General features: G+C 47.7%; 6 protein-coding genes across 10 annotated transcripts; 3 read left to right on the top strand and 3 right to left on the bottom strand.

Annotated features, from left to right (window-relative positions):
* Window positions 1-38: 38 nt before the first annotated feature.
* Window positions 39-21,269, top strand: DBT (dihydrolipoamide branched chain transacylase E2). The gene is made up of 11 exons (XM_024570126.3): window positions 39-128; window positions 1,620-1,743; window positions 5,106-5,181; window positions 6,250-6,431; window positions 8,813-8,934; window positions 11,416-11,632; window positions 12,071-12,237; window positions 16,405-16,482; window positions 17,703-17,894; window positions 18,034-18,105; window positions 19,787-21,269. The coding sequence occupies exons 1-11, from the start codon at window positions 78-80 to the stop codon at window positions 19,952-19,954; spliced, it is 1,449 nt and encodes a 482-aa protein (XP_024425894.1). The 5' UTR covers window positions 39-77; the 3' UTR covers window positions 19,955-21,269.
* An 11,523-nt stretch (window positions 21,270-32,792) lies between these two features.
* Window positions 32,793-46,784, top strand: LRRC39 (leucine rich repeat containing 39). Its single transcript, XM_024570302.3, has 8 exons — window positions 32,793-32,932; window positions 36,183-36,288; window positions 37,986-38,142; window positions 38,719-38,855; window positions 41,443-41,588; window positions 42,282-42,434; window positions 43,697-43,842; window positions 46,672-46,784. The coding sequence occupies exons 1-8, from the start codon at window positions 32,820-32,822 to the stop codon at window positions 46,725-46,727; spliced, it is 1,014 nt and encodes a 337-aa protein (XP_024426070.3). The 5' UTR covers window positions 32,793-32,819; the 3' UTR covers window positions 46,728-46,784.
* On the bottom strand, window positions 45,250-57,095 carry TRMT13 (tRNA methyltransferase 13 homolog). 3 transcript variants are annotated; one of them, XM_024570392.4, is made up of 11 exons: window positions 56,949-57,095; window positions 54,866-54,912; window positions 54,710-54,776; window positions 53,724-53,786; window positions 53,484-53,553; window positions 53,221-53,285; window positions 52,703-52,870; window positions 50,984-51,056; window positions 50,568-50,642; window positions 47,428-47,857; window positions 45,250-47,155 (listed from the first exon to the last, which is right to left on the bottom strand). In XM_024570392.4, exons 1-11 carry the CDS (start codon window positions 57,093-57,095, stop codon window positions 46,957-46,959), a joined length of 1,404 nt encoding a protein of 467 aa, XP_024426160.2. In that variant the 3' UTR covers window positions 45,250-46,956. The 3 variants fall into 3 exon arrangements, with proteins under 3 accessions (XP_024426160.2, XP_024426159.2, XP_045059470.2); XM_024570391.4 differs by having other exon boundaries at window positions 53,221-53,327; XM_045203535.3 differs by lacking the exon at window positions 45,250-47,155 and having other exon boundaries at window positions 47,468-47,658; window positions 53,221-53,327.
* Window positions 57,096-57,253: 158 nt separating this feature from the next.
* SASS6 (SAS-6 centriolar assembly protein) lies at window positions 57,254-83,352 on the top strand. 2 transcript variants are annotated; one of them, XM_024570388.4, is made up of 17 exons: window positions 57,254-57,492; window positions 63,087-63,147; window positions 64,630-64,709; window positions 65,106-65,210; window positions 66,096-66,267; window positions 66,930-66,995; window positions 67,788-67,907; window positions 70,618-70,809; window positions 73,198-73,392; window positions 73,496-73,585; window positions 73,662-73,841; window positions 74,230-74,311; window positions 74,887-75,023; window positions 77,566-77,694; window positions 80,191-80,288; window positions 81,052-81,146; window positions 81,242-83,352. In XM_024570388.4, exons 1-17 carry the CDS (start codon window positions 57,254-57,256, stop codon window positions 81,346-81,348), a joined length of 2,148 nt encoding a protein of 715 aa, XP_024426156.3. In that variant the 3' UTR covers window positions 81,349-83,352. The 2 variants fall into 2 exon arrangements, with proteins under 2 accessions (XP_024426156.3, XP_071076556.1); XM_071220455.1 differs by lacking the exon at window positions 73,662-73,841.
* On the bottom strand, window positions 83,323-109,837 carry MFSD14A (major facilitator superfamily domain containing 14A). The gene is made up of 12 exons (XM_024570390.2): window positions 109,134-109,837; window positions 104,658-104,753; window positions 99,685-99,747; window positions 96,544-96,671; window positions 94,897-95,011; window positions 92,798-93,016; window positions 92,447-92,560; window positions 91,948-92,019; window positions 87,345-87,457; window positions 86,380-86,477; window positions 85,486-85,649; window positions 83,323-84,676 (listed from the first exon to the last, which is right to left on the bottom strand). The coding sequence occupies exons 1-12, from the start codon at window positions 109,215-109,217 to the stop codon at window positions 84,470-84,472; spliced, it is 1,473 nt and encodes a 490-aa protein (XP_024426158.2). The 5' UTR covers window positions 109,218-109,837; the 3' UTR covers window positions 83,323-84,469.
* Window positions 109,838-118,414: 8,577 nt separating this feature from the next.
* Window positions 118,415-139,407, bottom strand: SLC35A3 (solute carrier family 35 member A3). 2 transcript variants are annotated; one of them, XM_053917742.2, is made up of 8 exons: window positions 139,125-139,407; window positions 132,354-132,558; window positions 127,224-127,378; window positions 127,021-127,143; window positions 125,448-125,619; window positions 124,341-124,459; window positions 122,720-122,853; window positions 118,415-121,649 (listed from the first exon to the last, which is right to left on the bottom strand). In XM_053917742.2, the coding sequence occupies exons 2-8, from the start codon at window positions 132,538-132,540 to the stop codon at window positions 121,559-121,561; spliced, it is 981 nt and encodes a 326-aa protein (XP_053773717.1). In that variant the 5' UTR covers window positions 132,541-132,558; window positions 139,125-139,407; the 3' UTR covers window positions 118,415-121,558. The 2 variants fall into 2 exon arrangements, with proteins under 2 accessions (XP_053773717.1, XP_024425881.3); XM_024570113.4 differs by lacking the exon at window positions 139,125-139,407 and adding an exon at window positions 138,793-138,940.
* Between the last annotated feature and the right edge of the window lie 1,125 nt (window positions 139,408-140,532).

Genomic DNA, 140,532 nt, shown 5'->3' on the forward strand with positions numbered 1-140,532 from the left:
ACGTTTCCAGGCTACCAATAGGTGGCGGGCAGAGCCCACATCTCCAACCTCGGAGCAGCTGTCATTTCCGGAGTAAGATGGCCGCAGTGCGCGTGCTGAGGGCCTGGAGTCAGAGTGCTGGGCGGCGGGTAAGCAGATTGGGGCCGAGCTGAGCTCCGGAAGGAGTGACTTGTCCGCAGTCATCCGGGAGAGGTGTGTTAGTTTGTCCCCCGAGTGCCGCGCGTACCGGGCACGCGTGATGGAGAGGCGTACGCAAAACGAAGGGCAGAGGAGGTGGCGAGCCAACCCGTCCGGACACCCACTCCCTCCCCTTTACCAGGGCGAGCACCTGGCGTGACTCGGTCGCCCTCCCGTTCCATCTGCGACCCGAAGCCCAGCTGGCCTTTCGTTGAGCAGCATCTAGGTTCCGGGCAGTGTGACAGGCACTAGGGAGACGGAGGTGTACAGTCACTCAGCATTTATGGGGCACCCACTGGGTGCCAGACGGGATACTACGTGACGCCTGCCCACGAGGAACTTACAACAATGTAAAAGACCCTTCGAGCAAAGCGAAACTCCATGGGTGCTTGCCCCCAGCAGCAGGGACGCTTGCTCAAGCTTCACTTCTTGGGCGTGTACTTGTCTCCCACGTCTGCAGCAATCTTTCCAAACTTTTTCTCACCAGAGCTTCGACCCACCGCCATCTCCCTCGAGATCCCCCACTTTCACAGTCTTTTAGCACTAAACAATTAACATCCCATAACTGCAGTGTTTCATCCGATTTGCATGGCGTTTTTTACCCTCTGGGTCCCCTCTTCCCTAGATCTTTCTACAGCGGTCAACTCCGAATCTTATAAAGCCTTTCCAGGGCCTGATACACCCCAGCTATTGTGCTAGGCATTGAGATTGCAAATATGAACAAGATAGCTACCATCCCTGCCGGCTCAGAGGTTTATTACAGCCTTGTGGTGGAGGACAGAGGCAGAGACAGACATTAGACAAGCAAGTACAGCCCAGCATCAAAAGTGTTATGATGGGCCTGGGCCAGTGTGGCTCTGTTGGGTGGAGCATTGTCCAGTAACTGAAAAGGTTGCATGTTCAATTCCCAGTCAGGGCACATACTTAGTTTGTAGGTTCGATCCCCAGTCCAGGCATATATGGGAAGCAGCTGATTGATGCTTCTGTCTTGCATCAATCTTTCTCTCTCCCGTCCTCTCTGTCTAAAAGCAATGGAAAAAAATGTCTTCAGGTGAGGACTAAAAACCAAAGGTGCTATGATGAAACAAGGGCCTACAGCTCTGGGACCACACAGGGGCCTTGGTGGTCAGACCAGAGAATACCGTGTAACTTGATACTTGTGAAAGAGGCAGAAGAAGAAAGTTGTCCTCAGCAGCACCTTACTAGGTACTGGCTGCCCTCTTATGAGAGCTGCCACCCTTGGCTTCTCTGCCAGCAGCTTCCTGATATTCGTCTTCCCGTCACTGATGCCATTCCGATCTGGGCCTTGACAATTTCATATTGTGGATATTATGATAACAACTGTTCTGCTTTTAGAACAGACTTGAAATTCAACATGTACTTACAGAGAGAAACCATTAAGATCATTTATCAAAGCTTTTACTTTTGCTTTTTTCCTCTAGGTTTGTGTTCGCTACTTTCAAACAAGTAATAATGTTCATGCTTCGCAGCGAAAATATGTGTGTTTCGTTGGTTATCCTTCATTCAAGTTTAGTCATCCGCATCGATTGCTGAAGACAACTGCTGGTGAGTATGGTCAAAATAGCCGATATAAAATAATGTTTATTTTACTCAGTAGTTTATTTTAAGTGATTATAGACTTATTCAATTTAAAAAGTTGACTTTAAGATTTTTTTTTTTTTTTTTTAGAGAGAGGAAGGGAGGGAGAAAGAGAGGAGAGAAACATCCATGTGCAAGAGATACACTGATTGGTTGCCTTTCACACACCCCCAACTGGGGACCTGGCCTGCAACCCAGGCATGTGCCCCGACTGGGAATCAAACTGGTGACCTTTGGGTTCACAGGCCAGCACTCAATCCACTCACTGAGTCACATGAGCCAGGGCAGAAGTGGACCTTTTATTTCTAGCCTGGCCCTCCTTGCTCTCTCCACATCTATCCATTTCTTTTTTCTTTGTGCCTCACCTCCACTCCACTCCCCTTTCACACACTAGCCTGTGACACTTGTGTCGTCATCCTATTGGGAATGGTTGTCTCGGGCCATCCGTCCATTATCATCTGACTCATCTGAGCGCAGTAGTCAGTGTGGAGATGACTTTTCCTCTGGGTAGGTGGCTGACACCATAGTTTGTGCCCTCACACTCCCTGCGGTGCTGTTTGTTGGAGGCACCGCCTTGTTCTGCTGGACAGTGTGATGAAACCAGCCTGGCATGCTCCTACAGAGAATGTTCCCGGCTTTCACCATTTAACTGCCTTGCCCCACGCTTTCTTCCCTCTGTGAAGAACTGGAGGCTGCAACTATTCGATGTGCTGGAACTCTGACACCGTTTTTCTGGTGTTCTCTTTAGAGCCCTGATAAAAAAAAAACACTGGACTTCTGTTACATCAGTACAACCTCCACATACTAGGTGTCTTAGTCTGTGCTAACAGTGAAAGAGGATCCAAGATTTTTATTTTCAAAAGTTGACCTTTTCTTAGAGAAAAGAGTGGCTGTTCAAGCTCCAGTGTCTAAGCAGTTATCCTGAGCGTGGGGTTCCTGACCTGCCAGTTGCTAGCTGTGTGACGTGAAGCAAGTCACTCCATTTCCCTGTGGCATCACCTGGAAAACAGGAGCAGTTACAGCATCTGGCCCTTTGTATTGTTGTCAGAATCAACTCATTCAACACAGACGGTTATCCATCACCTGGTCTGCGCCCAGGCACCGCCCTCGGTGCTGGGCTACGTTCTCTTCTGATGGTCCCTCACGGAGCAAATAGGTTGGAAACCTGAACCTGTCCCGATTCCTGTCTTCCCTCAAATTGGATCATCAAGGTCTATGGATTTCACATCTTACATGTTTCTTAAAGCTGTCTTCTTCTTTTCAGACAGCTGTTTCCTACTTCAGCTTCTTCGCCTGCAGTGGCGCCCTCACTGCTCGCTCTGCCACCCCGTCCCTGACTTTATTTGCTGCATCCCTGCCAGAGAGAATGTTTTCCTAAAGTTATAGAAAATCGCAGATGGGACTCCCTCTCAGTAAACTAGTGCTGAATAACAACCCTCCCTGTGACTGAGTGGCTTAAAGGAGCTGCACTTTATTATTTGCCAGGATTCTGGGCACTGGCCTGGCTCACTACTGCGACTGCATTTGGCCGGAGGATCCCCTGGGCTGCAGGGTCCAGGGCAACCTCACTCACATGCCTAGCGACTAGTGTCGGTCTTCAGCTGGGGCATCTCCTCTCCCCAGCACATGGCCTCTCTCATCCTGCCCCAGGCAGATCCCTCACAGGGAACACTGAACAACCTGTTGCAAGGCAGCATGCCAGGACAGACAAGGGAGAAGGTGGCAGATCTTTTGAGGCTCAGGCTGCAGAATTTACACATTTGCACTTCTGCTATATTCTATTGCTCAAAGCCAGTCCTAGGCCAGCAGAGACTTACCTCTTACAGGGGCAGCTGCAAAGATTTTTCTAAGCATGTTTGTTTACTCCTGGCTGCTGATTACCTTTAGGGTAAGTTCCAAACACCTGACCTTGGCTTGGCACAGAGTCTTTTTCAGCCTGGGCTGACTCCTTGCCACATAGAACTGTTTGTGGCTCCCTGACCATGCCGTCCGCTGTCACCTTCCATGCTCTTGCACATGCTGTGCCTGGCACGTGCTGGCCTGGTATAGAGGCGTCCCAGTGTTCTCACTTGTGATTTTCTAGTTACTTAGGTTGGTTTCCAGTTCTTCACTGTGACTCCATGTAACCATTCTTGAGCACAGATTTTATGTACCTCTCTATGTCTTTGGGCAGAAAAGTCTTAAAATTAGAATTACTTGCTGACTCAGAGTTAAGACTTTTTTAGAAGGCTTTTGATACTTAATACCAACTAGTTTTTGGAAAGGTTCCAATTTATACTATAGCAGCAGGTCGTGAGAGGGGCCAACTCACTAGAAAGGAAGCAAGAGGCTCCCGAGAACCCTGTATCGAAGATCCACTTTGTATTTCTTTACTGCCAACTTACCGCCTCGTATTTGTTAAAGAAAAATGTACTACCTTAGTCCACTTGTGTATTTTATAAGCAGTTATCATTATGAACAGTCTAAAAATAGAAGCATACTCTTGAATCAGTTCAGAGCCATTTGTTAACAAAAATACTTCCTGGGGAATAATTACCATAAAGTAGCATTGGCATCCAAGTGTTATAAAAAGGGGTAGCAGTTTCAAAAGGGTTACAAAGCGGAAGCAGAGAAGAAAAGATTCAAATTTAATGATAAATTGGCAGACAACTCAGAATTTTTCATTGAGTTTTCTACCAAGGCATCTGCCCGATCTGGAACCACTAAGAATGAGAGTATGAAGTCAAAACACGAAGTCAGAAGGGATCTAAAAGCAGGCTGTTAACGGCTATTTCAGTTGTATAACATGAAGCAAGGGGATCCAGCCCGGTCTCCCTCAGGACAGTATCATGTTTCAGTCTGTTTGTTGTAACTGTTCCAAAATCTCATTTGTCGCAGGTCTTCCATACCCTTGTGAAAGAGCGTTCTTTTGGAAGTTGGAAAAAGCAAGCTCTGTGGCAGTGACCGTGGGTCTGTGTCACTGGCTAATTTATTTAAATCTCTGACAATTATGAGTGATGACTGTGCAGTTCCAAATTATGACATGGCCCTGGCCGGGCTGCTCAGTGGGTTAGAGTGTCATCCCGATACGCCAGGGTTGCAGGTTCAGTCCCAGGTCAGGGCACACACAAGAACCAGGCAATGAATGCATCAGTAAGTATAACAACAAATCGATGTTTCTCTCTTGCTCTGAAAAAAAAGAAACAAGAAAATTATGAAATGCTTTTTTTAGGTGTGAAACGGAATAATTTCTGCCTCTGCTTGGGAATATTTTCTAACTTTAGACATAAAAGCATCTCTTAGCAGCACGTGACATGTTTAATGAGATAGTTTCTCTTTTTTCTTTGAAGCTCAACAGGGACAGATTGTTCAATTCAAACTCTCAGACATTGGAGAAGGCATCAGAGAAGTAACTGTTAAAGAATGGTGAGTTACCAGTCGTATAAATAGGACTCTGTTTAAATCAAGGACCTTCCTTCCACGACCTGCAATGCTTGGTTTAGAGCAGGGGGCAAATCTGCCGTCTTGTCTGTGCTGGTGACACAGCTCACGCACATCGCAGAGTTTCACTCGGTGTCAGTTATTAAGGGTCACCTTTTTCCTCTTCTTAAAAGCCCCTTTCACTGCCCACCTCTCCTTTCAGCTAAAAAAAGAGGTTGACCTCTACGAGGTGACGTTTGTCAGTGTACTTGTGGCTTTTCTGGAGCAGCAGGAATCCAGAGGTCCTTCTTCTGTTCTGGAAAGGAAGTCCCCCGAAGTCCTTTCAAATCTCACTTGCATGTCATGGGTGAGGTTTTATTAGGGACTGAGAACTGGTTAAGACAGGAAGACAAGGAATAATGACCGAACAGCAATTATGTTAATGAAGAGCTGATGGTAGTAAGTCAGAAATATGCTAGGTACCTCAAGAATGGACATTATACAAATCGACATTATATGTAGTATTTCAGGTTTGGTCTCATTCTTCCTGTTCTGCCTGGTAAAGCGCACTTAAAATGACTACAGGATGAAGGGATTGATGCACAAGGGCAGGCTGAAGGAATTCTAGAAAGAAAGAGAACTCAAACCAAAATTCATGGAACTACAAAGGATGTGTATTGGGGATATCGATTTAAAATCAAATTCTAGAAATAAAAGGCATCCCTTAGAGTTTGATTCAGGTTAATATAAGACAGTGAAAGGAAAAAAATAACACATTTGAAATACTTTTCTAGAACTTCCTAGGAGTGGCTGGAGCAGAAAACCTGAAAGTTTCATTATAGTTTTAGATTACAGATCTATGAATGGTTTTTATAATTTTGGTATTTCTTGGAGATACACCAAAGAGATTCTGGAAGCCATTACAGTCTTTTCTGAGACCTTCTTTGGTGCACCAGCTGGGGCCGAATGCTGGACTGGATGGGCACTGATCTAACTCAGCGTGGCACTTGCATTGTGGGATCATCTGTGTTCACAACTGGTCACGTAGCAGGGTCTGCCATCTTTTTCTTTCAGGTATGTAAAAGTAGGGGACACAGTGTCTCAGTTTGATAGCATCTGTGAAGTCCAAAGCGATAAGGCTTCTGTCACTATCAGCAGTCGTTACGATGGAGTCATTAAAAAACTGTATTATAACCCAGACGAAACCGCCTACGTGGGGAAGCCCCTGGTAGACATAGAAACGGAAGCTTTAAAAGGTACTGTACGTGTATTTATCTACTTGCCAAATTGGTCACTGCTGTTCTTTCATCATGGGTACCAATCAAAAGTGATGTTTACTTTTAATAACTTATAGGAAACCAGGAAAACAGGAAAGGTCCTTTGTGACGCGTGCTTATGTTTAGGCCTGTTACCATGTCCAGGAACAGTTATCTGGGGGCCAGGTCCTGGGACCACGTGTTCGAAGGAGCAGCAAGCTCCCAAATGAGAGATTCAGGGCACCGGCCACTAATAACCGGAGTTGCAGCATGCAAAGACTGAACCTAAGAGAACGGAACGGCTCTGTTGGCCGCCCATCCAAACGCCAGCAAGCACTCTCACTGGTGGTGGTTGAGAACGCCAGACTTTGTGGAGTACTTAGGAAACGAAAGAAGGAAAGTGAGAATGAAAAGTGAAGAGACGAGCTTTCAGGGGGAGTGGCGAGTGTCCTGACAGCAGGAATTTGCTATAAGACAGTTTCTGAGGAAAGCTAACACCGGCCTGCTCCCGGGGGGCAGACAGCTGGCTGTCCACCCCCAAAGGTCCAACGTCAGGTCCTCTAGGCAACAGCTCTGACCCCCGAGGCTGCAGGAGGCTGTGACGAGGTCTCAGCCAGCAACCTCTAGGAAGTGCCAAGGTTAGGACGAGTCTGCTGTGTAATTGAGTCTGGAAGGGCCTGAATTACAGAGGCTCTGCAGTCTGCACAAGAACACAACAGCTGACGTCGTAATCACACTTCACAGCTTAGCGAGTGTTTCGCACTTACGACTGTTTTTTATCCTTACACGTGTCTCAGTTTGACAGATGAAGAAATGGAACCCAACTTAGAAAGGCCGGGCGATGTGCCCAATGGTGGTGACAGAGCCAAATTTAGAACTCGATGTCCTCAGTCTTTACCCCCAGTGACAAGCTGCCTCCAAAAGCTGGACGATGGCTTACAGAAGCCTTTCTATTACTTATTTAATTTCTGTTATAAAAGTGAGATGTTGCTTTATAGAAATTTATAAAGTACAGAAAACCAAAAGTAAGAAAGCCTACTCCTTCTACTCAGAAATCACCACCATTAACACAGGAGCGCATGTCATTCCAGACACTTACCCAGCGAAATTGTGCCGTGAACTACAGCACTTGCTCCCCAGCTTGTCTGACCGGAAAGAGACGTTATTGCGGCCGTGAACTGATTCTCCTTCGATCCTCTTGAGTTCTTAACTGAGACCTCCTGTAATGAAAGACAGATTAACAAGAGAGAAGCAAGTTTATTGACATGTATGCCTTATGTAAAGGGGAGACAGGCAGGAAAAAGTAACTCCAAGAGGTGGCGCAGAATTCAGGCCTAGTATCCTAACAGGGAAGGGGGAGCGGGGGAAATGCGGCCTCTCGGGAGACAGTGGACCGTGTTCAGGGAAGACAACGGGCTGTTACTGCTTGGAACTGAATGCCAACGCAAACTCAGCTGCTACTCATTTTCAGAGGTTTGGCCTCCGGTCCGTGAATCCCCACACAGGTTCTGCCACACGGCGTTGGTTTCCTAGCATCAGGCTTTGACAATTAAATCTCTCAAAAACTCTCTGTTTGCTTGCACAAGTACATGCTAACAGCCCTAGATTGTTTCTTCTCTCAGTGCTCAAACCACCAGGGCAGCATTGGCCGTGGAAATAAAGTCTTCCATGGCACTCCTTAGGCCATATTCAAAGCAGAGAAAAGATGTAAATGCCATATCCTCTTGGGAAAGCATTTAGATTTGTCACAGACTTTACATGATTCGTTCATGAAATTTACCTCACATTTGATTCTTATTTCATGCTATGTATAAATATGAATGAGAAAGCTATTCGTAAAGTGTTTACTTATTTTTTAAAGATTTTATTTATTTTTAGACAGAGGGGAAGGGAGGGAGAGAGGAGAGAAATGTCAATGTGTGGTTGTCTCTGGCGCCCCCTACTGGGGACCTGGTCTGCAACCCAGGCATGTGCCTTTACTGGGAATTGAACCAGCGACCCTTTGGTTCGCAGGTTCGCACTCAATCCACCGAACCACACCAGCCAGGGCAGGAAAGTATTTAAAATACAACATGTTTTAGACTTTATGGAAGAAGCTCTCATTTCGTAACTGGTAGCTGGCTATACGATTTGATCAGAAATGAAGTGACCACCAGGTAGTAACAGACATTGAACAACACCGGATAGCAGAACGCCCCCCCGCCCAACACACCAACTCTGCCCATTTGTTTTCACTCTGAAGTAGCCCGACTATTACTCTTTTTGACTATAAAGCTTAAATTGAATTTATTTATAGATTATACGCCATGAAGCTTGTTGTGTGTGTGTGTGTGTTATTTTTTTTAACCTCAGCTGAAGAGTAAACCCTTGCCTGTCCGCAGACTCCGAGGAGGACGTGGTGGAAACGCCCGCCGTGCCCCACGAAGAGCACACGCACCAGGAGATCCGAGGCCGGAAGACACTGGCCACGCCCGCCGTGCGCCGCCTGGCCATGGAAAACAACGTACGTGCTCTTCAGTGAGCGTGAGGTCACGTAAAACGTGCACTTTCCTGCCCGGAAAGGTAGCCAGCCATCACGCGACGAGATGGCCCCAGGTGGGAATAAGGAAAACAGGAAAATGCCCGTTACCGAAAGGCGATGGTTACCTGAAGGTACTCGAGAGAAAGGAGAAAAACGTTGTGAACTTACCCCGGCTGTCAGTGGAGGAGTGTGATTTATTACCCTCCCCTAGTGCCCACAGACAAGCCCTGCGCCCCGAAGCGCTGGGAAACGCTGCCGTCTGGCAGCAGGGGCCCCGGAAGCGCAGACCGAGAGCAGGACTGGGTTCCTGGGAGGGACGCGTGGGTGGGCGGTCCCGAGAGAGGGAGCCCTTTCCTGGAAATGAGTGGAGGGCAGCGCAGAGGCGGCAGAGACCCAGGCAAGGGCATGGTCTCCAGGCTGGGCCCTGGTACCTGCGGGTGGGGAGAACCCCAGACCTGCGCTGACTTGAGTCCAGGGGGCTGGCCTCTCCCGTCCTCTCTCGGCCAGTCCTGGGTGCTCATCCCCAGGCGAAGGTGACTCCCAGGCAGGTGATCTGTAGTTACCTGGTAGTTCATTTAATGGTCACAACCCTGTGAGATAAGGGAGCTAGTCTAACATATAAGGAGGACACGTAACTGGCCAAGGTCACAGGGCTGCGGTGGAGCCGGGACTGCGAAGGACAGCCTCGGGGATTCCCAGACCCGCGCTCCCCGTCAGTACGGGCTGCCTCAGCAGCCCCTGCAGTCGCTCCTGGAATGCCCCTGAGCCAGCCCCTGTGTACGCAGCACCCCATGAGGGGGTGGCCCGTGCCCATTTTGCAGAGGTGGAGGGGCAGAGAAGTTGATTCAGTTGCCCGCAATCAAGTAAGCAAGCAGCTGACTGGGGATTTGAACACAGATCTGTCCGGTTCCAAAGCCCGAGTCCTTCCCAGTCTGTCCCACAACACAGGGTGTGTGTTTGCTTGTCTGTCTGTCTTTGAGAGAAGTAGTTAAGTTACAGTGAGAAAAACAGGTGTTTGCATTTTGGAAATATAAGGGTCATTAAGATGTTCATATCCATCCCCTCAGCTAGTGATCTGACCATTGTTCTGGAAACTGTCCCAAGGAAATAATAGAGGGGACAGTTTTCCAAGTGCTTTGTAGCTCAAAACTAGAAAGCATGTGTGTTCAAAACCAGGGGAATGCTTAGATAAGTTATGTTATAAACCCTCAGTGACAATTTATTACCCATTAAAGGTGTTCAAATATGACTACCACTTAGCATAACAGAAAATAGAAATAATAGCATAGAACACTAGATTGTTAGAGTATCAGATGACCTTCGTATTGCTTTGAAAGCTATAAAGTATTTTACCATGTTTTTTCTTAGTTGTGCAGAAAGACTACCTGTGGGGACATGCGACTTGGCTTCCCTACACCTCTCCCTAAAGATGCGTATACCAGCTAGAGCATTTGTATAATTACTACAAGTCCAACAGTAGATTTATGGTCAAAAGTCACCTTTTTTTCTTTATTTGCAGTTTTCATATTGAGTTTGATTAAAATGAAAAAAAACAATGGCATTTATAGTTTGTAAACACATAAAACTTGTTTGTTTCAATTCTCAGAGTTCACTTGTTAAAAGTGAAGTTTGACATATAAAGTCCTTTATGAGTGAAGTCGTCCCGAGAGAAGCTCCGACGCAGGTGAAGCAGGACTTACCCAGAGAGTTAACCGCCGCACACCAGGCACGAGCGCCGTCCAGGCTTTAGACAGAATCAAGTACAGAGAGAATATTTCATGTCTGTGACCAGACATAGGACATGGTTAAGTAAAGCAAGGCCATGTATGTTTCCAGAACGTATCGAGAGTGTCCAGTGAAAGTGGAACACATCACCTATTGTTTATTCTATAGAAAGCAACAATAAAACGCATCTATATGACCCTTAACTTGGACCGAGGAACTCCCATTCCAAATAGACCTCAGTAAAAGTAATTTCGTTGTTTCGTAGTGAACTTTCTGAAATAACCATCAGAAAATACTAATTTAGGAGAGCTTTTGTATGAGAATTATTTTAACTGTGGCATGTTTACTGGTCTACTTTTGTTGTAGTATTTAATTCTTTAAAATTCTTAGTTCTTATATAGTTTCCAAAAATAGGAAAAAAATCAAATAAGAATTATGCAAAAAATGGAGGAACAGTTGACTGCTTAGAAAGTGTGAGTTTTCACAAACAGGCAGGGATTATCTGCAGCGCAGACCCCGCGCCGTGGGCGCAAGGGCGGGTGCACAGGATGGGAATGCTGCGCAGTCGCTCACGGCGTTCTGTTAGGATGACGAAGAACGGTATTTCCTTATATACCAACTTCCTGGCAGGGGCTCCTTTTTTAACCTACAGATCATTAAATTCCACTTAAAGACCTTAATGATGGACGTACTTTCAGGCAGTTTTATTTTTCAGCGTTAAAATGTGTCATTTTTTAGATTAAGCTGAGTGAAGTTATCGGCTCAGGAAAAGATGGCAGGATACTTAAAGAAGACATCCTCAGCTACCTGGAAAAGCAGACAGGAGCCATATTACCTCCTTCACCAAAAGCTGAAATCATGCCGCCTGCCCCCAAACCGAAAGACAGCTCTGTTCCTGCACCCCTGTCGAAACCTCCGGTGTTCCTAGGCAAAGACAGAACAGAACCCGTAACAGGTAATAATGACGGCGTGTAAGGAAACAGCGTAATTCATTTGCGGGGAAACCCCCTCCACAGATCCGCGTGTGTACGGTAACACGGTGCTTTTTAGTTAGCTCTCAAAATAACTGCCTCTGACTTGTTATGTATAAACTCGTTGGATGGTAACTTCCAGAAGGGTGATACTGCAGGAAAGCCGTTGGGTGGATACGTGACTTGCATCCTCTGGAATCTTTACACACACAGCCTTGGAAGCAGGCACCTGTCGTATTACTGACCTTGGCCCTGGGTGTTGGGCTTCAGCATTGAAACTGGCGGCTTTCGAGTTCTGTGGTGACATAGGCAGCTCTGAGAGGAAGCCTAATTGAGAGCCGGCAGCATTCGAGGACCTTCTGTTTTGGGTCACAAACCCAGAGGGCGGGAGGACTGGGGCTTTCACGCGGACTGTCTTCCAGGCTTCCAGAAGGCCATGGTGAAGACCATGACTGCAGCCCTGCAGATCCCTCACTTCGGGTACTGCGATGAGGTCGACCTGACCGAGCTGGTGAGGCTGCGGGAGGAATTGAAGCCCGTGGCTTCTGCTCGTGGGATTAGACTCTCCTTCATGCCCTTCTTCATAAAGGTGAGGCTTCACTCATGTCCACCAGGGCCGAGGAGGACATTTCAATTTTATTTTCCAAATAGTCAATGTGTTAACTGCGGCTTTGAATAGCAGTGTTACCTCTCTCCATATCACCTAGAAGAACGCCCCAGTACAGTTTCCTGGTTCCACAGGAACTGATAAAACTGAGCTATTTGTGTCCTGTTTCTACCCACCGCCTCTGGGGCTGGGTGAGCATTGTCCTGTCAGTCAGGTTAGGCCTTTGCTCCACCGAAGTCCTGATTTGACAAAACCAAGACCTGGCGTTGATTTTGCGTGTCACTGACATGTAGTTGGTTTCATTTACTCAACAAACTCATGTTGCGTCTCCTGGGAATCGTTTCTAGTTCTAGGCCTTGGGGCCAGCATAAAAGGGGCCAGACCCTCCGCTGACCCTGAGCAGCTCACGGTCGAGCTCACAGTAACCACCACTTGCAAAGCTGTCACCTGGGCAAGACCCGCACTAGGCATGCCGCATACGGGGTCTGTTTTAATTCTCAGAGTAACCCTAACACCCCCACTTCCCATTGAAAGGATTGGGGGCCCGAAGAAGGGAGAAACTAGGTTTCCAGTTCCAGACTATTTGTCTCAAAATGCGTACTGGTGTCTCTAACTCCAGAGTGGCTTCCCACTAGCCTTTCCCCGATACCGCACCAAAACTGGTCTTCTGTAAGTCAGTGTGTCCTTCCCTGACTCTTGTCAGTGGCTCCCCCTCACTGCCTTCAGGGTAGTCTCTAACCTGCCGAGTGTGGCGGAGTGTGGCATACAGCGATTGCCCAGACACTCTGCTGCCTCCCTCCCAGCCCTGGGTCTCTCTCCGGCCCTCCCTCTGCTTTAATCAGATAAGCTACGCCTGGTGGCTGGACTGCGGCATTTCACCTGCCCTGTGCCCTCCCACCTGGGTCGAGTCCTTGCGCATCCTAACTATCAAACTTTGTTCAGCTGCAGTACCCTTTGTTTCCCGTTGGAGTCAATCTCCGTGTGTTACAAGTGTTTACTCAGTGGTTTTTTCAGTGGACGCTGAGCCTCCTTGGGGAAAAAGTGTGCTCCTTTACCTCCACCTTTTTAGCAGCTCCCCTAACAAGCAAACGTGAGATGTGATAGATGTCAGTTAATGAGAGTCTCATCTGTAGAGACGGCGATTGAAACGCATGAATGAGATCCCCCAAATTGTATGTGAATGAGAAGAAAAGGCTCAGGGTTTCCCATCAGTGTTTGAGGGGAGGGGAGGGGAGAAGTTGAGCTGGCTGAGACAGAGGAAGAGGGTAACTGGGGTCCGCGGTCTGGTGATAGGAAAGCCAGGGAAGAGCCACTTGGAAGCCAAGTGTATCTATTGCTGTGTAACAAACCACTCCCAATTTAATGGTTTGAAACAGCAGTCATTTATTATTTCATTTCTCACAAGTCAACAGGTGAGCAGGACCAGTCAGCTGACCTTGGCAGAGCTCGCTCCTGTCTGCAGGTAGCTGGTAGGTTGACTAGGGATGCTGCTAGTGTAGGCTGGCCTTGGCACGGATGACTTCCTCTCGCCCGTCCGTGCCTCTCATCTCCCCAGTGTAGTGGCCCACATGTGGTCTCCTAATACCAGCAGAGATGAGGAGAGGAAGCAGAATATAAGCACCTTGTCCAAGCTCCACTGCGTGGGGTTTGCTCTTAGCTCATGGACCAAAGCCAGTCACACGACCAAGCCCGGAATCAGCTCGCAAGAGCGCTGCCACCAGTGCGTGTGGGTAGGGAGGGACAGGACAGACTGGGGGCACTGGTGCAGTCTCTCACACCAAGGGAGAGGAAGAATGTGTTCAGAGGGGACTAGACAGCGGTCATCTGCATCCCAGAGATGGAATAGAACAGCCATGGGGACAGGCCACTGGGCTAGTGATTAAGAGGTCTGAGCGGCCTCAGCCAGAACTGATTGAATGAAGTATTGCGGGGTAGAAGCTTGCTTGCAGTTAGTTGGGGAAGGAATAGTGTAGGGGAGGAAAAAATGATTTTCCCCTACCCATCTAAGTTCTTCTGGCGGGACTAATGGCCAAATCAACGTGAGACAGATTGACAGCAGGAAAGGACCGAACTTACTGCATACGTGCGTGCAGGTGTGGGTACGTGAGGCCTGAGGGTGGTGGTAAAGCTTAGGTCACATCTGAGCTCAGGTCGAAAGGAGAGCTGGTGGGGGGGCGGGGAGTGGGCTGGACTTCAAAGGGCAGGAAGGCAATTCACATGGAGACAGGAAAGCAAATGTTTGGTAAGTGAAGGCTGGCCAGGCCACCTGTCACGATGGGACCCAGGCGGGACTTTGACCAAACCAGCCTTGCTAGGTTCCTCCCTGCCCCTCACACTGGTTCACACCAAACTGTAGGATGGCAGCCCCTTCCTGGAGCAGGTCCTGCATCTGAACGCTTCTTGGCAGTTAGTGGGGAGGTCAAAGGTTTCTCCTGAGTCTTCTGTTACTTAAAAATAACCAGCTTGAAATAATCAATATCCCAAAAGAGAATATTTTGGGGTGGCAAACTCTGCTTCCTTCAGTGGAAAGCGAGTTAGAGGAGACTCTAAAATAATCTGGTGAAAGGCAGACAGAACAGAGGTCCAGAGGGTGGGTAAGTGGTTGTTGGGGAAGGTGCCCCCTGCCCCCTTACACTCTGTTAAGGAAATGCCGAGGAGCTTTGTAGGCTAGGGACAGGAGCTGAAGGATGGAAGATTTAAAGTCCGGGAGGGGAAGGGATATAAGAGCAGGAGGGAGGACCGCTGTGTCTCCGCCTGGGTCCCTCCTACCACTGCCTGGAGACAGGTCTGTTTCAGAGCAAGGGTAGGCCAGCTCTTCAACATATTGAATTGGTTTTATCATTATTTTTCTTCATTGTTTCCATTTGAACGAAGTACCCGATCCTTATTTTGAAAGTGAAATTTAGTATGCTTTACTTATTTCACGGTAACATTTTTTCCGCCTGTGCAAGTTTCAGAACATGGGGAAACAGTCACAAAGTACTGCCCAGGGCCGGCATGACCTCCAGTCCGTGGGCACACGGCTGGCTTTTTGTTTTCCAAAATTTGGATTGTACTCAACATACTGTTTTGATCCCTAACATTTTAACCCTTAGTTATACATGCTATATAAAGATTAAAATTACAGTTGTCACATCAAATGCTTGATAATACTTTAACTCTAGTTCCGCACCACTGGCCCACAGACAAAAATAGCACAATGCCTGGAACGAAGTCTTAGTGGGACTAGACGAGGGCGGCGGTGGAGGGGACTCTTTCCAGGGACAATCCCAAGCATTTCTGGTTTCCTGTTTTTTTAATTTAATACAAGGCATGACCTTGATTAGATCCAGGGTGGCAGACAGATAGGCATAGGGCACATTTTGGGGACAGTTAGGGAAATCTGAACGTGGCTGAAGGGAGAAGGCAGAGCGGGGAGACAAATGTGAGCAGCCCGGGTGCGCCCCAAAGTAAACACTCCACCAGCTCTGCCCTTCACCGGCCGGGGCCACGAGGCGGAGCACCGGCCTCTTGTGGTCAGTGTACCGGGAAGTCCTTACCGGTACCGTTCTTTCCGCACAGTGAGGAAGGCACTGCGGGCGTGGGCGTTTTCTCTGGTGCTCTGTGCCACGCACACGGGGGCAAGAGCAGGGCCACAGTTGTGAGCACGCAAAGCAGTGTACTCTGGCGTTCCTTTCCATTCAGACAGCTGTGACCCTACCTTTGCCCCACCCTGTAGTTATTTTGAGAAATATCCCTTTTAAATTTAAAAAGAACTTCTTTTTGGCCCTGGCCAGGTAGCTCAGTTGCTTAGAACGTCGTCCAGTACGCCAGATTGCAGGTTCAGCCCCCGGTCAGGGCGCACACAAGAATCAACCGATGAATGCATCAGTAAGTGGAACAACAAATCAGTGTTTTTCTCTCTCTCAATAAATAAAAGCTTTTTAAATTTTTCAGTTATGAAAATCTTCCTTGATGTTTACAGTCTGCTTGGCTACTTTATCTTTTAGTCTTAAATGCTCAGGCTGATCTCTAGGTACACGCAGACTGGAAATTAAACTCGGCACAAGCAAGCGTTCGCTCCCTTCTCCACACTCTTCTTACTGCTCGGAACCCCTCCTCCTTTCTGCGTGAGGTGGGCTAACACTGCGCTCTCTTCCTGTCGAACAGGCTGCCTCCCTGGGATTACTGCAGTTTCCCGTCCTCAACGCCTCCGTGGACGACCAGTGCCAGAAGGTCACGTACAAGGTCGGCTGTGTGTTGTGAAAATGTCCGTGTTCTAAACAGGACGGTGCAGTGCACTTGTCAGTTAGAGAAGCGCCTGTTGCCCCTCAAATCGCTGTCCCTTTTAGGCTAGAATTAAAGGTAGGGGAGGAGACAGAAAACCGAAGTAGACTTTGTCGTTACTGTTGCTGAGTGTACTGGTTCATAATGACCCGTGTTCAGACAGGCAGATCGCCAGCATTCAGCCCTGCTGGATGCGTTGGGAAACGTAAATAATGGAAACTGACAATGCTGAGGCAATGGGTTATATTACCCATCCCTACGCCCTTCTCTCAAAAAGAATGGCCTCTCAAAATGGATTTCCTGCGGCTTTTAAAACGAGAAGAACGTCAGTGGGAAAAGGAAGGAAAGTTTGAGTTCTGTCTGAGTGAGCTCTTCTGTGTGGAGTGGAAGTGTGTTAAGATGGAACTCTTGGGGTCGCTCATTCTTGTTTGTATCTCTCACTAGCCGTGCACCCGCAGGAAGTGAGCTTAGATACTCTGAGGGGTTGGAGCGCAAATCTCCCCACATGATTAACACAGTTTCCTGATTAGGTAGATACTGGTGGCACAAATTCAGACAAGGAAACAGTGATGTTTATCCCCGATCCCACGACCCTACTGTAACTCACCGTTTATGCTGAGATGGGCATCCTTCCAATATTATGTTGTTACACACTTTAAATGTATGTCTGGAATTATACACACCGCGTGTTTAACTTTGAGCTTCATACACATTTAAACTTTTTTCTTTTTTATTCAGTATCTTCAGGACATTATTACCTGTCAATAAATACAGCCCCATTACCGATTAGTTAGCCAGCGACCTCTGGTCAACACTTCGGTTGTTTTCAGTTTCTCAAAATTACAGGCCGTCTGAACTCAACATCCCTGTGTATCTCCACATACTTCTGTGTTTCTGTGTGACACAGATCTTTGTAGATGTTGCTGCGTATCCTCAAATGTCCTCCAGAAAGCGTATGCCAGCTTACACTTCCACTAACAATGTATGTTCTCACTGACACAAAAAATTGTCTTTTTCAAAAAAACCCCTTTTGACATCCTTTAGAAATCATTTCTCTTAAGTCATAGCACTCCAGTGAAAAACTGCTGGGTGGCTGCTGTTTTACACGGCAGTGAAGGTCATTCCTTTCCTGTCAGCTGACGCAAAGGCCTGCTGCGTAATTTTTTCTTCTCTTTTTTCAGGCCTCTCACAACATTGGGATAGCCATGGATACTGAGCAGGGCTTGATCGTCCCCAATGTGAAGAACGTTCAGATCTGTTCCGTGTTTGAGGTCGCCACGGAACTGAACCGCCTCCAGAAACTGGGCTTGGCGGGTCAGCTCAGCACCTCCGACCTCACGGGGGGCACCTTCACCCTGTCCAACATCGGCTCAGTGAGTGACAGCGCGCTCAGGCTTTCAGACCGTGACCTCGACCTCCGAGCAGAGGCTCTATTAAAAAACGTAAAACTGATTGCCATCTGCTTCTCACAAGCGTAATCTTCTGCTCTTTCTTTTCTCGTTTGCATTTCAGATCGGTGGTACGTACGCCAAACCAGTGATATTGCCACCCGAAGTAGCGATCGGGGCTCTTGGATCCATTAAGGTATGTATATGAAATAACTAAAGAAAGAGTTTAAGCAAATCGGGGAAGTAAACACAAAGAACAGTGGCCATTTCTGAGGTTTCCGCTCGCTCGATAGGTGTGAGGGCGAGGTTTGACCAGGTGAGCCGATGTTTCTGGGCCTATGTGGTGGTGGGGGGGTGAGGGGGAGGGCGGGTAGCGATCTGAGTATTTGTCTGAGGCTGCGCTGCTGCGGCTTCTGCCCAGCGCTGGGCGTCTTATGCTGGTGACTAGCCAAAGCGAGTTATTATTTATAACCAAGTGAGGCACTGTTGGGGACATTTTTTCTCACACTTTTTTCTGTTCAAGAATGATTAGGAATGCTAGTTTAAAATGGAGATTTCTTCGCCTTGGGCACAGAGTCACCAGAAGTTGGATTTTTAAACAAAAGCCCATTAGTTTCAACGTAGGGGTGACCTGTCATCCCGTTTTAGCACAAACTGACTTAGAACGAGGGTTGCCAGGATTGCTTACCTGGCTCTGCACCAGAATCCAGGTTCCTTGAAACAGATCACACCGTATCAGCTGAATCAGAGTTTCGGGGTGGGGCGTGGGCATCCCTGTTAACTCAGGGTGCAGACCCCCAGAGTTCCAACGGTGAGGCCCTGGGTGCCGTTTCTAGACCGCCACTACCAAATGTCAGTGTTACCACGTCAACCTTGACGTTGGCCTTTGTGACTTCAAAAGCAACTTTCTTCTTTTCCTTTATTTTAGTAATTCACTATATATATATGTATATATATTTCTAGCAGTGGGCTAGAAATTTGGGGGAAATAGGTCCTTTACCAAAGACAGACTGAGAGCGACGGTTCCAAACAGCATGCCCCAGCGTCACCAGCTCCGCGTGTGACCTCTCCCTGCACTCGCCCTGCCGCTGCCCTGCTGCCTCTGCTCCCTCCGCCCCTGCCATTCCTGCTGCCCTCTGTCAACGCTCTGGTATCCACGTGCTTGTCCCCTCGCTTCCTGTGCTGAGGGAACCTTGCGGAGGCTGCCCTGCCCGCCCTCCACTTTGCTGCTCGCCATCCCCTTTCCAGCTGCCGTGCCTTTTTTTTTTTCAAGTTCCACGATCTGACACACCCTATGGAGGGCCCGGCACAAATAACGCCCTCTTTATGACAAAGTCTTTTATTACAAAACCATGAGCACATAATTCTGTAACATAACACTACCACACTCAAGCACACCATAGGTCATTATAGGTGACATGTTCAAATTAAAACTATGAGTTACTACACCCCTATTACTACCTTACCAACCACACTCAAGCAGGCGTTCCTTCTACCAGACCCTGTATTTTACCTACGTATCTTAATTCTGTCTCTCCCCATTACAATGTTAACTCCAAGAGGGAAGGACTGTTTGTTCTGTTAACTGCTTTACCCGCAGAGTCTAGGAGGGTGCCTGGTACATAGCAGGTGTTCAATAAACATTGGTTAAATAATTGAAATCTGAGACGAAACTTACTGTGCGTATGGAAATTATACTGGGAACCAGAGGTACCGGGCTGGAGACACACACTCGGAGAGGAAGCCAGTGAGAGCCGGCATTTTTCGGAAGTCCTTTGGCAGGGCCATCTCTTCTGCACTGCAGGGGACTTGCCGCGTCTTTGCGTGCGTACTTCCCGTGGTGAAGGCTGACTTCCCACTCCTTTCTGCACCTCTAGGCCCTTCCTCGATTTAACCAGAGAGGGGAAGTGTACAAGGCCCAGGTCATGAACGTGAGCTGGTCCGCCGATCACAGAATTATCGATGGAGCTACCATGGCACGCTTCTCGAACCTGTGGAAGTCCTACTTGGAAAACCCGGCTGTGATGCTGCTAGATCTGAAGTGAGACCTGGGGACACCGCGACCTCTCGGAGCTTCCAAAGACAGCGTAGAGCCTAGCTGCACCCGCACACGTCCCTCGTGACAGCCTGTGGCGTAGACGGTTTGTATTCGGTGATTAACGTTCTGAGGCACAATACTTACCACTATTCTGATACACTTTCTACTAAAAATGAACAGTGGTGTCCTAGTTCTCCTGGGCTGTCCCGTTGCATAGGTCATGGTGTGTGACTTCCCCACATGGCGCTGCGGTCTTTGTGTCAATGGCTTGAAACTGACAAGAACAACAAAATGCCACTAAAAGATGGTAGCAGCCATAGACAGTATTTGCCCTATTTCTTTTTCTTGTCTTAAACTGACTCACTGAATCTTTCTGGTTGCACTTAGTTGGGGAAAGGAATATATATACAGAAATATTTTCCATTTCCCCACAAGAATGCCAATTGCTGTATAAACTAAGTGCAATTACACTTAGCGCTTAAGATACCCAGGGGTCCGTCACTCTGCAGGTGCCCTCGTCTGCAGGTGCCTTATTTATGTAAACTAGCGCCGTTTAAAAGGGAAAGCTCTAACTGGGTCTTAATGCCCAGTGTTGGTTTTATAACCAGTGAAAGAGAGAGAGGAGTCGAGTGGGTAATTTTGGCCATTAAAATAAAATAACAAATTTTGTACAGAAATGAAGGGATGATCATTTGGGTGGAGGCCCACTGCAGTCACTGTAGTCAGAAATAGCGTCGAGGTGAACGCCAGCCAACGTTTTGGTTTGCGTTCAGGGAACCAAACGCAAATCCAGTTGTTTCAAATACTGTCTGAAAACCTTCAAGTGAAGTTTTATGATAGGAAAAAAAGTTGTTTTACTATGCACTTGATTGCTTTAATAATGGAAATCATGTTAAAATAATGATTGGCCTGGCCTGGTAGCTCAGTTGCGTGGGGCGTCGTCCCGATACACGAAGGGTGCAGGTGCGACCCGGGCAGGGCACACGCAAGGGGCAACCGATGACGCGCCAACGAGTGCAGCAGCAAACTGATGTTTCTGTGTTGCTCCCGCCCTCTCTCTCTCTAAAAATCAATAGATAACTTTTAAAAAGGAAAGAAAATAATGGGTCAACTGAATGTTGTTATTTTTAAAATTCAGATATTATGAGGAAAATAAATCATCCATAATCTTACCACTGTTAACACGTTGATCAATGTACCTATATACGTAGCTATTCTTTTTATAAAAATGAGATCATACTATATCTACTATTTTATAATTTGTTTTTTTAATTTAACATGGGAACTTTAGATGTCAATAAACAATTCTACATTATCATACATTTAAATGGCTGCAAAGTATTCTGTTGTGTGCATTTATTATACATTTAAATATTAAACATTACTGTATACCGGGCAGGTGGCCAAGCACTGGGCGCACAGTATCCACCCTCCCTCACGGGCCCTGCCTGCATTGGGGTTACATTCCAGTGGAGGGGACAGATATTAAGTTGCCATAAAAATGAAACGGAATTACACCCGAGTGGAAAAGCAGGCCGCTGTGAGAGCCCCTCGTGGAGGTTGCCGCGCCTGTTAGGGCTCAGCGGATGGCTGCACCGTAGTTCAACCGATGCCCACGGACAGCACTTACAGGGCCGTAACGAAGAATGCCATGATGGGAAAATGTCCTCATAAAGAATGTGACGCCTGGGAGAAACGAGCACATCACGCATTCCCCCGACGGTCCAGCATCACTGGTCCAAGGTGTTCTTGACAATTAAGTAACGGTGGAGCTGCCTGCTCTACCCCGGCCCCCGCCTTTACCGTCTTGTCTTCATTCTCCGCCTTGAGGATGCAGGAGAAGGTCTGCTTCCCACTGCAGGGGCCTGTGGGTGGGAGGAGTCCCGGGGACCGCAGGAGCACAGCGGCACCACACAGCTGAGTGGACGCAAAGGGCTCCACATGTCGCTGAGGAGCAGCCAGAAGAACTAAGCTCTTCACTGGGACGTCCGGAGGCTGGGAAGCTCGTGTGCGTGAACAAGAAGCCAAGAGCATTGTGGGAAGTGGCCACTGAGGACAGGGAAGGAGTGGGCAGGACGGAAGCCAGGGCCGGTGTTAACTTCCACTTTGGAGATCAAGATGTCCCTATGTCAGAACAGCCGCCTTCGTTTCGGATAGTGTGCCGTCCTGGCTGCATGATGCAGCTCTTGTTTTAGGGGCTCTCTCAGGGCTCAGGTTTGAGTTCGTGGAAACGAAGTTTCAAGGGCCTAGGTTGCTGGTGACTAGTTGCTGTTTGAGGAGTACCTGCCTGTTAGGCTGAAAGGCGGAGAGCTTCCACCAGCCCTTGAAGGCTGCCCAGGCCCGAACTTTGCATCCCCTATAGAACGGGTTTGGGAAATGCGACTTCTGTGCAGCAGCTCATTCAAGCAACGGGCTGCTAGTTCATCTTAGAGCAGGGTCCCACCGACACCCTCCTGCCTGTCTCTCTCTCATGAATCGAGGTATACTTGACACAGAACACTGCACTCCCTTATCCAGTGGACCTTCACACACAGACACAGGCTCTGCAAGAGCTGGTCGCTGAGTGTCCTCAGAGTAGGAGGTGCTTTCTTAAGGAAGCAGGGTGAGGCCCTGAGGCTGCGCTGCTCCCTGCCTATGGTGGCCCGTCCCAGGTGTTCCTGGGCGCCTGCAGTGAAGCTCAGGGCGGTGTGACAAGCACGTGGGTCTCCGATCTCTCGGTTAGGCCTCACCTTCCCAGATGCCAGGCATGCACAGGAGCCAGGCTTACAAGACAGTCTGACACACTTTCTGGTCCTAAGGCTCAGTCACAGCGAATGAGTGACTCCCTTTCGCTGAAAACAGCACGCGGTTTATTTCATATTTCTGTGCCTTTGCTGGGAGAAAGCCCGCATGAAAATCCCTTCCTCCCCCCAACCTCTGCAGCTCCCCGCGTCTGGATGGGCATCTCTTTCCCTCTTCCCCCGCTGCTCTTCCCTGGCCTCCAGCAGTGATGTGGACAGGAAGGTCTGTCTGTGCTGCCGGTGGTGACCCCCATGGGAGCCCCAGCTCAACGGCCTGGTGTTCGGGACGTGCTGGCTGACTCAGGATCTGCGCCCTTGGTATTTTTATGATGTGCTGAGAGAGCACAAAGTGCAGCCAACAAGCCAGCCAAGGGTGACAGGGAGCCAGCGTGGCCCTGAGGCAGCCCTCGTGTCTGGGGAAAGCCTCAGGGTGCTTCACTGGCCACCAGGAAAAGCCTCTAGAGGAGGAACAGGCATCTCCAAACCTCCTTATGATTGGTAAGACATTTGTTCTACATGTTTGGCAAAGAAGACTTCTTTCTCTGTGTAGTGTGTTTTGGAATGCATTAGAATTCCGTGGCTAATCAGCCTGTGTAGTGTTTTCTAGCTCATTTGAGATCTAACAGAACGTGGGTCATCGTTTTTCTTTTTAAAATATTTATTATAAATGATTCACTTATGGCATTCTAACATACAACTAGACAAAGCAATGATTCATCTAAGGCCAAGCGGGAAAGAACACGGCCAAACTCAGCCACGTTACTTACCTGGGAAGACATTGCCCGTAGCGCAGGCGCGCTCACTCTGCCAAAAATAGAACCAGTCTCACTGATTGCTACTGAATCGCTGATCTATGCACAGCCACTTTCAGAGAGAATTTCAGGAAGCAACTGCATCCGTATCTTTAATCACCACACTTGAACACTGTAACTATTGTTCTTGTGTTCTCATTTCTAGCTAACTTTACGTAACATTTTAAGTTAAGCACCTTAACTGATGATTTTATTTACTACTCACTACAACCTTACATAGCCATTCTTTTATTTCAATGACGAGAGAGCAGCCCTGGCTGGTGCGGCTCAGTCGGCTGGAGCATTGTCCCACGGACCTAAGGGTCATGGGTTCAGTCCCCCATCAGGGCACCTGCCTAGGTTGCAGGTTTGATCCTCGGCTGGGGCACGTACAGGAGGCAACCGATCAATGTTTCTCCTCACATCAATGTCTCTCTCTCTCTGTCTCTCTCTCCCTCTCTTTTTCTCTCTCTCTCCCCCTCTCTCAAAAAAAGCAGTGAAAAAATGTCCTTGGGTGAGGCTAAAAATACATAAATAAAATGAATTCTTGTTTCCTTAAAGAAGGAGCAAAGTGTCAGAGAGGGTGACAGCCGGCCCCAGGTCCCACAGTAAATGGCCGACCCGTCTTCACAGTCACCGTCTCAATCACACCTGCCCAGCCCAGCATCATCAACGTCCCGGAACCCGGCCTCTCCCGAAGTTTCTACCCCAACACCATTCCCCAGATTTGTATTTAAGATAAGTTGTTCCATGAAGTCGGTTCTTTTCTGAGCAAAGGGCAAGAGGAAATGGAAGCGTGGGCCGCCGGGCCTTGTGCGGGCGCCAGGAGGGAGGGCGGAAACCACGTTACCAAGTGTCCACTGTGAACCAGGCTCCGCGCCCAGCACAGATCTTCGTCTCAGTCCTCATAACGACGCGTCTCAGGACCTGCATCATTTAGGGCCGGGTTTGGAGACACCCAAGAGAGATCCAAACCGATGGCAGCTTAGACAACAAACTCTCGTGTGACTGTCCTTAGCCGGCAGGGTGGCTCTGCCCCACCCAGTCCTTATGGACCCAGGCTCCTTCTGCCTTGTGTCCTGTTGTCCCTTCGGCGCCACACCTGTCCTCACTGTCCACGTCCACCTTCCACAAGGCCAGGTGGAGGGAAGAGGGAGGTTGGCTCTGGCCAATCCTTGTAATCCGGCTTCCTTCCCCTCTGCTCGCTTGCAGTCACAGCGTGCGTGGCAAAGGTCTGGCCACATCTCCCTTGCAGGGGTCCCCTGGACAGTTCCCTCTGGACCCACTTCTTTCCTGTGCTCTAGACACTCATTTCCACTCAGCATCTCGAGGTGACCACGCGTTTCCATGACATCAGACAGACCAGGTCAGCTCTGAATTATTGACGCCAAACCTGAGATGGTTCACTGTTCGCCCATCAAAATAACCCCTGGTTCCTTTATCATACAGCACGCCTGCCCTTTTTAGCACGCGCCGAAGGTAGCGTGGCTCCTTCATGTTTGCGAGCTGAGAGGTACGTGGAAACAGATTCATCAAGAGGCAGTCCCAGGACTGAGCCAAGGGCTCCAAACATGGGCGGACGCACCTGCTAGTCAGACCCTGGCTGGAGAAGTCCAGGCCACTCGCTGAAACCGAGCAGAACGTGGAGACGGTCCAGAGGTCAGCCACAAAAACAATGGGAGCGTGACGAGAATAACTGCAGTTACAAAGAGACCTTCTTTCTATATTGGGCTTCCACGGAGCTTGTTACCAGGCAGAGAGTGGGGAACAGCTGTCGTGGGTCCTGACAACCAGGATGGAAGCAGCACGAACAGGGCAGAGTTTAGGGCAGATACTGGGGCAGAGTCGGGACAGCCCAAGAAGGGCTCGCGCTCAGCCCACGCCGAGGAGGACGTGGCACCTTGTCCCCAGCCACCCGCGCTCCCAGAGGAGCCGGCACACGGCGGGAGACTTGCCAAGCCCTGCTTCAGTTGAAGTTTGCAGCTTGTTCATATGTTCTGCGACTGTATACAGTCAGTGGCACTAAAAAAACATGGTGAGAGAGGGACGTTTTTAATGGGATAGTAGTTTTTAAAATGCAGTATGGAAAAGGAAAAAAAAGTCAAGGTTATAAAGCCTGTACAGAAGTTGCAAGAGTGCAGTCATCCGGAAAAACCTAGCAACTTAATTTCCTGGAAAAATGCAGCTGGAGTGCCAACTGTAGGAACAAAGGCAAGGCCGCTCCCGGCAGGGGTGACGGAGGTCATACAAACTGCAGGGGCGAATATAAACCGGCCCTTGACTAACAAGCGGGGGTGTTAGATGGTCACATGGGACAGAGAGGAGCCACGGCCAGGCCAGCACACTGACAAGGCTGCAAACCAAGGGCACCACAGACTGCACACGGACCTGGCCTTGGCCCCACTGTGTTGCTGGCACAAGGTTAGAAGGGCCGCGTTGGTTCCAGTGTTGCTTGGACAGAGCAGGCCAAACAGTCACAAGAGGTGGCATAATTTTTTTAAAAACCACCACTGTTAGTCACAGCACTCGGTTCCCTCCTAGGTTTGTGAATGTTAGAAATATTGATATGTAAATGCAAGGCATTTCAATTTTATTTTTTTTTCTAATTTTATTTTATTTTTTAAATATATTTTATTGATTATGCTAATACAGTTGTCCCATTTCCCCCCTTCACTCCACTCCATCCTGCACACCCCCTCCCTCCAACATTCCCCCCCATAGTTCATGTCCATGAGTCATACTTATAAGTTCCATGGCTTCTACATTTCCTATACTATTCTTACGCTCCCCCTGTCTATTTTCTACCTACCATTTATGCTACTTATTCTCTGTACCTTTCCCCCTTTCTCCCCCTCCCCTATTGATAACCCTTCATGTGATCTCCATTTCTGTGGTTCTGTTCCTGTTCTAGTTGTTTCCTTAGTTTGCTTTTGTTTTAGGTGTGGTTGTTAATAATTGTGAGTTTGCTGTCATTTTTACTGTTCACATTTTTTATCTTCTTTTTCTTAGATAAATCCCTTTAACATTTCATATAAGGGCTTGGTGATGATGAACTCCTTTAACTTGACCTTATCTGGGAAGCACTTTATCTGCCCTTCCATTCTAAATGATAGCTTTGCTGGATAGAGTAATCTTGGATGTAGGTCCTTGCGTTTAATCTTGGGTAATGTAATTATGATGTGCCTTGGTGTGTTCCTCCTTGGGTCCAGCTTTTTTGGGACTCTCTGAGCTCCCTGGACTTCCTGGAAGTCTATTTCCTTTGCCAGATGAGGGAAGTTCTCCTTCATTATTTGTTCAAATAAGTTTTCAATTTTTTGTTCTTCCTCTTCTCCTTCTGGTACCCCTGTAATTCAGATGCTGGAACATTTAAAGATATCCTGGAGGTTCCTAAGACTCTCCTCATTGTTTTGAATTTTTGTTTCTTCATTCTTTTCTGGGTGGATGTTTCTTTCTTCCTTCTGGTCCACACCGTTGATTTGAGTTCCAATTTCCTTCCCATCACTATTGGTTCCCTGTACATTTTCCTTTGTTTCTCTTAGTATAGCCTTCATTTTTTCATCTAATTTGTGACCAAATTCAACCAATTCTGTGAGCTTCCTGATTACCAGTGTTTTGAACTGTGCATCTGATAGGCTGGCTATCTCTTTGTTGCTTAGTTGTATTTTTTCTGGAGCTTTGATCTGTTCTTTCATTTGGGCCATTTTGTTTTGTCTTGGCATACCTGTTACCAAGGGGCGGAGCCTTAGGTGTTCACCGGGGGCGGGGTAACGCTGGTCGCTGCGCTGTGATGCTGTATGTGGGGGAGGGGTTGGAGAGGGAACAATGGCACCTGCTCCACTCTCTGCCAGTTTTCAGTCACTCCCTCTGCTACCCACAATCAAATTGGGCCCTCTGGTGCTGATTCCCAGGTGGGTGTGTTTGTGCACACTCTAGGCCCCCGTGGGTCTCTCCAACGAGCTCTCCTGTGAGGCTGGGAGTTTCTCCCGCTGCTGCCTCAACCCCCGTGGGTGTTTTCAATTAGTGGTTTGAGGCTTTATTTCCCTGCACTGGAACTCTGGGTTGTGTAGTATGTCACCCATTCCACCAGCTGCTGCCTCAACGGCCAGCTGCAGCTTTGCCCACCCGGCTCCACAATCCGCCACCTCGCTAGGTCCTCCAGCCGCCGCCTGGCCGTGAGTCCTCTCCGCCTGGCTGCCCGTTTCCGCCCCTCCTACTTGTCTGGGTGAGTGTTTCTTATCTCCTTGGTTGTCAGACTTCCACACAGTTCTACTTTCTGTCAGTTCTGGTTGTTTTTTGTTTTTAAATTGCTGTTGTCCTTCTTTTGGTTGTGCAAGGAGGCACAGTGTGTCTACCTACACCTCCACCTTGGCCGTAAGTCAGCATTTCAATTTTAATAGAACGGTATTATCTGCGTCCGATGTCTCTCTTTGGTTGTACCTATCCTCCTACTTCTCCAGATTCTTCCCTGCTCCACCCCCCTTTTTCTTTTTTTGCTGCAAAAAGCTTTACTGTTCCCATTTGGGCCAATGCATGGGAAGGCACCAGGGTGGTGAAAAGGCTGCCTCGTGGCTGCAGGGAGAGGCTCAGACAGAAGCCAGACCCAAGGGGGATGCAGAGGGGCCCTCCACAGGCTTCTAGTGGTGCTCGAAGGGGAGCCTCTCAAAAAGACTCGCCCAGCCCAGCCTGGGGCCAGCCAGCCCGTGGAGGTGAGCCCAGTGGTTGCCCATCTTCTTGATGTGTTTCACCTGCTCGGCCAGGACGTGGCTCTGCAGGCAGTCACAGAGCTGAGGAGTGGTGCAGGCAGAGCCCAGGGCCTGAAGGCCCAAAAGGGCCAGGTCAGCTTCTTCTCCAGGACGGCGGTGGCTTCCACACGTCCTGAGCGTCACCCCGCTCACTGTGGGACGACTCTGGAAGGAGCGCAGCCCCTCGCTAGTTTTGTGTCCTCAAGAGATGCTCAGCGCCCTGAGGCTTCCTCGGGGCCAACTCTCAGAAGCGTCCCCTGTCCAGACCACAGCGTGGAGGTGGCACCAGAAGCCCAGAGAGAGGTGGGCATGGGAGGCCCGCAGTGCGGGGTAACCAGGTGGTGGGGGGGCCTCCCCCTGGGTGCAATACTTCTGACACATTTGGGAGCTCGTGGCTGCTAGGCAGTCAGGAGATTGGGGCAAAAACAGAGAAGAACAAAGTCTGGGAGGCCGAGGGTGGCAACTGGAAAAGAGGTTGGAGCGGGGTCGGGGCTGGAAGAAGGGGCGCTCCTGGGTCTGTTCCATCCAAACAGGTTGAAGCAGGAGACAGATGGGGGCAGTGCGGGGGGAACACTGAGGGCGCTGCCTGGAGTACTTGCTAAACACAGTCAGAATTCTCACAATTCCACCTTTTATAGATATTAAGGGTCCTACAGAGCAGTTTGTGGAAATGTGAAAAAAGCAAATTTTGTAGTTGCCTTCTGATATACCGTCAAAGGTTGGGTCAGTACCCTGGAAACAAAGTATTGCCCAGGGACAGAGTTTAAACTTCAGTGTAGCCTTTATTTCTGTAGAAGTAAAAAGTGGTGCAACCCCCCCAACCCCGAGGGAATTAACTTTTTAAGTTGTTATGTGGCCAAAAATACCTCACCCAGCATATAGCAAGCCCGTGCAATTTTGTGTCATTATTGGGTGCGTGGGCTGCAGGGTTGCTCTTTTCCTTTCCTTTCCTTTCCTTCCCCTTCCCCTTCCCTTTTCTCTTTCCCTTTCCCTTTTCCTCTCTTCTTTTGAAGCAAGACTATACTGGCTTTTACTCTTTGCCCGTCCACCCCTACATTTAAGTTGCCCCAGGAACTTGCATGATGGCCTGGTGACCCCCACTGAGGTCCCACACAGTTCACGTAAGGGCTGTCTTTCCCTACTGGGAAACACCGTGGCCACCCCTTCGTTGACAAGAGAAGGGATGCATTTCACTCGTATTTTGCTTGCCAAGCGACGTGCTGTTTCTGTAGACTCACAGCATGTTTTTCTCCAGTGAAGATTTTAAAATCACTTCCCGTGAACTTTCACTTTCTGGCGAATTCCCAGTAACATAGAATGAATGGTTTTCATAGATTTACTTGCGTCTCCACTGTTGATTGGTTTAGGGAATGGTGTGTGTGTGTGTGTGTGTGTGTGTGTATAAAAGTGACAATTCAGCATTGTTTTAACCGCATAAATCCCCAGACCGTCTGTGGAAGGGCGCCCGAGTAACTGGCAGCAGCAACTGCCATCCAGGAAGAGAATGGAGGTGGGTAGCGGAAGTTCCCTATCTCTTGAATTTTGTTCTATGTTCATATGGTACCAATTCAAAGAAATACATGGTTTTATTTAAAGAACTAGGAATTAACTCCTGCCTATGCAAGGCTGAAGAGATAAAGGTTGAGAAAGCATCGAATCTGAAGTGTAAAAGTAGGAGCTTGGGGTTCTTGTTACCCCTCCTAACCCACACCTTCATTTTTCTTTTCTTTCCTGAAGCATCTGTGCCTTTAGTTTAAATATTTAAAGACCTATGGCTTACTAGGTAGGGTTTTGTTTCTCCATACATACTCTCATTTCCAAGTCTCTCTCTCTTGGAACAGGGTCCTTAAATTCTATGCAATAGTAAAAATGTGGAAGTCAGGAGAAGTGGAAGGGCTTGGGCGAGGAGTTATGTTCTGGCTTTGGGACACCTGTCATTCCATGTGGCGTGGGCAGAATGCACTCGCACACATACATTCTCATCTGATCTTTTGCACAGAAGCTCCACGTGACCCTTGCTATTCTCAGCTTTGTCCACGAACTAAATTTAGAACGAGGCTAGCATTACCTCTCACTTGGTTACCGACTGACAGAGGGTTTTACTTGTTCGGAGCCGCACGGGAAACAGTTCTGCCCAACACACACTCTTCTTAGCTCATAACCGGGAACTTGGGGCCTGTCAGTTTCTGCATCCACTGATGATGGTAAGTTTTTTCCAAAAAAATTTTTGTTCCCATTCTTCACCTATAAATAGACTGCTGGTGGTACTGTGTCTGTGTTTGCTACAGTGTACAACTAGAGTTGGAATTGGATTTAAAAGTCTCTTTGGGGGTCCCTGGTCACTCACACAACTGTCCTGTCGGGAAGACAGATGTCCCGAAGAGTTAAGGAGCATCTGTTTTGAGATTGTATTTCTTTCTTTTGACTTTGGGGAGCTGACTTGCCGGTCATGCCATTGTTGTGCCCGCTTCGCTGCCAAGCCATGCGCTCGTCTGTCACGGCGATAGTGAAGGTAGAGACCAGAGTCCTAGGCCAGAGGCAAAAACCCATAACATCAGCATTCCTGTCTTCCTCTAAGGGAACTCGGTCGCTGCGACAGGAAAACCGTTGGCCGCCCAGCATGTAATGGCAAATGGGGAAATGAATTAGCACTTATATGTCTAGTAAAATACAGATAGTTGGAATTTTCTAAAACACTTGATTGTTTGATAAACAAATCATTCACACTGTAGCTTGACCGTGACGTCTCCAGGTAGTTGGATCATCAGCGTCCGCATCCCAAGGTTTCCAAGTGCAGATTCTGCAGGCCTCGCTTGGACGGGGGCCCCTCTCTCCCGACGGTTTTCTGCGCCTCGGTGATCACGTATCAGTCCTGAAACTTTGCACTTTTCCCCTCTGTGATACGTTCCGTCTCCCTCTCTGTCTCTCTCTGTCTCGGTCTGTCTCACCACGCCCTGCATGCTTTTACTTTAAAGAAATCAGTGCTTCAGAGGCTTTTGTGATGAAAAGCAATGTTCTTTACCCAGTTTCTCCCTGTCACCCAAGAAGTAACATTTTCAGTATTCCAGTGGTTGTCCCTGTATTTCTTTCTCTTTTTTCCGAAGGCAGTTAGTTACATGCTGCTTCTTATCCACGTGAGACGTTATCAACGGGAGTTCACCCTGAAGGATGCCGCCCGCGCTCTCTGACACCCCCTGGAGCGCTCTCCCAACGTCCAGCATCTTTCTCCATCACCTTTATAACGCGAAGCAAACCCTGATTTCTTTACATCTCGTTTCATAAAGTACCCACAATATCTATTGACTCCCCACTTGGGTACTAAGATGAAAACCAGGATTTAAGAAACAGTATTGCTTATAGTAGCACAACTCTGAAACCCAAATACCCACATTCTGTAGGGGGGTGAATCAACTGTTGAGAGGTCGCGGCAGGTCAGTTTACAAGAGGCTGTCCCTTCTTCATGGAGCTGTGTCTTTTCCCACGAGGTGGCTGCACCACCATTTACAGATGGAAATCAGGGTGTTTCCAACCTTTTGCTGTTATGAAAAACACCGTGGTGAATCATTTTGCAATATGTCATTTTACGACTGAAAACATTTGTGGCATAAATTTCTGTAAGTGTAAGCGTGCATTTGTAAGTTTGGCGGCTATCGCCCAACTCCCTCCATGGAGAGTAGGACAACGTGTGCTGTTCCCTTTCCCGGATGGCAGCGCTCCCCAGTTCCCTGCGCAGCTGCGAGGGCCCCTCTCCCTTCCGGAACTCTCTCCTTTCCCCACATTACAGCGTTCCACGGCACTGCTGCGTAGTCGGGGTGATGCGGGCACCACTGGCTTTCCGAATGCGGGAGAAAACCAATTAATCGTGAATCAAATTCTTTCACCATTGTTCATATAATTTGGTGAAAAACCAGTACCATTCTTTGTAAGGCAAAGAACATTCCATCAAACGGACCTACCATAATTTATATAACCATTCCCCAATTATTGTTTTCTTCTCCTTTCTGAGATTCGGGTCACAATCCTCAATTTTACCCGTCCATTTGCAACTTACTTTACACAAGAGCAAAGGAGCCCAGGACACACATGGCCACTCCGCTGAATTCCAGCCGGATTACATAGCTACCCCCCGAAGCCCGTCTTATTTTATATATCCTTTTTAACCATTTTCTAATCGGACGGGTAAACGAGTTGCAGGTTTTCGTTGTTGTGAAGTACTTAGTAACGGAGGGAGTACACTTGGCACCAATACCTTGACCAAACTGCTCATCGTCTTTAAGGCGCAGGCTCCCATCCGTATTTTAGAGACACTGAAAGTACGCACGTCACAGTATTTTTGTGAGGGTACTGGCCGAGCCGCGGCACGTACGTGTATGAGTAGTTTGGGGAACCTGGAACGTGTTCAATAAACCTGCGCTATTATGACCGTGAGAATACCGAGTGAGCATCCAAAACACGCTGTTCTTTTCCTCGTGTCCTTAGGTCCTTTCTGAGATGACCTCTGGGATTCAGCTGTTCAGAACTTCGTGCAGGCGGTGACTCTGTGACAATGTGGAGAAGTCATGTCAGAAAACGTGGCTTGTAAGGGGGCTGTCAGTGCTGTCAAGGAAATTTGGGAAAAAAGAATAAAGATACTCAGTGAAGACCTGAAGCGCGAGAAGGAATTTCAACAGAAGTACGTCGTAACGTGTTTATTGTTGTGAACTCGTGAACATGTAACCTCGTTGTAGAAAAGAGCAATTATGAAATGCCTTGGTATTGAACCTGATGGGAATTTTTTTTATTTATTGAAAACTCAGTAGATACCCAAAGGAAACACTGGACTCAGTGAAGTGTGGCTGTGCGACGGGGACCCAGAAAGTTCAAGTGTCTGTACGTGAAATCGTAGTAATTGTAGGCTCTATTAGGGCTCTATTCGTCAGTCACTAATGTTTGATTAGCACCATTTCGTCGACTTTTCAGTGGTTGGTTGTGCAACGTCGTAGCCGCTAGGGTCTCGACCACCACCTGGCAGAAGGTTCTGCAGATTCTCAACTATGTGAACAGCTGTGCGCTCCAGCCTGGGCCCCTGTAAACCTGATTCCTTGACTTGGGCCCTATTTCAGTGGCTTGGCTCTCATTTCCTCTGCTTTCTTGGTGTCTCCTTAGTTTCCTCCCTGAATGTCTCCGAAGTTCTACTAATCTTGCAAGAATAGCCCCTTTCCTCACGGATCCCCCAAAAGCCCCCCACAGACCCCCCATGCGTCAGGTCTGTCGAAGTGTTAAATGGTCTTGTGTGAGTCAGCAAGTAACAGAACGTGCAACCACCAATGGCTTAGGCGATAAGGAAGTCCTGAGGTGTGGCACTCCCAAAACTTCAACAGCTTTGTCCACTCTGCTTTTGTCACCTTCCCCTGCTGCTCTCAGGTAACTTCCCTGGGCGTCACAGGATGACCAGGGCACTTCTTGGCCTCGCCATGTTAGCAGTAGGGTGGAAACTGTTTGTTCTATTTCTTCTCTATTGGCCAGACTTGGGTCGTTTGTGCACCCCTCATCCAGCAGCCTTCTAGGGATTGCGGCTGTGTGATGGATTTAGACAAATCAAGACCTGGGTTACATGGGGGGAAATGTAAATACTTGAAAATGACCAGTATTCTCCCAGCAAAGAAGAGGGAGGAAAGGTTATTGATAAGCAACTATATGCGTCTGATCTGGATGGGGCGGGCCACTCTCCCCAACCAAAGATGGTAACGGTGCTGACCGTGAGAAGGGTAGCAGCTGTTTATGGTGCACTTACTGTTTCCTAGGCATCTGCTGAGTGTTTTCTTTGCACTGTCTCACTTAAATCCTCTCAACATGCTGAAATGTGATTTCGTATCATGGGTGATACTGAACTATGAGAGAAAGTAAGTTACAGTAAGAACGCCTCAGACAAGAATGTTAGCTTTTCTGGATGAAGTGGTCCAGGGCTGGAACAGCATGCCATTGATTCGGATACCTGGGCTTCTGCCTCGTTGCTCAACTGCGTGTGGCTTCCATTCCTGAAGTCACTGCCCAGCCCCAAATAGACACACCAACTACAGCCAACCCGTTTGATTCCGGCCAGTAGGAAAACGCGTACACTGCTTCTGCCAGCATCCCACGGCCGAGCTTCCCATGAGCCATATCTGGCTGCCAGGGGTGGGGGTGGCTGCGGGACATCTTGTGCCCAGTTACATTTAGAGGATGTGTTATTGAGGAAGAAGAGGAGTAACAGATAACGGGGGATAAGTAGTCTCTGCCACGCATAGGTGCTATTATTTCCTCCATTTTCAACATGGGAAACCCAAGAGACAGGCTCGGTCACTTTGTCAAAGATCTCATTGCTAATAAATGTGGGGTAGCGTTCACACGCAAGCTATCTGAGCCCCTGGGCGTCACATGGGCCTCAGGGCTCCCATTTCCCTGGATGGGCCCTGCCTGAGGGGAGCCACCCTTACAACACCAACCGTGTTGATAGTGCACACGCAAGACCGATTCGACCTGACAGTACTCTCAGTGAGTCCTACTCATTCTAAAATCGGCGGTCAGGAATCATGACTGGGTTCTGCACTCCTGAATTCATGTATCACGTGTCTGGTTAAGAACCATTTCATTTCAGTAGCTCGGAGTTCTCTCTGTACAAGAGTAAGGAGTGTGCATCATTTTCCCTATTGCGTCTTCTTCTTTTATTTATTTACTTTTACTTGTTTTAGAGAGAGAGGGAGATTGATTTGTTGTTCCACTTACCGATGCGTTCATTGGTTGTTTCTTGTATGTGCCCTGACTGGGGATCAAACCCACAACCTTGTTGTGTCAGGACGACGCTGTAACTCACTGTGCTACCCAGCCAGGACCCATCTCCTTTTTTTGGCTTCTTGACTAGATTGTGTTTGGGAGGGAGGACTATTTATTAGTAAAATGTAAATTCCAAAAGCTAAGTTACACACACCTCTATGATCATTAAGATTAGGTCCAGACTCTGCCTACTTAGCTGGGCCTTACGCCAGCCCCTAGAGGCACTCATTCATTCATTCATTCATTCATGCATGCACCAAACTCCCACACACTAGCTGGGAGTACCTTGGGGCACTGAGAGTAAACCCTCCCTGAATTCTGCCCCAGGGGCACTGACAGAGAAGACCTATGCAAACAGCTATAATTAGCACAGGCCACATCAGAGATTTTTGACAATCCTTCGGGGGAAAAAATCAGAGATTGTTTAAGAAATTTAGGGGGAAAATTCTTTTTTTTTTTTTTTTCATACCTAGACCAAAAGCCGTTTCTAGCTCTGGAATCTTTACTAGGAATTTGCAAAATGCTGCCCTTCAAGGCACCCTTCCCTTAATCTTAAAACAATTTCATTGTAAGCTCATTTTATAGTGTTATAAAACTTGATTTATGATGAATTTAACTCTAGGCTGTTTCAAAAGTAAACTACATAGTCTTGAAACTTGTATTCCTAAAGAAATAATAAATAACCACAGCTGATGCAGAGTGGTAAGACTGTGACACACCATTCAGAAGGGGGCAGGGAAGCTGATTGCCAGGGGAAAAAAACCCTGAACTCTTTGCTGAACTGCATCCTGGTGAAATGATTAGTTTTACAGCAGGAAAATTGCATCTCAAGAAAGCCATTATAAAAAAAATTATGGAGAGTTATGATACTTTCTGAAGACATAAAAATGGGGCATTTGTGATGCTTAATCATATCTACAATTCTTATAAAATAAAATCGTGTTCGATTTCTACATACTATTGATCAAGTGGTGGTTTCGAACGAGCCTTTCTTCATACAAAAGTGAGCACCGTGGCTTCTCGGCCTTTTGACTAAGGTCAAGTGTAGTGTCTGTACTTACCCGATGGATACGAAAGTGCCCGCTGCCTCTGTCACTGCCCGTGAGCTAACACTGCTTCCTGGTCCCCAGGCTTGTGCGGATCTGGGAAGAACGAGTGACCTTGACCCGACTGAAGGAGAAGGTCACCAGGGAAAATGGGAGACTTATTCTGAAGATAGAGAAAGAGGAATGGAAGGTAAGCTTTGCAAGTATTTTAATAATATTTGATTTTCTCCCCTTTGCTTTTGCAGGGGAGCTTACAGAATGATTCTGAGACTGTGTAATCAAGACTGGAATAGTTAGAAAGTCAAAGTTAATAATATACCCAAATGATTTGGGCAACGTGAGCAACTGAAAAGAAACATATTGTCACTTCTTTTTTTTTTTTTTTGCAAAAATTCAGTTTGCTTTTACTCCGCCTAAACTTAAGTCAGTTGTAATATTTCTCCTACTAATCCTTTTAATAATTCCTAATTTCCATAAAAAGATGACCATCTGCCTAGTGAAAATCATACAGCTTTTCCAAAGCAAACACTCAGTTAAAACTTTAGAAAATGGGAATGGATATTAATTTTTTAAAAGATTTTGTTCATTTGTTTTTAGAGAGAGGGAAAGGGAGGGAGAGAAACGTAGATGTGAGAGAGAACTATCAATCGGTTGCCTCTCACACGCCCTCAACTGGGGGCCTTGCCTGAAACCCAGGCATGTGCCCTGGCTGGGAATCGAACTGGCAACCTTTCCATTCGCAGGCCGGCACTCAATCCACTGAGCCACACCAGCCAGGGTGATATTAATGTTGTTATTAGGTCCACCACCTGCTTTGTATCCTCCCTCCCCCACCTCACACATACACACCCATAGACACAAGTGCTTGATTACATTGGCTGAACTCCAGTTTTCACGAGGGCCTCTCACCCTCGGGTCAGTGTTTCTATGCATATAGGTATATTTAGCTCCTTTATTTTCTCTCTTGGCTATTTTAGGCTGAAAGAAAGGCAGAGACTTTAGAATAGCTGAAACTCTTAAGATCCTTAAATTTAAAAAAATCATCTTTAATACTATAAAATATTTCAAAACAGAAAGGAAAGAGAAGTCTGAATTATTTTTTAAAGAATTATTTAAAAAAAATAATTTTTTAAATTTCAATTACAGTTGATGTATGTGACAAAAATACTTAATCAAATAATTATTAAAATGGTTGGGGATTGAGCAAAAAGGAAAAAGGACTCATGGATATGGAAAAGTGTGGTGATTGCTGGGAGGAGGGAGACATAAGGATTAGAATGGCAATGGAAAAAATACCATAAAGATTAAATTTAGCTCTGGCTGGTGTGGCTCAGTGGATTGGGTGCTGGCTAGTGAACCAAAGGGTCACTGGTTCGATTCCCAGTCAGGGTACATGCCTGGGTTGTGGGCTGGGTCCCCATTGGGGCATGTGTGAGAGGCAACCACACACTGATGTTTCTCTCCCTCTCTATCTCCCTCCTTTCCCTCTCTAAAATTAAATAAATAAGATCTTTTAAAAAGAGATTAAATTAAAAAAATGTTTTGGTTTCTCTGTGACTCCAAGTACCCACCATGTTTTCATTTTCAAAAGCATACGTACTCTAGAAAAGCCTAACACAACAGAATCTTTAGGACGTAGTTTTCTACGTGAGTGTGCTATTGACCAAAACATGTTACTTGTTCATTCTATTATTATTGGGGTTGAGGTTGAGCAAAACAAAAAGTTAATAGCACAAAGCATTTGGAAATATAACCTACTGAAAGAAAAAGATTCTGAGTTCTTTTCCAAATCAAGTAATAATAGCTCGACAATCATGCTTCCCTGCGGCGTGGCACTGAGGTCATTTAAGTGATACGGTGACTGTCATTCCCTTCTCTTGAGTTCAGACCCTTCCTGCTTCACTACTGAAACTGAATCAGCTGCAGGAGTGGCAGCTGCACAGAACTGGTTTGTTGAAAATTCCCGAATTCATCGGAAGATTCCAGAGCCTCATCGTGCTAGATTTATCTCGAAACACAATTTCGGAGATACCTCGTGGAATAGGTAAGGAAGGCTGCCGCTTTCACTCTCCTGCCGGTCTGTCCACCCGCAGGCATGCTCTTCGTTGAGACTTTTGTCGGATACATGGAACAAAGGTCTCATCCTTCGCAGCCCTGAGCCCTGGGGAAACTACAGACATCTACTCTACACCGATGCTCTGGGGGAGCCAAGCTTCAGGATTTCCTGAGGTGATTCAGGATGAGGTTTCAATGCAAAAAAAAAAAAAAGTCTGTTTGGAATATAATTGTATAGAGTCTAAAACCAGTATTGCTGGTTCAGTTGTTTCTCAAAGGGGACAGGTTGAAGACAAAAAAGAAAATTAGGGAGGTTTCTTAAAGAAGAAAAAAAGTCTCCAGTGGAAAATTGGTCAGAATACAGTATAGATAAAACAGAATGAAAAAAAAAAACTACTTTTGCCTAAAGCACTGATAAACCTTCCCCTTATCTGGCAAGAGCTCACAACCTGGCCAGTGTGAATTTATCCCTGCAAAACCGGCCAGTTCTTAATGCGGTAATACTTCGTAACTGGAAATACTGTTTTCTACCCACCTGCTCTCAACTGTGTATTATTTTTCGTAGGACTACTTACGCGACTTCAGGAACTGATTCTTAGTTACAACAAAATCAAGACGGTCCCCAAGGAACTAAGTAACTGTGCCAGTTTGGAGAAGCTAGAACTTGCCGTCAACAGAGACATATGCGATCTTCCGCCAGAGGTGACAGCGAGACGCAGGCCCACGATTCCACTTTCCGTCTGCTAGTGGCTTACGTCTCTCAACTGTGTGACCCTCAAAAATAACACCAGTGGAGAAATGCCGTAGACTGCATTTCAGGAAATACTTAGTGAAAGCGATTTCCGGTTATTTTAAGTAGAATGCATCGTTTCAATAAGAGCAACCTCTATTTAGCATAAACGACACTTCTGCTACCGTCTTTGTACTACTGGCCTCCGGGAGGCCAGCGTGAGTCTGACTCATTTCCGTTCCCAGAGCTGCAAGCACAGCCTGGGTGGCAGTTGTTACTTAATAAATGCTTACTGAATGAATGAATAATCACCATGAAGCACAGACGGCATGGTGCTAGGAACAAACTCTTTTGCACACTAGGTTGGTTGTTGACAGAGCGCCCAGTGTTTGAGAGAGGCTAAGCGATAGGATGTGAATTCTTCGGGCGTTTCGTTTTTAGAAGTAGTTTCCTGGGCCCCAGCAAGTAAATGCAGGGCAGTGGGCCTGGAGAGCCTTCAGGCTTGGGTTTGGTTGAAATGCGGAGGATGCCTGGTTATTGGCCAAAACCAAACTGGTCCTAGAGCTCTAGGCGCTTGTATTACTTTTCAAACACACCTGATGCTCTTAGAATCCACAGAGGAAATTTCCATGGTGCTTTGCCTTGAAAGCAATGACTTTGCAAGATAACAGTTAAGAAAAAGAATAGAACTCAAAATAAAATAGATTATTACCTTCTCCTTTATATCTTGGTGAAAATATCACTTTTTTCCAAGCCATAAACATGTCAACAATAACTTTTGCTCTTGCAAGACATAGTGTGATCTCTCTCTCTTCTTACAATAGTGCAATTTAATGAAGAGTAGGCATTTGTTCATGAGGAAAATGATGATCACAGGGACAATCTCTTCATACCTACAAAGAGGGCCGATAGTCTTTATTTCTAATTTGCCGTTCTTATGACTTTGTTCCCACGATTGGTTCTGTTGCCAAAAAGCTGTGTGAGTGAGGCCATGACCATTAGCGCGTCTTTCCCTAAATCTCTTCGCCTGGAGAATTAGGTTTTACTGGAACAACGCTGGGCTGAGATCTGGAGCCGGGGGTTACTTCTAAGGTGGCCTTGAACATGCAAAATTAAGTTGTGTAGGTAATAGTTTTAGTAGGTTTTCAATCTTCTACCGTCAATGCATTCTAGCCCCACTGAGAAGTCGGCAGCGTGAGCTGTGACGTTGCGAGGGCCAGACACGCAAACACGTCTGTGCTGACATAAGAACAATCTCTTCATACTCTGTTCTGAGCCATTTGAAAATTTGGAAGTCTGTTAACAGATTTCAAAAAAGTGTTTTATTCATGGCTTGAATTCTAAAGTTGGAGAAACATCAATTATGAGATAAACCTTTCTGCTTTTTTTGCCCACAAGACAGTGTAGTTGTGCCTCTTTCTGTGGCGTTCACGTGGTGGGTCCTGAACACGCCCTGACGTAGAAATAAAACACGGAGATCTCATAGCTCGATGGAGAGTTTCTAAATAAAAGTTAACGAAATTCTCACGTGTTGAAACTTTCCTACTGTCCTGTGGAAAGAGGGAAGACATTTCGTGGCTTTAGGTCCGTGGACGCTTGAGTGCACATGGCCACATAGCTTCGTCCGTTGTAGTCACACGGCCCACCTAAGCCGCTGTGTCCATAAAACGGAAGTTAGGCACAGCCCCGGTGGAGCGGGTGTCAGAACTTCTCATCAATTTAAGGTGGGACGGTGGACGACTCCTGCTCACAGCTTTCTCAGACTGGGGGTGGGGTGCACAGGTAACTAAGGGCTATTCTTACATGAATAAACTAGGAGCGTCCATGTGAGCACAGTTTAAACACTGATATTGAGAGCAAAACCCAGTTAAAGAGAGACAGTGCTGTGTCATAATTTCTGAGTAAAATTAAAACACATAAGAATACAAAGTCATATGTTTACAACAACGTATATAATAGTAATTTGTATATAGAGAAATACATAGAAAACATGTATTCCTGTATAGCAATAAAAGCATTAAAAAAGGCATGGGAATGAGACGCCAAGTTCAGGAGAAGTGTGACTTCTGGAGAGGAAGAAGGGACAAAGGACACAGAAGGGCAGTCATATCAGTACAGTTTCTTTCTTAAGCTGAGCACTTGGTGCTCTGTTATTCTTAATAAATTTGTATTGTTTTCATTTAAAACTAGAATTCCGAAACTCAATTCTGTGACTGAGATCCCATAAGGGGGTTCAATAGAAGGATTATTTTGAATGTGAGTTTTCCCACATACATCTCAACTCTAGGGTGAAAGGGAAACATAATATATGTTTATCCTGAGAAGCGGGTCAGGGGAGCCTTTGCCAGGCAGGCTCTGTAGTCCCTAGAACCTGGCTATTTTGAAATATAATTGCCTTTGAATAGATGGACTTTCTAGGACAGAGTTCTCCATTTATCTGGAGTTACTCAGGTTCATTTTGGTTTCAACTGTCTTGGGGACCCTTGGTGCACAAGGTGGGCTGAGTGCTCCAGCTCGCACTGCGCCCCTCGCTCTGACACGCCTCTTCTGCCTCCTCAGCTCGGCGGCCTGTCCAATCTCACTCACCTTGACCTCAGCATGAACAGCTTCTCGGCCTTCCCTCCCGCTGTGCTGAACATGCCTGCCCTGGAGTGGCTGGACCTGGGCAGCAACCAGCTCCGACAGCTTCCTGAGACGATAGACAGGTAACGTCAGCAGCCTTTCATGCTCCCAGCAGATGCGGTGAAATGAAATAAACAGCGCCCAGGGGCCCCCATACCTAATTGATCACAGCAGGTGCATCTAGAGCTAGCGGTGCCACCGTTCAACAGAATATTCTCATTTACTCCAAAAAGAAGTAAAAGAGAAAAACTGGCTCTCTGACACCCACAGAGTGACAAGAATGTGCCACAACAGTGACACCATCGCTCAGTGCACGCCAGACACTTCTGTGCACTAAGCACATGGACGAGGAAGCACAGAGATGTTAGCTATTACGTTGCTCACGATCGTAGTGAGTGTGCAAGCGAGGGTGTGACCCTAGGCAGCCGGCCCCAGAGTCTACTCGTGCTTACTTTGTCCTGAACGGGCCTATCGGCCATTTCGGATTCTTCCTGGAAGATGAATTTGAATTGCACCACACTTACAGCAGTTCTCCTTTGAGAAATCTATGAGAATAGCGAAGAATTCTAGAATACACTGATTTCAGTTCCACCACCGCACATGAGCCAGATGGTAGAGATTAATCCCGAACCGCGGTTGCCCTGGTGACTGGGGGGTGCGAGTCAGCTGACGGGACAGGGGTACCGGTGGCATTTCTGGGACGACTAAGCTCATGAGATCCAGGGTTCTCATATGATGTGTGATTGACTAAGCTCAGGAACCCGTTACTTCTTCAGAATGCAAAAGCTCCATACGCTGTGGCTGCAGCGGAACGAAATCACGTGCTTGCCAGAAGCCATCGGCAACATGAAAAACCTGGGCACTCTCGTTCTCTCCAACAACCGGCTGCCGGACATTCCGGCGTTCATGGAGGAGATGACCGGCCTGAGGTAAAAGTTCTCTGCACAAACCCGACGTGTTCCCTTCAGCCGCAGAGCAAAGTAACGCAGAGGAATTGCTGTAACTAGACTTGAGTTCGCATTCATGAGAACACAGGCACTCCAAAATCGTGTCCAGTTTTGGAGCCCTAACTTATGAACAGGATTCATATAATACTGGTCTAAGTTATTGGAGAATCAATCCACAAAACTGAAGCAGGGCTGAGTGGGATTTATCCGCTTCAAGGAGTGAATGCCTTCTGTGGGTAACATTTCCATGGAAATCATCTTTATACCTGCCCACAGATCCCACCCGCGGTATCAAAACAAAAAACATAAGAACAGTGATAATTTCCCTTCTAAACAACTACAAAGGGACACAGGCAATTATCCTAAAGAGAGAGCAGTCATAACTTTGTGCTGAGTTAATTACTGTTAAAACTCCTTGGGTGTCTTCCTTCCAAAATTTAACTTCCTGACAGTGAACATACGGTGTGGCAATTCACACCAAATCCCACATCGTCCATAAAAAAATCATTCATTCATTGTACACATTCAGCAATTACTAAGCTCCGTACCAGAGGAAGACTGGATGATAAAGACACAAGAAAGTCTATAACATATGCAAACTTTAGGTTCGTTATATTGATCATGCAGAGACTCCTTAGACTTTACGATGGTACAAAAGTGATGTACACAACAAATTACATGAGATACTCGACGCTTTATTACAAAGCAGGCTCTGTGTTAGGTGACTTTGTCCAACCGTAGGCGAATGTAAGCGTTCTGGGCATGTTTAAGGTAGGCTAGGCTGAGCTATCACATTCGTTAGGTGTTTTACACGCATTTCTGACTTATTTTCAAGTGACAGTGTGTCTATTGGGGTGTCGCCCCATTAAGTCGCGGAGCCGCTGCATCTGAGAAGCATTAGCGTCGCCCTAGGAAGTTCAAGCGCACCGGCTCAGTAGGTGCTACGGCTGCTTTTACGAGCTTTGCAGATAAGTTGTCTAAAGCTAGTAGTTTTTTCTTCTAGGGGAAAATCCTTAAAAACTCTTGGGGTACATCACATCTCACCAACACGTTCAGTTACTGAAACCAGTTCAAAAAGAGTAACTTAGAATTCTCTTATCATTTGCTGTCTGCAGGGAAGCAAACGCACACTTCTTTGCCACCTATAAAATGCTGTCTTTTGAGGAATGGGGAGAAAAGGCATACGACTGTAACTGAATCACAATAAAAAAATTTTTAAATGCTGTCTTTTGGTAAACTGCTAGGTTTGTCAACTTCAGAGACAACCCGCTGAGGCTGGAACTGACACTCCCTCCCAGCGAGGGCACAGAGGAGGAGGAGGAGGAGGAGCGGGAGTTGTTCGGCCTTCAGTTCATGCGCACCTACATCCAGGAGGCGCGGAGCACAGCAGGTAGGGGCTTCCTTCCGGGCAGGGGACGTTAACGTATGTGAACTCCTTCATAGGTCTGTCCTTCTGTCTGACTGTTCCGTCACATTCTGGTCTCTTGGTCAATATCGTGGGAGGAAGAAAAGTGGACTTCAGCTCAGGTGGCTGTTTTGACAAAGCCCTTGCAGTCTTTCAAGTGGAGGGAGGAAGTAAGTTTCTTTGGCCAAGCACATGGAGCACAGCCAGGTGAAGATGCTGTTCGAGCTTTCCTGTCCCGTCCTGTCTGTCTGTCATATGCCAATTTACTCTGATGAACCCCACCTTCGCTGCCACTTCCTTCTTTTCTACAAAGAACAAACCCACAAACAGCAAAACAGGTTTTGCCTGAGGATGAAAAATAGTGAGATAATACAGATTTTTAAACGATAGTTAAAATATGAGGTTTTGATATGCAGAATTCAATCAGTCTGATAATTTTAGAATTAAATCATTTTTTTAAACGAACAAAGGAAAGTCTTTAACTTAGACCAAGGTTAGGGGAAGGACAGGAACACAATTCTGTTAATAAAAACAGTGAAACAGTAGTATAGGAATAGATATCATGGTTTTTGTAGTTCACTAAAATGTCGAGTTTTCCTGTCAAGTTTTTCAGTCAAAAGGCAGACTTTCGTGCATCCTCAAGTAGTTGCCTTGAGGAATGAGTATGACCTGAGTGAACAATGATAGAGCCTTTCAGCTAGAAGACACAGGTTTGACCAACCCCAAAGGAGGGTGTTTAGGACATGATGAGACCTGGGGCAGCGAGGTTGCGTGAGTGGTGACATGGAGGACCATTTGGAGGGAAGACAAGTTGAGAACTGCAATAGCTTTGGTCCTAGTTTTGGAAAGCACAGGATAACTGCATAAAAGACAAGTGGGTGATAGAGTTGATAATTGAAGATGGGAAAAGGGGGGCCTGGGGTGGACCTGCTTTAAGGGAGAGCAGCTGGACAGGTGGTGACTCTAAGACGGGGAAGCGGAGCACCGGAGCTGGCCGGGTGGGCAGACCGGGTGGAGCGGAAGGTGGGCTTCAGGCTTAGCACAGTAAGGCTGATGTAACTGTGGGACATGCAGGAAGAGGCAGTTGTGGAGATGAATCTAAAGTCCATAAAGGGGTCTGATGAACCTGCAGGGTCTGTGGGTGAAGGAACAGCTCTGTGCACATCCCAGATCGCTGCCATGGTAATGCAAAGGGAAACGAACAAGGCTGGGGAAAAGTGCACCTGTCCTGCGGCTGGCATACTGATGGCCAAGGTTTACTTCCTGTAACGTACTGGCACTGTCGCCAGAAACATATTAAGCTAAATTCGCCATAAGCCTGTGTGTCTAATCCTCGTGTGTGTGTGTGTGTGTGTGTGTGTGTGTGTTATACAAAACACAACTGAACACGCCTGTTGTAGAATGCCATTTATTTCTGGGCATAACTTGTTGAGTGATACAGAACAGGTTGTATGATGCCAACTAGCACTCTCTGACCCAGTGAAGTGAGTTAATTATCAAATGACGTATTATCTTCATTCACGCATCCTAGATCAGGGGGCATGAGTAATGGACTTAAAATGTAATCAGACTACCTTACTTCAGTAATATTTGACATAAAACTTCTAACAAGAGACACAGGTTACAACTTATAAAACCAAGTCTGCTTATTATTTACGAAAAATAGATTCATGACTTAGTGCTATTCATTACAGTGTTTGTGGAGCGCTTACTCTGTGCCCCCAACTGTTGTAAGCGTTTTACATTTCTGATCTGAGGTTCCCGGCCGCCTTGGGAGGTAGGTTCTGTCATTGTTCCCATCCCCATTCAACGAGGAGGAAATCGAGGCACAAAGAGATTAAGGAGCTTGCCCAAGGTCACACAGCTGAGAGGTCACAGGGTTGGGGTTTGAACCTAGCAGTTTCACAAAACATCTGCAATTAAGCTGACACAGAAAGGTCAGGAATTAAAAGCAGGCTAGGGGGCTGGTTTACAATTCCTGTAATCATAGACCACAAGGCAAAGAGTGACCTAAGAATATCATCGTATCTGAAATTAGTGATTCTGAATCTGTCTTGGCAAATATATCAATGATTAACACTTTATTTATTTATTTTTTTTACAAATAAAGGCAGAATAATAACTCAAGGATAAAATGTAGAAAAGAGTAGCAGCCCTGTCGTATGTTTGGTTAATAAACGCTTGTGCATAGAAACTGTTTACACGAGTTAAATGAGGTCTAAATGTGAGGTTTTTGGTTTCACTATCTAATTTCTACTTTACTCCAAATTATTTTTCCAAACAAGAGAGAATATACTTATGTTTGTATTCTTACATGTAAAAATGGCCTGTTAAAAGATAGGAGGTAATTGATTTCAGAAGATATCTGCAAATTTCAACTTGTGAAACGGGCTTCTGAGTGCCATTTTGGAAGTTCTAACTAGATAATTATCCAATAAAACGATAGGTTTTTTTCCCCCTTGAAAACACCTGTTCAGTTTTGGTGTCTGCATGGACGAATTCCGGTAATACAGAAATACAGGTATGACTCTGGAAATCTGAAGGCAAACGTATTGATTGTAAACATCTCTGAATGTTTGCATAAGAAAAAAACCACAATTGATTATCCTTTCCAGATCTGCATGGAAAGAAAAAATCCGTACAGAAGCCAAATTCTCAGACTGGCTCTTGTTGGAAACTGACCATTGATCGCTAGGCCTTGAACTTGAGAAATCAAAAGTATTGCATGAAACCGAGGGAAAGTGCATTTCCAGAATCAATGCACACACAAAGTGAACGTGCTAGCCCCCTGGTGACATGTTGCGTGTGTTTCAGATAACCCGGCCGACTGTTTGACCGCTTCCCCGGCCTCTGTAAAGCCCGACGGGTAACAAAGGAAGATGCCCTGCTGAAGACTACACTTTGGGAACCTGATGCATTCTCTGAAGTTTGGACTTCTCAAGTAAAAAACAGAGCTACTTCCAAAGCTCAATGAGGCCACAACGTTTTTTAAAGCTCATATTCTCTGCTATTCAGATTACACTTTCATAAATGTAAAAATACGATTTAAAGAAGCTCTCTTTTTTTAGTGGAAGACAGCGGCATGCAGAACCTCCTCCGTCAGGCGGTGGCTTCCGCCGCAGGACAGGGCCGGCGCGGCACGGCAGTCAGCAGCACGTTCTCCAGGGACACGCAGGGCTCCGCGTAGTACTGCAGCGCGGGCCGGAACCCGTGCCGCCGCAGGTACTCCGCCCGGCCGTGGTCGATCAGCAGTTTACAGAGGCGCCCTACTTCCTTCTTTTCCTCAACAGTAAGAAACCTAAACCGAACACACACCAGACAGGGTGAAAATGCAGTCGAAGCTTGTGCGGTTGTTTGAGTCCCTTCCATTTACTGACAAGCCGCCAGCTAACCCACTATAGACTGCGCTGTGCTGCGCCCCGTGTTTCCAGGGTACATTTTATTAGCGACCACTAAAATCAGACGGTAAAACGTGTTTCCATGGATAAATTCGGGTGGAGCCTCTCTAAAGAGCCAGGGCAGCGGCAAGGAACCACCTCCGCCCCAGGCTACCTGTTCCCAGCCACCTACCCAGGCGGGCTCTCGGCACGGCCATCACCGACTCGGTGTCCCCCGCCGTCGTGCTCCTCGCTGTCCGCACTCGGGCCCTCTCTCCTCGCGGTGCCACCCAAGGCCTCCACGGGCGCGTCCCGCATGCCACAGGTCGCCCAGCTACTCATCCGCTGGAAATAGTGGAACTCGAGGGCCCCAAGGCCTAGAGCCCGGAAGTACTCTCTGCCCACGTAGTGTCTCCAGTCACACCTGTGGTGACAACAGAGCGCAATGACAATGCCGGCCACAGGGCTCCGCTGCTCCGGGGCTGTTCTGCCACTTCCTTCCTCGGCCATGGCGGGAGTTTCTCGGTCCGTTTTATCATTCTTTATGCGTTTGGCTAAAGGCTCTTCATTCCCTTCCTCACCACGGGCACCACAGGCTCCAACCAAACATCGCAATGCCAGATCTGCAAACACAACCACGTGCCCCCACGACAGCGTCTTTAAAATGAGTACTTCTCACGGCGGGTAAGCACCACGGTTTCAAAAAAAACCCCGAAACCAAAACACCAAACTTGCTTAGCCTTTCACCTTAGCAATTCTTTTGTGAATCATCGGCTTCGTTCCTATTTGCTCTTTTCTCATTATGGTCTCAGGTCTCTACAGACTTACTCCACATACAGTCTACTTCCCAACAAATCCGCCTGCCGCTCAAGGTCTACAGTTTGTAAGACCTGTCAGTCCAAACACTTGGAGGGACTCTCACTTCGCCGCCGCTGGCGAAGGTCAGGACTCAGACAGAAGACATTTATCTACCTGCACTTACAGTCCGCGGAAGGCTGATGTCAGGGAAGCCAAAAGGAATAAAGAGGAAGGGCATGCGTGCAGGCTGGCGCTGGTGTGGGCAAGCAGGGCCGGCTGAGGGCTGAGAAGGGGGTCGGGCCGGGAGGTCAGCCTCCCTGGGTCACACACCCACGAGGCAACCGGACACTGAACCCCGTCCACGTGCAAGTCACCGTGAACGTCACGGCGATGGGTGCACATGAGCACAGGGCAGCTGTGCTCTGTGTGACAGTGGAAACCTCACAGTGCGCCATGAGCAAAGCTGACGCGTGTCTGACAGCTGTGGCCAGTTCCCACGGAAGACTGCTATGTTTAGCGTTGACAGCACTGGAGTCACCCCAATCTATGCTGTAAAACCCCTATTTTTCTGTGGGCTTAGATTGGCAAACTGTGCCTGTTTAATAAAAACAGGTATTTTTAAATTGTATGACCCTAAATGTCACAATTACATGATCTCATATCGCACTAGTAAATTTAATTCAACACATGAGTTTAAGTCCTCCGACACGATGGGAGCCTTTTATTTGGAGAACACGATAGCTAATCTGTTATCTAATAAACTATTATTTTCTGACACATCTGCTCCGTCACTGTTTTATTTGCATCGGACTTAAGGAGATGATTTTCAGATTATCAATGACCAGAAAATTATTAAAAGAATTAAGTTCTTTTAGAATCGGGAGCTTCAGCAATCCACCTCAACGTCTCCTTTACAGAGAACTCCAGGGACAAGAAAACAGAACAAACTGGTGGCCAAGATTGATTACTCACTCACTCACTCACTCACTCACTCACTCGGCGCCTGTTACACGTCAACCGTCCTGTCAGCCCAGTCCCCGAGCTCAGAGAACTCACACAGCAGCAGCGGTTCAAACGCAGCAGGTGAAGTCAGATATGCAGCCAGTATGATGATAAGAAGGAAGCAGCAGCACCCTGAAGGGTGACCACTGGCTGAAGGTAAGGACAGACTCGCCGGCCCGGAAAGCTGGAGGCAGGGGTGGCAGACAGATGCTGGCAGAGGCCAGAAAGGGACGAGGACATCGTGTTAAAAGGGCTTGGACTCAATGCTGGCGGTGACTGGGAGCCTCCGAAGCGTTTTCAGAGGAGGAAAGCAGATCAGGTGTGGAGCAGACGGGTCCAGGTGTCAGCAAGGAAAGGACAGGGCATGGAGGAGCAGTGAGACCGAGAGAGAAGGGCAGGGGTGGAGAGAGCCATGGAGGGGAGGGAACGATCTCTAGCAGGGTGAGCTGCCACGGCAGATTGCCCAGGACGGGAACGATGGGGCGAGGAGGGGGGACTACAGACACAGTGACTCAAGACGGGAAGGGTGGGCAACTTGAGAATTGGCCAGCAGGGGCTGTACTTCTGAGAAGCTTGGGTTAGGTGGGCCGGAGGAAAGGGGCTTTTTTCCTTCCCAGGACGGAAGGCTTTTCTGAGGGATACCCCATAAAAGTCCATGACACTCACAGCCATTTCCAGCCCATCTCCATTTGGAGGCTCCAGTTCCCCATGAGTGCGGAGGACGAAACCAGCAGGAGCAGGAAGAGGACCTGACAGCAGTTAACCCTTGCTGAACACGGGCCACCCTACAGGCGACGCAGCCACTGCACATGATCCTGTTTCACAGAGGCTGCCCCGAGCCCGGAGCAGGGAGGGCCTCTGTCAGCGTCACACAGCAGAGCGGAACCCTGGACCCCCTGACTTCAAAGCCCGTGCTCTTTCCGCTGTGCCTGCCAGAGCTGGGGCACCCCAGTGCTCGGGCAAGACACTGAGGCTTTTCTCTCGCTTGACACTTGTTTTCTTCCCCGAGTCCCGCTATATGACCATATTCTCATGGGAGAGGTTTCCGAGTCCTCCCCAAGCAATGCTTCTGAAAAAATCAGTCGCTTTTGGGGTGAAATCATAAAGTTTCCATAAATGATTCATTTACTTTTTGGTTGAAATGTACCCCGAAGAACTTTAAGGTCCCACACAACAGAATATTGGGGTGTCCAACCTCTTGGTGTCTCTGGGCCACACTGGACGAAGCAGCGCTGCCTTAGGCCACACATTAAAATACACTGCGACATGTCATCACAAAAAACCTCATAATGTTTTAAGTAAATTTACGATTTGGTGTTGGGCTGCATGCGGCCTGCGGGTCGGACACCCCTGCAAGACGGCCAGACGAGCAGACGTGCAGGAGAGCTCCGCACCTGACATAACCCAGGCCCAGGGCCACTATGAGGACCCACGAGCTGTGAACACATGTGATCTAAACTATGCGAAAGAGACCCGGAAACAGCTGGGACACGGCTCAGGTCCTCACCCAGCCTTCGGGAGTCGTCCACTCACCTGTCGCCACACCACACAGGTGCTTTCCGATTCCCACCACGGGCAGCTTCTCTCTGCTGAGCACAGGAATCTTGTCTGAAAGAACAGGGAATGAGGTAAGGCCTCAGTGGGCCTCCCAAAACAGAGAACTAATTAGAATCTCTGCATTTGAGGGCTGAAAGAGACAGGAACAAAAAAATTCCCCCTTTAGTTTGGGAAGAAGGGCTCCCACGATGCAGTGACTTATTAGGAACACGGATGCCACTGAGCGAGCAAGAGTTAAAGTGTTTGACTCGAAGGCCAGGCGGTTTCTCCCGCGCTGACCCGAGACCCGCCCTGTGTGCCCAGCACCGATCGCATCACTGGACTGTTAAGCGACCCTCAGAGCGTGGGACTTCTAGGGTCTGTGGCCAACAACAGAAGCATGTGCAACTTACTCAGACACAAGTGCTGAATATCAATCTGAAGTCTTTCAAACACTGAATTTTTCTTTCTGTGTTTGCCATCAACCTGCACAAACAGAACATTATTATAACAATGGCTTTTTCTGTTTTAAAAAAAGCAGTTTCATTAAAATAAAAAAAATTGTTTCACAATTCAGAGCAAGTAAGCTTCCATCTTCTATTTCAGTCTTTAAAAAAGAGGATCATTAATATTAACACTAAAATTTTAAGAACTGTGTTCTTGGATGAAACTCCAAAGTAATAACATCGCACATCTTTACAAGGCTTGAACATTTTATTAACGATCCCGTGAACCTCATCTCCTTGAACTCTAGGAATCCCCAGGTCACTGACGGGGGAACCGACGTTCCCTCGGAGCACCTGTCCCCACTTCGACTCTGCCAGCCCTGAGGGACACCGCTTCTGGCTCACTCTTCCTCTTGCTGTCCCTGAAAGGTCACATCCGGTCCCACTATACCCACTGACAAAGTCTACTCTGAGGCCCCACCTCGCCGATAGGCACCAGACACACACATCGCCATGTCTGTGGCTTCCAGCACCTGGACATCCCTCATCTCCTCTTCCCTCCTCCCTGTCCCTGGGCACAGCCCTAGCTCTGGTCCTTGCTCACCTGGATTATTGGAGAATAATGATCTTCTAATTAATCTCCCTGTTTGAAGTTTCAGACTCTTGATCAGCTTTAATGGTACTGTTTTAAAAACCCCTTTGTATTCACTTTATCAACTCTTACATAGTCTCTGGTCTCCTCTCAGTTGTCACTTCCACTGGGAAGCCTTCTATGACCCACCTCAGCCTGGACTGGCTTTACCTTCCCGCTCCGATGGCACCTGGCACTCACCACTGTTACAAGGCACTTAGCATGTTGCACCGAAATGCTGGGGAGGCTGCCCCACTAGACGTGAGTGCCTTGGAGACAGGAGGTGCACCCCCAGCATGTAGCAGGGCATGGCAGGACTCCCCCCCGGGTCAGGGAGACCCCTGCAGCCCGGCTGCCCTGCCCGCTACCCTCTGCGAGCCCTCCGGGCCGCGCCCTCCCACCACACACACACACAGGCTCCGAGTTTCTCTGCTGCTTCGGGCGCCCGGGTGACACCAGTCCCGCTGCCTGGACTACTCCTCAGACCGGTGGCCTGGCAAATGCTGTGCCACCTTTCCAGACACATCTGGAATACCACCTTTTCTGTAACCCATCGCTACCCCGCCCTTCAGAGACACTTGTCACTCGTCCTTTGGACCCACGTGGACATCCGTGCAGACTTTTTTTCGTGTTTTAATACTTTCCCATCATCATGTATCGGTTTGTCTCCCTTTCCATACACAAGTGACAGAGGTACGGACCTTGTCTTATTGGACTTAGCCCACCCGACGTCTACCAGGGGGCCTGGCAGTGTGCTCGACAAATGTGTATTGGAGGGAGAGCTGGGAAGTGGCAGAGGACTCCGACCTTTAACCCCAGGCATGAGCTTGGTTCTTTCCACCTATTTTCTTGTCTCCACTTAAGAACTCAGAGAATGGACTATCAAAATTTGGATTAAAACATTTATCTTCAGTTTTAGTCACCGATATAATGAGAATAAAGAGCTACTATAACTAAATAAACACACAAAAAATTCATTTCCCTTGAGACATGTTTCTTTTTGTGTCAGAAAGTGCAAACAGTTTGATTACTGATACAGTGGCAGCTTCATTTACCTTGAATCTTGTGGTCACCTTTTCCACCAGGATGAAGTGGACTTCCTCAGCATCTTTTAAGGCAATATCAACCCAATGAGACAATTTTCCCTTTCCTGCTCCAAATTCAACAAAGCATCTTCTTGGACCAAGTAACTTTAATTTTTCAATGTTACCTAAAATAGAAGCCTGCAAACTTGACGAGATTATTTTATAAACTGGAGCAAACACATCTGGCTCAGACAGGAAAAACAGCAAGGTGATGTCTACATAAGGCAGCACGTTCACACGAAAATTTTTGTTTGGCTTTAAAGTTTTCCTCTGCTTTTAAGTATTTCAGACACAGTACTTAGAACCATATCTATGCCCCAATTTTTTAATATATGTTTATACATATTTTTTGAAATGGAAAGATTCTGTACCCTGAAAGAGAATCTAAATGAAATCTCGTTAATAACTCTATTTAGAAAGAACAGAATGTTAGCTTTTGAGAAACGAACAAAAGGCCATTTTGAGCAGTTACCGTGGCCCACACATACCTGCTGTTTCAGGTGTTTGGTTGCAGAGTCACCGTTTTTAGGGTCAGTAAGGGCATCATGCAATGCTGGATGGGACAGAATTTGATCTTTGAGTGTGGAGTTCAAACCTGGGCCAGACACAAGCACAGAGCTGAAGCAACCAAACGCGAAACCACAGGACTCCAACAACAGCAGTTCACGTCTTTCAACCCGCACCGGCACCAACTCGCACGCCGCCCCGCGGCCCTGAGCAATCTTGCACCGGCAATTTTAGGCCGACGTACCTGCACTTGCTTTTTTCAATTTCGTAATTAAATTTCCCAGCTGCTCTTCAGGGAGAGAAGAAATTGGAACCTATATACAAAAATGAGCTATCACTAGGAATATTGATTCTGTAGAAAAATGCATTCTAAATTCAAACAAATTAACTAATTCCAAACAAAAATCGGAACACAGCTCATTCAGAATGTGGAGAGAGCTTATAAATACTGTTGGAAAGGAAACGTTTAGCCTAAAGTACTTACTAATTGTTCGGGTGTTTCTGTTTCATCCTTCAAGCCAGCATTAATATCCTCAACAAAGAAGTCCTTAGCAAAAACAAACCAAATCATGAAAATATTGTTATTAATGTGGGTGATCACAAAAATTAAGTGGAAAAACTGATCCTTCCCATCCTCCCACGATTCATTAATTACTGAGCACCTCCTGTGGTCCTTAACTCACTTCCAGTGCTGAGGATCCCCCACCGCAGAGAGCAGAACAGACCAAAATCTGTGTCCCTGGGTCTTACACCCTAGTGAGGTGGTGATATGAACATCTGTAGTCTAAAGAAACTCATCAGTAATTTTTATTAAAGTTTCCCTCTCCACAGCGGGGGCTGAGGACTATGCCAGTTTTGTTTAGGGTGCTAAAGCAGAAACAAAGTATCAACTTGCTCATCTCTGCCCCCATCCTTCTCAGACAGGGAGGGTAACCAAAAACAGAGATAAGATACAGACTCCAGGACAGTTTAGGTCTGATTTCTTCCTACTTACAAAGGCTAATTACAATAGGTACTATTCTCTCTGGGCAGCCCTTTTTGACTCCCTGGATTTATTTTAATTTTTCTGTAAGTATGTGCTCTTTCACATGTGTACTTCTTCCGTGGAACTTATTAAACAATACCTATCATTTCCAAGTTTACTTACCAGTTTCAAATAAGCTCTTTGAAAGCTGGGATCATATCTTATTGAAACAAACTAGGAGGCACTAAGTAAATACTTTTGAGTAAATAAATTGTGAAATTATTCTCTGAACAACTCTGGTTGCTAAAATTCTATTATCTGAACAAGGGCTGTAAGTGGCTTCTCAGTCTGACACAGTGCTGGCCTTCACATACTCAGGAGCAGTGACCATGCTCGAGCCTCCAGAGCCAAGGCTTGTGAAATATTCACATCTGTAAGCTACTTTGTCTACATCAACACGTCACACCACACGTCTCACCCTTCAGCTTTTCTGATCAAATACTTACTGGTTTTGGCTTCTCTCTCGCATTACATTTTTTCAAATGCTTTGCTAGTTGATCTTCATACACTGTGCTACATTTAAAGAGAAAATTACTTAAAATAAGACTTGTGACGATGACTGTTTCCAGCAGAGAAAAATCCTTATCTGACCCCGTACTTACTGTTTCGGATCTAAAGGACACAGGATTCTTTTCCGAGCATTTTCTTCCTAGTAAAGAAAAAGGACATAGTTGAATAAAATATCAGATTCATTGTTTACAGGTACTAGATCTGACTTCAGTGTAATCATAAATTTATGCATTCCCAAAACAAGGCAAGGATACCTTAAAAAGCCCATAATAAAACATTAGCACAACTAGGTCATAGGGTTTAACAACACGAAAGTGGCCAGTGCGGCTGGTTTACACATGTCCGAGCAAATACTGCTTTGGCCAAGGGCCAAGGGCCTGTACTTCAAATAGGTTATAAAGAAGACCTATACTTGAAATGCTGAACCGATGAAACCATTGACTAAAATACGCACATTTATTTTAGGCACCGCTAAGAAAAACACTGACAATTTAAATTATGACATGTCATTGATTTCAAGATGCATTAGAAACAATGAAATATGGCATTTGAACCATTTGATAGGTGGGGCCAAATTCTACTGGCTTTGCCACTTGCCGGGACAGCAGTCACATCCCGCGTGTTTCTAAGTTACATGGATTGAACTACAAGCACTAGGGGAAAATGAACGGAAATTAACATCGATGGCAATTCCCCCCAACACTCCCACGAGTCTGTACGTGATAGGTCACCAGACTTCAGAGGTCTGATTCTCAGCTCCATCAGCCCCGAAATCCATGACTTTAGGGAGACTTACTGCCTCAGCCAAAACATGACTATATGTCTTGCTTCCAAAGGTTCAGAAAGATTAAGTGAGCTCATAGTTTTAAAAAACCTGCTTAGCCCAGGGCTGGCCGTGTTCCTCTCCAGGGACCGATCAGCTGGAGAGGATCTATTCATATTCTACTGTTACCACCATTGGCTGTCACCTTCCAGCTGTGTGGTTAAGGTCAAGTCCAAGGTCTCCTCACAGACTGAGAACAAAACCCTTCTCTTATCACACATCTCATTCTTCAATCGGGGGGTGTTTGCTGGTCCCCTCAAAACCAGGCAATTCAACTCTGCGGGTGCTTCCAAGAGTGGCAGAGTAAGGGGCCCAGGGTGGAGCTGTACTGGGTATTGCGTAGAAGGGTCCACCTTGGGGCTAACCCACAAAAACAGCACACACAGTACTGGACGTGGAGAAGGCATGGAACAGATACCCGGCCATTCGGTTTAATCCTTCTAAAACCTATTCAACGGGGTCTTTTTCCACCAGCATTCCCCTCCTCTTGTTCTCATTTCTACTTCTCTATCCTCTATATCCTAAAGAAATACACACACATAAAAAGAGACAGTACAATAAATAGGTGTGACTGTACTAGCAAACAAAATTGATGTAAAGTACAGAACAGGGAATGCAGTCAATAATATTGTCACAGTATCTATGAGGCCAATGGGTGCTAGAGATATTGGGGGAATCACCTCCTAAGTTATGTAAGTGTGTAATCACTGTGTTGCATATCGGAAACTTAACGTAACATTGTATGTCGACTGTAACTGAGAAATTAAAAAATAATAAAGAAGTGAAATTGTCCCTTAAGGACCTCTAGTGAGGTCAGCGCAGATTGTTCCTTCCAGGGACTGGAAATGTGGGGGTGTGGGATCACTTTGTAAAGTACGATTGTCTAACCACAATGCTGTACACCTGAAACCAATACAGAAGAATGCTGAGTATCCAACGTAATAGAAAAGAAAAAAGAAATAAAATCTCTCCTTCCCAATTCCAGCACACTAGGTATAACTTGCTCTCAAGTTCTTTTTAAAAAGTTTCTCTCCACCGCACTGACAAGAAGAGCGATGATTCAGGGAACACAGATGGGATGTGGGATCCCCGTGCGCTGGGACCCACAGCTCCCCACCGGGAAAGCGGCGAAGGTGAGAAGCGGGAGTTTGGAGGAGAACTGAAATCGGGAGTCATTGCCCACAGCGCCGGTCGCTGCGGGCTCAACCTCGCTCCCTGGGGCTATAGAACCGCGCTGATGAACACAAAGGCAGCGAAACCCAGGGGACAGAAGCAGGAATCGGTCTGAGAGGGGAAGTGCGGGGGCCAGGAAACTTATTTCCGACTCTCGGGAGGGCAGAGCGATACCAGACCTCCGCGGCACCAGCGTGTTCGCCACAGAACCTTTTCCCGGCTGCTACCACCATCCTGCAGAACCTCTTCTTCTTTGCCACATAGTAACCGCACCGGCCCTCGGCCGGGGAGCCAGTCGAGCGCGGCGTCGCCGCAAAAGCCGCCATGATGCAGGGCAAGCGTCAGGTGAAGGGAGGGAAAGTTGCTAGCATCCCGCGGGATCCCTTCCCTTATCAAAGATGGCTGCCTCGGGTCCCGCCACGCAGGTGGAAGCCCGGAACCACCGCTCTCCTCGCCCCGCCGCCCGCCACACCGGAAAAAGCCGATGGTGGCTGGCGAGGTCCAATCCGCCTTTGCCTTCCGTCTATTTCTTTTCCCCGCCCCGTCAGCGGAAGTCGAGCGCCAAACTCAAACTGAGCTGGGTTGGGAGGCTGCTCGCGCCAGTGCCGCGCTGCCGGCCTGTTGGGCGTTGTGCACAGCGGCGGGGCAGCGGTCCAGCATGAGCCAGGTTCTGTTCCAGCAGCTCGTCCCGCTGCATGTCAAGTGCAGAGACTGCAAGGAGAGGTAAGGCCCGCGTTCCCTGGTGCCGGCGGGTGGCGGTTGGGGTCGGGCTGAGGGGGAAGATGGCGGCTCTGGCCTTCGGCTGGGCGTCGGGCCGGCGTCCCCGGTACTCGGGAGCGGGGGGGAGACTCGGCTGGGACGCACGGTGCCCGGTCTCACCGAGTGGCCGTTGCCGAGGACGCGGAGGGAAGGGGTTGAGGACCTGGGGAGCTGACGCGCCCCGAGTTAACGTGGCCACCGTGGAGGGTGCAGCCCCACTCGCAGCCCCACTCGCAGCTTTCACGGACGGGAGCGAGGGCCGGCGCTGGCACTCAGGCCCCGGCCTCCAGCCTTGGATTCTTTTGGAAGTACATTTAAGTTTCACCTCCAGAGAAGTCAGTTTTATGGTGTATCGCCCCTTCCCATTTCCTGGAAATTATGTGGCGTTTAACCGGCTAAGAACAATAGGGGGCAACTAGAAATTTCGCCGACTTATCCATCCAGCAGATATCGCCGGCGTGTAAAACGCCTGGCTGGGCACGGGAGCCACCGTGTCAGGAAGCCGGGCGCCGTCTTCGTGGGGTCGACAGTCCCGTGGGGAGGGAACGAAAGGCCCACAGCACGGCCCAGAGCCGCGACGACTGTCACTGAGGAGGCGGCGCCGAAGGAGGGCGATGGGGCCAGAAGTCAGGGGCTTGCAGTTTGGTCTGGGCCCCGCGCCGCCGCTGGCTGTCTCGCAGCTTCGCGTTTGTAAAACTGATGGACGTGCCTGCCCACGGGGCCGTTGGGAGGGTCGGGCGCGAACGGGGGGCGTGGGGGATGCGGACGTCGAGTACCGAGTGACGAGAAGCGGGGGTTTAACTCGCCCGAGATCGCTCGGCGCGCGGGACCAGCAGGCGGCACCGGAGCCCGGCTGCGCGCCGGCGTCTGTGGGCCGCTTCCCGCGGACACTGTGTCCCGTCGGCCGCGCGTGGTTTCCGGGTATTCGAGTTGGCGCCCGTCCGAATCGCTGTGCCGTGGAGTAAATCGCACACTGGACACTGAAGACTTAACACGAAAAAAAGAACAGAATATAAAATGTCTCCACTTTTATACTGATTTTGTATGTTAAGACAATATTCGGGGTGTATTGGGTTAAATAAAATGCTGCGAAGTAATTTACCTGTTTCTTTCGATTTACTTAATGTGGCTTCTAGAAAACTTAAAATTGCGGACGTGGCTCGTGTTCGTGGCTCCGTCCTGGGTGGGGGACCCAGCGCTGTTCGAGGACGGGAGAGAGAGGGAGGGTGGGGCGCCGTTTCTGACGCCCACGTCGGGACTCCCAGGCCTTCCCCACCTCCTTGCCTGGCTAACGAGTCGTAACTTCCGCAGCGGAAAGGCGTTGTAGAATAAAGCGCTTATTGGGCCATTGCTAGGCCGGGCGGGGGGCGGGGAAGGACGACCAGGGGGTTCCAGCCCCTGAAACCTGATTTGCTGCAGCTGCGAGCGCCCGCTGGCAAGTCCGCCCCGGCGTCGGGTTTTCTCTCTCCGGTTGGGGGTGGGCGGCTGGGAGTCGTGCTGGAAGGATTCGCGCTGGCTCTGGACAGCGGGGTGGGAGAAGGTGAGGGGCAGGTGGTTCTGGGCTGGGGCAGAGCCGCGAGGAAGTGTCTCCCGTGGGCGAGCCGGGACTCCTGGGCCGCACGGACGGCCCGGCGGCGGGTCCAGCGACCCAGCGGACTGCAGGGCCGCGGCGGCCTCGGGTCAGCGGGCTCCTGCTCTGCTCGGTTTCTCTCTGGCTGCCGTCACGTAATTTAGAGCACCGGGGGTTTTGTTTTTGTTTTTCTGTCAACATTTCCCATCGCGTTTGTCTTCTAAGGCACACTTTCGCCCACTTCACTCCTGTTCAGAGACCTTTCCCTTCGCCTGCGGCCGGGTCCGCGTACTGGAGCCCCGGGCCAGAAGCCCGCTGCCTGTTCTTGTGATAAAGTTTTGTTGGGCACAGCCGTTCCTTTGTTGAGGAACGAGAATGGCTGCTTTTACGCTCCAAGGGCAGAGATGACTGCTTGTGACAGAGACCTATGGCTGCAAAGCCCCAAACCTTTACTCTTTGGCCCTTTCCAGCAAACGTTTGCTGACCCCTGACCTGTGGGGAAACTGCAGACTCTGTAGTTAGGTGTTCGAGGCCAGTCCGGCGCGACAGGTACGGTCACGGAGGCCTACTCTGCAGCAGGAGCTGTCCGCCTGCTAAGGCTGGAAAGCTTCCTGCCTCCTGGCCCCACCCGCAACAACAACAACAACAACAAACCCCACGTCCGTCCTGGCCCTCGGGGGACTCACCCTTTCGCACAAAGGGGAAACACAGGGGAGGCGGCGGCACAGGATCGCAGGCTCTTGGTCAGATTGGGTTTAAATCGCAGTTTTGCCACTTGACTGACTGATGTTGTGCTTTTAAACAAATTAACCCTCTGTGCCCACCCTTAAGTCGATGGTAAAAGCACCTGCTTCATGGGGTTCTTGGGACGGGAAATGAGTTAGCACGGACGGAAGTGCGCAGGGCAGGGCCTGGAGCTCAGTGAGCACTCACTCAGCAGTAGCGGGTTGCGGTGTGATTGGTGCGTGACGCTGCTAACAGTGCTGACGTCCTAGAGGAGGCGGCAGCTCAGGTGAAGACGGTGGCAGCGCCCAGGGAACGCCGGAGGAGGGTTGTGGAAATTGCTGATGCCCGGATTTGACACCCGCCTGCTTTGTCCCGTTGGTGTCCTGAGCTCCTCTCCCCCACGTACGAGCCACTCGTTTCCCTCGAACCACCTGCCTCTCTCAGCACGTTGCCTCCAGCCCTGCTCTCCCTCTGCCTCCAGTGCTCTCTCTTTCCTCGCCTTCGTGGTCTGTGTTAAGTCCCATCAACGTTAGGCTCCTGGCAAAGCTGCCTAACTTGAAATGAATTGACTTTACTCATTTGCTAGGTAGCGTGGTGTGGGTAAAAAAATCTGAGCTCTGGTCTGGGCTCTGCAGGGTGACCTTGACCAGGCTTGAAACTGTGCCTCGAGTTCTTCTTTTGTGGGACAGAAGTAAATATTTACCTAACAAGATAGTTATTGATAAGTGAGGAGATGGACTTAAAGGGCCTGGCAGGGACTCAGTCAATGTTAGTGACCCTCCCCCCTCTTGAAGCAAGTCTGGGTTAAAGGCATTTAATCTGATCTCAGTTGGAGGACACAGACCGTGTTTACTTCTGTTTGTATCCCTGGCACCCCGCACAGCGCCTGCTTATACAGTAGCTTCCTTCGTTTGTCTTGAGAGATGAAGGTCACAGCTTCTAGGTGGCAGAGGGGGCTGGCACCCAGTCTGCTGATGCCAGATTTAACTGACAGGGAAGATGTTTACATAGATTATGCATTGTTCACAATGTGACACTTATTTTGAGAAACAGCACTTTTATTGACCTGTTTTATAATGTTCCTATGGCATAAACCATTACAGTGGAGAAAATAAGGTTTCTGAGTTTAGGCCCTGGCCTGGGAGCTCAGGGAATGTCATCCTGATGGAATCAAGGTTGCAGGTTCCATCCCCGGTCAGGGCACCTACAAGAATCAACCAAGGAGTACATGAGCAAGTGAAACGACACACTGATATTTCTCTTTCTCTCTCTCCTTCTTCTTTTCTCTCTCTACGAATCAATAAAAGTAAAGATTCCTGATTTCAGATAGTATATCTGAAATCTCAGATTTTTCTACAAGATACGGGGGGGGGGGTTGAAGTAAACATGGGGAATAGTTTGGGCTGCAGGCCTTTCCTCCTTTTTTCTCCCAGCGTCTCTTGCGTACAAGCATTTGAAATAGAAGCAACAGAATCGTTAGTACAATTGGAGCACTGTCATAGGAATATACTTCCAGTAGTATGTAAAGAGTACTTTAGGAGGTGGGTACTTCTTGAATGTTCTACACGTCTATCAAGTATAAGAGGACTTTGAAAACAAGTCAGTAACCACAGTGTCAGGCCTCAGTGGCAGCGATGGTGTGCTAGAAGAAAGCTCCCGAAGGTGAGGCCGACCATGCTGACGCCGTGGAGCTGAAAAGGCCCTCGCAAACCTGGCTCAATCCCCGTATCTTACAGAGGCAGGAACCAAGAGGTGGTTTTCCCCCAAGAATGCTTGATTTAGGTGGATTTGGAGTAGGAATCCAATCTGTTTCACATATATTGCTTTAGATACTAGAAAAATAGAAATACAACATTCTGTCGTTTTAAAGGTAGTTTTTGTGGTGTTCCCCAGCGCTGCCTGTTCCTTTTCAGGTAACAGGCACAAGTCGTGGTGCCTTTTGTCCCGGAATCACAGTGCAGCAGGGGCCGGGTCAGCACTTTCCTACTCCTCTGCTAGGATGCTCTTCCTCAGTTCAAACTCCTAGCAGTTCGCTGACTTTGTGGGCCCCACGTGGCTCTCAGGAAGCGGGTTTAGTGCCTCTGTTTAAGATTCTCGGTCTGTGAGACTCAGGGAAAGCCAGCAGCACCAGGAAACGAAGCCATCGGAGTTGTGATGTCGATGTGTGGGTGCTGTGGGATGGTGTCACTTACTACTCTGAGTGGAACCAAGATTTAGCACCCAGTTCTATGTCCAGGAAGAACCTATCCTAAGACAACATGTTGTAAACCGATGTAAAATTGCCAGTCAGGGCGTGAAAAATCCCTCTTGAATCTAGCCTTGGGCAGCTGTCACCAGCTTCCCCATCAGCACTCAGCTCTGTGTCTGTGCTTTTTATTTCTGTAGCGGGTAGGTGGTGGTAGAATGTGGGAAAGGTTTGAGACACACCTTTAGAAGAGTAACTTAGGATTGGACAAATTCTATTTTTCTTTCCTTTGTTATTCTTTAATTTTGGCAGAATTGTCTGAGAACCACTTATGTAGAGATTTTTTCCACCAATTTTTTCCTTTATTTCCTAATTATTTAAACATCTTTGTTCAATTTGATTAATGTTTATGAGTGCCTTTATTGACATGCCTGTGTTTGATACTGGGTTCTCCAGGGTGCAGTATAGAATGGGGGAAGCTACGGTTTCTTCCTTGTAGGGCGGACGGAGAGTTATGCTAGGACAAGGTAGACGACAGTCACTTGTTACCAGTCTCCTGTGAGCACACTGCACGGGGTATTCTGAGCAGCTGTGCTTCGTGGGTCTGAAAGAAACATTCGGTGTGCGTGATGGGGGAATATGTTACCTTATTCCTTGACTCAACATTTCAGGATTTTAATACTGCTTTACATGTTCAGTGTTTCAAATGGAATCTCTCATGAAGTGTTTGATGGTTTGAATTGGTAATTTTTTAAGTGTGGAGAGTTACGTAATTGATGGTGTCCCTTTCAGCAGACCATTCAGAATCAGGGCAGCCTGGTTATGTACGGTCGTGTATCGTTTCTCTCTCTGTCCTCACAGAAGCCCCGTTTCACAGGGGAGAAAAGGTCAGCCTCGGGTTAAAGACCTGACTACCACTTAGTGGTGGGAGGACCAGAACTTGACCTTCAAATCCCGGGTGCGCTCCCAGATGCCCCGCCTTGGGACAGCTGCGGGAGCCCATGGAGCTAATACAAGCAGTAGCGACAGGGCATTTCATGTGACTGTTTCTGACGGCTGGGCTTGTCTTTCATGCAGGAGAGTAAGTGTTAGAGTGAGCATCGAGCTGCAAGCAGTTTCTAACCCAGTGCACAGAAAGGTCGGTATGCACTTCTTTTTTGAAATTTGATGTCTGTTACATTATAATTATTTGTTCTTTAACAATGTGAGCTCTTTTGTTTCACCCAGCTTGCTTTTAATTTGGGGCTATTTTGTAACTTGCAGATCTGGGGGGGCGGTAAAATCTGAAATAACAACTGAGAGATTATGACACCACGTGTTCCTCAAGCGTGCAAGAATGGGGGTGGGGACTAGTACACTCACGATGCTAGGCTGTCTGTTGCCGCCCTATGGAGCTGGCACTCCAGGGCGGACTTGTGAGCACAGAATGAACTGATTCCCTGCAGGGAGGTGTTCTTGAGCCTTTTACTCTGCCTTTTGAAGAGAGGCATGTGAGCGTATGATCTCACTTGACCTTCACACGTCCGCGTCACTAACAGAGACACGGATACAGGGCAGAGGCTGAGCAGCAGAGCGTGTGTCTGCTCTGCCGTAGCTTGCCCTAGCGTTCAGGGACCTGGCGGCGGTGGCAGCAGCAGCAGCTTCAGTTTGAATTAGCCCTTCGGGATGGATCTCAAGAAGTACTTCGAAAGCAGCTGCTTTAAGATCAGGGTATTCCAAGGCCAAGCCCATACCTCGATTGCCAACGTGGGGAAGAGATAGAGTGTACTTCTTACATGTTATCCTGTCTGCTGTGTACCTCTTCATTTTCTAGCTCTACTCATAAGTGGCTTAGGTTTTTGTGGGACCCCTAATAGTTCCTCAGGAGCCACAAGTAGGTTTTATTTCAAGTGGAACCTTATTCTTAACCCAAGTGCTTATTTCCTTATTATCCTTCACCACCTTGTCGCTCTGCCTGTTTTCCTTACACCGATGTTCTGTGAAGTATGGGACTTCTGTGCACTTGTCTCTCAGCTTCCGCTGCTGTGAGGGACTGCCACACTGTCAACGTTCCCTGGACAGAGGTCTTTACGAGAGGTGTTGACGTCCTTTTGAAAATAGATGGGCCCCCCCCTCGGAGGCCATCTGGAGTAGGTGGGAGCAGTGAGGCTCTGAGGAAGAAGCCCTGGATGGTCCCCCATCCTCTGCTGGAGAGACAGATGCTCCTTTTTGTCCTCGGGGGGCAACTGTCATTTCTGTTGATGCATTTGCTACTTGTGAAATACTGGACAGTTGACTTAAGGAGACCGAAAAGATAATTGAATATGATATTTTTGTCATGGAATCACAGTGCAGCAAGGGCACTTTCCTACTCCTCTGCTAGGATGCTCTTCCTCAGTCAAAACTCCTAGCAGTTCACTGACTTTGTGGGCCCCACGTGGCTCTCAGGAAGCAGGTTTAGTGTCTCTGTTTAAGGTTCTCGGTCTGTGAGACTCAGGGGAAGCCAGCAGCACCAGGCAGTGGAGCCATCGGAGTTGTGAGTCGACATGTGGGTGCTGTGGGATGATGTCACTCACTACTCTAAAAGCTACATCTACCAAAAACATTTTAAAAAGACATTAAAAAATAATCTTTCTTTTAGGACTTAGTTATCCGTCTGACTGATGATACTGATCCATTTTTCCTGTATAACCTTGTTATATCTGAGGAAGATTTTCAGAGGTAACTAAATTTATTTTTCTGGTCTTATATTGAATCGAGGAAAAAGTAAGTTTTTTAATTTTATGAGTGTCTTTGGTACTATTCTCCTTGAAACACACCTAGGACCATTTTGGTATTTTGGGAACACTGGACTATTTATAATTATTCAGAATGTTTTTGAAAGTAAATATCTCATAGATTGAGAGTTCTGCTAAAATAGCTCAGAAATTTAGATCTTTAGCTAAATTTATTGACTTTTTCCTTCTATTGAATCAATTTTATAAAAATCAAAGTTTTCTAGTTTATTTCTTGATCATGGGTGTTCAGTAAGTAAAAAATGATATTTTAGGGTGTTAATTGTAATCGAAGATAGTAATTACATTTTTTCAAACATAATTTTTCCTGTTTTCTATGTAGTTTAAAATTCCAGCAAGGTCTCTTGGTAGACTTCCTAGCTTTTCCGCAAAAATTTATAGACCTCCTTCAGCAGTGTACTCAGGAGCAGGCCAAAGAGACCCCAAGGTAAGCCCCCGCGAGCGCTGCGCCGTCGCCGACCCCCGAGGTGGACGCCTCTCTGTAAGAGCGGTGGCACCTCCTCGCCCGTCTTTCTCGAAGACTGGGGTTAGGGCTCTGCTACGTCTCCAGTTTAACTCGTCTCACCATTAAAATCAGAAGTGTTGACCCTAATTTTCACATGTTGACAAAGCCATTAAAGTATTTGAACTATTTAAGAGCATCAAGCATGTGTTTTTATAATGAACTTGGGGAAAGGCCGAAGAAGCCTGTGTGTGTGGGTTGATGTTCGGGAGGTGCTGGTGCCTGACCCTGCGTGGAGAGGACGCCGGCCTTTGAGCTGTGGCTCTGCCGTGGGTGGTTGTTGGCTGAATCAGTTATGTCGTGAGGGACTATAAAATTATGCTTTTCTAATTCTATGCTTTCCATATTTATTAGGCATAATAAAAAGAAATTACCCTCATCAGTTAAGAGTGATTGATTACTCTGAAAATTCACATAGGGAAAGATAAAAGTTTAATTCTTTTAAATTGTCAATTTTCAGAGTAAGCAGTTACTGTAGTTTTTTTTTGTGGTTTCAGTCGGTTTGTGGTTTTTAATTTTAGTTTTTTGCTTTCTCTCCTCATCTGGCATTGTGAACTCATGGACATTTACTGTGTTTCAGTCAGTCTTTTTTCTTGTCCAGTTTATGTTTTGCTGTTTACGCCAGTTTATCCAGTTCCGTTATTGGGAGGCCTTTCACACCGGCCCCTCTGATTTCAGTATGCCCCTTTCCTGATCTTCGGTCCTTGGCGATCCACTGACTCGCAGCTCGTGATGTCATGGAGCTCAGGATTCAGTGGGAGAGTGTTCCTGTGCGTAAGTGTGTTACAATGTGACGCTTTCTTTCCAAAGGTTTTTGCTGCAGTTAGTTTCTCCAGCTGCTGTTTTGGATAACTCTCCTGCCCTTTTAAATGTGGTAGAGACAAACCCTTTTAAGCATCTTACACACCTCTCACTAAAACTTTTACCTGGAAATGATGTGGAAATAAAGAAGTTCCTAGCAGGCTGTTTGAAATGTAGCAAGGTAAGATTTAAATTTAAGTTACTCTTTTAAAATAACTACCAAAGGACTCAGATAAATCACTGAAGAGCTATATTGGTTTAGTTTTGGTTTTCGGAATAAAGATGTTTAGTAAATTCTTAGAACATGTAGTGAGCTTATTTCTCATTTACTCAAAGTACAAGGATAGAACTGGACAGGAACCAAGAACCTTAGGTCCAGGCTTTTTACTAATTGTCTGTGATCTTGGGCCTACACTTTGTGTCGGGCTCCGTCAGCATACGGAAAGGCGTAGAAATGTGGAGCCTGCCTGCAGTGAAGTAGAATACGTGGTAGCGTCCCGACAGTCACGCCGCTCTGCAGCTGTCTGAGGTGGAGGGCACGCAGAGGCACGGTGGGCTGCCTCGCGGGAGTTTTCAGAAAGGCCCCAAGTCAGGCGGCGCCACAGACCCCTGCAGTGCCCAAGTGGAAGGGCACACGACTCTTCTGGGGTCGGCCTTCTGGGGTCCGCCGGCCAGGTCCTGCCGCAGAAGGTCTGGGGGGGTGGGGCCTGAAGTGCTGCATTTCTAACAGACTCCCGCCAGGCCCAGTGCTGTTCTCTGCTGCAGTTTGAACAGCACAGTGACAGCACAGTGACAGCTGGTTAAGTCAAATGATAAGCGACATGATTTTATTTTCACAAACAGGAAGAAAAATTGTCATTGACGCAATCACTAGAGGATGTTACTAGGCAACTGAATTTCACACAAAAGGTAATTCAGGCTTCATTTTTCTTTGTGAGCCATCCAAACATTGGCTCTGAACTGCCTCTTGAATCCCATCCAGGCTTCTGTGTACTTTTTTTTTCAAAGCATGCCACCACAGAATTCCCTTTCCTTTTTGCTGCCTTTCCCCTACCAATCAATGTCTTAATCTGCGGCTTTCTCTCTGTGATACTTTATTCCATCCAAACGTTTTTGTTTTCCCCAACATAGTAGGCCTTCATTGAAAAAGACCGTGTATGGTATCTGCTCCTCTTGTTTACCCCATTCCTCTTGTCTAAGACGGCCTGTCTTATAACCTTTCTCTTCCTTCTGTAATGTTTGGAATTAATCCCTCTGATTTATAATTTCAGCCATAGCTACTTCCTTTTTGCTCCTGGTCCTTGGAATTGAGGACCGGAGTAGCTGACAGTCTGCTACCCTGCACAGCATGGCCTAGCTTGGGGACCCCTGTCACGGGCCTCTGTGTTAAGTGAGCTGCTCCCTCTGACCGCCTGGCTCCCCCCGGGGTGCTTTTGCTTTTTCATGCCAGAGGAGAGGATGGGGTGGTGAAGAGCCAGGTTTAGCTGAAAGGTTAAGGATAGACAAGCTTGACCAGCGGGCCATTGTCAATCTGAAATTGCTTTTATCCTAATCTTAGTTTCCTCAAGTTCAAAAACACTTTGACTATGTCTCGAAAAGCTGTGATTCCATTGTTGTTAATATCCTTGTAAATATCGCTCTGTTCTAACCTAATGACCTATTCAGGAGGCTTTTAATACTTTGTGTTGAACTCTAATGCAGACATTATCAGAAAAAATCCAAGAACTAGATAAGTTACGGAATGAATGGGCAGCCCACACGGCAGCGTTGTCAAATAAGCATTCTCAGGAACTGACCAATGAGAAGGAAAAGGCCTTGCAGGTATGAACAGTAAAAGAAACTGGAAAAATATTTTGTTATTGCTCTTAGTCATTTTGTTAATTGTAAAAATAATATGAGCTTGCTTAAAATGTTCAGACATTACAGATGTCTATAAAAATGAAGCCTCTCCTTCAAAGTCTCTCTTCCTACCCAGACATAATCTCTAAATACCTGATGTGGGGTTTCTCGGACTTTTCTCCATGTGTATAAATAATACGTAATTTATAAACACTTGTTTATATTTGTGAAATCTGAAATATGTAAGTTATGTATAATTATCGATGTGTGTGTACACACACTGGGTTTGGTTTTGTCTTATGCTGATGAGCCCCCCTGGCTCCTGGCTGCATGTTTCTCCCGCCAGCAGGGCAGCACGGTAAGCTCTTTGTTCAGACGTCCCTTTGTAGTGGCCGCGCGGTATTTGGATGTGACAACTTGTTTAACTGCTTACTCAGCTGGTAGACACTTTTTTTTTTCTGGTAGACATTTAAATGCTTCAAAATTTCAGTTACTGCACATCATACTGTAGCGACCATTCTCTGTTTTCACAAGTGAGATTGCAGTGCGCCCATACGACGTATTCATGGACATTGCATGTCACACCTCAGAGTGACGAAAGGGTTTGATTGCGTTCCTGGCGGCATTTTCCGATGGGACTGGGACTCAGTCCTTTGAGACTGCAAAGCCAAGCCACTCTGCTCTCCTTGCTCAGAGAGAGCCTATCCTATGGGGCAGTGGTTTTACAACTGTAGTGTATATGGGAATCTTCGAGATAAAGTAGAAAATGTAAGTGTTGTAATTCTGTCCCTCACTTGTTTTTTAAACAAAGTCTCCAAAATTCGAATGACCCCTGGGATAAACTGTTTTTGTACTTTGACGGCCTTTGGCCCCTGCTGCCCTGAGTGTGTCTGCCGGCCCTCTGAGCGCTCCTTCAGCATGTTCTTCCGGGGTCGCACTTCTGTTTCACGGGGACTCTTTCCTGTCTTCTCTCTTTGCTCCTTTCTCCTCTCCTCAATTTTCCAAAAATGGGGGTGTTCTTAAAGTGATAATGTGATATTCCTAAAGAGACACTTTAATGAAAGAGATACTTTAGCACTTGCGGGAATTTTTGAATGGGTACAATGAAGTTTTACTTTTATTTATTTATTTTTTTTACAAGTACAAGTTTGCTTAGAAAGCCACAGAGGTAGAAGAAGTGAGCCAGCTGGGCTGCATGGGCTCAGGAAACAAGTTACAGAAGCAGAAGAAGGGCCCTGGGAGCTCAGGAGAGAGCAAGGCAGAGAGAAGGCACCTGGGGAAGGAGAGGGGTGCTCCAGAGAGGCTGGGGCGGAGGGCGGGTGCAGGGAGATAGAGTGCTGGAATACAGTTTTAGAACTTGTATGGGGCTTTATATTTGTTTACATTCTTTGACCTCTGATTGATCATAAGGAAATAATCTCAATTTTGGATGCATATCTGTATACGGCAATATGAATGGTTTTTTTTTATAGTTGTGACAAGTTGGAAGCTCAGTTTCCACAGAAGGGCAGGAATTGAATGAATGAAGGTACAGCTGTGGGTGGAATATTGTGCAGCTCCTGATGTGTTCACAGAGTTTTTTATGCTGTGAGAAGGTGCAGATGGCAAGGGAATAAAAATCATGATTGAATTGTGTGACTCTCTTGGTCCTGATTTGTTCAGTACGTAATTGTGTATGCGTGGGCGGTGTTAAGTTTAATATGTGAATGACCGCAAAGGGGTATTCCTAATCTGCAGAGCAACTCCCTGGATGAGAGTATCGGTTACTTGTGCTTTCCTTCTCTGTGCTTTTAAGGGCATATATAACTTTTCGTAATCAGAAAAGTATATTTTTAAAAAGTATTTAGGATTTTATGGTGTTCGTCAACAGAAATGACTAAGCTATGTTTGTGGTATAATACAAACAGGCACCAGAGACTACACAGTTACCATCATGTTCAAATTTTATTTTTGGTAAAATGTAACTACTGTATGTAAGACTGAATTAATGCATATGGTCTTGTTGACTTCACAAGTTTAGGTGGGTTTTTATTTTCACTGTAAAACATGTACTTGTAAAAGTGGAAACAACAAATACTGCTTGTTCCGTAGTACCCCTCACTTGTTTTACACAAATAGGTTCATGCTACATATACTATTTTCAGTTTGCTTTTTTAATCACATATTACTATTCTCCCCAGAACTTTTGAAGACCATCACATCTAAACACATGTAGATGTAGGAGAAACAGAAATTACGAACGAGACCATGGCAGTACACTCGCCTCTGTTGACCTTACTTCCTCCTTTGTGAAATCCATAATTGAAGTAGACCCTCTTCGCCCCAGCAGGGCGGCTCAGGTGGTTGGAGTGCCGCCCTGTGCCCCAGGGGTTGCGGGCTCACTTCCCAGTCAGGGCACAGACCTGGGTTGCCCTTGGATCCCTGGTCGGGGTGCCTTTGAGAGGAGCCGGCCGATCAATGTTTCTGTCTTTTCCTCTCCCTCTCCCCACTTTCCTTTCTCTCATAAATAAGTAAGTAAGTGTCTTCTTGGGTGAGGATTAAAAAAAAATAAAAGAAAATAGATCCTCTTCAAAACAGGGAAATCATGTAATTTTCTGGAAGAGTAATTAAGACCTTTTTTTCTTCATATTTTCCTGTGCTTGCATTTCTGGGTTCTTATTTGAACTGGGTGCTGGATGTCATTGTATAACAGGCACAGGTTCAGCACCAGCAGCAGTATGAGCAGCAGAAGAAAGACCTAGAAGCCCTCCACCAGCGCGGCATCCAGCAGCTGCAGAGCAGGCTGTCGGAGCTGGAGGCGGCTAACAAGGACCTCACAGAGAGGAGGTACAAAGGGGACTCCGCCGTCCGAGAGCTGAAAGCAAAGCTCTCTGGAGTTGAAGAGGTATTGAACAGGGCATTTGGTGCCCTCCACTCCCCCACTGTAGAGAACCTTCTAGTTTGGTTACCTTATTGCTGTGTGGATGGTGGTCCTCTGAATCGGCCAGGCTCTTGTGTGGTGGTCAGTCAGACGATGCAAAAAGGTGAGGGTCTGCCGTCTGGCTGAGGTGAGCCTGGATGTTTGTAATTCGGGTCTCGACGGGCAGTCTTCGCGTAGCCGTCAGCGTTTTCAGACACTTTTACCATTAGCACAGTGTCTGAGCTTGCGGTGCTCCGTGGTGATGGGGCTACTTCTCTCTCTCCGCTTGTTCAACACCCACATCACTCTGAGGTTTAGTGTCTAGTAATGATGATGGGAATAATAGTAATGATAATAGCAGGTGCTTAATGAGTACTTGCTCTGTGCCAGGTGTTGCTTTAAGTGCTTTACATATATTAACTCATTTAATTCTTGTATCAGGTCTCTTAAAGTAGGTACCCTCACTGTGCCCATTTTACAGATGATGAAACTAGGGCACAGGGAGGCTGAGTCACCAGCCCAGGGTTGCGTAGTCAGTGAGTGGAAGAGCGAGGATTGGAGCCCTGCGTTACTTGCCTGTGTTCACTGGTACCTTTTTTACAGACAGCAGAGAAACTGTAACGGCTCTTGCTCTGCTGGCCCGTTTGTCGATGCCTTGGCACTGGATAGACTCCTTCCCGGCATAGTGTGTATTAGCGTCATAGGAAGTTATCAGAAAGCATGCGGATTTTCAGTCTGTTATATTTAGATGAAAAGATCACCATGTCACTGTAGCTCGTGGGACCGCAAGGCTGTTCAGGTCCATACAGCGGCCTGCCCCACCTCAGGTGTGTGCAGTCCGCCCTCCACCCCCGCCTTTCACTGTGGCGCCAGACGGTCCAGTCTCCCCGGTGCGGTGGAGGGTCTGCCTGCATCCTTGCGGTGCCGCGTGCCATAGTCTGTCCTAGCCCAGAGGCCGGCCGGTGTGGGCGCGGGGTGGGTGCCTCACCATGTTGGCATTCAGTGGTCTAATGCAGACGTTCCGTCCACAGTTTGCGTGAGGCCTGGAAGTGAGATGAGTTCTGGAAACTTTTCTTTTTAACCTCAAAGTAGTGTTAGCAAATTACATAAAAGTTCGCCTTTGGGGCATCAGTGCCCCACTAATTGCTACCATTTATTGAGTGTTTACTATGTGCCAGACAACATGCTAAGCAATTTACATAAGGGTTTTGGGAAGATTAAGAGAAATAATCTACGAAGTGTTTATCATTTCTATTTTGCACATGAGGGAACTGAGCTTTAGGGAGGTTAAGTAAGGATTCCTGAGATCACACAGGAGAGCCAGAATTTGAATCCAAGTCTGTGTGATACCAAAGTCAGTGCTTCTCAAGCCACCATGTTGTAATGCTGTAAAACTGTCTGTGAAGTTGTTGTTCAACACAAATTCTAGCTGGGAGTAGTGTGTGCTGGACTTTCTTATACCAGTAACATTTGTGTTGGTATTAGCTGATAGAGAAGTGATCTGTTCCAGGATTTTTAAAGTCTATTTTTAATTAGCAATTATTGTTTGCTTGGTTTTGCTTTTAAGAGTGAACCAAAGAAATGTTAACATTTGTTTTCATGGAAAGATATTTGACATATATGTTAAATGCCAACACAGAAAGGCATGTGTTATATATGTGTGTGCATACATACATGTATCGAAGCAGGTAGATTATAAACCTGCACAGTGAACCCTTAAAATAAGTCTGTCTGTATGAGCCACAGAGGTCAGCGTTGCCCGTAGATTACGGTTCTCACCATGGCTGTCCGTAGAATCGGTGGAGAGGTCTCAGTTGTCCTGGTGCCCAGGTCACACCTCGCAGGAAGCAGGGTCTCTTGGGGAGGGCAGCAGGGCAGGCCCACCTTTGGCTGGGTCCTGGAGCACCGCAATAAAGCAAGTACAGGGCCTTTTACAACTTCCCAGGCGACTCAACATGCAGAGTAGTGGGAGAGCCCCTGCTTAGATGATAGAATGATAGGGTTTTCAACTTACTAATTCAATGTGTTTTTGAATTCTGTCACGGTCAGTACTTATTACCGAAGTGATTTTTTTAAAACTAAATTTCAAGACTTAAAGAAAATTCTTGTTAGCTATTTTGTTCAAGTTGTAGTTTATTCATAAATCAGTGTTATTTGCTTTTATTGTGATTGAATTAGTTTTTAGCGTGTTTTACAACTGTTTCCTAAATTTATAAGTTACATATACCCTTAGACTTCCATGTCCTTTAAAAAAAAAAATCACTACTAGAACTTTAATATTAAAGACCTTTTATATTTCACACATCTTAATTATAGATAACCAGATGAGCCAGCTTGGCTTTTTCGTAGCGCCTCATCTTTTACCTCCTCTAGGAGCTCCAGAGGGCTAAGCAAGAAGTCCTGTCTCTGCGGAGGGAGAACTCTACGCTGGATGCCGAATGCCACGAGAAGGAAAAGCACATCAATCAGCTTCAAACAAAGGTGGCTGTTTTAGAGCAGGAGATCAAGGATAAGGACCAGCTTGTTTTAAGAACGAAAGAAGCATTTGATACAATCCAGGAACAAAAGGTCTATTTTAATATTTTGTAAACAAATTGATGATCATATTTACAGATTGATGCTTTTCCTAAACAAGAACCCCAATAATTCATGTTTTAAAAAATATTATCAGGTGGTTTTAGAAGAAAATGGTGAGAAAAATCAGGTACAACTAGGAAAACTTGAAGCTACCATAAAATCATTATCAGCGGAACTTCTTAAGGTTTGTTTTTAAAAATTTAAGAGCATTGATATTTTACTGGATTATGTAGAAATACACATATGAGGCTCTTTTATAGGCAAATGAAATTATCAAGAAGTTACAAGGGGATCTGAAAACTTTAATGGGTAAATTGAAACTGAAGAATACAGTTACCATTCAGCAGGAGAAACTCCTGGCTGAAAAGGAAGACAAATTACAAAAGGAACAAAAGGAATTACAAGATGTTGGACAGTCTCTCCGAAACAAAGAGCAAGAGGTGGTCAATACTTTATACTTGGGCATGTATGGTTATTTGGGAAGTATAACAAGTTTCCTCAGATGTATTTTTTAAATTTTTACTTTGTTATATTAGAGAATGGCTTTGGCTTTTTTTGTTCTGTTTTTTTGAAAGAGCATGGCAAGATTCAACAGAAATTACCAACTTATTTTTATTTGAAAAGAAAGTTGTCATGACTCAAACACCTTGAGTGCATATGTGTGTGTGTATGTGTGTGTGCGCACACGAATATTTTACTACAGAGCTGAGCTAGTTCCTTCATTTAATAATAATTAGAAGCAATCAACTATGCAATTAATAGCACTACATTTCCTCAGTTTTTATTTTAGTCTTGATTATACTTACTATGAAGATTGACATATTTCAGGTATGCAAATTACAAGAACAATTAGAAGCTACAGTTCAAAAACTTGAAGAAAGCAAACAGCTTCTAAAAAATAATGAAAAGTGTAAGTATGTTATCTTTTTATTAAAGTAAATTTGTAGTTTTATTCCTAACCGAAATATTTTATTTGAAAAAATGGAAGTCTAGGAAAGTCCATCATTATAAAAAAAACCGTCACCTGTATCAGTAACCCAAAATTGAAAGTGCTGAAAATATTAACTGTAATTTATTTTAAAAATTCTTCACTCTTTTTTCATTGTTGTATTTACCTAATTGTAATAATGTCACTTGAAAATAAAATATAACATTATGCCTTTAACTAACATTTCTAAGAGTTCCCAGTTGTCAGACGTGACTGTGAACTGTGAGGGAGCTGTGAGACACCCCAGAAAGGAAAGCCTTCGGAGCGACCCTTGACACCTCAGACAGCACTGCAGTGAGGAGTTCTGTGGGGCAGTTGCCAGCCGAGTCTTTAATGATAAACAATTTCAGTTAACCTATACTGTTGATATACGGCAGTTTCAAAAACTTAACAATTTTAGAAAACTCAAGATAATTTTCAAATGTTTAAAATCATTGGGAAAATAAAAATAACGTAATAAAATTCTTTACCTTGTTTCTTATCTTTTTTTCTGTAAGTAATAACATGGTTAAATAAGGAACTAAATGAAAATCAGCTGGTGAGAAGGCAGGACGTGCCGGGGCCCTCTGCCACTCCGCCTGTGCGCTCTAGCAGCAGCTCGGTCAGAAGTGGACTCTCTCCTAACCCTAACGTGGTAAGATCGGAGTGGCGATGGGAGAGGCCCTAGCCAGTCTCCTAGAGCAGAGAGTACTCCCAGCCGGTCAGGGCGGCTCCATGACTGTCGCCGCTGGTGCTGCTAGACTGGGGTCCTGCAGTGACTAGCCTGGGGTCGAGTTTAGTGGCCCAGAAGTGGAGCACGCAGGGGCACTTGCCGGTACCAGAGAGGCTGTGTTTCAAGGGCACGCTTCTGTAAGATTTTTAATCCACATAGAAAGCATTCAGTGTGAACTAAAGTGATGCCAAAGGTGCTGAACACTTACACACACACAATCTCAGAGGTCTCAAGAAGGAAGAACAGTGTTTGGGCTCAGGTGTGGAGTTACGATAGAAGGAACCTAAACAGAATTCTGTCAACAAGAGAAACGGCCTCTTACCAGGCTTGTCAGCTCTAGATTCTAGAAGAAACTGGCAATGAGATAGGAACTTTCTAGCTTCTAAGACCAGGTCCTGTGCCTTCTCCTTGCAAGAAAGGAGCCCTGGGTGTCGCCGGGGGCTGGACTGGCAGGTGCAGGTAGGCCTCGGGGCCCCCCTGTGGGACCGACACGAGGTCGCAGTGTCGGGTCAGACAAGCCTGCTGTGTGACTGTCAAGGCGAGGAGATCACTCCACAGTCACATCGGAGCACAGACAGAAGTATAGACATTGCCCAACCGCCAACGTGGGCAGACACCCTGTGCTGGGTCCCACGAGGGCCTCGTTCCCAGTCTCAGCTTTGGCCTGAACGTGTTTCTCCTGCCTTGTCAGCTGAGGTTTGCTCAGACACGCAGACAGCTGTCACCCTTTCCTGATGATGTCCAATCCGTAGCAAAGCCCCACTTTCTTCGAATGTCCCTTAAGTCATCCAGCACATGGCAGTAAGTCCGATAAATAAGCCCCTTTAATAGGCTCTGGGACACTGCAAGGTTCCTCATTTTGTGTGGTCTCCCTGGATGTAAGGAGCAGCAATCAACCCAGCGCCTGTGACGAGGTCTGTCCGGGAAAAGTCCAGCCTTTGTTAATGTAATGAACAGTTTGCATGTCGTCAATGTGACCCGGCAGCCAAGGAGAGTGGACTGGAATGTGCATGCGTGACCAAGGATGACTTCACTGCACTAGTCAGTGGGGGCAGTAGATGTTGTTGAGTGAGCATGTGTACTGTGTGGCGATCACATTCAAAATGACTGAGTGAGTAGAGCAATGAATCTGCATCAGATTTTATGTCAAGCTTGAACCTTTCTCTGTGGAAACTATTTGGATGACTCAGAAGGCCGTAGCTACGGGCAACTGGTGATTGGCAGCTTCATCATGACAGTGCACCTGCTCACGCATCAAGTCTCGTGCAGAGTTTTTTTGGCGAAACATCAAATCACCCAGGTGACTCAGCCCCGTACAGCCAGATTCAGTGCCCTGCGACTTCTTGCTTTTCCCAAAACTGAAATCACCTTTGAAAGGGAAGAGATGGCAGACCATTGATGAGATTCAGGAAAATACAACAGGGCAGCTGATGGGGATTGGGAGAACTGTGTGAGGTCCCCAGGTGCTTACTTGGAAGGGGACTGAGGCGTCCTTGTCCTGTGTACAGTGTTTCTTGTGTCTTGTTCGTAAATGGTACTATTTTTCATGTTACATAGCTGGATCCCTCCTGGACAGACCTGTGTGTCTGTAGCTGTGTTTCTGTAGCCACAGCTGGGGCGTGCTGGCAGGGTTTTCAAGTTCAGATGCCTAGCGAGTCAGGTAGTGCTTGGAGTGTGAAGAAGGGCAAGGGTTTCTGTGGGTGGGAAAGGTGGGGAAGGAAGTGCCCGATACTGGAGTGTAAAGTGGGAGAGACTGCTGGTGAGCAGCTGTGCGCGGGGCATTTCTGTCATGCTGCCACTGGTGCGCACAGCCACTGAAGGTTGTGTTTCGGTTGGCCTCTTACTGAAACAGACTGTTTTCGTGGCATTGGTTAGTGGTGGCGTTACTGTTGGCAAAGCGTAGGCTTTTCTCTATTAGTTTAAGAGCACTGATCTTGCTTCTACCCAGTCCGGTGAAAAGACTTTTTTTTAATCCTCATCTGAGGACATGTTTCCATTGACTTTTAGAGAGGAAGGCAGGGTGGGTGGGGGAAGGGAAGGAGGGAGCGAGGGAGGAAACATTGAACCCACAGCCTAGGCGTCAAACTGGTGAAGGATGCTCCCACTCAACTGAGCCATGCTGCCAGGGCGAGAACAAATTTTATCCGTGATTGGTCTGTTGATCTGTGGCTGCACCCCCTAAGCCCCCTTTGTAGGACTGGGGGTATTAGAGTGAACCCTGTGTGTGAACAGCTCCAGGCAGGTCCAAGGTTTGTCTGGGCTGCGCTGGTACGGCCGCTCGGAGAGCCAGGCTGCCCCAGCTTGTGCTGCGTGAGGAAGCCGGTCTCCTGGTGCCTTAATAAAGAAGGTGGGGCTCTGAGATAGTGATTTCAACTTCCTTAGAGCCCTTGCTCAGGCCTCTTGGGTCAGCAGATACTGTTTAGAGCTAATTTCTCATCCTTCACTTCTCTGTTTTTATTTTTAGGTCGATGGCAGAATGGTGTACCCAGCCTGTGGGATTGGTTATCCTGCTTCCTCTGCCTTTGCTTTCCAGAGCACCTTTTCTCACCCTGTATCTGCCAAAAACACCGTCCACCCAGTTTCAGGACCAAAGGTAAGCACATTAACACTTCCCTCTAATAGCAAGTTATTAACATACAGATATTTTTACCTTTATGAAATTTATTCTTTGATCAGTTGCTAGGATTAGGTGATGCGTGAGGTGACGCGCGATCACCGCACGGCTGGTCTCTGCGCTCACAGGAATGCGGTGCGCACTCTGTGATCTGTCCTGGGTCACTGGGGTTTGTGACAGTCTGGACGTCAGCCTGCTGAAACTGTTCCTATGCCGCCTCTCCCTCTGTTCATTCTTCTGCCTGTATCCCCTGCAACTCTCAAACCTCGCTGGGGTTCCTGCCTTCCCACAGCGGGGGAGTGGGGACTGTTCCCCATTCCGCTGCGGGCCATGGAGGTCGGGGGGCGGGCCCAGAGCAGACTCCGAATGCGCAGACGCCGAGTGCAGCTCCGGGCCGGGGAGCGCGTGCCCGGCCGTGCTCCCGGCCTGGGTTCGCTTGCGAAGGCATGTTGCTGCTCGTTTGAGTGCTTCCGCGTCGCCCTCAGTACTGACGCCCTAGATTTCTGTGTCAGGTTCACAAGCGTCGCTTCGTTTCCACGGTGATCCGGTCCACCCAGACCAGCCTGGGGTTTCATTCATTCCAACCTCAGGTCCAAACTGATTTCCTCCCGCACCATGGAGACAAACAGTTTTGGGAAGACGATTTTGTAAAAGATGGAATCGGGGACTTCTAAAATGCTGTTGTAGTTCCGTGGCAGTTGTGGCGGGTCGCCCTGAGGAGCAGCGGGCGGAGCTGCTTGTCAGCGCTTCGGTTATGCGGGGCCTTCCAGTGACAGGAAGGAAGCCTGGTGTTTGTGTTGAGAATGTTAGGTAAAGAGTGTTTAGATGCATTTCACTGACTTTTCTTGCATTGCTGATTAAGGAGAATAGATATGCGTATACCAAGGAATACTGTTGCTTTTAATAAAAATCTATATAGGCAGTGTTGTTACATCATAGGGTTTATCTGTTCTTGAAAATTATGATTGAATTCAAAATTGCTTTTCATTTTAATCAGCCTTCCAGAAATTACATAATGTCCGAAGTGAGCCAGGGCAGGTTGGGAGGGCTGACCGCGACTTAGGCAATAAGAGGCTCCGCTGCACTAGCCGCCGCTGATCCGTGTGCCCCATGTCACTGATTGCCGTGCTCTTTTGCTCATGTGGGCCCTTCCACGGAATTCTCCCCGCGCTGAGTTTCCCGTTTGGTAGTGTGAGTCGATCTGTGGGTTGTAAAGCCGTCAGGACAGTCCAGTTGGAGAGCGTTTGCCTTTTCAGAAACAGCTCCCTAGCGCATTCAGCAGCTAATCCACTGTCCGCCGGAGCACCTGCCGGCCTGCGGCCTGCTCGGGTGGCTGCCTTGCCGTGTTGCCTGTGCGGGGGCTCACACAGCTCAAGGCTGTCACTTCTGTCTGCCCTCAGGGCCAGGAGCTCAGGTCTAGTTGCTCGGCGCCGTCACCTTGTATGGAGAGGCCACAGGTGTCTCTCTGTTGGCCATTTGGTGGACATTTGTGTCATTTTCAGTTCTGGGCTGTCACACAGAAAGCTGCCATGTGCTCAATGTTTATGTTTCTCTACAGGGAGGACCTGCGGGTAGGATGCCTGGCGGCATGGGTGTGATTTGTAAGGGGCTGCTGGCCTTTCGGAGGGGCTGCACTGTTTATGGTCTGGCACCGCCTGTAGTCCGGTGTTTGAGAACGTTCTTTCGTCCACTTTGTCCAGTTTTCTAATTGTTTGTGATTGGCGGCCAGAAACTATATCATGTATTACTATCTCGTACTGTTTCTTAATTTTCCTCCGTGTGTGTGTAAGGAATAGTAAAATCATCTTGTCTTGCTTTTTACAAAATCCTGTTTGTGTTGATTCTGACCACGTTAAGCGTTAGCTCAATGTAGGCAGGCCGATCTCTTTGGAATGTTGAACTTGAAAGCCAAGTACAGCAGCATTTACCTTTCTCATTCATCATTTCATCCTGGTATCTGTTTGTGCCTATTTCAGCAGCAGTTTTTTACCAAAAATAGACATGGTTTTCGTGTGCCTTTTCTTTCCGCGTGCACGTGGTCAGGATTTTTCTCCTCTGCCCTGTGAGTGTGGCCATTTACGCCGGCAGGTTTCCTGACACGCTGCGTTTACACGTTCCCTAAGTAAAAATAACAGGGGCTTTGAAAGTTCTTGAAAAGGGAAGGATTCTCAGAAAGCGCAACGTGAAAGCATCAGTGCCGCACTTGGTCCCTCTCTGCGCCGTGGGACGCTTGTGCACTCACATGTGTGCGGGCTTGTTTCCGTCCTTCACCTTGCTCATGGGACAGGGGCTATATGCCCAGGGCAACAGGGTTCTCCTCACGGAGCCTGCTCCGTAAGAGGTGTCCGTTACAAACTAGAGGTCAGGCCTGGGCCTCAGTGGTCTGCCATCGGGCGAGAAAAAGAACCACCGGGTCCGTGTGGGTCGTCCCCGTTCCCACTGATTTGGTTACCGAGATGTGTTCTCACCTCACAGGTTCAGTTTAACCTGCAGTTTCCTAAAGCCAGTGCGCCCCCGGGAGATGCACAGTCAGGAACGACTGCCAGCGGGCCTTGCTCGGCTGATAAGGAGAAGTAAGTGCTGGTGGACATAACACTTAACATTTGCGGTTTTGAAAGTCACCCTAAAGGATATGTGTCAGTGCTTGAAAAGCTCTGGTGCCTGCTTATTTATCTCTGACATTGGAGTGGTGTTTTCTTACTGTGCGTCCCTGTTTACTTAACCCGTGAGGCAGTCAGGGCCACCTGCACCTGTACCCTCCCTGTGCGCTTCAGGCTGGATTGAGCTTTATGTTTCTGATGTCACATGTTCTGCTAGAGAGATTGTGAGCACTGGACAGATCAGGAAAGAAGGGGAAGATAAAAGTACAGACACACTTATTTTTTGAAATACCATATTTGTGTTCATCTAACCAGAATTCCCTATTGTTAACAATGTATATTAGTAGCTGTGATGACAACTTTGAGCACAAGTTTTGAAGAGTGTTTGGTTGTAGAACAAGAAAAGCATTCCTTTGAAATACAGGATGAGATAGGAAGTCCTAAATAATACTGATTTTTCTCAAGACATGCACATGTGTATTTTCATAGTGCTCATAGAATGTTCATCCCCCATATTATTCCTTAGCCCTGCTCTTAGAAGTTTTAGCTTTACTTATTATAACTTACTCTGTCCTGGGAAGAAGGGTACTTCAGCTTGTGTATAGATAAATCAGTGAGCAATGTGATCTGTTTTGAACAAAACTGTAGGTATGTAGATTAGGTAAATATTCAAAATTAGCTACTAAAGAGAAAATAAGAGTTTATTAAAGTAAATAATCACTTTTTCCTTTCTAAGTGGTGAAAATTTAGGGCTAGAATCCAAATACCTGAAGAAAAGGGAAGATAGCATTCCTTTACGTGGACTCAGCCAGAACCTCTTCAGTAACCCAGGTGAGAAGACGCTTCTGAAGTGGTCCGCTGTGGTTTGAGTGAGTGCGGGTAAAGGCTGAAGTGAATGTAAATGATCTTTCTGTCCTCATTTGCAGACCATCAGAAAGATGGCACATTAGGAGCGCTGCAGCCCTGCTCCAAACCGGTCGTTGGCGCTCCCTCCCCCTCGGCGTACTTCCCCGGGCAGCCTCCCAGTAGTTAGCCCTGTGCCTCCCGCGCCCCTTAGCAAGGCGCTAGGCACTCAGGCGGTGGGCATCTGCGGTTGGCTGGCGCAGGTGTGGCGGGCATGCGCTGATGGTGGGCTGTCTAGAGCAGCAGGTTCCCCTGGCGCGGGGGCGCCTGAGGGCGGGCAGTGACCTCTTCAGCCTGTGCGTGCGGTGCTTCGCCCAGGTGGGAGTGCTACGGTAGGGTTTTATTAAACTCGCCCTGAGAGGTTCCTGCAAGTTCTGAGGCAAGAGTGATCTTTATACGGGGCAGTCTAATCATGACGACTCTGGGTAAAACTTCTCAGACGTAACAGGGGCCAAAGAATGCTAATAATTCACTTATCATTTTCATTAGTAGAGTAAGTCTGAAATTTGCCACCTAAGAATTACAAGGGAAGGTGATACCTCCTCACATACCTGTTACCGATAATTTGTAGTCACAGGGAAAGTCCTGAAACTGAGTGAATTACTCCTTCATAGCAAGTATTCTACTTTCAATTAGCTATTTAGTCTCGAGTGATTTTGATAAATTTATTATAAAAATAACTTGGACAGTATATTTACATGACCAGGTGATGCAGACAGTGTTTTAGTCATTTGAGCCACAAAGTTTACAGGATTTCACAGCTTCCTAAGAGTCTGTACTCACCTAATTTTTCCTTCATTTGGATTTTTCCACGTTTTTTTTTAATGTGATTAAATTTGTATTAGTGGAATTTTGTTTTAAAAATTAGCACTATACAAAAGAACATCATGAATATACTTGTATTTGCTTTTTATCTCAAAATGGGTATATTTTAATGTTCATTTAATAAAGTAGGCAAAACGAGTAACTGTTAGATGTTAAAACTTTCTCATTGTGTAAGTTTCAAGTAAGAATAGTCAGAAGAAATCAGGTGATTTTAAAAACTCACCCAGAATCATAGGGCCTGTTTTTTCTTGTTGACAGCCATCCAGTGGAGTAGCATTCTCTTAAGAAACACCTAAATCATTTTTTGTTGGCAAATATTGTTCATGTTCACTTAATCTTTTAAAAATTATCTTCAAGGACCATATTGTACAGACAAGGAAAGATGTTTCAGGACTTTAGTGACATCCCAACAGCCCCCTGGTTAGTCTTGGCTCATTTTGTAGCAAAGCCACAGCGAGTCTGCTCTGAAACATGGCTGGCCACCGCGAGGTGTCCCGACCGGGGGTGCACCCGGGCACCTCAGTGAGCACATCAGTGACGGCTGCTGGGCAGGGACTCTTCCCGTAGCGCTTTCCTCATTTAGATCGGCTGCGTCAGTGAGAGCCCATGGTTACAGTAACTTGAAAACACTTAACAAATAGCCGGGAAGGAGCCTCTTGGTGATACTAGAACTTGCTTTCTTGTAAGTGCTATGTAATACATAATATAAAAGTTTACCGACAGCGTTTGGATGAGATGACACACTGGTAGCTTTTTTTCTTTTTGTAAGCATAGATACCCTCTTTCACGTCCACATGTGTAAAGTTGAGAATTTCCAAAAGATAGGACAGAGACCACTTTGAGGCACCAAAGATTTCTCTTTGTATTAGAGGTACATGTATAGATTGGAGTGTGCTAATCCTTTGCTCTACCTCTTAAACCTTGAAATTTGAAATTGTTTTGCAGTGTACTTTGTACGTGTTAATCATCAAAATATTGCACTTAATGTGTTTCTGTGAACTCTGTGAGCTTAGTAAGTACTAATATTTTGGGACTAGACATGTAGAAAGTATGTAAAAACAGAAAAAGGATTGATCTACAACTTTGCCTAGAAAATCGCTTTAACTTATGGGCTAAGCTTTCAGTTCGTTGTCTTCCTACAAGAGTATCTTACAGTGAAGGAGAAGAAATGGATTCAGAGAGGAGGTGTGAAGCTTGATTTGCTGCGTAAAAATGACAGTGACAAAGCCACAACAGGCCCTTTGGGGAATCACAGATCAAGACTTTGTTTAAAAAAAAATCATTAAAATATTTAATTTTATTAACAGAATATTTACATTTCTTTGAGACCTTATTTAACCATAAGTGAATGTTCCAAGTTTAAAAAGCATTAAGCAATAACTACACACAAGATGAAAACTGTGTAGACTATACAACACTTTATGTACAAGTTTTACAAAGTAACACTTTCTTAAATAATATAACTGGACACAAAAATATACACTTTAGAGAAATTCACATCAGTAATTGTATAAAGCTCTCTCCTAGGGTCCTGGCAGTCGAGGACAAACATCAGCTCTGTGAGTGAAGTGTTACTGTGACGGTCCGGAAAGGCCACTATGTTTTTCTATCTGCATGTAGGTAGCACACGGACGTTCTCAAGGGTACCAGCTTCACTGTGTAATTTCTAGATACGGTTTCAAGTGCTGAGGTCCCATGATTATGCAAACACAAAGCAAAGAATAGTGGTGTAAGTGGGGGGGGGGGGCAACTTCGAGCCCACATTTATATGGAGAGGCTCTTGAATACCCCAACTTAATGAAATTCTACATGACTCATATTTTCTTAAAAAGCAGTAGTGAGTACTGTTTAAAATAAAATTACTACAAACAAGTTTGAAACATGATTCAGATTTAGTAGTTTTCTTGAGGTTTTCTTTTTTTTTTTTTTTAATGCAAACGAACAATTTACCATTTCTTTAGTGCATCTGCATTTAAGGCTTTGAATTATTTGACCCAAGATTTTACAATAATAAAAGCTGACTCCAGGTTTTACAAGGTTAAAAACAGGTCCACAGCCATACTTCCCACTCTGTCTGCTGCGAGTCAGCACGTGGTTAAAGCTCAACACCTGCAGGAAATGGCAGCAGAGACATTGCTAGTATGTAAGAAGTTACACATAGAGGTTTTAATTAAAGGGTGTATATAATAAAACAAACAGCTTAGTGGCAAGAAATCGGTTCTAATAAACAAAAAGTTCCTTTTCAAAAAAATTGTAACATCTTTGGAAAACTGTCCGGTTCGTTCTCGAGTCCCCACGGAGCCCATGCAGACAGGTTTGTTAAGACACCCTGACAGTCCGTTGTGGATGGAAGTGGAATGTCCGTCAGGGCCACAGGTGCAAACTCTAGCCCTGGTGCCGGTGGGGGCGCCTCCCTGGCTGTGGCGTCACACGTTCGTGTCCTGGAGTAAGGGTTCTTTGGCCTCTCCTGGCGCCTGCGTGCTGTGAGGGTGACTGTGCCCACCACAGTGCTTCCTCCAGCCGCCGGGGCGCAGGCTCAGGTTGGTGTGTTCCGGAATGAACAAGGCCACCAGCAGAGCCAGCAGTACTGAACAGGCTCCAAAGAGAAAGGGGGGGCCAGGGATGATGGAGTTCTAGGGAAGACAGAAAAGCATAATTGGCATTTTTGCAAAAACATCTTTACTACTAAGAGACTGCTGATTTCTTTTGGTGATATCTCATTGCTGTGAATTATAAACCATAATTATTTAATTATAGCATTAAAGCCATAGCTAGAAAAGCGGTCCCTTTTCAGGAGTAAAGGGGTACTATCACAGTCTCAAAAGAAAATTCTGGGGGTAACAGTTGACCCAAGAAAACAGCCAAATATCCTATGCAAAAGTAGCGTCACCTGCAGCACAAAATCAGAACACATTCTAGGAGCCTTCACTTAATTTTTTTCAAGAGTAAAACCGAGGAGCACACAACAGTACATTAACTGCCTGAGTGAGCAGTCAGTGCCCATGGGTCATGCTGCGACCAGAAGAATCCAGCAGACCTTTGTGAGAGCCAAACTCGCACAGCCGGTTCCCCCACCGCACAGCCACAAACACACCCTGCATTCATTGAAAACCGGTCTCACAGCTGCTCAGGAGACCGCCGTGGAGTTCTGTTCAATAAACAGGGAAAGGGTGTCTGCTGTTGATATTCTCAGTTGGGATGAGGGAAGTCTCGCAACACCTGCCTGCCTCCCCTATGCAGAAGGCAGCCGGCTGCTGCCTGTGCCCTTAGTGCCACACAGCCGGAACGCTTAAACTACCCTTCATTCCTGAGAGAGAAGGGATGCACAGCTGGTTTGGCTTTGGTTTTTAAAGGCACCAGGCCATCTAAAATAATGGAAGTGTCACATTGTGGTTTTTGCGAGCAGCCAGATGCACGCACTCTGTAACTCGTGACGACCCACCTGCTCGAAGTGGTGCTGCGGGCTGGTGTTCGTCCCCACATCTGTCCCCGTCATCGGCAGCTCTTTCAGCTCCACGTGGAATATGTAGAAGATGAAGCCGTACAGAGCTGGGCCCAGACCGTTGCACAGCCCTCGGATCCCCGTTATCATTCCCTGGACGACACCTGAGTAGTTGGAAGAAAGGGCCCCTCAGCACACGGTCGCTTCTGTCCTGCGCTGGAAGCTGCTCCGACCGTGAAAACTGAAGCTCTTATCACACGCTAGCAAGTGGCAATGGACTGTGACGACAGTTACTGCAGAGGCCACCAGCTCCGTAAACTACTCTGTTACTACTAGGAGTGTAGTAACTCAGCTGGAGCAGACGGGGCTCGGCCCGGTGTGCCGCAGGAACGGGCGGGCAGGAGCTCATGGTGCCCCCGTGCAAGTGCCCTGGCTGAAAGTGAGCTGGGAGCTCCCGCCCCGCGCAGTCGGAAGCAGAGAGTCCCCTGCTCACCTGGGGTGCGTGCTCAAACCCAAACGGCAGCTCGCCTGCCTTCCTCTTTCATCAACCCAGTGGCCACGAGCAGTCTTTCGGAACACCGCTTTTTTATGACTAGGTTGTGTGTTTTTTTTTTTTTCCAAAGAATTGTTACCATTCCAAGAGTTGAATGTTCCTACCACAAAGCCCAAGACGACAGAAATGTTTGCCAGTTGTGTTCATACCACTGAGCCTGTGAGGTTTTCACGAGGGCCAAGGGTGGCCCCAGGTGTCCAGTGCATTGCAGCACCCCTAAGGGATCACTGGGTGTGGCGTGGCCCCACGTCAGAGGTGCAGGCTCTGTCTGCACCTGAGGAGAGGACCTGGGACTGCAGTGTTCTGTGCCTACACAGCCGGCACGAGTCCCATGGACTCACCTTGTTGGTCAGCGTCAGCAGTCCGAGAGACGAGCGCACTGACGGCTGGGAAGGTGATGCTGGACATGGCGGCCACGGCCCCCGCGGCCCACATCATCCTGCGGGCAGAGCAACGAAGCCCAGACGTCAGCCCCCAGTGGCCCCACGTGAGCTCTGGGGGCTGCAGAACCCATGCCAGTGGGTCCTGGAAGGGTGCCCTCCCCAATATGTGGAGAATAGTATATAATACAAATAAACACCATTAAACATTTCCAAATACGTGAAGTCAGTAACTTCCCGCAACATGTCCACTGTCTTACGATGCAGCATGGAGATACCACCAATTTGATCAGAACTTTGGATGCTCCTGGTCTGATGTTTAGAACAATGTTTTAGATAAACCGTGAGCAACTCATCCTGAAGGCTGGACTAGAAAACAGTATCCGTCAGAACACACCGAGTGCGGACAGAGGGCGTGCGCAGGTGTGTGGGACGTCGGTACAGAGCAGGTTTAGTCCTGCAGGCACCCAGCGCAGGAGGACGCGGGCAGCCTGGCCTCGGCAGGGGCCCCACCCCCTGCACTTGCTCACAGACTCCGAGGCTGCCACAAGTGATGACCCTTCTAGCCAGAAAACCAGAAAAGGCAAAGCATGCTAACTTTCAGGGCCCTAGTGCTATGGGACTGGGTGCATTCTTCTGGTGACAGGCTGATGGAGACACTAAACACTCGGGATTCAAAGGCTCAATAGTCTCATTCAAAACCCAACCTGTTGTCACCTGTCAGGCCATTCTAGAATATTCTAACACACAAGGGAGAGGTTTGTATTGTATAGTTTGAGAGACAAAAACATAGTAAAAGACTGAAGTCTAAGCCTTAGTTGAGAAGCAAATAAGTACAGAAACTGTCAATTATATCTCAAAGCAAAAAAAGAAAAAAAGAGACAAACACCAAAATGTTTAAGAAAGTTAAAATAATTAACACCTACCAAGGTTCTGAACCGAAGCCATACCACGCCAGCTGCAGTATCTGAAATCCCAGGCCCAATAAAATGGTGTTCTTGTTTCCAATTGATCTCATAAGTAAACTCAAGACTATGGTCTGGGGGGAAAAAAAAGACCAAAATGGTTTGTCAGAATACAATAGCTTTTTAAGACTAAAAAGAAAAGCTAGTTGGTGACTTCTTTCAACCTGTAATAAAAGGACCACTACAGTGTATCTGAGACCACGACTCCAGGTGGCAGAAGCAGGGGCGACACGGAGCCAGACTCAGGAACAATGCTAGAAGTGCAAAGCGGAAGGTGAGCTTTGTTTCCGACCTTTCTGTCGGGTGCCACCTAGACCAGCAGTTACGACAGGAGGCCGAAGGGTGACTCGGGGAGAGAGCCCTGTCACGTCACAGGCTACAGGTCCAGTTCCTCCCGGACTGCAGAAAACCTGCCCCGTCCAACTGCCCCGTGTGTCCTTTACCCAAACTCTGCCGCCAGCCCCCTGCAAACTCACTCAGTTTGACAAGCAGGACGTGGGAGGAGCCCAGTGTACAGCCAAGACCTTGGCCTTTGGGAAAACGGACCCTGCCCTAGACTCGCCCCATTCACACTGGGCACTGAGCGCAGGGCCCGCAGAGAGGGAAGGCGCTCAGTAAAGGCGTTGCAAGCTGGCGGGTCTTCCTGCTTCCCCACTGTCTTTCGAAGCTGACACATTCTGCAGTGACCTGGGGACACTGGGAAGCAGTTTGGTGGTTCTAATTAAGGTATGACACACACCACATATGGTCACTAGTAAGTCCCTCAAGGAAGAAATGGAAATAATTGGGGATATCACTGTTTGATGACTGGCTGGCACTCTAAACTCACAATGATCAGGTTTAAAATTCTTTCACCTGAGAGAGCTAAGAGCTTAATCAAACAAGCCAGTACAAAGCGAAGGGTTCTTGGGCAATTAGGAATTAGGACCCGCATCTTTCTTGTCTGAGACTCTCTTAAATCAGGTGAGCCCGAGACTGAGTTCCAAAAGACTTGGACCTCTGCTGTGGCGGGTCCCTCAACTGCAGCCTCAAAGGGGAGTCGCACAAGCAGCTGCTAGCGGAGAGAACCTGTGTGAGTGGTGGCCCCGGGACTGGGGACACTGACCTCACCCCGAGGACAGGCCTGCTTTCTGATCTGTCTCCCTAGCACTTAACGCCAGTTCTTAATAAATGTTTGTGAAAACCTTGTGTGACTCGGAATGTCACGGTATCCTCAACCACGACGGAACAAATTATAACTACTGTACAACACAGAAGAAAATCTGTCCCTTAATCTAGTATAACTCATTTGGAGGACGTTCAGTGACATATAACTTAACCAAGATGGCACAGCTAATTAACTGCTAACTGACATCAGCTTTGGTCGGTCACTCAAATACCTGCCACGGCCCTACCACGGCCCACAGTGTTCTAGGTCGGAGGGCGGTGACCTCAAGGACTGTGCGCAGAAGGATTCCCTCCCAGTGGAGGAAAGGCGGTTGTCGTCAGCACACTCACTTAAGCAGGTAATTCCAGGCTGCGGCTGCTACAAGGAGAGTAAAACGGGGTAGTGTGGGACGGGCTGCTCAGCTCTGGGTGGGCAGGGAAGGAAGGCCCTTCCGGGACTAGGAGGCAACACTGACGTGGCAGCTGGAGTTGGGGGAGGAGGAGGTGCAGAAGAGACTGGGAGGGGAGAGAGCCAGAAGACGGAGGGCCAGCACCCGGGGCTTGGACTGGTGTGCACTAGACATGGAGGCTGGAGGGAGGGAAGGAAGGGAGGTCATGTCTAGGTTTTATTCTGGTTGCAAAGCAAAGCGAGTTTGTTTAAAATTGTACCTTACAAGAACAACTCCGCAGAACGCTGCCTGAGCTGCAGCAAGCAGGTGTGGCTGTGAGCAGGCAAGGGTGCAGGTGTGGGCTCCGGGCAGTGCATGTGGCAGGGGCTGCTGCCTCCAGCATCTGCTGAGCAGGGGACGGACAGGGAATGGGAGGGGAGGGAGCAACGAATCAAGAACGACATCTACAGTCAAGTGACTGGCGAGGCCCCTGGGGGAGCTGTGCGCACCGCAGGGAGGGAGGCAGCCTCCGGTGGGGGTTTGGGGCGCAGTGTGAGACGTCCCTGGTGTACTGGAAAGGGGCACAAGGAGACCGCACAGCGTGGAGGACTAGAAGCAGGCACAGAAGGTGACAATATGGAGGACGGCCTAGGCCCCTGCAAACATCTACTGCGAGTGTTACAACTTACCCGGGGTGCCAGGCAGCGACGGGGCCTATGGCGAAGCGGGGCATATAGGCCCCAAAGGGGATGGCCACCACATGGCTCCCACCAGAAGGTGCACCTAGCCAGTGTGGCCACATCCAGTGAGTTTGGGGGAGGAGCTACACACCTGTATTTTCACATAAACCTCCCAAATTCTGACGTGCTTACTACTAATTCTTCAAGTTTTTAAAACATTAGGGAAAAGCCCCTGTGAGCTGTAGGTGTCCCCGCTGGCCACTCTGAGGGACCAAACGGACACAGTTGTGACCTCAGTCTGCTGAGGCACACCCAACATCTGTGACAGTGTTCTATGCCCATGTCAACATGGGGACTCGGAGGGGACACTCAGGACAGGAGGAGGAGAGGCACGAGGCCCACTCCACAGTGACGGGCTGAGTGGCAGCTCTAGCTGGACAAGACGGGCGAACATGGCCTTTCCCAGGCTCAAGGTCAGCGGGACAGTCATTCTCAACTGTGTGCCTTGCACAAACAGGAATACTAAATGACCTGCCTTCGGGGCTCTGTATTAACTGCTCCCAACACTTTAGTAGTTCATGTGACCCCATGAAGATGTGACTGCCAACACACGCAGACCACATCCTCCTCCTCGCCCGTGCTTGAACACCAACTAGTTTTCTCTCTCTATAATGTAACTGCATCTCAAACACTATTTTCCATGTGGGCCCTGAAGGCCCTGGGCTATGCTTCTGCCCCAAACGCCCTGGGGAGATGGATGTGGCTGCTCCCTCCCACACCCAGGGCCCTGCTGCGGACCCTCCCCTGCACCCACACGACTGCTCTCCAGGTCCTGAGCTCTCAAGGACTGTGGTCTACCTGCTGAGCCCTTCAACTTGTCCCCTGCAGTCTGGTGTTACTGCCTGAACACAGTCCTCTCAGACTGAAAGGACACCTCTTAAGCTTGTGACTCCTGATCTCCTGTCGCCTGCCCGTCAGCCTGTCAGCCTGCTCTTTCATCCGGAACGTAGGAAACAAGGCAGTGCCCTTTTGGGTGGCCAGGAATGAGTGCTGAAACACAGTGCTTTCCGACCCAGGATGGTCAAGGCAAATCTGCAGTCAGACACAGCACTAAAGCTCAACGCCACGTGCACGCATGGATGCCACCGTGGAGGAGGCACACTACAGAATTTTAAGTTTATCACTAAACCTCCCAGAAATTCACAAACGACGGGATCTACAGAGGGAGCCCCACTAAGAGGTGGAGAAACTTGCCCAAGTCCCATTAAAGGACTCGCCCTTCCATTTCCTAACGAAGAAGCAGGAGTCTGCAGACTGGACCCTGCGGGCAGAGGTGTAAGGCGGCTGGCAGAGGCAAAGCCACGTGGCTGGGAGTGGGTGGGGCTTTTTAACAGGAAGAAGTTCCGGGTCACTGGATCAGGGCTTATTGGCGCACAGAGAGAGCTGGCAGGGTAGAAAACAATGTCTCCTAAGAAAACCCACATTCTTGTTCCTCAAACAGCCACTGGCTACCCTCGGGGCTCCCCGAACAAACACTGCCACACGCTCCTGCTGGAAGCCCTCCCCAGGCTTCCTGTTTGGCCTGGGAGTCTGAGTGCCCTGCAAGACCCCTCCCTGTCCCCTTCACCCCCCCCCCACCCCCGACTTCCGGGGCAAACACACTCTCAGGGGCCCTAGTGACCTAGCGTCGCCCGCCCTCCCCCAACCCCACACCACAAGGGCCAGCCAGGCGCCGTCTCCCCCGGGAACTTCATTTCCAGTTCGGCTGCTGCTGCAGAGGCTCCGTCCTCTGAGCCTCAGCTCCACGGTCACCATGGTTACCTCGTAGCGCAAGTATTCCCAGCCTTCCCAGGGACACGACACCCTGTCGCTCTTTTTGTCCCCTGGACCTTTTCTTTATAGTTCTCACTATACCGGATATGTTTAAGTTGACATATTTAATAATTACCTTATTCAACAAAAATGTAAACTCCAGCACAGCAGGGACTTGGTTAAGCTCACTTCTATCCCCCCAGCGGCTGCCGCGTGGTAGGCAGTCAAGTATTTGTTGAATGAATGAGTCAAAAAAAAGGACCGATATAAAATGTCTCATTTTATACAGGTATATACCCTGGTGTAAATCAACAAACTGTCTGATTTACGCATCATACGGTGATCGACACGTGTCTGTCCCCCACATCTGATCAATGTCACTACCTGTCAAAGTTCAGTTTCTGAACCTGTAACCACAGACCCTGAGAGCGGTGACTCCGCCAGACCCCGCCCGAGAGGGCCGCCGAGGCCCCATCCCACCCGCCAGCCTGGGCCAGCCCTGGAGACACGTCCCTCCCACCCACGGCAGGGACTCACCTGTGCAATGATGGACAGAATGCCGAGAACTGCTATAAATGCAGCCACACTCTCTGGCGAAAATTTCATTATCTAGAAGTTTCCAGAAAAACTTACATCAATAAATAAAAAAGCACAGCAAATACCATAAAACCCCCCCAGCTCCTCATTTATAACCAAACAGTTCTTCAGCGTAAGACCTTGGCCATGAACTTGGGCGCGGAGGAGGAAGCGACACACACACACCCCCCTTTCGGTGGCGGCTGTCCTCCCACGCAGCAGCAGAGCCCTCCTCTGCGGGGTCAGAGCCCCCCCACGGGCAGGAGCAGCAGACAAGCTCAGACTTGCCCATGGGCACGTGGGATCCATCTGACCCACCAGGATGTGCAGCCGATGCCGGTGAGCAGCCGTGTGCAGAGCGGCCTTCATTTCGAAAGGCCTCTGCTACCCCAGCTCTCTCAACATGAGTGTTTCTGTCACCTGACGGCAGGACGGCCGACCATGGCAGGGCAGGGCTCACCTGTCTGAGGTACAGGAAGAAGCTGGAGTATTGGCCCGCCTCCGGGAGGTAGGAGAGGAACACCGTGATGCAGATGAGCAGCACGACGGAGTCCTGGCCCACCTTCTTCAGGGACTAGACAGGGAAAGGGCCGACGTCAGGCTTCCGTCGGGCTGCGCGGACCCCCTCAGCAGTGTTCAGAGGCCCCAGATGCCTCTCTCACGTTTTTTTGTCCTCCCCAAACAAGTCTCAAAGCTATTTCAAAATCATCAACGTATCTCCCCGAAGAAACGCCCACAAGAAAACATTCCTGCTGCCGCACTGAACCCTGCGGCCCCACTTCCTGCCAATGAGGAGACCCCGTGGACATACCGCGAAGGGGTCAGCCTGCTCCCAGGAGATGGGCGCCCCCCAGGACGCTGGCCGCATCTTCTCGGGCAGTGACTCGGGCACGGCCACGAGGATGAAGCAAATGTCCAGCAGGGCAATGGCCGTGGCCAGGACCACCACCAAGCTGTCCCCGTACACCCGGCCCAGGTACGCGCCGATGGCGGGGCTGATCACCAAGCTGGCAGCAAATGTGGCTGAAACCTGGAACGAGTCAAGGTCAAAGGTGAGACGACTCAGGACGCTGTGACCCCGTGATCCTCCTACCAGTGTAGTGCCTTGAACGCTCTTCTCCCACAGGAAGGGAAATTGATCCGATTCTTAACTGAAAACTACGTAGCAGCCTCGAAGACAGAGGCTCCAAAGCTTCCTGGATGTTTGTTCATAAATCCTACTGACAAAGTCATCTGTAAAACAGATGGAAAAACCCCCCAGAAAACTGGCTGGGTCGAGGGTGGGCCTGCCCTGCCCGCAGCGCTCTGAGGAAGGGGTCTAAGAGACAGTGCTCTAAAAGGCAGTGCTCTAGGGGAGCCCAGGCTCACAGTGACTTCCCCCAGCAGGGAAGTCACAGTTAAATGAACGTTTGCCTTGAGACAGAGTCAAGGCTGGCTGACATGAAATGTAAGGGCTTTGAGGTTTGTGTCCTCAGCGGTCACAGTTACCGATGAGGTGGCAGGACAGCAGGAACACGCACTGAGCACCCAGTACCCACACCGCTACACTTCGAGGAAGTCCTTACAAGCCATGGGCAGACACAGGTCAAAGTGCTGAGGTTGCAGGCACGCTGGCCCACTGGCCTGAAGGGCCTGCAGGTGAGCAGATGGGGCCGTGCAAGGCACTGGATGGAGACCACACCCCTCAGAGGGCAGCAGGCCACGTGCGAGGCAGTGGGTGTCCCATCAGCGTGCAGGCGTTCCTGACGTGTGCCTTCTCCTCGTCCCCACCCACCTGACCCCCGACAGGGGGTCTTTGTGTCAGACTGACCACAGAGATCACCAGACCCTGTCTTCTCTCCACCTCCACGTCACTCTAGAAGGTTTCAGTTGATTTGCTAGAATTTGCCTATATTACGTTAATTCCAAAGATGCGGCTGTGACAAACCACTTCAGCAGCACAAACTGGGTTCTGGTTTTGGGTCATGGTCACACAAGTGTACAGATTTACCAAAATTCCCTGAACTATGCACATAAAACGGACAGTTTCATGGTATGTAAATTATATGTCAATAAAGCTATTAAAAAACTCTAGCTGCCCATCAATTTCTTATCACTGAGTGTCCCAGGGAGCCCCTGAGCCCCACCTCCCAGCATGTCATCAGTCTCCCAAATACATTCATGCTCTCAAAAATGTTCTAAATTCACAACTGGAATCACTGGTTCTTTTTCTACACATTCCCACCACCCCCCCCCCACCCCCACCCCCTCTCAACCCCACGAATCCTCATCAGGGTGCCTTTGCATCGATGACAGTCCCTCGGAGGACCAAGGCTCCGCCTCAGGCGGTGGCTCCAGTCTCGCGGCTGCGGAGGCCCCGCACGGCCACACCTGACAAGATGACAGCCCGCTGCCGTTGGCACTGAGTCCCTCCCCTCCCCCCCGCAGCATCCCGAGCTTGGCCCCCCTCGGCCTAATCTAGCTGCGAGGCTCCTGCACGTAGCAGGTGTAAACACACACAGGCAAAAGCCTCAGGTGATGAGAGGCTGCGTGCACACAGCCCCAGGAAAGGTCTGCTGACCTCTGCGCTGGGTGTCAGCCCCCCAATTTCTAAAGTAGCCATGCAATATTAATAATTTTTAACTCACGACATAGCATTTCTTAGTTTCAGTATGCTGTTCAAAAGGACTTCAATAACATGAAAATATTCTACTGTAATTTCAAAGCTGACATGTGTGACCGGCCAATACTTACTGACGTGGCTTTGTACTAAAAATGTCTAACGCAGTCTAAAGGGATGCTCTCACTGTGAGATGTTTTCATGTGGAAAAGAACAAACCCTGTCACACAGAGCCTGGCCCTGCAGGAGCGCGCCAAGTCAAACCCCAGGGGCGTGGGCAGACTCGAGGGCGGGCGGGCGGGCGCACAGACCTGTCCGTAGGCCATGCTCCGCTCGTGCTCCTGCGTTATATCTGCTACGTAGGCAAACACCACGGAGAAGGTCACAGCGAACACGCCGGAGACGGAGATGACAGCAAAGTACCACCTGGGATGGGCAGACAACGGGCCAGAACCGGTTAGAACAGCCGCTCGGCCCCTGCGCAGGAACACTTACAATTGGGTTACGTGTTCAGGGCACTCTTGTACCAAAATGTTGAATTTTTAAGTGGCTTTGCGGTGTTGACGTAACATAGCAACAGCGCGTTGTGACGCCACCCTGCCTCCCTCCCACAGCACTATCACAGGACGAGAAATTCAGTAAATGACACTGAGCAACACGTTACTCTCTAGTTACTCTGAGCCTATTTACAGAAACCAGATGTTTCTTCCATAAATTATCTTGAGCTTTTTATACGTTGGCAAAACAAGTAACTCAAGTGTTCACAGAGAAAAAACCTGTATAGCACAGTTTGCAAATAAACTCAGGAAAGAAGAATGAACAAAAGATATTTTTAAAAGCTCTATGATTCCAAAATACGTGGCTGCAAATAGAAGTTTCTAGTGTAATGCTGATGTTTAGATTTTAAAATAACATGTGATCATTTCAGCTTTCAAAATATCATTCCACCAGGACTTTTTTGCTTACTAATTTTTCCAACACACAGCTTTCTACAGCAAGTCCTCGTCCATTCCCCAGACCCTCTGGGGGACGCTCCACCGGCCGCCAGCACTGACCAGGGGCTCGGCCTGCAGGGCCGAGGAGGCTCCTGCCCCACACAGGCCCTTGGCTTTTCTGGACACACCCTGGAAGCAGAGCCCTCCTATGATGTGGAGTTAACTGACGACAACACTCAGTGGAATAGAACATTAGTCAAAGAATTAACAAATTTACAACTGAACTGGGCTCTGCTGCCAGGGAGAAATCACTCCCCGGGGCACTCCCTTCCTCCCCCCTCAGCGGACATCCTGACCTCGCCCAGGACAGGGAGCCCAGCCTGGGGCAACCGTGCACAACACAGGCCTGAGACCAGATGCCAGCAGAGGTCCTGGGCAGGACAGGAAGGCGGCGTGATGTCCCGGCCAGGCCCGCCTGCAGTGTGACACAGGAGCTGGAGCTCCGGCAGCCCCTGGACAGCGAGGGGACAGTGGACGACGGCCTGGCATAGAGGAGATCTGAGTCCCAGAAGCGCCACGCCAGCTCCGGACCCATCCAGTCCAGGATTCTCTTATGTGGACGGAGAAGGCGGGTTCCTTGACTTTTAGCAGCTATTATTTGGGGCTTTACCGATATATAATATCTATTCCTAGTTAATACAGAAAATGATGATAGACTGTGTTTTTAACATTCTACGTAACAACAATACAAATTAGTTGGCAACCCTATGCAGTCCCTAAAATGTTCTGAAATCTGGGCTCTGAAGTCCAGAGGTGGGCTCGCAGGTCGTCCCCCCACACCACAGCAGCGAGGCGGAGAGCCTTGCAGAGCTACCACTCAGCTCCTGCACCCTCGAGGACCCTCTCACCTGCAGCTCAGAACAAAGGAAGAGAACACAACTAAAAGATGCATAGATAGGGTGGGCCCAAAGCGCAGGGAGCGAGGGAGCATGCGGAAACCAGCGGACCGGGCTGCGCACTTACCACGGGCTGATCTTCATCAGAGGGATGGGGGCGCATGTGAAGAACACGGTTAGCAGCAAGAAGGACTTTCGGCCCCAGACATCAGAGAGAGCACCAATCAGTGGGGCACTGAGGAATGACAACAAACCCTAAAAAAGGGAAACGAAAAACCTATACTCCGGGTGGAGGGATGGGGAGAAAAGGCATACAACTGTAATTGAATAACAATAAAAAAAATAAATTTAAAAAAAAAAAAAAGAAAGAAAGAATAATGAAAGCTAAAAAAAAAAAAAAAAACAAACCTATACTCCATCCACTGATGGGCCAAAGGTAAATCATTTTGCCAAGAGAAGAACTTTAAACAAGGTTACTTCTAAAATAAGAATACCATCGAACTTCGGATAAACCACTCGTTTCCCTCCCACACGTAATGCGAAGGTCTCCCAGTGCTGTCCAGAATCATCTGCATACAGGGTGTGGTTGCATGTTAAACACGGAGCGCTCCCACGACTTCTCAGTCACAGCAACTCCCCACTAGCAGCTCCAGAAAGAGTACCCTGTTCACTGTCTGTTTTCAGACTCACGGGCTATTTATCTGCTGATACAGCTTGCTAGTCAAATGCAGTTAAGTGTCAAGAACATGCAGAATAATCAAGACTTTTCCATACTGATCAAGTTTTATACTTCTGTTTTTAAAATAGTTCTTTTCAACTTATATTTTTCCAGAAGGATAAAATTCAATAGTAATTACAAAAATATGCTAATAAAACCAATATACAGTAGAAAATTTGTAAGCCAGATCAGTATAAATTTCTTATTTATATTTATTTACTTTCTTAGTAAAAATCATACATTATCTGTTTCCACAGAAACCAAAAATAACATTTTGGTGTGTTTCTTTAAAAAAGTTATTTTAAATTGATTATATGCTATTAGAGTTGTCCCAATTTTTTTCCCTTTACCCCCCTCCACCTGGTACCCCCATTCCCTCAAGCAATCCTCTGCCTTAGTTCATGTCCATGGGTCGTACATGGAAGTTCTTTGGCTTCTCCGTTTCCTATATTACTCTTAACCTTCCCCTGTCTATTTTGTTCCTACCAATTTGTGCTTCTTATTCCCTGTACTTTTCCCCTCCCAGCTGACAACCCTCCATGTGGTCTCCATTTCTGTGATTCTGTTCCTGTTCTGCTTGTTGCTTAGGTTATTTGGATTCAGTTATTGATAGCTGTGAATCTGTTGCTGTTTTAACGTTCATCGTTTTGATCTTCTTTTCCTTCTATAGTTCCCTTTAGCATTTCACTTAATAATGGTCTGGTGATGATGAACTCCCTTATCTGGGAAGCACTTTATCTGCCCTTCCATTCTAAATGATGGCTTTGCTGGATAGAGTCATCTATGTTGTAGGTCCTTGCTTTTCACCACTGTGAATACTTCTTGCCAGGTCCTTCTAGCCAACAAAGTTCTTTTGAGAAATCAGCTGACAGTCTAATGGGAATTCCTTTGGAGGTAACTAACTGTTTCTCTTGCTGCTTTTAAGATTCTCTCTTTATCTTTAACCTTTGGTATTTTAATTTTGATGGGTCTTGGTGTGGTCCTCTTTGAGGCAACCTTGTTTGGAATTCTTTGTGCTTCCTGGACTTGTATGTCTATTTCCTTCACCAGATTAGGGAAGTTGTCTTTCATTATTTTTTCAAATAAGTTTTCGATTTCTTGCTCTTCCTCTTCTCCTTCTGGCATCCCTATGATTCGGATGTGGGTATGTTTGAAGAAGTCCCAGGTGTTCCTAAGCCTGTCCTTGGTTTTTTGAATTTTTTTTCCCCTACTGTTCTGATTGAATGCTTTTTCCTTGTGTTCCAAATCATTGATTTGATTCTTGACTTTGTCATCTCCACTGCTGGTTCCCCGTGGATTTTTCTTTATTTCACTTAATGCAACCTTCATTGCTGCCTGGGTCTTTTTTATGCTGCTGAGGTACCCAGTGAGTTCCTGGAGCATCCTGATACCAGTGTTTTCTCTGTGCATCTGATTGGTTGCTTATCTCCATTTCATTTAGTTCTTTTTCTGGGGTTTTGTTCTGTTCTTTCATTTGGGTCATATTTCTTTGTCTCCCCACTTTGGCAGCCTCCCTGTGTTTGTTTCCATGTATTAGGTAGAGCTGCTTTGACTCCGTGTCGTAGTATGTGGCGTACTGTAGAGAAGCGCGGCTGTGAAGTTGCATGGGGCAGAGTCTTAGGACATCATGCGGCGGGGCAACCGTGTCACCGCTCTGTTGCTCTGTGTGGGGGGGAGCTCTCAGAGGGACAGTGCCGCTGCCTGGCCTCTGGAGTGTTGCCTGGGAGGAAGCTGTCTCCCAGCACTGGCACTTCACTTTCTCCCCGTCTGCCACTGGTGCCCTTCCAGCTGTTGCCGTGGTGCTGAACCCGAGGGGTTGAGTCTGCATATCCTACGTCCACTGTGGGCCCTTAAGAGGAGTCTCTCGAGAATCCTGCAGTTTCTTCCGCCACCCCAACCTGCACTGGTTTTTACAGCCAGAAGTTTGGGGGCTTATCTTCCTGGTGCTGAAACCCTGGGCCGGGTGGTCTGGACTGGGGCTCCCAAGGTTTCCCTCCGGACTTTTATCCACCACAGCTGGATTCGGGACCGCCCTGTCTGTGTCGCCGCCCCTCCTGCCCGGACGGATGAGTGTGGCTTCTTTAAATCCTTGGTTGTCGGACTTCCGCACAGCTGGACTTTCTGATGGTTCTGGGTGTTGTCTGTTTTGTAGTCTAGTTGTATCTTCTGCTACAGTTGTGTGTGGAGGAGAGGCAGGTGTACCTACGCCTCCATCTGGACCTTGTAGTCTTGCCCTTGTCTGAGGTATCATTGGCAAATATGTTTTCCCATACTGTTGGCTCTCGGGGCCTTAGAGTCTTGCAGTTTACAAAAGCGTTGGATCTCTGGAGTGAAAATGCTCACACACAAAACACGAGGGGAAGCTGACACGACGTGACTTACCATTACACACAGTTGGCCGTATTGAGTCAAATCATAGTTCAAACCCAGTTAGTCTGAAAACCTAAGTAATCCCCCAAGAATTAACCAAATCTGTGTAAGGCCAGGATATTACATGTTTGTGTGTGTGTGTACACATGTGCGTGGATGTGTATGTACAACCGCTCCTACCTTTACTCCTTGAATGAGGCCGTTCATCAGAAATGTGTGTTTAGGGAAGGTTTCATGTAAGACCTAAAGAATAAAAACAAAAGCAAAATATGCTACATTTTAGACTCAGTACAACTTCTATACTTACATTTTAAAACACGCCTTCATAACACAACACGGTCTAATCTCAGTTCACATACATTTCCAGTCGTGTGCGACACTGCACGTGAGCAAACACCCACGCCGCCACCCCGCGCAGGGCGTTCCTAGGTCCCAGGCGCTGACTCGGCACTTTACACACATCGCCCCTCACAAGGGCCTGATGAGAAAGCTCACACACACACCTGTCAAAGCCCAGGGTTCCACAGTAAGTGGCAAAACTGAAAGCGAACACAGGAAGTCAGGTTTGCAGTCCACACTTGCTCACCCTACGCTCTCCGCGACCCACGGGTGAGCCACTGAGGGGATGCCTTTACAGGCAGGCGTACGTTACTATCCCAGACAGCAGACCGGGGAAATAATAGGGAACTATTGTATTAATTGCCATAAAGTGGATCTAGAAAGATTCCATAAAGGAAAAAAAATCCCTACCTATGAAAATGTCTCACGAGTTTTTCCACCCTTCCCACAGCCTGCTGTCAAACCACCGGGTGTCAGTCTGGTCACTGGGGAGCAGGCGAACCAGCGGGAAGCCGCAGGTTTAAAAGGCAACTGGAGGGAAGGGAAGTGGTGACATAAAGAGGGGCAGCTGTGCCGTTACAGGACCCCCCACCCCCCCACCCCGTGTGATGGCATCGCCGCTTCAGACAGGGCTGCTTCGCCCCTGCCCGGCCTAAAGGCGTCTCCCAGGAGGGACGGCAGGGTGGCACCGTGGGGACCGAAGGCAGGGCACCTGCTCAGGAGGAAAGCTGTGCCGAGGGGTCTCCTGACGTGTGGGGGAACCTCTGCAGGGCTAGTGCGCGCCCCTTCCCAGTCACTGCGTCTGCCAGTAACTTGAGATTTCACAATTCACACGTATGTAACAATAAAGTTAGAGATGAAGTCTTAAGAACTTAAGAAAAATGCCAAGTGAAGTAGACAGTCCTTGAAATCCCGTCTGGGGACTGTCTGCGCAGGAAGCCCAGAAGCCACCCCCCGGGGAAGCGCGGCTGGGACCAGGGCAGCGGGGACCACTGACCACGGTCCGGTTTTCCAGACCTGGAGGACGGTCCGAAGGGGAAGTCGCTTCCTTGTGCTCTAGAGCCTCAGACCCGCTGTCACTACCTGTCTTTACCAGTGTGCTATTTAATCGGACCCACAATTGCTGACCAAGCACCCATTCGGTCCTAACCTCCTGAAGTGTCAGGCCTCGGGTCTTCAGAATGTTTCTCGTCAGCTAACTGGGGTCTCCTTGTGGGCAGCGCCCCCAGCTCGGCCTGGGTGCCGTGCGCCCCTGTGAGCACGCAGCACACCAGCAGCTCTGTGGCCTCAAGACAAAGAGAACAGCAACCACACACAAAGCAACAAATAGAACCCAACCTCATACTCACTTTAAAAACTTGGGCTATCACAGATCCCAAACCCAAGACTTATTATGTGTCTTAAGATGGGTTATCTGTTAAATGAACTAATTCAGAAAATGTCTTTGCCATTTCAAATTCTGAAACTTAAACTATACATTTTGGGAGTTAAGGATGGTAAGAGATACTCAACACACAAAGCGAATTATATCTTCATCCCCATTTTCCCTTTTTAAGTGAATGCTCTGCTGTGACTCTCCAGCAGGCGCCGTTTATCATGGGTTCCGAAAGACGTGAGACAAAAATAGAAGGTCTGAAGGCTGACAGGCTTTTAGGTGAGCCAGATCGAAGTGCTACCCTGGAGTCCACCTCTCCCCACACCCCAACATGCGGGTTGAAAATAAGACTGCCCATGTGCCCTGGCTGGTGTGGCTCAGTGGATTGAATGCCGGTCTGCGAACCAAAGGGTCACGGGTTCAACTCCCAGGCAGGGCACATGCCTGGGTTTCCGGCCATGTCCTCAGTAGGGGGTGTGTAAGAGGCAACCACACATTGATGTCTCTCTCCTTCTTTCTCCGTCCCTTGCCCTCTCAATATCTTTTTTTTTTTTTAAAAGACTGCCAACAAGGTCAATAACTAAAATCTATAAGCAAAAAGCCTAAAACTTTAGCCCTTCATTAGTTATATAAAACTACACGTGTCGGACCTCAGCAAGATGGGTGGAAGGCCTAGGTGTTTTGAACAACTCCCCAGGTATCACCAACTGCTGACAAAGCTCAGGTCCAGCTGCCAATCTGGACCAGCTGTCCATCTGTCCAGTGGTAAGGCCCACCCTAAGGCCCAGAGGTGCCATCCAGCCCCTCCCTGTGCCCTGGAGGGTGACACACACTTCCCTATTGTCTCAGGTTTACCACAGATGTACCTGGGTCTCTAACTATTAAGGAGGCATTACATATTATAAGGGAGATGGGTGTATACACACAGAGTTACACATGTGTTCCCTTGCACAGTTTTCCTTAGCGATGTTTCCAAGACGCCCGCTGTCCCCGTGCACAAAGGCCAGAGAACCAGAGAGGAGCCCAGCACCCAGGTCCCAGCTCATCTCTGCCAGCCACTCCCTGTCTCGCTGAGGTCTGTGCACCCTCCCCCCCACCCCAGGATCTCCCCATCACAAAGGAAAATGTAGACCTGAGAAACAGCGATTACCTAAAAACATGTAAAAGAACCAGAAGAAGAAAACCCTGGGCTTAACACTCATTAATATTAAACTTTTTCTGAGAAGATGCTCGAGTTAAAAAATATGATCAAGTGAAAATGGAAAAAGGTCAAGAATTATGACTGTGATAACATCAGGGACAACTCTCCCAAGTAATCATAACTCATCACTGTGCCACTTACAGGTTCCAGGATAAAGGACAAATGAGAATGAAGAGTAACTGTTACAACAACCGGGGCAGGGGGGGATCTTGCTAAACATCAGATAATTGGCAATAAGTTTCCAGCTATTATTCAAAGAAATGTAGTCATGCTGGCAGAACAACACAAATTTTCATTAACTCCCCCAAGTTAGCGCCTTTCATTTTCCTGATCAGAAGTCAATTCAGTGTTTACATTTTTTTAAGTCCTTACCTGTGAGTATGTTTATTGATTTTAGAGAGGGGAGAGAGAGAAATATCTGGCTGTCTCATACGTGCCCTGACCAGGAATCGAACCTGCAACCTTTTTGATGCTACAACCAACCAAGGCAGCCGGCCAGGGCTCAAGTCAGTATTTTGAAAAGTTAAAAAAAAAAGTTAAGAAAGTCAAAGGTACTATCCATTTTTTTAATTAACAAAAATAATTAGGAATACACTCCCACTGCTACAAAAAAATGAATAAGCCTTTATGTGTAAATAACTGTACTCCTTCTTTGTTCATAAAGAAGATAGTTTCCCTTTGTCCTGTTGGGGGAAAAAAACCGATACTAAAGTTAGACAGAAATTTGACATACCTAAAAAATATAAACCAAAAGCAAATTTAAAAAATGGCTATCCACACTTCAAGTCCCGATGGCCACTCGTGGGGCACCGCAGCAGCTTTCCTGACAGCCTGCCCACGCGCAGCCACGGCTTTAACCTCTGTGGGCTGGGGCCGGGCTGCCTGCAGCCCCAGGGCCCGAGCGGGAGTCACCTGGCTCTCACCCCCAGGCCGCTGTTCAGGCACCAGCTCGGGCTGCTTCCTCTCTGGGGGCCAGCACATCCCCTCCCTCTCCGACCCTTCCTGTGCTTGGTGTGAGTCTAAGGCCCCGCCCCTCCAAGGGGACTGGCAGTGACTGTGTGTTGAAGGGCGCAGGGCTGTGCGTGTTGCGGACCGTGTAAATGCCTATGGACTGTCCGCTAGGACAAAGCTCCAGTACTTCCAACCACAGGGTGACGCCCCATCGCCGGATGGGACGCTCGACCTCGGCTCCGAGCCCCTGACATCAGCTCCTCACCCTACGATGATGCAGCAAATGTCACAATGAGCCCGCATCACGCGATGAAGTTCCGAACCAGTGCCCCTCAGAAATTATTACATTAAAAAACCAGATCCATTTTAGAAGCCCACTTTCACTTATTTTTAAAATCCATTTGTGTAAAACTGATGACCCATTCCAGGGACATGAGCTGTTGAAAGCATCCCAACGCAAACACACAAGCCAGAGTTCTCACAAATGTGCCGTTCTTGCTCAGAAACGGGCCTCACTCTGGCCAGCACCAGCCTTCAGCATTTGCGACGCTCGTGTCCCCCCACCTTGTTCTAGCCGCCGCGAGGATGATGCCACCGCCACGCGGTACATATGCCAAGGAATAAGGAATGGAAATTTCTTGGACTACTTCGGTCTACTTACATGATCGTTCAGTTTGTTTAGAAACCCTTTTGGAAAAGCTTTTTTGATAACAGTGAACAAGCTCAGGAAAATATAAGGCAGTGTATTTCTCTGCCGTTGTTTTTGGGATTTGGCCAACTGTCCCTGCACCCTCATCACACCTTTTGAGGTCAAGATTTCTACTGACGCTGCTCCTTCCTCCTCCCCGGTCTACACCCGCCTGCAGCACAGTTCTGTCAGGCAGGGCGGCCTTTCCCAGGGCCCCACACCTGGCCGTGTTTAGGGGAAGGCAGCTTAGGCCTCCAAAGAGACCAGGCCACCTCTAGATCCTTGGCTTAAAGTAAGGGAGATTTCGATTTGGAAAATGCAACTATGTGAATGAATCTCGGAATAAGCCTGCTGAGTGACTTGGGCCACAGAGCCCATCTCCTCTAAGGAGTCACCTGAGGCAGAGGCACCGCACAAGGCCAGCTTGCAGGCCCTCCCAGGAGTAAGGGCGAAGGAGGGCTGACCCTGTCGGTGGGATGATCACCCACAGAAAAGAGAAAGTAATGTTCCTTATTTCCTGGCATATTTACCACGCATCTTTCCCCTGGAAACGGCAGTCAAAGATTAAGTAGCGACAAATAAGCTAAAGGGTTACTTACCACCAACGTGGGTGCCGTCAATAAACCCCAAGCAAAAAACTCCAGGAAGATGACGATGACCGCATGGTACACACTGGGAGAGCCTATTCCTTGAGGCTGGAAGACAGATGGCCCAGAAGTTAGCAGCGCATGGGATCAGCAATGCCAGGGGCGAAAATCTGATGCTCTGGCTCTCTGGGCTATTTCATTGGGCTTGATTTTACTGTTTTCAGGTACTTTCCACTAAGTACCTTATGCCTTGCTATCTAATTTTTAAAGTCACTTTACCAATTCACATGTGAAAACCGTCCATTTGTCCATTTGTCCAGACGCAGCCCCACAATTGTATTCACAAAAGAGTAAGAATCATAGGAAAAGGCAAACTTTAAAAACTCATAAGGAAAATTCTCTTTTTTGATAATACAAACATAACTCCTTGGCTCTTGGCCTCTATAAACAACCTGGTAATATGTAATAATAATCTAACAAGAAACTGGGACTACAGCAAACTAAAACCCTCTTGCACAACAGAAGGAGCCGTCAACACAATGCGAAGACAACCTACCGACTGGGAAAAGACAGTTACCGATGACATATATGCGATAAGGGGGTAATATCCAAAATACATAAGGAACGAATACAATGGAACACACACACCAGACAATCTGATTGGTTAAAAGGTGGGCAGAGGACCTGAACAGACACCTCCCCAAAGAGGGCACACAGGCGGCCAACAGGCACACGAAAAGATCTGAGGGATGCAAATTAAAACCACAAGGAGGCATCTTCTAGCACAGGTCAGAACGCCATCACAGATAACTCAGCAAACAACGAGTGCCGGCAAGGATGCGGAGAAAGGGGACCCTCCCGCTGTTGGGAATGCAGGCTGGTACCACTATGCAAACGGATGGAGGGTCCTCAGAACATTAAAAACAGAACTACCACATGACCAATGATCCCACTTGGCGGCATCGATCTAAAGCACTCGTTTGAAAAAGGTATCCGTACCCCTGTGTTCATTGCATCATTATTACAATAGCTAAGATATGGAAGCAACCTAAGTGCCCACGACCAGACAGACGCGTAAGGAAGATGTCACACACAGACCCAGACAGGAATATTACGCGGCCATGAAGAGTGAAATCTTATACTTGTGACAATATGGAAGGACCCAATATTGAGGGTGTCATGCTAAGTGAAGTCCGTCAGACAGGGACAGACAAATACCATGCGATTTTGCTTATTTGTGAAATCTAAACAGAAAACAGAAGCACACTCATAGATACAGAGAACAAACAGATGGTTGCCAGAGGGGAGGAGGGCTAGGGGGCTGGGTAAACAAGGTGAAGGGAGAAAGAAGTACAAGCTGCCAGTAACACAAACAGTCACAGGGTGTCAAGTACAGCGCAAAGAGTAGAGTCAGTAATACTGTAGTAACTAAGAATGGCGTCAGAGGGGCACCAGACTTTCTATGGTGAGCAGGCCGCAAAGTACATGACGGTCTAATCACTGTGCTGCACACCCGAAACTAATGTAACATTGAAAACAGATTAAAAACTTTTAAGCAATTAAACCCCCCCCCCAACCCGGAAGTATTCTAAGCGTCAGAATGCATCTTTTAATCTATCTGTCCTAAGTGGTCCGCACTGAAAAAGAGATGTATCAAAATGTTACATACATCCGGAATTTAACTAAGAACTGTTATTTCTACATGTGGATACTTCAAAAAACAAATTCAAGATAATGTCCTTTCCTCAGTGAAATGGTACAGGAGAGAGGATTCGATATTTACTAAATGCAACCTGAGGGATTATTCTGTAGTGAATTATCTTGTTTTCAAATTCAGCAACTTTTCTTCAACTTCTGGAAGTGCGGACCCTTTTGGGAGTCTCCCCAGGAAAATGTAAGTCACAGAAAGTTGTACAGACAAGTTCGGGGCGAGTGCACCCAGGAGCAGAGCCCCCGACGCCTGCAGAATCGCGTGCCTCCATGTAATCCACCTTCAGTGTGTGAGCTGCTCCAGCAGAACCTACTGGTTGGTCTCCCTCTGGCTCATGTGGAAGGGTTCACTTCTTTCCACTGTTAAAGACTGTAATAAGTCTGTTCTTTTTGGCAAATCATTACAAGTTCTGCTGATAAACATTAAAACCGGCTGATCAGGCTTACAAAGCTGTCATTAGCAGAGGACAGAGCAAAACAATTTGATTAACATTGCTGAACACTAGCTGAAGAATGGCAGGGGGCCAGGTCAGCACTGCTGGCCAGGGATGGGAGCCACTGGGCAGAGCCTGCCCCACTTGACCCTGCACCTCAGACCCTTGCGACACAGAATGAACCCGCCCACTGGCAACACACACACACAGGAAGCACAGAGCAGGATCAAATGGCAACTTTCCTCCCCTTCTAAAAACATGTTCGTGATGGTGGTATCCCTTTAAGCAGAGAACCTAAGGCAAGTGCTGTTTTAAAATCATGTCTATGACTTTATGAAAGTGTTACTTTTGAAGTTATGCTTTTTCTTACTTAAAGCTAGAGTGGATTAAAGTACAAGAAAAGATTGCCTGACACACAGAACACAAATGTCCCGCTTACACGTGGGAATAAATAAAACTACAATACAAATCATCCAGAACTGTGGTGGAACACTCAGTTTTTTATCACCGTTTTCACCACTTTAAAGTCACACAGCAGGCCCTGCAGGATTCAAAGCTTAAATCGAGCCGTATCCTGAACGGGGGTGTCCAGCGCTCTCGGAGTGGGAAGTGCAACCTGCGTGGAGGGAGAGCGTGGATGGTAACATCCTCGTGCCCACGGCCGTCCAGAAAGTTTTCCTTCACTCTCTGTTCCCTCTTACAAACACCACTGGTATAAACATGTATTTTGTGTCCAAAAGCAACCTACGATTTCACCGTGACTTTGATAAGTAACAAGATAAAAAATAATCTCAAACCCCACAGGATTTGCCACGAAAGCAGCTATTGTTACGTGTACCGAAACTCCAAAGACAGGACACAGAACTGAACTTGGCAAGGAGAAGTCAGGTGCGTTCCTTGCTCACAGCTTCATTCTGACCTTGTACAGAGCATACTGACCTTAAATATCACTCGCTTTTATAAAATACAATCCTGCGTTGCTTCTATTGGTAGGTTTTAGTACGAATGTAAAATATCAAGTCCCCATGGTTGATCAAGGCATCCAGTGCTATTTCTCGCTCCACGTGGCAGCTATACCACCTGGCTCAAAAAGAGCCAGGAATATCCACACCTGATTTAACCAGAGTGATGCTCTCACTAAGCAAGTAGAACCAGAAGATCTGAGGACTTGGATCGCAAAGTTTCTTTTTTCGCCGAGTGTCAAATCTATGACATCTAGGAAACTTGACAGTTAACTAAAATATATTCTGAAATTGTTTTGTATGTCCCCAGCTTTCTAAATTTTAGCGTATTGACTGGGCCATATTCTGAAATGTCAAAAAACATTTATTTCAAATGAACTTAGCGATTCCTGCGTGGTGGCCGACTCACACATTTAGCACTGTGCTAGCAGCTGGTCAGGGCTCCAGCAAAGTATAAAAAAGTAAGCGGTAAAAAGCTCCATTTCTGCTCACTTCCCGGGAAAGGGGGCCTCTTATTTCACCTTTCCGTTCTGTTTCGGAACAGGACAGCAAAGAATGCAAGCAAGCCCGGAAAGTGTAGCAATGGAGCAGTTACAGCATCAAAATGTCTAGGCGAACTATTTTCAATTAAAAATCCTACGTCCCCTGCTGGTTAACTACAGCGCAGTTTCAAGTTTACTGTGGTGACAACTGTTTCTAAAAAGCAAAACTTTTTCTTGCCCTCCATCTGGCATCCTTTCCAAGCGCCTTCTTCCGTTCCTTGGGGCATGATTAATCTCAGTTAGCATTTTTCTACGTTAAAACACGCGAAGTGATTTTCAAACAACTGGGTGACGGCTGTTTCAGTCTAGGCCCGGTGTCCTCCGCCACGGTTCCAACGCATTGACCGGAGGAGAGAGCCCACCTCCGCCGGCGTTCGCCGGTCTGGGGCAGCCAGGTGAAGACGCTGCCCCCGAGCCGCCAGAAGCTGGGAAAGGGCGCCCTATGGGCCCAGCGCGGTGGCCGCGCCCCGTGCCACGGGGAGCAGCGTATGGACAGACCGGCAGGCGCTTCCCCCGGCCCCACGACTGCGCGGCGACGACTCGCGGGGCCCGGCGGCCACTGCACCCCGGCGGTGGCGCACGTGGGCCCAGGCCCAGGCCCCGGGGGACCGCCAGAGGCTAGGGCGGCAGGTGCGATGGAGGCCGGCGGCTCCAGCAGGAGCTCGGGCCCCGGAGGCCGCAGGCCAGGCCGGGGAGGAGAGCCCACGGAGCCGGGGCCCCGGGACCCAAGACGGCGGCCCCGCGGACGGGTGGGGCGGCGGGCACTCACGGCGGCGGCGCAGGGGCAGAAGGGGGTCGGGTGGGGCCCGAGGGATGCTCCCGGCGCGGCACCCCGCTCACCGTGCCTCCGTCCTTAATGATGATCTTCTTGGCCAGCATGATACTGCGGTTCGCGGCCCGTTTCTTCTTCTTCCCCTGGGTCATTTTACCATCCTCGAGTCCTGGCGCTGCTGCAGCCACTCCCGGGGCGGCCGGCCCCAGCGGCGAGTGCCGTCCCGCCACTACTGCCGGGCCGAGCCGCTCGGGATGCCCGCCGCCATCTTCAAGGCCCGGCCTGCCTCGGGCGGCGCGTCACGTCGTGCGATCGGCGACGAGCCGTCCGGCCACGCCCCTTGACACCGCCCCGCCCCCACGTGATGCCGCCGGGCCCCGCCCCGAGACGCCGCGACCCCGCCCCTCGGCCGCTGAGCGGGACGCTGGTCGCGGGGGTCGGTTCCTTGTCGCCTCCGATCACCCGCTCGCTCGGTCCTCGATCGGCCCTGGCGGTAGGGAGCGTTAAGTCCCCTCCGCAGGGGGAGAACCGTGAGTTTCTGGACGTCACCTGCTGACAAATGGTGGCACTGGAACGGTAGCGCGCTCTCCAGCTGTGTTCTAAGCAAAGGGAACCGAAGGGAGCCGCCAGGATCGTGAGGATAAACCGGCTTTTCAGAAACAGCCTCCGGCGCAGGGCCTCCGGAGCTCGGCCGGAGAGCGCGTCTCCCGCGGCCCCGGCCGCTTTTCCTGTCCCCGGCCTCTGAAAGTGTGCACTACCCGGCACACTCTGCAGCCCACTTCCTGTTTGGCCGTATTGTTTAAAAATCAGTCTAAGCGGGGCGGGTGCTAGAAAGACACATGCAGGTTAAGATTTGACGGTGTTTCAGTTTTGATTCTGATAACTGCTGTGTTACGCAAGAGTTTCCTTTTCATCGAGCCTTAAGGAGCGAAGGGGGGTGAAGCTGCCAGCTCCCCTTCAAATGTCTTGGCGGTAACGAGTGTGTATGTATGTGAAGAGGGGGGACAGAGTGAATATCAAGCAGAATGGCAAGATGCTAAAAAAGTAGTGACTTGCGGTATGGCGGTCTTAAGGCATTTTCACAGTTTGGAGGATATTCCTCTTTGGCAGAGGTGGAGCCTAATTCCCCTCTTGAATGTGGCCGGTACCTAGTGGCTCTGTTCTGTCTAATAGAATGAAGCAGACGTGACAGCAGGGACTTGAGAGGCTAGGTCACAGAAGGCACAGACTTCTGGCCAGCGCTTTCTCATTCACCATGGGCTCTAGTCCGGGGGAAGCCCGCTGCCGTGGCAGGGCGACACCGGCAGCCTTTGGGGGGTCTAGGTGTCCAGGGACTGAGGCCTCCTACCAACAGGTATGTGAGTCACCCTGGGCCCTCAGCTAACCTCAACGTCTGCAACTTCAGGAAACCCTGCGCTAGGACCACTCCCCGCCACCCCCCAAACCGGCCCTGCTGCCTAGCCACTCCCAGTTTCCGGACCCACAGAAACTCAGATAAAAAGCCCTTATTTTAAGCCATTGAGCTTTGGGGTAATTTGTTACACAGCACAAGTTAAAGGGCACGTGTGTTCTTTGTATTGTTCTTGCAACTTTTCTGTAAGTTTGAAAGTATTTCAAAACAAAGTGTTAAATACGTTTGGTTGAGTTTTTTGTTGTACTTCTGTAACTGAGTAAGGAACAGAAAACGAACCAATTTCCATGGAAAGAAGGAAGGCATTTTAGCCTGATATACTGACTTCAAGTTACATATTCCCATCAAGAGGTAAACTCGTCGGTTGTGAAAAAATATTCTGGTGCTGAAACATTTTAGTCCAGGTCCAACCTGAAGCTCTGCAGGGAAAGTGTGGAACAGCGTCCCCAGAGTCTTGTACTGGGTGGATGCAGAGGGCTGCAAGGCCGCCTGGGGTGTGGTTCCCCCTCCTCATCCGGCTCAGAATCACCCTTCCCCCAGCTGCACCCATTTTATCATCCTCAACAGCTGGCTACTATCCAGCCACTCAAAAGACGCTGTTTCACTAGATACTGGGGAAATGTCAATAACGAAGTTACATTCTCTGCATGCAGCTCACATTATACTGGAGAACACGTTTGCAAAGCAAATGCAAAAGGAAGATAAAGGCAGATTGTGTAATAGGAAAAGTTGGAAATGTCATAATAAGGGAAGTTTAACACACACCGAATGTCAAGAATGTTCCAGGTGCTGTGCTAGAAGAGTTGCAGTGGAAAGGAAGAGGGATGAGTCTTGTTCTAACAGACTTGTTTATACACGTGTGGCTTTGTATGCGATTTGGGGTTTTGAGGATTCACGAACTTTATATTAAGAGGTTGTGTGTCAGGTTTGTTGGTTACAGTCAAGAGAACTAGCGCTGGCTGATGTGAGCCAAAGGGAATCATCTGGAAGGATTTTGGGAGTTTCCAAAATTAGTGAGAAGGCCAAGAGTCAGGCTTGGAAACACAGTGAGGTCTGGAAAGTTCTTGAGACCACTTGGTGGGGCTCCTCGGAAGGGAGGGGAACCCCTCAGAGGGAAGGGCAAGTGGCAGAAATTAAATATTCCCAAAGAAACAAGATCGTATCACAGATTCAACCCCCCAACTGTACCACTTATAAAAGAAACCGCAGTTCTTGCAGATCCAAGAAAATCCTAACACATTTTATCAGGAACCACCAGAAAAGCCACCAGAAACCTGTACGAGGTTATGATAGAGACAAAGCAGAAAATGAAGACTTTCCAATTAATAGAAAATAGTACCCTCTAAAACAGCCATTTTTAACCTTTTCATCTCATGGCGTGCAAACTAATTAGGGAAGTTCTGTGGCACACCAAAAAAAGATATTTCTTGTCAATTCAACAATAACAACAAAAGCAGTAATTTTGGTTCGTTCACGCCGGATGGCTATTGTCGTGCCGCTGCCGCCATTTTTTTGACACGGAGGGAAAAGAGGTCCGTGCCCCTGACGGAATTTGTCAGGTACTGCATGTTTTACAAATTCTTGTGGCCCATCAGTGTCTGGGTGAAAATAGCTGTTCTAGAAAGTAGGAACTGTATCCAACACTCCAATGTGAATTAAACATGATGAAATAAGCAACAGCCGGCATGAAATGACGCAAAAACCAAAAAATTTTAAATTCCATAGGAATACCTGAAAGGCCACTTGATCAAACTCAGGCAACATACTGAAACAATAAAATCAGCTGAAAAATGAAAAGCAGAGGGGGGCGGGGGAGGCAGGAGAGGGTACGGGGGGATAAATGGTGATGGAAGGAGCCATGACTTGGGGTGGTGAACACACAGACAACACACAGGTGATGAGCTGTGGAACTGTACCCCTGAAGCCTATATAATGTTATTAACCAGTGTCACCCCCAAAAATTCAATAAAAAACAAATAAGTTCATTAAAAAAAAAAACCCAAATGACAGGGCTTCTAAGAGAGAATAGTTACAAATGAAAGTAAAGTAAGAAACTCCGAGGCAGGGAATAAATCAGCTACAAGGACAAAAGAGAAAAAAAGGATCAGGCAGAAAAGGAAATGGAAAAAAAAAAAAGATATGGGCCTCCAGGCAAAAACCAACCACTCGGGGAATTAACATTTCCAAAGGGGGGGGGAGTCACGTGGTGCAGACTTCCTGACAGTAACACCAATCTCCACAACAGTGGAGCACCATCCCCAGAAACTCCAGGAGGGTGTGAGCCAGGGATTTTATATCCAGTCAAGCTGTACTGTATTACTAGTTTTTATTGATTTTTAGAGAGGGGGGGGTAAGGCAGGGGAGAGACATCAGTGTATTGCTCCAGTTACACATGCATTCATTGGTTGTTTCTTGTATGTGCCCTGACCGGGAATTGACCCCCGACCTCAGTGAGTGGATGATGCTCTAACAGACTGAGCTCCTGGGCCGGGGCTCTAGAAATATTTCAGCCGTGCCAGAACTGGGGGAAGTGTACCTACAATCCCTCCTTGAGGACTTTACTAGACAAGTGTCATCCAGCCAAGAGTTGATTGGGGAAAGTTCAGCTCAAGTACTGGTGGGAAGTTTTAAAAATATTTAAAGTTTTTTTTTTTATTGTGTAACAAGGACAAGACTAGGGTGAGGAAATAGTCCGTATACGTTATATGTTCTAATCCATTGGAAACATGGCAACTGAAAAGACAGGAAGACGCGTGAAAAGCAGGGAGTAAATCCTGTGGTTGTCACAAAGGCGCGCAGGTGGGAGTCAGCGAACGTCATGCAGAGATGTCACACTCTCCAGTAGAAGCCTCGACAAGCAGACAGGGCCAAGCACACTGCCTCAGATGTTGTATCAGTGTCACCGCTGGAACACACAAATCCTCCCAAACGTAAAATGTAGATGCAAAGCACGCACACCACACAGCGACAGAAACACGGCAAATACAGCCATGTCCATACTGGTGTGTTATTTAGGAGGAAGCAAAGGAAAGGTAGCCCAGAAGCTAACGGGAGTCACGAGAGGAGGCCATTGGGAATGCAGAGACGGGCTTGCCGGCTGGACTTCCCTGAGCACACCTTCCGTGTAGTTTTCACTTTGAACCAGGCCAGCGCTTCACACATTCAAAAAGAGAGCAAAAAGGTTTACTTCTAAAATTGAACAGAAAACAAATGAATCGGATGTCACAGTGAGAGCGTAACTCTGTAGAGAAGAGGGGTGACCATTCCTGAACACTGTAGACATCATCCCCAGTGGGCTGTTCTTCTAAGGACAAAGAACCGCAAAGGAATCTTAAATTTGATTCAGCATGTTTACCATGAGCCACGTTGCTATTCTGCTGCTGAAACACACAGAGTAACCCCTGTGGGCAAATACATGCATGTCATTAGGGACCAGTTTTTTCACTGTTAGAGAAAATAGAGGCAAAGATTTTTTAAAAGCCCTTGCAATGCTAAATTTTAATTGTAATTATCTACTTGAATTCATGTCACGATGTTTTAAAAGCTTATCCCCAAGCTCTGTGCACTGAACTGACTTAGAAGCAATTGGAGTCCAGATTCTATTCCTTGCGAAGGGAATAGGGATCCTTGGAGAGGTAGCGGATAGTCCAGGTTTGAGACAGGTCAGAGGGGAGCCTGGGGCACCTTGCACCTGAAGCGAGGAGGAGCTCAGACTAACACAGCCGTATCTAGAGGACACAGGTGGGGGCCTGCAGCGATTTCCACTGGCCGCTGGCTGACGTTATGAACATGTGACTGAAGTTGACTAGAATACACTGAGTAATTGGAAGACAGGATGATAGTTGAAAAAAGGGGCATTGTGGAAAAAAGGGGAAAATGGTCTTGTTATAATTTTATTTATTTTTATTTTATTGGTGAGAAAGAGAGAGAGGGAGAGAGAGAGGGAGGGAGAGAGTGAGTTTTGTTGGTCCACTTATTTATGTATTTACTAGGTACTTCTTCTATGTGTCCTGACCCGGGATTGAACCTGCAACCTTGGCGTACTGGGACGATGCTCTAACTAACTGAGCTACCCAGCCAGGGTGAAGATGATCTTGTTTTGAAATATAAGAATGTAAACCACTAAATGTGGAGGAAAATTCTAGAATTAAAATTCTTCGAATCACCGTTTTGTACCTCAGTGTAATGAATGACTCAGTGAAGAATCATTAATTGATGCTGAAGCCATGAAATCAGGCTATTAGGAAACAGAATGGTCCCACGGTGCCAAAACATTGCTCAAGAGATTGTTAGTTACGAAGGGGAAAAATGACCTTTCCGTTTTGTGAGACAATTGGAAATATCTGAATGGGAACTTAGATGGTACAACAGAATTGTTTTAAGTGTTCTTTTTTTTAATATATTTATTGATTATGCTATTACAGTTGTCCCATTTCCCCCCCCCACTCCACTCCATCCTGCCCACCCCCTCCCTCCCACATTCCCCCCTATAGTTCATATCCATGGGTCATACTTATAAGTTCTTTGGCTTCTACATTTCCTACACTATTCTTACCCTCCCCCTGTCTATTTTCCACCTATCATCTATGCTACTTATTCTCTGTACCTTCCCCCCCTCCCTCTCCCACTCCCCTATTGACACCCCTCCATGTGATCTCCATCTCTATGGTTCTGTTCCTGTTCTAGTTGTTTGCCTAGTTTGCTCTTGTTTTTGTTTTAGGTGTGGTCGTTAATAACTGTGAGTTTGCTGTCATTTTTACTGTTCCTATTTTTGATCTTCTTTTTCTTAGGTAACTCCCTTTAACATTTCATATAATAAGGGCTTGGTGATGATGAACTTCTTTAACTTGACCTTATCTGAGAAGCACTTTATCTTCCCTTCCATTCTAAATGATAGCTTTGCTGGATACAGTAATCTTGGATGTAGGTCCTTGCGTTTAATCTTGGGTAATGTAATTATGATGTGCCTTGGTGTGTTCCTCCTTGGGTCCAGCTTCTGTGGGACTCTCTGAGCTTCCTGGACTTCCCGGAAGTCTATTTCCTTTGCCAGATTAGGGAAGTTCTCCTTCATTATTTGTTCAAATAAGTTTTCAATTTTTTGTTCTTCCTCTTCTCCTTCTGGCACCCCTATAATTCGGATGTTGGAACATTTCAAGATGTCCTGGAGGTTCCTATGCCTCTCCTCATTTTTCCGAGTTCTTGTTTCTTCATTCTTTTCTGGTTGGATGTTTGTTTCTTCCTTCTGGTTCACACCGTTGATTTGAGTCCCAGTTTCCTTCGCATCACTATTGGTTCCCTGTACATTTTCCTTTGTTTCTCTTAGCATAGGCTTCATTTTTTCATCTACTTTTTGAACAGATTCAACCAATTCTGTGAGCATATTGATAACCAGTGCTTTGAACTGTGCATCCGATAGGTTGGCTATCTCTTCGTCGCTTAGTTGTATTTTTTCTGGAGCTTTGATCTGTTCTTTCATTTGGGCCTTTTTTTTTTTTTTTTTTTTTGGTCTTGGCGCTTCTGTTACTTTAAGGGGCGGAGCCTTAGGTGTTCACGGGGCAGGGTAACGCTGGTTGCTGTGCTGTGATGCTGTACGTGGGGGAGGGGCCAAGAGGGAGCAATGGCGCCCGCCTCACTCTCCTCCGGATTCCAGTCCTCCACTCCGACACCCACAATCAAACTGGGCCCCTCTGGTGCTGGTTCCCGAGTGGGTGGGCTTGTGCACACTCTAGGCCCCTGTGGGTCTCTCCAACGACCTCTCCCGTGAGGTTGGGAGTCTCTCCTGCTGCTGCCCCAACCCCCACGGGCGCTTTCAATCAGAGGTTTCAGGCTTTATTTCCCGGAGCTGGAGCCCTGGGTTGCGCAGTCTGCTCCGCTCCCCGCCGTTCGCCCAGTTTATCTGTGTGCGAATGTGGGGCCCCGGGGTGCTACCCACTGCTCTGCCTGCCCCGCTCTCCACCATTCTGAGTCCGGCCCTCTCCGTTTATCCACACAAATGTAGGGTTGCAGGGTCTGCTAGTGCTCGGACTGCCTGCCGTTGGATTTTCTGTCAGTTCTGGTTGTGCGAGGAGGCGCAGTGTGTCTACCTACGCCGCCATCTTGGTTCTCTCCTTAAGTGTTCTTAAGTGTGTGATGGTATTGAGTTTAATTGGGAAAATGCGCTTATTTTTGGAATATGCACGCTGAGGTATTTAGAAGTAGAGTGTCCTGATAGAGCTGCTCTGGCAAACCAATGAGGACGACACGCGCGATAACACCCCTGAAATGCTGCCACTGAGACACTAGAGTAGGGTTTCAAACCTTTGAGACTGAAGGTAGTTGTTTCTGCTTTGTAGTTTTCTTTTCTGGAGTCTGTGGGAACAGTCCTGCTTTGAAGGGCTCCTCTATGAAAGATTGTATTTATTTATTTCCAGAGAGAGAGGAAGGGAGGGAGTGAGGGAGGTGAGAAACACAGATGTGAGAGGAATGCTGATCGGTTGCCTCTCACGCGCCCCCTGCTGGGGACCTGGCTTGCAACCCAGACATGTGCCCCGACTGGGAATTGAACCAGTGACCTTTCGGTTCACAGGCCAGCGCTCAGTCCACTGAGCGGCACCACTGGGGCTGCGATTACTCCTGCTGGTCACTACTGACTGGTGCAGGGCAGCAGCCACTGTAAGACTTGAAAATGAGGTGTATTTGCATAATTCTGGGATTCAAGGACTGTGATAGACGGTACTTAGAACAAAAGAAATATTCCCATACCAAAAAAAGAAAACTAAAGAAGTGCTTTTCATAAGAAGATACCAAAGAAAAGTATACATTTTAAAAGAGCTGATATTCTTCTTTGAGCAATCTTTTAAAACAAAGCATTTTGTACGAGGTTACTTCAGTAACATCGGTGCAAATATAATCCTTTATATAGCTTATCATTTGACCTCTATGAGTTGACTTTACAGTCACAAAAGCAAACATTCAAATTATAAAGAAAATATATACCAATTACTAATTACCTAACCTTGAGGGTAGCAAAGAGATAATTAATTTAAAACAAAAATATTTAGGCTATCATCATCATACAGGGAGAGAAATTCTAACTAGTTTAAATGAAACCCAGTTCTTCATACTTGAGCATAAGCTAGAAGAAGATCACACGTGCCCTGGCTGGTGTGGCTCAGTGGATTGAGCACTGGCCTGAGAACCACAGGGTCGCTAGTTCGATTCCCAGTCAGGGCACATGCCTGGGTTGCATGCCAGGTCCCCATTTGGGGGTGCACGAGAGGCAACCACACATTGATGTTTCTCTCCCTCTCTTTCTTCCTCCCTTCCTCTCTTTCTAAAAATAAATAAAATAAAATCTTAAAGAAAAAAAAAAGGTCATGTGTGATAAAGGTAACTAGGGAGGGAGAAAAAAGGCCAGTAAGGCATTTTTGATAAATAGAGAGGAGCTCACTCAGGGTTCAGTACAACACAGGTGAGTCGGGAGACAAGGAAACATGGGGAGAAACTTACATAGTTCATTATGAAAATAATCTATCTTCTTAAACCTGGATACCAAAATAATGACAACGAAATTTATCAATTTAAAAAATCCATTTAACAAAAGACCAGTTTATATATTTTTGTCATAAAAAATTTAAATATACAAATTACATTCCCAGGCCCAAAAGAATCTTCCTAAAGAAATAAAACACAGACATACAAATTCAGAACCCAAATTATTAAAAACTTTTGTTTAAATCGCAGTAAATTATATCTCGTCATAAGCAACAGAACGAGGACAAGGCCGTTACACACAGCCGGCAAAGCTGGAGAAGCTGGCGCGGCGACCTGGTGCCGCTGTTAAGCCGGCACGGGGGCCTCTCCAAATCTTCTGTTAGGGAGTGGACTTCAAGAGCCAGTGTTGAAACAACCAACACACTGAATTACAGTTATTCTTAAGACGTCCTAATTTTGCCCATGTGTCCAAAGTTGTGAATTACAGTAATATTCTCCAGGAAAAAAGTCAGGTTATTGGTAGAGCAAGGCACATAGGACCAGATTTTGATAAAGGTGCTTTTTCTTTGGTCCTGTAATTACTTTAAATGTGCTACATATCATAGAGATTCTTAAAATGTCTTTCAATATAGCATAAATAACTTTTATAAACTTTTTCTTAGGCAAAGCATGCATCCACATGGCATTAAATATTGTAACAATAAAACTGTAAATAAAATGAGTAGGCTGCACCCTGTTTTTTAAGAAAAGACGCAGTTGAATGACTATGCAATGACATTTTCAAAGACCAATAATTGGATAGGTAGGAAAGGTGTACCAATTCTTAATAACAGTCAGCGTTGCTCTGTCTACTGAGTATATAGTTTCCTTTCAGATTCTGTCCCCTTAGAACCTAATTTAAATATCAAACCACCCTTCCTTCTATGAAATTGTGACATGTAATATCCACTGATGTAAACATTTAAAATTTGCACCCATTTTCCACCATAAAAGTGGCCTGCAGGTCCCGCAGGGTCCGTGCCTCGTTACAGAGCCGGCGCGCTGCCTGTGCGGCACCCTCTGCAGGTGGCGCCTCCAACTCTCCTTCCCGAACTCCTCCTCCTTACTGCAGATGAGCTATCAACTGGCACTTCCCCCCGTGAATTAGCGTATTTTTATAGTGAACAAAGTAGCTGAGAGAGAGTAAATGGACTTTGAAAAGTGTGAGAATTTAAATAATCAAGGAGTCGTCATTACAAAATATTAACACAATAAGGCTTTGGAGGTCACCAACCCCCCCCCCCCCCCACACACACACAGGGAGACTGTCACCTGTGTACACCTGACGAGGCCTGGAATGCAGGTTCCCCTCGAGTGTGACTGTGTTGAAAGCACGAACTATACAACCCAGCCTCTCATGATGTTTTCAAACTGACTAGAACAGCAACATATAATAAAAAATTGCTTTGAAATACTTGTATACTTTAGACTCTTTTCTCAACAACTATTGGTTATAATTTTATAAATTTTGTTGGGAATCTTGAAAAGCGTGTTATTTTGGACAGCCGAAAATATATTACCACTGTAACTAACGCATCGGCTATCCAGTCACGCTCTTGGGCTATTTTTGGAAGTATTAACACAGGAACAGACTACACTTGAGTCAACAGTGAGTTGTGGGTACACACTGAATTAACACGTGACTGCCCACACAGCCCTTCTCGTGGGCTGAACACGGACCTCTGTGCTTAGTCTCGAGCTCACTCCATGCACATGCAAGATTCAGACCCCGCACCGCCTGAGGGAAGCCTGGGGTCCGCATGTCCTTCCGGGCTGAGAGCCCCGTGCTCAATGTGTGGGAGCTACTAAAAAACACTCCAAACGGTGCTTTTACTTGGTCACTGAACATCAGTAAGTCGGGCTTCCAGAAAGTCTGCTTGGTGCCAAACTGGAATCATCAGCAAAATGACTTCAAATGTTTTGTCAGTGTGAACACATTTAAACTTGGGGGGAGCTGGGTCAGGCCCTGGCCGACGGGGACCAGGCCCGCATCAGGGGAGTAACCGCCGGCCCCGAGGAGTGAGGGGCGCCCAGGTGTGTGAATAGTGTGTCTGAGCCAGATTCTGTCCAGCCAAATCCACTAGGGAGATGCAGAAATACCTACTTCTTACTATTTTATGCTCTTAGAACAGGAGACTTGTAAAAAAATACATAAAGTATGAATGAAAAAAAGTAAAACTCTTCTCCTCAATAGGTAATTCTGTCAACAGTTAAACTCACATTCCAATTTTAGAAAGTATTTTTGCCCGCCAATTCATCTTCTCAGTTCTGCTATATTCTCTCTCCCTGTGCCAACGTATTAAATAACTCATGGAAGTGGCAACCTCGATGCCAGTACTAATGAAAATGGAAAAGAAACCACCAGTTTAAAGCCCAGCGGCGGTTCCTCCCAGCGGCACAGAAAGTGGACTCGAAACCGGGACTGGAGCGTCCTGGGGACGGTGGCTTTCTGAGAGGCCTGCGGAGCTCTGGAATGTCTCCAAGAAAGGTCATTTTGGTCGAAAGTTCTGCGTGACGTCAGCTCTACTGTTTTGTGGTGGTGGTTTTCGTCCACTGTTGCAGATTTTACAGATCAGTGGGTAAAATGCTCATTAAAACCCATTCTAATTGTGACCAGTACATGCTTTGATAGTTCAAAACTCTCCAAATGGAGATATTAGGTAATAATTATTTTATTTAAATTATTAAATGAGTATTTAACCCCTTTAAATTACATATTGAAACTTGAATGGAACAGACACTGGAATTCAGTTTGAAGCACTCTAAGATTTATCCGACTCACGGCAAGAAGAGCAATTGCGTGAAGAACACGGCCCCGTCAGTGTAGAAGCCGGTCCCGGCGCCCCGGGCCTCCAGCCCCCCACGCGCAGCGGCCGCGCCCTGCCAGCTCGCAGGGGGAGATGGAGAAAGGGGCCTGTGCCTCTCTCCGCGTGAAATTTAAATGTGACTCGTGAATTTTATTCCCTGACAAATCAGACCCAGAATGTCACTTCCTCAATTTGGATGCAGCGGAGCAGATACCATCTCGCCATCTTCTGCTGACGGATTTTGGTGTAAATATGGAAATCTTAGGAACGTGTAAATGTGTTTCAGGCCATACTTCTATTTTGTGGCAGCCTTACAGGTAGTCTGGTACAACACGGAAACTGTGAGCGCTCCGTGTGGCCTGCTCCGGCAGTGCAGGGGGAGAGAGAAGAGCGCTGAAGGCAGCCGCACGGCCGGCTTGCAGGGGCTGGTCTGCCGGTCACGGTGGCGCTGCCGCCAACACTGCACGGGACAAGCCTGCAGCGGGCAGGGCGGTAAAATCTTTCTAACCTCAGACTTCAAGTTTCCTCCACTAGTTCTAATCCCTGGAAATACTTTCAATCCCTGGAATCAAGTTTTGATTCCTAGATGCAATAGGTATTTTGTGACAGATACACGTATTTTACCCTCAAACACTTAATGTTTTCAAACCATTTGGACACTATGACCAGACTCGGCGTGATACCCTCTGAGGGTCTGCAGGAGCCCTCTGAGCCTGCTTCATGTGGAGCCCCCCGCGCCTCGTGGGTGGGAGACAGTGCCGGACTACGCCTTCATGGGACTCCCTGCAGGCCTGGGGTCGTAGCCGTACAGGAAGGTGGCTGCGATGACGAGGGCGGCTCCGAGGAAAAAGACACTGAAGGGATGGAGAGAAAAAAGGACAAAATCACTGAAAGCCAAACAAGTTCCTTCTGTTCCTTTACTGTAAAAGAACAAGTATAATTTTGGGGGAAGTGGTCCAGGAATATGACTACCAACACCGTGGACTTACTACATGCCAGGTGTTCAGCTAAGCGTTCACACGCATTCTCTCTGCAGTTTTCCCAGCAATGCCATGAGAGAGTGGTCACACTGGGCTCGCTTTTTAGTACGCGGGGAACGGAGCATAAGAGCTTGTGTGATTTGCTCCCGGTCCCACTGGTCTCCGTGGAAGAGAGAGTCAAACCCAGGCTCTAGCTCCACCCTCATCCACTCCCCCCACTGTCTCCCAAAGCAAAGACGTTTTACTGCATTTCATCTTAATATGCTTTGTGCCTCCAATACACTGAATAAGATCTCAAGTTTTTAAAGGCATTTGAAAATATAAAGGGAAATCTGCATTCTTTTCAAACCAAAGTAAATTTCATTTTAAAATCCAAGGTCCATAAGCAAAACTCAGGATTAATTTTTTAGGATGCTTTAAAAAAAAGATTAAATGCAAGGAGTCTTGGTTTCTTCTTTATTTTATCCATAAATACAATAATTTACAATAAACTAGAAATGAACTTAAACTAGCATTAGAACTTAAACTGAACATAAACTAGAATACCAATTTTAACTTTTGATATGTACATTCAAAAATAACTAAACCTTCAAAAAAATTTTAAATGTGACTATATAGCCTATTTTATGACTTTAATAGGGCTTATTAACTTTTTAATATGACTTCTGTATGACTTTTTACTTTGGGGAAAAAGGCCCATTCAGATCTATTGGGAAAATTCTGGCCAGCCGAATTTGTATAAGAAATTTTCCAAGGGAAAATTTTTTCATGCATTTAATTTGAAACCTTTTAAAAAGATAGTTAAGTGGGTATCTTTTACTAACTATGTGTCCACGATTTTTCAAAAGCTGTAGTAAAACATTTTTTCAGACAAAATCTTAAGAAAAATGCTTATTTTTCTATATCCTTTTGGAGATTTAAAGAAATAGAAAAGAAGATATTACCTGGTTGGCACAAAATCTTGTAGCCAGAAATAGGATATCAGTGTTGATAATATTATGGATAAAGAGGTTGCAAACCCTTTTAAAATATTATCTGCATACTTTATAACAGCAGCGATTACAAGACCTCCGAGTGCCTGCAGAAGTTTTAAGAGATTATTTTTAAAAACAAACGTATATAAAACTGCTTTCCCAACCAATGCCATTACTCAGTGAAGCTTTACGCTTATGCCCTGTACATTTAACCCATCACAGCAAGTGGTTCACTGAGCAGCTCTTACAACCAGGAGCCTTCTAGGGTCTGCTCAGTAGCCCTCTTATTCCCAAAGCCGCCTGGCAGAGCCGCCACCTGCGTACTCTGCGGTTTGCTGTAATGGAGTGTGGTCATAGTACGAGTGAATATCTAGCCTCATCCAATTTAGTACAGACACCCCTGATCAGACAAACGTGGAAAGATCGTTTCCCAACTAGCGGAATGTTTTCACTTCTGATTAAAAACAAAGCATAACCCGGAAGTTATTCCACTAGCCTTCCAGTAGCTTACAATTCACTTTCTCCCTCCAGTTCCTCCCTTTCTAATCCACCCTTCATTGTTATCGGCTACTTTTTCTGAAGCCCAGTTTTATTTGTTCTCTTTAAGAGTACAGAAAGAGCTTTCTACCAGATCCCTCTCAAATTCCAACTGTGGCTGCTTCAGTAATGAGGTTTGACCACATGTCATCATTTTGCTTCCTGCCAGCCCCCACGTCCGGGGGAGCCACCCAGCAATGGAGCTGTCGCAGAGTCACAACTTATGCCCACGGGGCTCGCCGCGGGTGATGTCCGAGTTCCAGGACGGCTTCACCAGGCTCTCGTCCAACTGTTTACTCACTCCCCCTGGGCCCCCCCCGCTACCTATCCTACCAAACCTGGTTCTTCACTCCTGTCTTCAGCCGCTGCTTAAAAGAGGCCTTCCTCTTTGTTAAGATAAAAGCCAGCGTACGTAAACTCTCCTGGTTATCCTATCTCTACTTCACAAGTTCACTTATCCTTGCTCCTTCTCCCCTAAAGACAGAGGTGTCCTTCCTGCTTCCGAAACTACTACCTTGACCCGCCCTCCACGGGAAACTCGCTCCCCACAGCCTCACTGCGCTAGAGGAAGGGCTGTGGGTGCCTGCAACGTGGTGCCCTCCAGGGTGCTCAGCGAGCACTAACCGGACACGAGACCACCCACCCCTCAAACGACTTTGCATGGTAAAGCGCGGTAATTTTGCAGGAATTCTCCAATACGAAACTACAGCGTGAGGTGTGCCCTGTTCCACTTAGAAGGCTGATCTGCCCCTTGAGCCTGAATGGGCTGACCACAGACTTCCGGCGCCAGGAGGGCCGGGGCAGCAAAACGAGAAGTTATGCTCGCCCTCAGCCGCTTAAACTGGCACTTTCATCAGGCTGACCTGAAACACTCACGCCCAGTCTTCAAAGGAGGTTCCCGTACAGACCTGAGACCAGCCCGCCCCCAACAGACCGGAGGCAACGGGAGCAGTCGGGGTCCTTCCTCCTCACGACAGCACCTTGGGAGATGCTCTGATGCCCCAGGTTAAGATGAAGTTCATTAGCCTTACACAGAACACTTCAAAGGCTTTACCTGAAGAGCAACGACTATCCAGGTCAGTCGGTTATACCCCTGAAAGAAGCCGTCCTTTGACACCAACTCTCCGTCGTAGACGTACACGCCCATCAGGCCAAACGCGCTCCCAAAGAAACCTGAGCAAGGAGAGTTCGGCGTCAGATGCAGGGAGGGGTCTGTCCACCGGCCTTCCCAGGAATTTTACACTTTTCTGTTTGGGCAAAATTTAGCTACTGATAAAATTTTCTACTTGGACACTTACATACATTTAACAAAAGTATACTTAGTACTGTAAGACAAAGACATGAGAACATAAGACGAACAGGGATTACGAGTCCAAGAGCACAGAAAACAGCACATACGTCACAGGACGCATGGCCGGCATGTTCAAACGTCTGTAAAAATGCATCTCCTGTCTTCCTGTTGCTGGGCAGAGGTTTTCATGTGTTCACATACATGCCTGTCTCTGCAATTTCATGCTACTATGATTGATTCACGTGTCCTTCCAAAACTCCCAGCCAGCCCACCACTAGACTGTGCGATGAGCTTGAACCAATGAGCACAAAATCCATGAGATACCAGAGAATCATCCATCCTCAACGGGCTTTTATGTTTACGTTATAATTCAGGAAAGTCTGGGGCAACTCACACAACACAAACCTTGAATATATTTTCTTTTCTGATACTTGCATGTCTATGTGAATAGCCGACACGTCAATGCTTACTACAGGACAGGCATTTTCTCCTAAATAATTTCCATGTTATTATCTCATTTAATCCTCGTAACAGATAAAAAGTACTATAATTAAGTACATTTCATAGTTGGGGAAACATGTAGGTTATTTGCAACGTCCTCTGGGGAAAATATAGCAACCGGGGACAAGGCTATTAGGGCTCCAAATGGTGTGGGCAGGAACAGGCTTTGTGTCAAAGACCTAAAATTCCACATTCTTGAATAAACGGTATTCGTTTAAAATACAACATTTTTAAAAAGCCAAAACCTTGCCAGATACTTGGATCTAGAGCACATTTCATGCAAGGCTTATTTATTTAAAGAGATATAGAAAACTTTACAGTGATACATATAATCACTTTAACAAGTATCAGAAAGTATTTAAAACTTACCCAGTTGAATGTTTCTTATCCACACCGACTGTTTGGTCTCTTTTAAGATTTTCTCAAAGTAAACCCCGGCGAAGCCACTTGAGAAGCACGCTATGAGAACCGCCATGAGGCCTACAAACTGAGAGCCCGCTGAGAGTTCCTTCGAATCCAGCTCTTGGGAATCCGAGGGCCACTGCACAGAAGGAACAGCATAGCTGACGCCGACCCCTCAGTGTGTCACTCACTGTGTCAGTCTCTCGGGGACTGTGGCGGAGAGCTTTGGAAAGACGACCTTAGCATCGCCCGCCCCCGAAGTGACATCCCTGTCACAAATGGTAATTTCAAACCCTGCCCCAAACAAGAGGGAGTGAACCAGCACGCAGCAGCCCAAGTGGTAGGGGGCCGCGCGGTCTGGCCAGCCATGTGGGCGCAGGGCTGCTTCAGCTGTCCCTGAAGCCAGGTCCCTGCCGGTCACCGTCAGAGTCTTTGTCAAATCCATGCTCCACCCGAACCATTCATTACTTGATATTTTAATTTAAAATACCTCATTTTTAAAAATGTAATACCTACTTCAGCTTATCCTAAGTAACACCTATGAAAATTTAGGTTTCACATGCCAGTTACATTTTTCTAATACCCGTCTGAGATAAATATTCAGGATGTGCTCACAGTACCCTCTGGGGAACGTGACGGGGGCGGGGACTCTGAAGAAGGGGGAGTTGGCAGGACTAGGTTTGCTCTGAGACGGACCACAGTGGGGACTCCTAGAGGCTGAGTTGGGGGACAAGTCGGACCGAAGTAAAAAGAAATTGGCGAGGAGCCAAAAGGTCACAAGCGAGCCCAGCAGGCGAGCACTGGGAGCTGATGTGGAGACAGACGGCACAGAGCCTGGAAGTCTGAGAAGCAGTGCCAGGGAGCGCTGGGCGACCGACTGGCTGTGCAGGTGGAAGTGGAAGGAGGAGGCTGGACCGCACCCCGGCCGTGGAAAATGAGTGGCAAAACCGAGCTGAACCCAGCCGAGTTTCGTGCGTGGGGCTGAGGGAACAGCCTGGCAAAGCCAGGCCGCAGGGTTTCAGGATCACAGATCTGAGGCTCCCAGGGGTAAGCAGAGCTGCCCACACGGACCGAGGAGCCCCGGGCCTGCACGCGCCAGGAAAGACCCCCGGAATGGATGGTGTCTTCGCAAACCAGGGCACAGCTGGGCCTGGGACCTACAGGGAATGCCGAGGTGCGGGCCCTGGGGCGGAAACCCACAGGGAACCACTAGAAAAATACGAGAAGAGCCAGGGAAGAACGGGCCAGGGCAGAAAGGGCGGCAGGTGGACGACCCCCAGGCCCCAGGCAGCCAGGGAACACCAACTCTGCTTCTCACGCAGGGCCCCACTTCCCTCACCACATGGCTCATTCCTCGTCAGACTTTGCATCAGTTACAGTCCCGTGCGGTATCTTGCTCAAACGAAGCCCTCCAAAACTATCTCAGTTGTGAAAACCAGCGGCTACTTGCTCCACCGGACAGGAGACCCGCACACCCACGCACAGTAAGGAAGCTGCCGACACCCACATGACGGAAGGCACACTCGGCTTGAATAGTTACCTGCACAAAAGCAACTCCGGTCATCAGGATGACCAGGGACAGCCACTGGTACACGCCCAGCTTCTTACTAAGCATGGACACAGAAAACAGGGCCGTTGTGAGGATTTTCAGCTGATAGGTGACCTGAAAAAGAAAACAGCTAGTGCTACTCATGACTGTTGGTCTGCTGCTTAACAGGACTACTGGAAATGTATTTTCAGTACCTGATAGGTGGCTGCATCTAGATTTGACAATGCCACATAGAGCAAATTATTCTGAAGAGTGTATATCCCTGATGGGATAGCGAGTTTAAGTGTTTCCATGGGTTTATTAAGAATTTCATCATGTAGGATTCGATTCAGTGCTCTTAGACTACATTCTAGAAAAAACACGAAATAGGCAAAATCAGTCGTTAAGTAACTCTGAATGAGTTACATACCCTCTCTCAAGGCCTCAGTCTTCTCACCTGTGAAAAAAGGAAATTGGACTACGTGTTAAGATGCTTTAGGTCTAATTTATACCTTTAATAATGCTAGTTTTTCAAATGTTAAATGTTGTAAGGTAGCATATTAAGAGCACTATCCTTATGTTCTTTCATTGGGAAATACAAGTTGGCTGTAGAGATGTACTTACACTCATATATGCAATATGCGTTTGTGATAACCAAAGCTCAAAGCGAGAGTTTGTCAACCTTTATCACATGATTCTTCCTTTGTCACAGCAACATCACGAAAACGTCTATTTTGTGTGTCCCATGGCGTTACCAGCCCATCTGTAACTGCGAAGACTGTAGTCACGGTCAGTCTGCCAGGGGGCTCGTCCAGCCTCCAATGACAGGGGACCCAGCCAGTAGCAGCCCATCTGTAGGGACCTGTCTCTCAGTCTGCGGCTCGTCTCCTCACTGGGCCTCGTACACAAACGCCTTCCATTTTAATGTGTGCAAAACCCTAATTTTTTCCTCCCTGGTTTATTTGTCTTATCTTGTTTGAAATCATTCACAGTACCAGGGTCATAAAGTTTTTGTTTTTAAATGTCAATTTTTTTTTTGTAACACACACTTGTATATTAGCTCTTTTTACTTTGTAAATCCACACTGGAGGACGTGGTCATTGATTTGAGAGAGGAACCTCGGTGTGAGACAGAAGCGCTGATCTTGGCCTCCTGTACGCGCCCCGCCCAGGGACGGAGCCGCAACAGTTCAGTGAGCAGGACCACATGGCAACCAATCGAGGCACCGGGCCAGGGTGGCTTTTTTTACACCCAATATGACTTTGTACTAGTTGCATGGTGTGACAATCACGTACTTTACGAAGTGTCCCCTGGTATTCCCAGTCCCCACCTGGCACCGTACCTGCAGGTCACTGACAATACTCCCTATGCAGTACTATACATCCCCGTGACTGTTCTGTGACCACCATCCTGTGCTTCTCCATCCCTTCACCTCTTTGCTCTGTCCCCAGCTCACTTGCCCCCGGCAATCACCAGCCTGCTTCCTGTGTCTGTGAGGCTGTTTCAGTGTTGTTTGCTCAATTATTTTGTTCAGACTCCGCGTATGAGATCATATGGTGTTTGTCTTTCTCTGACTATCTCACTGAGCATAGAATGTCCTCTAGGCCCATCCGTGCGGTGCAAACGGTGAGCGTTAACTCCCGTGTACGGCTGAGTAACGCTCCACCGTGCACAGATACGGCAGCTCTGTCACCCCCTCGTCTCCTGGCAGGCACTGGGGCTGCTCCCACAGCCTGGCTATTTATCGTAAACAGCACTGCGAACAACACAGGGGAGTAGATATTCTTTCCAAATGGTGTTTCTGGTTTCTTTGGATGTATTCCCAGAAGTGGAATCGCTGGATCGAAAGGCAGTTCCATTTTTAGTTTTTTGAGGAAACTCCATACTGTTTTCCACAGTGGCTGCCCCAGTCTGCATTCCCACCAACAGCGCACGAGGGTTCCCTTTCCTCCACATCCTCACCGGCACTTGTTTGTTGATTTATGACGGCCATTCTGACCGGTGTGAGGAGACATCTCATGGAGCTTTTTATTTGCATCTCTGATGATTAGTGAGCGTTGAGCATCTTCTCAAATGTCTGTTGGCCACCTGCATGTCCTCTTTGGAGACGTTTTTGTTCAGAGTCTCTGCGCATTTTTAAATTGTATAGTTTGTTTTCTTGGTGTGGAGTGGTATCAGTTCTTTGTAAATTTTGGATATCGACCCCTTATCAAATGTATCGTCAGTGAATATTTTCTCCCTACTTAATACGATTTCAGCCTTCTTAAACGCATTGAGACTTGTTCCGTGGGCTAACAGGTGGTCCATCCTGGGGAGTGTCCTGTGTGCGCTCGAAAACAAGGTGTGTTCTCCTGCTCTGGGGTGAAATGCTCTGAAGACATTAATTAAACCCATCTGATCCAACGTGCCATTTAAGGCCACTGTTTTCTCGCTGGTTTTCTGCCCGGAAGATCAACCCGCTGGCGTCGGCCGGGTGCTGAGACCCGTACGAGGGCTGTGTTGGTGCCGCGCCCTTCCCTTGGCCATCACTACTTGCTGTACGTAGTGCACTCAGGCGCTGGGTTGGGTGCATAAATGTTCACAAGGGTTGTGTCTTCTTGTTGGACTGATCCTGTTATCGTTCCGTAACGTCTGTCCTTGTTTCCTATAGGCTTTGTTTTAGAGCCTACTTTGTCTGACATGAGTATTGCTGCCCCAGCTTCTCTTCCTTTCCACTTGCATGAAATATCCTTTTCCATCCCTTTGTTTGCAGCCTGCATGGGTCTTTCCATCTGAGGTGGGACTCCTGTGGTCGGCATATGTATGTGTCTCGTTTTCCTGACCGTTCAGCTACCCGGTGTCGTCTGACTGGAGGATTTAATCCATTTACATTACATGTCAGTCTTTAACCCCCTGGAACTTACTTTTGTGCACGGCATCTCTATTTGTGCGCTGGTTCACTGAAAGTTGGTTTGTTACTGCATCTCTCCATGATACCAACTGCTCACATCAAGGATGCCTTTGGCCCCACAATGCTAAGTGAGTGGCGACCTCCATTCACCTCGGCTCGAGCAGCCAAGGCACACCTTCTCCGTGCTCCTCTTACGCAGCCGTGGTCTTTGACTGTCGTGCTGGTGGCCCCTGCAGTCTTCTTTCGATGATTCCTCCTCACTCTGACCTGTGAAAGCTGGGAAGACCACAGAGCGTGGCCTTCAGCCTCTCTTCTCAGCACAGACCGAGTTATCTCACCCAGCCTCTGACTTTACAGCGGTATGTAAGCTGAGTAGTCCCCGAGCTCCATCTGCGTATATTCTACTATGACACCTTGATGTGACTGCTTGGCGGGCATCTCAAATTCAAAGTGACCCAAAGAGAAGCCTTAATTTCTCCCAATCCATCTTCTATACACCCTTCGTTGCAATACCTATTCACCCAATAACTCCATCTGAAAATCTAGGAATTATTCCTCACACCTGATTCCTCCACTTCCCTAACCTTCACACACCTAATCTACTAGTAAGTCCTGTCAGCTGTCACTCAGAAAGGCACCCCACAAGCCCCGCCCTCTCGCCTGGGCTGGTGCAACAGCTTCCGAACTCGGTGTCCCGAACCTGCTGCTGTCCCCACCCCGCCTGTGCAGTGGTCGCTCTGTGCGCAGACAGAGCACGGTACACATCTCGATGATCTCTCTGTTGCTGTAATGGCACCGTTGCCGACAAGGCTACCCTGCACTGTCTGTGCTCCGGGCACCAGTCCCGTCTCTGCTCCGCTCTGCTCCCAGACCAGTCTGCACCAGCCACAGGCCAGAAGGAGAGTGTCAAAAACAGACCAAGTTTACACACAGCCCAACTCAACAGTGGGCAGACTTGAGCAGACATTCTCTAGCGATGTACAAATAAATGGCTAGTAAGCACATGAGAAGATGCTCAACATCATTAGTCATTAGGGAAATGCAAATCCAACCCCCAAACAATCTGTTTAAAAAAGTACCGAGCGTTGGGGAGGGTGTGGAAAAACTGGAATTCCTGCACAGTGCTGGTGGGGATGCAAAATGGCGCTGTTGCCCTGCCTCCGGTCGGTGCTGCTTCAGACTCTCAAACACGGCATCGCCTACGGCCATGTGGGGTGCAAGTGCACCCCACAGCGTGCGCGCAGGAAAAATGGAGGGACTTGAACAGGGCCTTGTACGCCGACTGCAGCCTCATCCATTGTTCATCGCAGCACTTTTCCCAAGAGCCAAAGCTCGGAACAACCCGCGTGCCCATCGGTACACGAATGGACAGCACGTAATATATAGACACACACGCATGTACATACAATGCAGCAGTACTTAGTCATAAAGAGGAATAAAGTTCTGGTACACGTTACAACACGGACAAACCTTGAAACATGCTGAATGAAATAAGTCAGACATAAAAGGAGAAACAGAAATATCCAGAACAAGCCAATTCATAGAAACAGAAAGTAGCTTCGGTTTCCAAGAGGTGGCGGCTACGGGAGCATAGGAGTTACTGCTTACCTGTCCCAGAGTAGCTGCTTGGGGTGATGGAGGTTTCAGAACTATTGCTGATGGGTGTATAACTTTGTGAGTGCAATTAATGCCACTGATCTGTACATTTAAAAATGGTTAAGGCTGCAAGTTTTATACATGTGTATATGTATATATACATATAACTTCAAAAAATAAAGCAATATACTAAAAAAAAATCATTGAATTATACACTGTAAAAATCAGTGAATTAGCCCTGACTAGCGTGGCTCACTTGGTAGAGCATCGCCCTGCAAAGCAAAATGCTGACGATTTGATTCCTGGTCAGGGCACATGCCTGGGTTGTGGGTTTGGTCCCTTGTCAGGGCACGTACAAGAGGCAACTGATTGCTGTTTCTCTCTCTCTCTCTCTTTCTCCCTCTCTTTTCCTCTCTCTAAAAATAAATAAGTAAAATCTTTAAAAAAAATAAAATAAAATCAGTGAATTATATGGTATCTGAATTAGATAGAGCTGTTTAAAAAAAAACTGCTGGACTAATTAATACCACAGATAAAAGGCTTTTTGACTTTAGTAAAAAATTTGGACTCCGAAATTTCTGACAATCACAGAATTAGAGAATTTGCTCTGATTCTCAAATTACTATAAATATAAGAAACTGGAAGACATGAATATGATACAGGTCAGAACGAAATGCCTTTATTACTACACACAAACTGTCTTAATAAAACGAAAAACATTGAACTGTTCTTAACCTAGGGCATCGGATAACGTAGTAGTGTTCGCGTGTGTAGTTAACAACTTAATATGCCACAGATGAATAACAGCACACAGTGAAACAGGTTTCGGTGACTTGAAAACAAGAACCTGGACACCTACTGTTGTCTTTGTAGACTAATAAAACGCAGGCCACTATCTTCAAAAGCTCAGCCACAACCACGGCCGTGGAAGAGAGATAGCGAGGTCCCTCCTCTTTCAAAGTCCTGGAGTAGCGCATCGTGAGAACCAGACTGGTAGTCTGGAAGACCAGAATCCCCAAGGAAAGGTATTTGAGGTTGGCAGACATTGTTTTGTCTGCATCTGCCTGGAAAACAAAACAAGCAGGGCAAACAAACCGGATTAGAGAACACAGAGGCGAGCACCCTGAAAGCCCGGAGGAGCCTCCAGTCCCAGACAGGATGGGGACGACCACGCAAGCCCGTTCTTCCTGCTTCGGCCCAAACACAAAAGGGAAATGCTCAGGAACTCTGAAAGGTGAAGAAAATGGGCCAGACTGGCTGGCGATCATGATCTTGAGCGATGACCCAGCAATGAACACCCTGGAGATTTTTTTGCCACATGTGTGTCTCACCCTGGGTCCTACAGCAGTTTACGGCCGGGAACCACCCACAGGGGCAGATCAACGACAGAAAAGCCCCAAAAGAAGCCCACGTCCCTGGCCAAAGGAATGGGCCAGCGACCACAGTCCTGCAGGAGGGACCCCTCCCCAACTGGGTGTGTGTAACCTGCGGGACCACCCCCAGCCCACACTAATGTCAGCAGGGGTGGCAGCCCTCCCCGCCCCGCCCCAGGAACCAACACCAGGGACTGCGGGCAGAGCCCCATCACAGGCCGGGGGAATGTCAGCCAAGAGGCAGTACCCACCTCTCCCCAGGGGCTGCCTGCTCATACGGAAGGTTTAGGTGAAAACCAAGGTCACTCACTGTGAGTCAAGTGTCCAGGATACAATCCAAAAATGAGTGTATGCGTCACACCAAAGAGCAGGAAGAATCTCCACGAGAATGAGCAAGGACAGTCAACAGACAGTAGCCGAGGGGACGCGGACGCCGGAAGCAGCTGACGGGAGCTGCCACGAAAAGCACCCAGGCAAGGAAGGGACACGCTCTGGGAAGAATTTCAGACTCACAGAGAAGTGAGAAACCAGTGCAGGGGGTCTTTACCCATTCTCACGCTACTCGCCAACATTTGGGATCCTTTTCCTTTTAAAAATAAAACGTTTTTAAACATGCTAAAATTTCCTTAAATGTTTTCAACAGGTAGCTTCTAAATATCACATAAACCATGAATATTTTAAGCTATTTTTGTAAAATTTAGTATTTTATGATTTATCAAGTCTTCTCCAGTTCTCTCTCTCTCTCTCTCACACACACACACACACAATTCTATTAATCTAACTTCAATTTCTTCATCTAAAAGTTCTGTCTGGATTTTTTAATTGTCACCTTTGAGTGGATACATACAAAAACATGTGATAACGAACTACTATCTAGTCATCAGCATATGATTACTGTATTGCACGAATAACGTCTAATTGTGACCCTTGGATGTGTGTACTCCACAACCCCGCTGATTCTACAAGCGGCCACACTGCCAGGACTTCTAAAGGTCCCGCAGGTGTTGTAGTCACTCTAAGAGATCTTGAACTCGCTTCCCAGTCACTATTTTCCCTCTGGATGGCTAGATGAGTTTGATGTTGATAAAGTTAGTTTTATTATTTTTAAACCCCTCTCCCCTCTACAGGGAAAAATGTACAGCAAAACTCCATCTAAGCTCATTCATTTGGGTTTGGTGAGCTTGGATAACAGCTTGATGAGAATTTACTCTAGCATTTGGTGCAAGAACTATTAGTAAGCTTCCCTAGAATTCTAAGTTCTTGGTAACTATAGAATAGTCTTAAGAAAGAAGGTTTTTCCAACACATTAGGAGGTGCAGTTTAAGTGCACTCGGTGTGTATTTAATCCCAGGGCCCTCATTCTCACTGGCGGGCCGCCACCTGCTGTACGGGCTCGTCAGCCAGTTCGTCAGCCAGTTCGGGCGCCGCACAGGCGTCCGCTGCTCAACGCTCTGCACCCTGTGCGGCGTGTCCGTGGTGCGCTCGACGCGACCGCCTGCCCCCAACCGATCAGGGTCAGTGGGAGATGGACAGTGGGAGATGAACGAGTGGTTTTTGCCCTCACTAACCACACTAGGGAGGCACTCACAGAGTTCGGAAACCTCCAAAACACCGTGCACTAGCACTTTCTCTTCATCCTCGCAAGCACACACAGGTCCTCGCAGGTGAGCTGAAAATCGGTGTGGCCGCAGACTTGTTTCCAGGAGCTCGCCCTGTGGGAGTCTCACCCTCGGGTCTGTGCACCCAGCCCATCAGTCTACATGGACAGTCACATCTGTATTTTGCTGATATAGGTCTCCAGCCACTTAAAAGTCCTAAAAAACTAAGTGTTCAGTCAATGTTTTAGACTGCTAATAAAATTTATATAGATTTTTAAAGATGGCCAAGTACCCAAGAAATTCTGCGCACTAATTTTCCTTCTGAGAGGCTACATTTCTACCTTATCACTTTTAAAGGGAGCTACATTTACATTTTCCAAACTCCAGTCCTGAAATGCTCTCCCTGAGGACAATATGACCATCTACTAGAGCACACGAGTTATGAAGTGCTGTGCAAACGTACGTTTGCATCACACACCGGCCAGAAACAGGTGCTGGTGTAAACGCATGGACGAAGACCACACGCACAGAACCGCCATGACCTCTGTTGCAAGTTTCTGTCCCTTAGCTCCCATGATGCCGAGTCTTTAACACCGCAACCTGCACCCACGTGCAGAATGATGGTGAGGTCCCCCACGCAGGCTTCCCTCCTTCTCTTCAAACTACCTCAGCAGCAGACGTAGTATTCTCAAGGAGTAGTAAGCATATGTTGTAGTTGAAATCCATAATAATCCCATGGAGAATCAAAAAATCTTGTTCTTTATAAAAGTGAAATAAATAGGGGTCAAAGGTAAGTCACTCTTGGCATATTCAGGTTTCTTTCTACGACAGAAATGATGACTTCCACTGACTTCTCTGCACTCCTCAGTGCTCAGAGAAAAGTACAGTCCTGCTCGCTAACACAGCAGACACACCTGTACCGTTTCCGGTTCCTGTTACAGTCTGAATCACACAGCTTTCCATTGTTTCTCCTTCCCTTTCTTCCTCCAGGTGTCAGGTGACTATTTGTGTAAGATAATCTCAACTTTGTGCAAGTTAATTTTTACCTTGGTCTTTCATAGCCTGTGGAATTTCCATTGCTACATTCAGGTAAAATAAATATTTCCTCAACAATATAAAACTTACTTACACTTTATTTTTTTGCTTAAAAACTGTTCAGTATTGACGTTTTCTTTTCATGAAGTTGGTGATTGGAAGACATCACCGCAGTCGTGTGGTGCCCTGTAGGCCGGGATCCCCCTCCTCCCCCTGCACCTGTGCTCTCCTGCCCGACTCCTTCCTACTACGGTCATTTCCTGCCACATGCACTCCAAGGCAGAAAGAAATTCCACGTACCCTACAAAGAACAGACAGTAGTGTAGAAGCCGGGCAGGTCCACAAGCGCTAACCTTTAGTAGAAGTCCAAGACTAAGGAGACTGGGGGCAGAAGTAAAACAAAGGTGTCACGCTCACACAAGTTGCCATCAATGTTTAACAAGTACTTGCTGTGGTCAGGCACTGTGCTGAGCACTGGGTACACAGGGATGGAGGAGATAAAGAGAATGTTTCTTCCTGGAGCTTACCCTCCCGCATGGAAGACATATGCTATGCAAATAATTCAGGAAGTAGCCTGGACCTGGCCAGCTGGCTCCGTTGGTTGGAGCACTGTCCTGTACACCAAAAGGTTGTGGGTTTAATCCCTCAGCAGGGCACATACCTGGGTTACAGGTTCAATCCCTGGTCAGGGCATGCACCCAGGTTGTGGGTTTGATCCCTGATTGGGGAATACACAGGTGGCAACCGACAGATGTTTCTCTTTCTAAAGTCAGGTATGTCCTGGGGTGATGTTTAAAAGAAAAGAGTCTATACGGGTACCTTGTATTAAATTATGTCAACTTGCTTAAACTCAAACACACTTCCCCAAATCCAGGAGACACTGGTGGTTCATCCCACCAAGGGAAACACTACTTAAATTACTGCCTATCATGAAGACTGACCAAGCTGATGCCACCACAAACATTTAATTGGAAACAAACATATAATGGTGTTCACTGGTTGCTTCTAGGTCAGCTAGAAAACCTGGAGGGGAAAAAAACAGCAACAGTGAACGTGAGGCCCAAATTAACAGCCCAAGGTCTAAGGAAATAATTAGAAAGCTTCTATGACTGCCCTAAAACATCTTATCTCCTTTAGCAAAGTCAGTGTTTCCGAAAACCAAGTCCAAAGTCTGATCCTGTGTTTGGCTGTAATAAAAAGCAAATTGTGTTTACAACTTCACAGCGTCTCGGGATCCTGTATTCTCCGTATTTTCGGGCTCTGTATCCTAGCACAGGACCAGATGTAAGATACGTATGCTCAAGGATTGTGGGCAGGCTGAATGATGCCCCCCAACCTCAAATATCAGGTTGTAATCCCTGAAACCTACACTGTTACCTCATTTGGAAAAGGGGATTTTGCACAGGAAATTAAGGGTCTTGAGATGGGAAGAATATTGTGGATTAGCTAAGTAAGCTAATTATGCCACACAAGTGTCCTTATAAGAGACACAAGAGGAGAACACAGACATGCGAGTGGAGAAGGCATTGCGAACATGGAGCAGAGACTTATTGAAGGTGCTGCACCTGAGGGCTGCAGCGATGCAGCCACCCACTCCAGGCTGCAGCACCGAGGCTGGAAGAGCAAAGAAATGGACCCCACCCAGAGCCTCCAGAGGAGGCGTGGCCCGCTGACACTTTGAGATTAGCCCGGTGGTATCAGTTCAAGTTTCCGGACTCTAAAACAGTGAGAGAATACTGAGGATCCGCCAGCTTTTCAGAGGGTTGAAATCTAATGTTAGGCGCCCACTCGTGTTGATCTTAAGTATACATGTTTATTAACTTCTGGTTTTCTCTTGCGAGCCTGTCTTTTATTATCGGGGTCTCAGCTGAGAACTCAGAAGAGTAGAGAGAAAATTACTACAGGGGGAGAACAACTACACTACCGCAAACATGTATTAATTACCAGGCCCCAGTGAAGTCCGAAAGCATGGGACAGAGCAGCACTTTCCGACGTGAGACTGTTATAAAAGTCTGCGTCGGGTCACGCACAACACAGGAGCTATCTTCGCCTCCGGGAGCAGTGAGAGTTTAATTGTCCCACGATTTAATTGAGCAATTACTTATTAATAGCCTCATATATCTTAACGCTGTGCTCCAGTACTGAAACGCTCAACCAAGTTAAAAGACAACAAGTGCTTCTTTAAACAAGCCTCCATTCTAGGAGGGATACACTGCTCAAATTACCATAGTACAGTGCAAATTTAACAAGTAAGATTTATAAAGCCCAACACACAAGAGAAAAAGAATGTTCTGGACTAATGGTAGACTTAGAAAGCTTCATGAGAAGGTGGCACTTAAGGCCTTAAAGAAGTAGTAGAATTTCTACGAGGACCATAAGGAAGGCCTTCCTTGTAGGAAGAGAGGACGTTAGCAAAGACCAAGGCAAGCGGGCATAGAGCACGTCAGAAATTACATTTCGAAGTAACTCCTCCAGTTTGCCTAAAAATTAGGCTATGTAAGATAAGATAATGTAAAAAAAAAACAAACAAAAAAAAAAAGAAAAAAGAAAGGGACATACTAATCTGATTGGAGCCATGGACAGCTCCCAATTTTGAAGGGCTTTGAGTACCACCCTGAATAATGCGAATTTATCATGGAGCCAACAGTCACTGGGCATTCCTGAGGACACAGCAACCAAAGAAAGCCAGAGCTCTGGCTTTAAGAAGCAACACGGCGGTGGAAAGACTGGAGGAGGACAGGCCCAGGGCAGAAAGCCTGGTTTGGAACCGTTGCTCCTGTGCAGGTAAGAAGAGAGATGAGCCGACTTAGCCTGGAGGTGGTGGGAATGAGGAATGGAAGGACTAAACGTGAGATGCCGAAGAAGTAGGACCAAGACTCGGGAGGAAAATTAGGGATGGAAATTTAGAAGTCATTCCCTTAAAAGGAAACCACCCGAGCTTCCCCATGAAAGTGAGTTAGGGCCCCAAGGGAGAAACTACCAAATTTCATCTTTACCGAAGTTGACTCCCCAAACAACTCCGGTTCCACTTTTAAATACTGCACGTAATAGAACATAATAAAAGAGTTTTCTTCTATCGAGTAATGAACTGGAAGTGACTTGCTAAGCAAGGCCCCTTGCTACATTTAACAGTGTTCTTTCATTCATTTGATCCGACGTTCCGGAGCGCCGTTCAGTTGCTTAAGAAAATATGTTAATTAAAATCCTCCCTCCCCCGACACAGACACGCTGCGCGGTTCAACCGAGATCCCACCCGGCCGGGGATCCTACCCGGCCTCCGCACCAGCCTTACCAGGTCTGGCAGTCCCGCGGCGCCTGAAGCGCGGAGCCTGGCTGCCGGATGGAGCCACCCAGGGGGTCACGGCGGGTCGCCCAGGGCCGCCCACCCGCCGCGCGGCCGCGTTCGCCACGGACTCCCAGACGCGCCCCGCAGTTTCCCTCCGCCCGACACACCCCTTTCCTCCGGCCCCCTTCCTCCTCCACCCAGCACATTCCACACGTCGTCCCGGGGCCCGCAGCGTGTCACTCCCTCCGCTCCAGCCCCAGCCGCGCTCGGGCTCTGCCGGGCTCCCGCGGGTGAAGCGTGCAGCCGCCGCGCGTGCGTCCGCCTCCCCGGCCGCTCACCTGCGAGGCCGCGAGGCCGGCTGCGCGCTCGGGCGGCGGCGGCTCCGCTGCGCCGGGCGCCCGGGGCTGCTGTGCCCCCCGGGACCCCCGGGCTCCCCGCGTCCCCTGCCGCGCGGCGCCGTCCGCTCCCTCCGCCGCCGCCAGCCCGGTGCGGCCCGGGCGTTTCCGGGTTCCCGCGGTCCCGTCGCCCAAACGCTCCGGCTTCCGCCGCGGCCCGCGCGACGCCGTTCCCGGCTCCGTGGTGGCGGCCGCCGCTCGCCGTTTTCTGGCTCCGTCCCGAAGGAGAGGCGGCCCCCAGTGCTGGCGTCACCGTCGTGTCACCGCCTCCTGCCACCTGTGTCCGGTGGCGGAGGTGCCGGGATACTGCTTTGCGAAAGGAAAGGCCGAGTCTTTCGGGGCAAAGGCCTTTATTTGATGCGCGTCCGGGAAGCAAACAACCGGCGGGCGTGTGAGCGTGGGCCGCCACCCGGCCTTTTGCAAGAAGGTGTGCCGTGGTGCTGTCCCAAAGCTGCGGCCTTTCCTGCTGCCTTCCTCCCAGGGCGCTGAGCTCCTCTGCGCTCTGCCTGCGAAGTTACTTACTTCATTGTATTGTGAACTGCTTCGCATCTATCTCCCCGCCCAACACTTTCCTTGGGGTCGGAACTAGCGTGTTTATCTCTCCATCTCCAGCACCAGCCACAGTGCTCAGCACGCGATAGAAACTTAATACTTGTTTCCTGAACTGAACTGAACTGCTGGGCAACAATGTCCATGCCGAGCACACAGTACAAGGGCTCACCAGGAAGGAATGCCAGCAGAGCCTGAATTGCAACTCCAGGCATCCAGCACTTTCCAAGAAGCCAAGTCCGCATGCAAGGCCTGAAGCTTAAAGATAAGAAGAATCTAGTAAAGATTGTACCTTTGTGTAGTTTGCCCAAATCACCCCATTTAATCTTCACAACAGCCCCATAAAGTACGCTTTGGTACCTGTATTTTCCAGAAGGAGGAACTGAGACTTTCAGACACTTAGTAACTTACTGAAGGTCCCATATCTACTGAAAGGTAAGCCTGGATTCAAGCCCTAATTTGTCTGCCGATAAAGTCCATGCTTTAAAACACTATACTTGGCTGCCATAGGAAGAAAAATGGTATAGAAAGGAAATGAGCACAGTTTCGAAAAAAGGTGGTGGACAGTAAAAGTAGCCATAGGGACAAGAGGTATTAGTAAAAACAGAGCTGTCTGCCCATGAAGGAAGAGAGAAAAACAGCAGCTTGGGGACATGAGGGCAAGGAACTGCTTTGGCCTTCCTCTCAAAGGAGATCTCAAAGTCCAAACCTTGGCATCCAAAGGACAGACAAATAAGAACAGCCTATTGACCTAAGGACAGCTGCCAAACCGGACCATGCGGCTCAGTGGCAGTTAATCAGG

This window comes from Desmodus rotundus, unplaced genomic scaffold, assembly GCF_022682495.2.
Source record: "Desmodus rotundus isolate HL8 unplaced genomic scaffold, HLdesRot8A.1 manual_scaffold_172, whole genome shotgun sequence".
NCBI lineage: Eukaryota > Metazoa > Chordata > Mammalia > Chiroptera > Phyllostomidae > Desmodus > Desmodus rotundus.

Bases quoted from the DNA above. Each gene is read 5' to 3' on its own strand.
- DBT (XM_024570126.3), top strand. From the start codon at position 78: ATGGCCGCAGTGCGCGTGCTGAGGGCCTGGAGTCAGAGTGCTGGGCGG. The intron at 129-1,619 runs GTAAGCAGATTG...TTTTTCCTCTAG, and splicing joins GTCAGAGTGCTGGGCGGCGG to GTTTGTGTTCGCTACTTTCA. The intron at 11,633-12,070 runs GTAATAATGACG...ACTGTCTTCCAG, and splicing joins CAGAACAGAACCCGTAACAG to GCTTCCAGAAGGCCATGGTG.
- LRRC39 (XM_024570302.3), top strand. From the start codon at position 32,820: ATGTCAGAAAACGTGGCTTGTAAGGGGGCTGTCAGTGCTGTCAAGGAA. The intron at 32,933-36,182 runs GTACGTCGTAAC...CCTGGTCCCCAG, and splicing joins GAGAAGGAATTTCAACAGAA to GCTTGTGCGGATCTGGGAAG. The intron at 36,289-37,985 runs GTAAGCTTTGCA...TCTTGAGTTCAG, and splicing joins TAGAGAAAGAGGAATGGAAG to ACCCTTCCTGCTTCACTACT.
- TRMT13 (XM_024570391.4), bottom strand. From the start codon at position 57,095: ATGGCGGCTTTTGCGGCGACGCCGCGCTCGACTGGCTCCCCGGCCGAG. The intron at 53,328-53,483 runs GTACGTCGGCCT...TGTCTGGCCCAG, and splicing joins ATTGAAAAAAGCAAGTGCAG to GTTTGAACTCCACACTCAAA. The intron at 51,057-52,702 runs GTAAATGAAGCT...CTGTTTGTGCAG, and splicing joins AGGTGACCACAAGATTCAAG to GTTGATGGCAAACACAGAAA.
- SASS6 (XM_024570388.4), top strand. From the start codon at position 57,254: ATGGTGGCTGGCGAGGTCCAATCCGCCTTTGCCTTCCGTCTATTTCTT. The intron at 65,211-66,095 runs GTAAGCCCCCGC...TTCTTTCCAAAG, and splicing joins CAGGCCAAAGAGACCCCAAG to GTTTTTGCTGCAGTTAGTTT. The intron at 73,393-73,495 runs GTCTATTTTAAT...AAATATTATCAG, and splicing joins ATACAATCCAGGAACAAAAG to GTGGTTTTAGAAGAAAATGG.
- MFSD14A (XM_024570390.2), bottom strand. From the start codon at position 109,217: ATGACCCAGGGGAAGAAGAAGAAACGGGCCGCGAACCGCAGTATCATG. The intron at 99,748-104,657 runs GTAAGTAACCCT...TTTATTCTTTAG, and splicing joins TGACGGCACCCACGTTGGTG to GTCTTACATGAAACCTTCCC. The intron at 87,458-91,947 runs GTGAGTCCCTGC...TTTTCCCCCCAG, and splicing joins TTCTGTCCATCATTGCACAG to ACCATAGTCTTGAGTTTACT.
- SLC35A3 (XM_053917742.2), bottom strand. From the start codon at position 132,540: ATGTCTGCCAACCTCAAATACCTTTCCTTGGGGATTCTGGTCTTCCAG. The intron at 127,379-132,353 runs GTAGGTGTCCAG...TGTTTTTTCTAG, and splicing joins ATTAGTCTACAAAGACAACA to AATGTAGTCTAAGAGCACTG. The intron at 127,144-127,223 runs GTACTGAAAATA...TTTCTTTTTCAG, and splicing joins TAGATGCAGCCACCTATCAG to GTCACCTATCAGCTGAAAAT.